Source organism: Oncorhynchus gorbuscha, linkage group LG17 (assembly GCF_021184085.1).
Source record: "Oncorhynchus gorbuscha isolate QuinsamMale2020 ecotype Even-year linkage group LG17, OgorEven_v1.0, whole genome shotgun sequence".
Taxonomy (NCBI): domain Eukaryota; kingdom Metazoa; phylum Chordata; class Actinopteri; order Salmoniformes; family Salmonidae; genus Oncorhynchus; species Oncorhynchus gorbuscha.
In genome coordinates, this window is record NC_060189.1 from 17,858,248 (window position 1) to 18,002,426 (window position 144,179).

The window sequence follows — 144,179 nt, forward strand, 5'->3', positions numbered from 1 at the left end:
GCAGAGACCGCAGTCTCTCCCACAGAAGGCACAGGAGCCCATGTCCTGCATCACATCGGAGTTGTAGGACCTCACTGCTTTACGCCCTTTAAGATATGGCAGAGGGAAATATTGTATTGATAAATATTGCATTGATAACAAGAGAGACAGTCTACGCACGAATGATTGTCTGCTGTGATAGTAAAAGGTACTTACTTGGTTCATAGTAGTCGTACACCTGAACCACAGCATCATGCACACGTGACACTTTGAAGTTTCTTATCATTGGGATTCTGATGCACACCTGTGTTGTGGTCAACTGCAAATAAAAGTCATGAATTAGCTACACAATCAATAGATGATTGGATACACACAATCTACACAATCAATAGATGACACAAATGAAACTTCCAACGTACAGCCAATACAATGTGTATTTTCCTAATTCGACCTCTGAAACAGCAATGCTATTGTATCTAAACATGGGACGTACAATATGTAAAGTTAACTTACTGAATCTAAATAGAGGCTAACTTTCCCAGGAGAAGCCTCAACTTTTCTGACCAGGTCACCCGTGGCAACAGCCTGTGGCGCAAGGGTGAAGCCACTCAGCACACCTACATCTACCAGCACCATACCTGTCTGAGCTATCTTCTGGCTCTCCAGCAGCCTAACACAGAACAAATACATGATTAAATGACCAAATACATGATTATATAACGAGCATATTTCTGTCTGCTCACAGACATTTATCAAGACATAAAACTGTCTAGATAAATGTATAATAGTGGCTCAAAACACAAACATGTCTTGATGCCTGCAACAGACAAAGAATGGTTGAAAACATCTCCATAGAGATGGACACTTACCTGGTGCATATGGATAACATGATATGGTCCAGGTCATCCTCATCATCTAACACTTCAACTTCCAGAGAGAAACCTTCATGGTCTGTGTCATCATGGCTCCTCTCAGACAGCACTCTGTCCTCTATGTTGTAGAACACATTCATCTGAATGACAGGAGAGGTGATACAAGTCAGTGGGTATCTGAGTTACATTGTAATTACTATAGTTATATCGTCTAAGGATAGTACTGTATAACTTGTTGTGAGCAACTACAATAGTAAAATAAACAAGAGCTTTGAGGGGCGGGGCTCTGTAACAAGATGTTTTGGGGGGTATGTAACAAGATGTTGAGGGGGGTCTGCAACAAGATGTTGAGGGGGTCTGCAACAAGATGTTGAGGGGGGTCTGTAACAAGATGTTTTGAGGGGGTCTGTAACAAGATGTTTAGGGGGGGTCTGTAACAAGATTATGAGGGGGTCTGTAAAAATATGTTTAGAGGGGGTCTGTAACAAGATGTTTAGGGGGGTCTGTAACAAGATTATGAGGGGATCTGTAAAAATATGTTTAGAGGGGGTCTGTAACAAGATGTTTTGGGGGTGTCTGTAACAAGATGTTTAGAGGGGTCTGTAGCAAGATGTTTAGGGGGTCTATAACAAGATGTTTTGGGGAGGGTCTATAACAAGATGTTTGGAGGGGGTCTGTAACAAGATGTTTAGGGGGTCTATAACAAGATGTTTAGGGGGGTCTGTAACAAGATGTTTGGAGGGGGTCTATAACAAGATGTTTAGGGGGTCTGTAACAAGATGTTTAGGGGGTCTATAAGATGTTTAGGGGTCTATAACAAGATGTTTAGGGGGTCTATAAAAAGATGTTTATGGGGGTCTATAACAATATGTTTAGGGGGTCTATAAGATGTTTAGGGGGTCTATAACAAGATGTTTAGGGGGGTCTGTAAGATGTTGAGGGGGTCTATAAGATGTTTATGGGGGTCTATAACAAGATATTTATGGGGGTCTATAAGATGTTTATGGGGGGTCTATAACAATATGTTTAGGGAGGGGGGTCTATAAGATGTTTAGGGGGTCTATAACAAGATGTTTAGGGGGTCTATAACAAGATGTTTAGGGGGTCTGTAACAAGATGTTTAGGGGGTCTATAACAAGATGTTTAGGGGTTCTATAAAATGTTGAGGGGGTCTATAAGATGTTTATGGGGGTCTATAACAAGATGTTTATGGGGGTCTATAAGATGTTTATGGGGGTCTATAACAAGATGTTTAGGGGGTCTATAAGATGTTGAGGGGGGTCTATAAGATGTTTAGGGGGTCTATAAGATGCTTAGGGGGGTCTATAAGATGTTTAGGGGGTCTATAAGATGTTTAGGGGAGTCTATAACAAGATGTTTAGGGGCGTCTATAACAAGATGTTTAGGGGGTTTGTAACAAGATGTTTAGGGGGTCTATAACAAGATGTTTAGGGGGTCTATAAGATGCTTAGGGGTCTATAAGATGTTTAGGGGGTCTATAAGATGTTTAGGGGGTCTATAGTCTATAAGATGTTTAGGGGGTCTATAACAAGATGTTTAGGGGGTTTGTAACAAGATGTTTAGGGGGTTTGTAACAAGATGTTTAGGGGGTCTATAACAAGATGTTTAGGGGGGTTTGTAACAAGATGTTTAGGGGGGTCTATAACAAGATGTTTAGGGGGGGGGGGTCTGTAACAGAGGACTAAATTAAAGGCAGTTGGGAGCAGGACCTTCCATCATATCCTCTCTGTGATACAATCGGAGCCGATTTAACATGGACCAGACGGTATGTGTTCCAGATTGTAATTGCCGTATTAATGTGGTCAATTACCACGTTTTTGTGTTGATTCGTCTCAACACAGGGTTCATGCTGCATTGTGGCGGGCAGATCTATGAGTCACAGCTGTTGCCTTCATTCACACTGGACATGGTTCCAAGATTGCATGGAAAGCTAGTGAGGAGACAACCATTGTAATGTATGGCCATTAAATCTGAATTGTAGGAGTCATTGGAGGCCCCCTCCATTGCCTGTAAGAGCATACCAATACATCCCAAACAGGGGTACTAGGACCCCTGGGGTTACTTGGTCTATCCACAGGGGGTACTTGAGAACTCATGAAACCATAGGCCTACTGGGAAAATTCAAAACACACTTCAAATCAAATCAAATTTGATTGGTCACATAGGGGGGGGTCTATAACAAGATGTTTGGGGGGGTCTATAACATACACATGGTTAGCAGATGTTAATGCGAGTGTAGCGAAATGCTTGCAGTAACCGAAAAAGGTTGGGAACCACTGTTCTGACTTAGTTATGTCATCACATATCATATCAACGGCAAGCCCAAATAGAAAGGAAGGAATGACTTTAGGCATCCGTTTTTTGTATTTTACCTTTATTTAACTAGTCAGTTAATAACAAATTCTTATTTTCAATGATGGCCTAGGAACAGCAGGTTAACTGCCTTGTTCAGGGGCAGAATGACAGATTTGTACCTTGTCAGCCCGGGGATTTGATCTTGCAACCTTTCGGTTACTCGTCCAACGCTCTAACCACTAGGCTACGCTGCCGCCCCAGTGATAATTAAGTAGCAATACCTGAAATAAGGCGAATCCTCTTCCCTCCATAAATACATTGATGAGTAAATCTTGTTCAGCATCTACCTGGAAAAATACAAGATCTCTATTAATACTGTACTGCCTTTAAACTATACATTATGGTGGCTGTTTGCTTGTGTATGCTGTTAGATGATCGTTGAAATATCATATATCTTGAAACAGACAAAGACCACTATGCCCAATTTACCTCTTTGCTCTGATGTACCAGGTAGTTGGTGGAGTTGATTTTGAAATGGGACACTGTAGGTGAGACTGAGGTGGACACTTCGACCCCCAGCTCAATGGCATCTGCCCCACTAAAGGCAGCATAGACAGACAGGGCTTGTAGGGCTACCACTGTGTCCTAAGAGAGGAAAGGGTCAAAGGCGGTATCATCTTGGAAATCCGCCCATCAGGGATAAATCTCTCTTATTGAAAAGCTCCCTTTAAGACAGAGGGTCATACAGATTCAGTGGCATGAAGATAGAGAGACTAGAGAGGGTCTTCTACAGTATGTGAAGTTAGGGTCTACCTGTGTGCTCCCGTATGCCCCCAGGTGGTTCCTCTGCAGACTCAGCCACTTCATGAGGGAGATGGCCTCCACCACACTAGCCCGCTTGTACAGCGCCAGCAACACGTAGGCAGCCATCTCTATCTCTGCTGATCGCGGCTGCCATGAGTCAGACACCTCGGCACTGGACGACCGCCAGGTCTGGACCCCATCTGGAGGGGACAGCAACAGACACCAGGTCAAACAGGATCTCGTAGGTAGATGGGCTGATGTCATCGATATTTACACATTATGTACATTATCATAAGACCAATGTCGATGGTTGAGACCATACTGTTCCTCAACTGATCACTCAAAAACAATATTGATTGTCAACATTTTGTCATGGGCTGTCACGGGCATCTTCTCTGTGTCACAACCTGTAAATAACCATAGCTAATTCAATCGCAAATTACCTCTAATATCAGCTCTCCTCTTGAGCTCATCCAGGGCTGTGCCTGCGGTGAGACTGTTAGCCAGAGACAGGGCGTATGCCGCCAGACACAGGCTGTAGTTACTGGACACCCCGCTAGCCACTTCGCCCTCCAGATAGCTCCTGGTCAGGGACTCGTTGACAGGGAACATGCTCTACACACAGACAAGAATAAAGGATGGCATGAGACAGGGACACATCAAGAGAGACAAGATGGTGGCCCAAGGCCATCATTAAGTTTGCAGACAACACAACAGTGGTAGGCCTGATCACCGACAATGATGAGAGAGCCTATAGGGAGGAGGTCAGAGACCTGGCAGTGTGGTGCCAAGAAAACAACCTCTCCATCAACGTGAGCATGACAAAGGAGCTGATTGTGGACTATAGGAAAAGGCGGGCCGAACAGGCCCCCATTAACATTGAGAGAACTGAAGTGGAGCGGGTCGAGAGTTTCAAGTTCCTTGGTGTCCACATCACCAACAAACTATCATGGTCCAAAAACACAATGACTGTTGTGAAGAGGGAACGATAACAACTTTTCCCCCTAAGGAGACTGAAAAGATTTAGCATGGGTCCCCAGTTCCTCAAAAGGTTCTACAGCTGCACCATCGAGAGCATCCTGACCGGTTGCATTACCGCCTAGTATGGCAACTGCTCGGCATCTGACCGAAAGGCGCTACAGAGCGTAGTGCGTACGGCCCAGTACGTCCCTGGGGCCAAGCTTCCTGACATCCAAAGAATCCAGTCACCCAAGTTATAGACTGTTCTCTCTGATCCTGCATGGCAAGCAGAACCGGAGCGCCAAGTCCAGGACTAAAAGGCTACTTAACAGCTTCTACCCCTAAGCCAAAAGACTGCTGAACAACTCACCTAATCAAATGGCCACCCAGACTATTTACATTGATTACTCCCCCCTTTGTTTTTACAATGCTGCTACTCGCTGTTTATTATCTATGAATAGTCACTTGATAAATTACCCTGTATATTACCTCGTCAGTGTTATGTAAATATATTGTGTTACTTATTGACTTGAGTATTTTTTACTTTAGTTTATTTAGTAAACATTTTCTTAACTCTATTTCTTGAACTGCATTGTTGGTTAAGGGCTTGTAAGTAATTATTTCACGGTAAGGTAAAATTTGTCACATGCACTGAATACATGTTATATTCAGTGCATGTGACACATTTTTATTTGAAGGCTGAGACTCCTCAAATGTTTAGATTGTCAACCTTCTTCTGCTTACACTTGGTTCTAAATACTTTGGAGTGTATCAAACTCACTCAACTTGCCACCACACACACTGTGCTTTCATCATTTTTTTTGTAAATCTCAAACTCTTGGTTCTCCTTACCACATAGGCCTGGTCCTCTAGCAGTGTCACCAGTACATAGGAGGTGAGAGAGACGGGTCCATCCAGGCCTCCCTGCAGCTCAGTATGAATGACTCTGCCCATCTCGATGAACTCTCCCTGGGATCCCTGTTGCTGGACCAGCCAGCCCATGGCCTTGGAGAGAACACTCTGGTCAATATGCATGAAGGACCGGGCCTGCAGGAAACACCTCAGGACAAACGCTGTCAGCCTGGACCAGGGAGAGTTGTGTTTGAGAACAGATACACTTTGAAATGAATGCCTTAAGTCTGAACCACAGCTATGATATTCACATGATTATATAATGACTTACCAGGTACTACCAGAAGTGTCGCTGGCTCCAAAGGCACTGAAGGATCCATCATCTCTCTGGAAAGATAGCTGTCTCTGATATCCTGAACAGGAATGTCAGAACATACTACATATGAACATAACTCTTCAGATGAGACAACATTATACTCAAATCATACAGAGTTATAGAGCATGGATTAAATAATACTGAGGATCCTACTGAAATATAGGGAATGGAATAAATCATACTGAAATATAGGGCATGGATTAAATCATACTGAGTATCATACTGAACTATAGGGCATGGATTAAATCATACTGATTATCATACTGAACTATAGGGCATGGATTAAATCATACTGAACTATAGGGCATGGATTAAATCATACCGAACTATAGGGCATGGATTAAATCATACTGAGTATCATATTGAACTATAGGGCATGGATTAAATCATACTGAACTATAGGGCATGGATTAAATCATACTGAGTATCATACTGAACTATAGGGCATGGATTAAATCATACTGAGTATCATACTGAACTATAGGGCATGGATTAAATCATACTGAACTATAGGGCATGGATTAAATCATACTGAACTATAGGGCATGGATTAAATCATACTGAACTAAAGGGCATGGATTAAATCATACTGAACTAAAGGGCATGGATTAAATCATACTGAACTATAGGGCGTGGATTAAATCATATTGAGTTTCATACTGAACTATAGGGCATGGATTAAATCATACTGAACTATAGGGCATGGATTAAAACATACTGAACTATAGGGCATGGATTAAATCATACTGAACTATAGGGCATGGATTAAATCATACTGGGTATCATACTGAACTAAAGGGCATGGATTAAATCATACTGAGTATCATACTGAAATATAGGGCATGGATTAAATCATACTGAATTTTAGGGCATGGATTAAATCATACTGAGTGTCATACTGAACTTTAGGGCATGGATTAAAATCATACTGAACTATAGGGCATGGATTAAATCATACTGAGTATCATACTGAACTATAGGGCATGGATTAAATCATACTGAGTATCATACTGAACTATAGGGCATGGATTAAATCATACTGAACTATAGGGCATGGATTAAATCATACTGAACTATAGGGCATGGATTAAATCATACTGAACTAAAGGGCATGGATTAAATCATACTGAACTATAGGGCATGGATTAAATCATACTGAACTAAAGGGCATGGATTAAATCATACTGAACTATAGGACATGGATTAAATCATATTGAGTATCATACTGAACTATAGGGCATGGATTAAATCATACTGAACTATAGGGCATGGATTAAATCATACTGAACTAAAGGGCATGGATTAAATCATACTGAACTATAGGGCATGGATTAAATCATACTGAACTAAAGGGCATGGATTAAATCATACTGAACTATAGGACATGGATTAAATCATATTGAGTATCATACTGAACTATAGGGCATGGATTAAATCATACTGAACTATAGGGCATGGATTAAATCATACTGAACTAAAGGGCATGGATTAAATCATACTGAACTATAGGGCATGGATTAAATCATACTGAACTAAAGGGCATGGATTAAATCATACTGAACTATAGGACATGGATTAAATCATATTGAGTATCATACTGAACTATAGGGCATGGATTAAATCATACTGAACTAAAGGGCATGGATTCAGCATGTGTGAAAGCTCATCACCTTCCAGCATGTATGACAAAGCCTTGCTGCGTATCTCCTCGTATGGCTGGATGGATTTTGCCAAGCGCTGCAGGACATAGACGTTGGGAGCGAAGTTGATCATGTTCTGCTCTCCACAGCCGAGAGGCATCTTAACCAGCAAGCCCAGCCCTGTGATGGACAGGCCCAAGATATCACCTGTCACACCACACCCCACAAACAAGAAGGGAAGGGAGGAACCATTTAGACGTTATACAATCTGAACATTGTGGTGGTAATACAGACGGATTGGGTTTGATTTCACCAGAGGACATTTCAGACCAAGCTCCCTGAACCGATGTGCGAGCAGAAAGAGAGAGAGAGAGATGGACAGATTAAAGAGAGGGAGGAGAAGAATATGGCATAGATGAAGAGACAGAAAAGCACTTGGTGTTTAGAAAAGAGGAATATGCCCTGTACAGTAAACACAAAGCGCAAGACGATTCTAGGTTAGCATTCTACCATGACAAATATCCAACATCTCTGGACCTGACTGGTGATCATCATAAACAACCCAGCAGCTGCTCCGAGTTGGCTTGCCACAAATATTGTTTTGATAGCCCTCATTTCCTTTTCCATCATCTAACACCCAACATGGTAAATGACAGCTCTTTACTGGACTACCACCTGCCTGTTTCATGCCCTGTGTCTAAACACAAAATTAAACATGGGCGTATGCTGCGGTTGAGTTCACGACATGTAAAAAGTAAACAGAGCTATGTTGGTGATAACAAAAGATGGATTGTATAGAGTAGGGCAGGGTACATACCAACCACTGCCACGTGAACCCTCTCGCTGCCTGGCACTACATCTGGAGGGAAGGAGAAGCGGAGCTGTCTGGACAGGTTATGGTTGGTCGGAACCACCTCCAGGAACACGGTCTCTGAGTAGGACTGTTCTTTACCCTCAGGCTAAGAGAACACACAGACAGCGATTACGGGAGGAGTACCAATTGGAAATATACACAGAGTATACCAAACATTAGGAACACCTTCCTAACATTGAGTTGCACCCCCTTTTTGCCCTCAGAACAGCCTCAATTCGTTGGAGCATGGACTCTTCAAGGTGTCTAAAGTGTTCCACAGGGATGCTGGTCCATGTTTTCTACAGTTGTGTCAAGTTGGCTGGATGTCCTTTGGGTGATGGACCATTCTAAATACACATGGGAACCTGTTGAGCGTGAAAAACCAAGCAGCATTGCACTTCTTGCCACAAACTGGTGCGCATGGCACCTACTACCATACCCCGTTCAAAGGCACTTAAATATTTTGTCTTTTCCATTTACCATCTGAATGGCACACATAAATAATCCATGTCTCAATTGTCTCAAGGCTTAAAGTTCCTTTTTTAACCTGTCTTCTCCCCTTCATCTACACGGATTAAAGTGGATTTAACAAATGACATCAATAAGAGATCATAGACTGACCAGGTGAATCCGGGTGAAAGCTTTGTCATGGAAAGAGCAGGAGTTAATATTTTGTATACTCACTATAGTGTTAATTAGTGATTTACTGGGGTGTTCTGAGAGGGGTTCTGAAAGGTGTGCATCAAAAGACAGAGATACAGTTCATCATTTTACAGTCACCAAGGATCCATTTTGTAACTCAGTTATTCAGCCCCGTTGTACCTTCACAAGCACTTTACGAACAATCTTTTCTGTGGCCTGTCCAGTCATTGCTTTCACAGACATCAATATCTCTCCAAAAACCAGAGGCCTGATGGGAAAGAGAGCGGTGGCGCCGCCCTGGCTCCCCACCGTCACTCTACGTGCGTTCACCATAGAAACAAGGTCTCGGTCTGCCAGAACAAACTCAAAGCGAGAGCTCTCAGCAACCACCACTATGACCTGTGGAGAACAACAGGAATGGGAAAACAATTGAGGAATGGGAAAACAATTGAGGATGGATCACTTACATCCAGGAAGCTGTTTGATGTGGGAGATACAAAGAGAATGGGAAGAAGGTAATGATTTCTAAGACGTTTTCACAAGTGTTTAACCACTTGGTTTTTTTGTTCACTGTTCGAGAGTCACACAAACTGTTCTTTGAAGAAATCACCCTACATGGTGAGATTGTTAAGACCATAAACATGTGAGGAGAGGTAAAAAACCTCCTGGCCATTTCAACCAGGACCACTGACCTCCGTGTCCTCTTCTAGATGGTTGAAGAGGTTGACCTCGAGGACAAGTTGCTCCCCTCTGGTGATGCATTCTGGGACATCCAGAGACAGGGAGACATCTGTGGACACTATCAGCTGTGGGAGACAACCAATACTCAAGATTATCCTCAAAAACCGAATTCTAGAATATCTGAATATTGCACTGACATTAAATGAAACATACCATCTTTATCAACCATGTATTTATGTCACACAGCCATACATGTAACCTATTGATTAGAGAGGCCAGCCAGCAACTAGAGGGGTTAAAAGTGGAAGTCAAATGTTGGTTGGACCTTGGGTGCAATTGGCCAATAAAGTAATATTAATCTTAATAAACTACTAGTTAGCTGCCCAAACTAGGTAACGGTGGAGGTAGTGGATAGGTCTTAACATACCTTCTGTGGTTTAAAGGTGAGGCCCAAGCCCAGGTTATCTGACATAACAAACGCCATTGCTCTCCAGGAGGTGATGCTGTCTGGGACAGCCACATGGAAACTAGTTGTTGTTGACTCACTGACACAGACAGGAAGGAATAGAGTATTTCAACATTCCCTGCAAATAACCCTGACCGTTTTCAATAGTGGTGAATGTAGACGGTATCCTCAAGAGTATTCACACCTAAGCCGTGTTAATGTGCTTCTCCTAAAGCTCACCTGATGTTCATGTCCAGCCACAGCCAGGTCTTCGAGAAGTCCCGTCCCATGGAAGGCCTCCACTCCGGCCGATCCTCTCTCATGAGAGCCTCCGCCTCATGATCTGATGGATACACAACATAGGTCATCAGAACTATCTAAGCCTCCGTCACAGAGCCTGTACCACTGTGAATGTAGATGTAGTATTTTATTTATGTAGTTTGCCACAGCTCCACAAGAGGGAACCCTTGATTTCATATTCAATTCAGAAACACAAATATCTCCCAATGTCTGTTTGTTTATGCATTTTGTTGAAAATGTTCGTTTATCCAAACACTATAGAGTGTGTAATTGTTTTCATACCCATTTCAGTCTCCTGATAATCTCCAGTTGTATGTAAACTGGCATCTGTTAATACCACAAGGTTGCAAGCCTAAGATTTGAAAAGCAAAAAGCAAATGTTCATGACAACATTGTACACAAAACACTGCAGGCCAATTAGACCTGTGTGTATAAACAGAAAAGGTTTTGGATACTTTATATGGAATTTCATCTGCATGGTGTTCAACGTGTGAAATGAACACACTCAACTACGTGTGTACGGCCCAGAAGTGGGTCGGGTTGCTCATGATGTTACATGACATTAGATAACTGGGTTGATCTACAGTGAGGTGAGGCTTGGGGTAACTCCAGGCTCAGTGTGATCTATTCAGCGAGACACAATGTGTGGTGTCAATACCGTGAAAACGGAGAGCGGGCTGTCGTTCCCTCCAGTTATTCCACTATGGTGAAGGGTTATCTCCTCCTTGAGGTATTCAGTCATTTCCGCCAGCACCTGAGAACAGCACAACACTAGAGTTACCACAACCTCTTAGAAAAAACATCATTCCACAACAATACAACTAGCTACATTACAGCCAGTTGGGTCAGTTCTGGGGGAGACTGAAGTTCACCATGTCTCCATTGATACAGAGCCTGACTGCTGAGCTGATTCGCAAAACTGTTTCAGTCACAAGATGAACCACTTGAGGGTTATTCCAGGCTCAGTAAAATCTTTTGAGATGAACCACTTGAGGAGATCATTATGAATGCAACTATTGTAATCGAAGGGAAAGCCCAAAGAGAAATACCTTTATCACTGACATTATCTGAAACCTCCTTTATGTCTGATTGAAATGTTCACTGCTTCACAGAAGTATCCATTTCAAATCAAATTTGATTGTATTCACAGATGAAATCTCAGATACGGGTGCTTTACGGACAATAGAGGCAATAAAGCACGGTAAATCCTAAACGTTGTTTACAGTAGGCTGTATTTCACGTGGCAGGGATTATATACATGTACAGTTGGGTATTGTTGTGTTCCTTACCTTCTCCTCTGTGATGTCACCAGAGTCAGAGTCCTTGTCCCCCATGTCCACCACCATGATTCCGACCAGAGAGCCAGGTTCAATCACAAGGACAGTGAGGGACACCTCTTCACCTGGCATCACCTTCTCATGGCTCCAGCTCAGATATACCTGAAGAAACATGTACACACAGTATAAGCAAGTAAAATATGCCAGACCTAGTCTATACACTTAACAATGTTAGCATTCCATTTGTCTTTCATGGCTTCTAACAGAGTTGCTAAAATCACCATTGAGGCTCTGTAGCATCATCAGTAAGGTTCAGACTGATTTATCTAGTGAATAAGTTAGTTACTTCATTTTGTAGGACTCCATGGGGCTTGATGAAGACGTACATTGAGTCATTAATGATCTCTCCATCTGGTAGGACACAGAACACAGTGATGCAGGCCTCTGGTGACCAGGATACTGCAGGGGACAGAGAGAAGGAGGGAGAGGTTGCTGTCCCAGCAGCCACCACCTGACCCCTGGACGTCACCTGGAAGTTAATGACACGAGGTCAAAGCAGAGGTCAACCTAAAGAGCACTGCGGAATCACTATACTTCTCTACAATCTCACCAACCAAGAGAAATACCTACCATATAGTGAAGCTCAGTGAGTTGGAAAGTGCTCCCTACAGATATAGGAAGAGGTTTTCCAATCTGGAACATAAAATGCAAAAAAGTATTACTTTCATCAACTGTATACCATAGGTCAGGGGGACTCTACTCTTACCCTACAAGGCCTGGAGCCTGGAGCCTGCTGGTTTTCTGTTCTACCTGAATTCATTGCACACACCTAGTGTTCCAGGTCTAAATCAGTCCAAATCAGTTGGACTAGTTATCGGAAGGTTGCAAGTTCAAACCCCCGAGCTGACAAGGTACAAATCTGTCGTTCTGCCCCTGAACAGGCAGTTAACCCACTGTTCCTAGGCCGTCATTGAAAATAAGAATTTGTTCTTAACTGACTTGCCTAGTAAAATAAAGGTATTTTTACATTTTTTAAAGAACATGTTTCAAGTTAAACTGTAGCCTGGAAGATGTATAGCTAAACAAAGAGAGGAGCATGGACTCGCTGAGGTCATACAATGTATAGCTGGGGAGGTGATGCCAACAAGGGAAGAGTATAAGATGTGTTGTGAGCTTTCTAAATGGATGCACTCAGCTGATGGCATCCTTGGTATAAAACACTTGAAACCTCTCTTGAGCTTTTGGTCTCAATTCCTTATTGCAAAGAGGTTGCAATAACATTTTTCTTTTAACAAGATACAGAGCTGAGTTTGAGGGCCTTAAGTTAAGGCCAGACTCATTTAGAGTTGCAGTCAAGTTTTGGTGATCTGGATGCTGGTATGTCACCTGTGGTGGAGAGCGGAGGCGTTGGATCTGGATGTATGATCCACTGGGAGAGGAGTGGTTACTATTGTAGAGCGCCAGGCTCTCCTCACTGCCCATGAACATGGCCTGCAGAGAACAAACTCATGTCTTGTAGTGTCACGTCACAGATAAAAGGTGCACACACACACAATTTACTCCGTTCTGGGTCCCGAGATTATAGCTCGTGGTGCACATGTTCATACAATCATAGAATGGTGACTTGGGATTGTGTTGGACTAGATTCATCTTGACCTACTGCAGGGCTCTCCAACCCTGTTCCTGGAGATCTACCCTCCTGTAGGTGTTCAATCCAACCCCAGTTGTAACTAACCTGGTTTAGTTTATCCACAAACTAATTATAACAAATCAGGTGCGCTAGATTAGGGTTGGAGTGAAAACCTACAGGACCGTAGCTCTCCAGGAACAGGGTTGGAGAGCCCTGACCTATACTACTGAGAGGAAAATCTGTGGTTCCATACTAGGTCAAGTATACCTTCCGATGTGTATTTCTTATATAGTTTTACAGCTTACCCTCACTTGACAACTGAGTCTTGATTAATATCCGTTCAGCTGAATTGCTGAAAGTGAGTTTCGTTGCGTATTGGGATTCCTGTGGTATAGAGAATAGCTCCTTGAAACGTGTCTATTCACCTGAATGAAAAGCATCTCTACTTGTTTGCGTAACTGGAACTCAATGTGTACGATCCCATCCTTAGGCACTGGTAGAGTCAAGCGTCTATAGCTTTTTATGTCCTCCATCTTGTCTTGTGGTGAATCAGAGTTGGTTTCTCCCTGGTTCTGTCCGATGGGCTTAGATGTTCTGTGACCGATGTCAATGAACACAGAGTTAATCCGATCCTCTGGAGTCAGAGGGTCGTTGTCGTACCTGGATATTTTCAGCTGAGGGATACAGGAAGGTGTAGTCTGTGATTCATACATTATTATTAGAACAGTGAACTAGTGGTACCAAAGGTAGAGGTATGTAGAGGTATGTATTACTCCAAGCCAATAGATATTTACCACTCACATGTGTTGAAAAGTTTAAAGATGGCTTCAGAACATGTGGGAAATTGTAGAATTCAAGGTGGTATGTATTCTCCATAACGTGCACGACCACAGTCTTATTGGTTTTGAGTCCTTTAGGACAAAAGACAATGAAACGGGTAACTACCAAAATAAAGGAAACGCCAACATAAAGTTTATTTTAAAACGGCAGGGCGTTGAAGCCACCAAGAGCCAGAACAGCTTCAATGCGCCTTGGCATAGATTCTACAAATGCCTGGAACTCTATTGGAGGGATATGACACCATTCTTCCATGAGAAAATCAATCATTTGGTGTTTTGTTGCTGCTGTCGTGGAATACGCTGCTTCAGAATCTCCCTAGAAGTGCTCAATTGGGTTGAGATCTGGTAACATACGACTCTGGCATATGGTTTACACTGTTTTCATGCTCATCAAATCATTCAGCGACCACTCGTGCCCTGTGGATGGGGGCATTGCCATGGTAGTCAAAATAATGGGCAACTGGGCCTTTTATACATAAGCCTGATGGGATGTTAATTGCTTAGGAATTGCTCAGGAAAACACCTGTGTGGAAGCACCTGCTTTCAATATACTTTGTATCCCTCATTTACTAAAATGTTTACTTTATTTTGGCAGTTACCTGTATCTGTGAACAATCCAGCTATATTAAATTAATTTAAATATGCATCAAATTGTTACTTCAATTTTAGCAATATTCTCAAAACACGTGATATACAGATGTAGGATCTTAATTTAAGCCAGTTTGCTACAGCAGAAAAATAATCCTGCAGCAATAAGAAATGTGAATTATTATGTGGATTATAATCAATTGACATTTTTGTAGGGGTTGATACATTTTACATAAGGGAAAATCAAGTCAAATGTGAAAGTGGAAATTAAACTTCAGAAGCCTTTTTAAACCTCAAATACATTCAAAAGTTTTGAATTTCCTGCATTGTAGGAAGGTTCTCCTGCAACAGGGTGATCAAATTAAGATCATACATCGGTACCTCACCTGTGGACATCTCTGTAACACAAGCTGTAATATAAAGGATTCCATCGGTGTGGTGCTGAGAATTATTCAGATCTGTTGCCCTGTGCTGGCGTACAGGAGGATAATCTTGGCTGATGAGAAACTGGGTCGACCCATGAATCTGAAAGAGATTGTCAGATAGATGATGTGTATGACATTCTGGCACCATTGTCAGGCAGGTACACCTGTAACATATATCCATTTTGGATCAAACAGTTACTGAATCCTGGCTCAAACTGGATTTAGCTAGCATGGTTTGCTGTTACTGGTTTCACTTCATAAACTTAACATGACAGTCTTACATCTTTAGTTGCATTATGGACAATGGTTGGACGGCCAGAGTTGAACAAAGCAGACACCAGAGTAACGGTGACAGACAGTGTCCCCTGGACTGGCTGTCCATTGGTGTGTCTAGAAAGAAATATAATGTATGTGAACCAATAGAATTTACATATTGAAAGTACATTTTTCTAGCACCTTTAATATCGATTTGCTTGTTTTATTAAAGCCTGACTCACTGAGCGGTCACAGTCCCTGAGAGGTCGTCTACCATGACAATCTCTGGGGCCGTCTTTACCTGCACGTTAAAGTGGGGCGGCTCTAGAACAACAGCCAAAAAGAGAGGTTGAATAGATAGTTGCATATCAGACTATCGGAAACATTTCAATGACCCGACCCCCCTCCACCCTTCCATTCCTTTAGCCAACCCTTAACTAGGCTGTTTCCAATCATTAGCTATGGCAACATAGCTAGGATTATCTTACCATAGTAATCCACTACGAACTGCTCCTCTGTGGTCAACTCCTACAGAGAAACAAAAACCAATGTCAATGGGGTGAAACTAGATCAGATCTTCATCACCGATATGAAAAACAGAATGTATTCATGGTGGAATACAGTAGGATGACAATGCAGAATGATAGTATGGTGAATCATACATCCACCATGGTCTCGATGGTCCATATGCCGAGGGGAGTGGTCTGAGACAAGTGGAATTCTTTGGACACAACGCCCAGGTAACTGTTCAGGGACGGCCACCCTTGGATGAGGTTCCCCTTGGGATCCTGGATTACAGGGCAGGTAGCACAAAGGGATAGTCAAACTGTTTAGAACACAACACAGGCTGGAAATCTATTCATCACCCTGGGTTTTGTTTCGATGTTCTCACACAGAAAATTCAGACCCACCCTTATTGAGACATACACACGGCCCTTGTGTGGCTTGCCGTCTGGTTGGACGGACAGGACTCTCATTTTGACCGTGTCTCCTGGTCTATAGTTGTGTTTATCAGTCTGGATGAAGGTGGAGAAAGTCCTGGGGTTGAAGCGTAGAGTGGTTGTGTTGATGAATACCAATCGTTCTCTTTGGTATCCCCGCACATGCAGTTTAAAGGAATACCTCTGATCAACAGAGCTCTCAGGAAACTAAAAAAGAAAAAGTATATTACTTAATTGAGTTGATCTTATATATATAGTCAAAATGAATGCCATGCTTGGTCTAACTGGTCAAATGTGTATACTTTTTGTATCATCAATGGTTCTTCACACACCCCTGACCAGCCCAGATATTACCTCAATAGACAATAAATACAGATTTTAAAAATACTCACTGGAGGAAGATCTAGAACTCCAGTCACACCTTCGGAAAAAAATCAGCAACAATGTTTAAGTTGCTTAATAACAAATAGTAAGTTTAACATCTTGCCAAGTTATCTTGCAGTAAGCATCAAATAAGTCAATGTCACCTCCTGTAAAGGTGCTCTCTGCCTGGACCAGGCTGGTGTTGCCATTGGTCAGCTCTGCTGTGACCCTGACTGGATCGTTAGTGAGGATGGTGACAGCCAGGGAGGTAGGGGTCCCAGATGCAACACACTGGGAGCTGAGATCAAGTATTTTGCACTCATACTGAGAAAGAGGAGATAGAATTCTGATCTTTTTTCCACTAATCGGTCTTTTAACTAATCACATCAGTTCTTTTTAAGAGGTAATCTGATTGGTCAAAATACCAATTAATTTAAAAAAATATTAGAATTGGTCAGCCTGTGTAAAGCCTACGATTGTTCAAGCAATCAATAAAACATGCTTCTTGGCTCCTATGAGTTCAATCAGACATGAGTACTTCTAATAATAAACAGATTACCTGACAGAGAAGACACAGTCATCTTTAGAAGTTCAATTTAAAGATATGGCAAAATATATCAAATAAATCAAAGAAATATCTAATTATCATCAGCTCAAATTGAAGGTGAATTACCTGGAGGAGACCTGAGTAGAAGTAGAAACGACAGCCAGTGCCACACAAACTCTCAGGAGCCAAATCCTCTCCATGTTTTCTTTACTGTACCCAGGGCCAGACTGAAAGCAACACCAATCCGTATTGCTCGAACCAACTCCACTGACCCGTTCCATACCTGTACAAACCACACCCAGTGTGGAGTCCAAGCGGCTACCGCCCTGCGCTTACTCAGCCCCACACACAGACAGCCATATCAGGTTCATCCTGTGTCATGCTATGGGGGGCTGAAGAGGATCATGTGGGGATTGACACTACATTTTGACCCAGAGGGACTATATTCAGTAGCTGAGATGATACCGCGCATGAACTAAATCCAGCTTTTTCAATATCACCAACTTGGAACAAAAGTTAGCTTGTAGCAAAACAACTTCCAAGCCAAGAGCTATATGAGTAATATTATTCAGTGTTCTAAGGTTTTCATCATTCATTCAAGTACAGTTGAAGTCAGAAGTTTACATACACCTTAGCCAAATACATTTAAACTCAGTTTTTCACAATTCCTGACATTTAATCCTAGTAAATTTCCCTGTCTTAGGTCAGTTAGGATCACCACTTTATTTTAAGAATGTGAAATTTTAGAATAATACTAGAGAATGATTTATTTCAGCTTTTATTTCTTTCATCACATTCCCAGTGGGTCAGAAGTTTACATACACTCAATTAGTATTTGGTAGCATTGCCTTTAAATTGTTTAACTTGGGTCAAATGTTTTGGGTAGCCTTCCACAAGCTTCCCACAACAAGTTGGGTGAATTTTGGCCTATTCCTCCTGACAGAGCTGGTGTAACTGAGTCAGGTTTGTAGGTCAGGTTTGCCTCCTTGCTCGCACATGCTTTTTCAGTTCAACTCACACATTTTCTATAGGATTAAGGTCAGGGCTTGGTGATGGCCTCTCCAATACCTTGACTTTGTTGTCCTTAAGCCATTTTGCCACAACTTTAGAAGTATGCTGGGTGTCATTGTCCACTTAGAAGACCCATTTGCGACCAAGCTTTAACTTACTGACTAATATCTTGAGATGTTGCTTCAATATATCCACATCATTTTCTTTCCTGATGATGCCATCTATTTTGTGAAGTGCACCAGTCCCTCCTGCAGCAAAGCACCCCTACAACATGATGATGCCACCCCCGTACTTTACGTTTGGGATGGTATTCTTCGGCTTGCAAGCCTCCCCCTTTTTCCTCCAAACATAACAATGGTCATTATGTCGAAACAGTTCTATTTTTGTTTCATCAGAGCAGAGGACATTTCTCCAAAAAGTACGATCTGTGTCTTTTGTACCCGTTTCCTCCAGCATCTTCACAAGGTTCTTTTGCTGGTGTTCTGGGATTGATTTGCACTTTTCACACTGTCGTGTCTTTAGATATGCCGGATTAAGTGATATGACATGCTATTCTATAAAACCCTTTCTCCGTAATTAATATTACCTAATTGAGCTAATCATGTAAATGTAATTAACTAGAAAGTCAGGGCACCACAAAATAATATTTATAGAGCTGTATTCTTCTGAATAAACTCTTAAAGACAGAGTAATATTTTACATCAAAAGCAGTCAATATTTATCGTCACCTTATTTCAGTCTCATATGAAAGTTGTAAATTCTCAGTTATCTTCACAAACCCTGGCTAACAAGTTGAATCAGCAATAGAGAATTGGGATTAATTATTTATTTACTAATTACCTAACTAAATCACACAGAATTACATATACACAGAATGAATCATACCTTGATTACAAATTACGTCATAAAGGAAAACGTCCCTAGTGGGCAGAACAGATATGACAGCTGGTTAACACAAAAAAGGGGCTGGGTTTGAGTGAAAGAGCGGGAAGACTGAGGAACAAAGAGAGAAGCGATGTCTCTATCGTAAATACAGTATCTTATGCATTCTAAATTACCGCCCATTTGGAAAAGGAAAATGCAATAAATATTTACTCTGAGCTGTGGTAGGTTGGTGGTAGATGAAAGGCTGTGTCCTTTGAAGAATGTCTCTGCTGGTAAATTGGATACGTTGTAGTAACGTCGTTGTGTGGTAGACAGCATACTCTGTCTGTTATGTCCTAGCCCACGTTTGCAGCTGCTGTTGCTAACTCAACGGCTAGGAGGTATCACTTCTGTAGTGAAAAAGAGTTCAAAGGTCATACAATTTGCAACCAAAGCTCACACTGAGGTTGGCTTAGTTCTGTAGTTGACATCTGACATCCTCGGAACAGATAGTTATTTGCTCTTTTAACGCAGAGGCTGCAGACATCACGTACTTGGAACAGGAGGTTACATTTTTGTCAAGGCTTTATATAGTGGAGCGAGAAGGGTGTGTTTGAAAAGTTTTATAACCCATGTCTCTTCACAGGGGCGGGCCACTGATTAAGCAGAGCCCTAACCTTATGAAAACCTGAATCTCTCATTTGGAAGCTAAAATTACATTTAATCTCTTCACCAATAATTTTATATTCAAACATGTAAATTGAACAACAATTCCATGTGAATCCGATAACTACAATGTGCAGACTTTCCACTGTAGAATTTATGTCATCCTATCAAATGATGAGAATGTCTCAGATGACAACCGAACTGACATATTAATTATTATTAAGTACCACTGCATATGTTCAATTGGTCAGATTACCAGAATATAGTTAATTTCCCCCCCACCTTCTAATGTTCCCAGAATCTCTGTTAACCAATGGGATTTTCAAATGTCACATCAGTAGGGTAGAGAGGAAAAAGGTGGGGAAGAGGTATTTATGGCTGTCATAAACCTACCCCCAGGCCAATGTCATGACAACACCAAAGTATGTTCATCTCTAGGAGACAGAACATGTCTCCTTCCTGAGCAGTATGACGACTGCGTGGTCGCATGGTGTTTATACTTGCGTATTATTGTTTGTACAGATAAACGTGGTACCTTCAGGCGTTTGGAACCATACTTCTGGAGGTCTACAATTTCTTTTGATTTTCCAATGATGTCAAACAAAGAGGGTTGAAGGTTGGCCTTGAAATACATCCACAGCTACACCTCCAATTGACTCAAACTATGACAATTAGCCTATCAGAAGCTTCTGAAGCCATGACATCATTTTCGGGAATTTTCCAATCTGTTTAATGGCACAGTCAACTTAGTGTATATACATTTCTGACCCACTAGAATTGATAGCGAATTAAATTTGAAATAATCTGTCAGTAAACAATTACTGTCATGCACAAAGTAGATTTCCTAACCGACTTGCCAAAACGATAGTTTGTTAACAAGAAATTTGTGGAGTGGTTGAAAAACTAGTTTTAAAGACTCCAACCTAACATGCTGACCAGACCCGACACGTCACCTGCGTTGCAAAATAAATGTTTTTTTACATGTTATTCAATTATTGCACCCACACTGCTCACGCACGCCAACAAGCGTCTGCGTTGCCACGGGCTAAAATAGAACTCATTGCTATTTCTGACGCAGATCGCACTGCAAGTCCTGCCTCTCCCATCTCCTCATTGGTTTATAGAAGCAGGTATCCACGTGCCATCTCCTCAGTGGTTATACCCATGTGGGTGATTGAAAGACAAACTGTTTTGCCAGTAGTTGTTGTAATACAAGGAAAGTTTAGATGCGATCACCATATAAGTTAAACGATGAAAAAGCCTGGAAGGAGGAGAGATGACTAGAAACGATTCGGTTGGCCGTTTTATGTGTGGATTAACTGTCGGAGTAGAGGTCCTAGTGCATTTCAAGTAAAATAACAAAATGTTTATATCCCAGGACAAATTAGCAAGCAACAGCAAGTTAGCTAAATAGGACAAATTAACGTTAGCTAGCAAGAGCAAGCTAACTAGTTAAATTGCCACACATGTTTAATGATTTTCGACCTGTCCCCAAATGAATGTCATTGGTTCAGAGTTTGTTTTGATATTTTAACCTGCGTGTCATGATCGCGTTTGTTGTGGGGGGGCAAAATACATTTATGCATGATAGCGCACGATGGCGCATGCGCGCAGCCGGTTTGGGTTCCGTGTAAGTGTATGTAAACTTCCGACTTCAACTGTATGTAATAAATGGATGAGATCCTTCCATTACCACTTGCGAACAGATTAATACAGGTGACAAGAGGGCAGCAACTGGGTGGGATATTTTCTTAGCCGGTCATTGCGTGTGTGTGTGTCTGCCTCTGTGTGATTATGGTTCTTCTGTAATAATCTTTGAAAAAACCTTTCAATTATTACATTTGTTTTGATCACAGTACTAATCACTACAATGGCTATAACGTGTCAACTTCGAAGACCCCAGTAGATGGAGACAAAGACCATACTAACCAAGGCCTCCCATATGATTTCCCAAGTCATGTCACTGTAATAAAGCACTTCGGTCTCCCTGCTGGACAGCACTGTACAGAACAAACACACATATCTTTATATTGCCCATTTTATTTATTCTGCATCTTTGGCAACATAGTCAGCGTTCACATTTTAGTTACATATAAGAATCAATGGATTGCTAGACAGGGAGACTGCATCCAATACACTCCCTTTCCCCCTTCCTCCCTTAAATTACAATCAAAGTGCTTATTAAAAGTGCATATTTACAGAGTGCTAAAACGGACAGAAAACATGAACATGTTTTAAATGGAAGATTGTGGTACTAAAGGCACTGGACACAGATCAGCAGCTTTAGATGGCACTGCTGAGAAAAAGTTTAGGACTCAAGCAAAGGTTTGGTATGATAAGATCAGTTACTTTGTGTAACCTTCTGATGGGGTCTCAGTGTAGACATTTACAGCAACCTGCACCTGCACTCTTGACCAGAAGGGGGCTCTGTTGTGCCAACAAAGCCCAACTTTCTCTATATGGCTGTCAATGACCATATCAGCTAGTAGAGGAGTGACTCCCACTCCCCATCCTTCCACCAATAGCAGTGAACTGTACCTCCCGCCGAGGTTTCCCTCAAAAACACAGTCCTGGGCGTTACATCTCAAAGTGACGATACATGCACTCCACGTATCCCAGAACTCTTTGCCAGTCTGGTCCTCCGGCCCTCAGCATCTCCTCCATGGTCTGTAAAACACAGATGACTTCAATACTGCAGCGTTCACTGTTGAGTTTTTTCATACAAGCATACAACAAACTTGACAGTCTTTAAATAACACAAGTTCTGATTAACAGACTCACCAGCGATGTTGTGATTCCAACATTTTCTCCCGTCTTAAATGCCAGGCTGAGGTTCTCGCTCTATGGATAAAAGAAGCAGCACCATGTCTGAGAGGCAAATCACTGAGTGAGTGTGCAATGCATGCGTGTGTTACCTAGGACTGTTCCGGTGACCATACTACTGCCACACCGGCATTCACGAGTCATGACTAATCAAATTCCATGTGATCGTTTAGTCACAGTAACTAGGCTTCTCCATGAGAGCCCATGAGCTCATATTGCGCCACATTTCTATAAACTATACAATTGCGTGAGGAAACAGAGTTGATGGCCTCTATTAAAAATTGTATCCCATCAGCTTTCTATAGGCTAAGCCTACTATATTTATTTCTCAACTTTATTTTAATTCACATTGCTTTGCATTACAACAGGAGTAGTCTACCTGGCTGGCATGAAAATTAACCACGGGAAAAGCATCCTCCATTCACTATTTACAGTGGGGAAAAAAAATATTTAGTCAGCCACCAATTGTGCAAGTTCTCCCACTTAAAAAGATGAGGCCTATAATTTTCATCATAGGTACACAAACTATGACAGACAAAATTAGAAAAAAAATCCAGAAAAATCACATTGTAGGATTTTTTATGAATTTATTTGCAAATTATGGTGGAAAATAAGTATTTGGTCATCTACAAACAAGCAAGATTTCTGGCTCTCACAGACCTGTAACTTCTTTAAGAGGCTCCTCTGTCCTCCACTCGTTACCTGTATTAATGGCACCTGTTTGAACTTGTTATCAGTATAAAAGACACCTGTCCACAACCTCAAACAGTCACACTCCAAACTCCACTATGGCCTAGACCAAAGAGCTGTCAAATGACACCAGAAACAAAATTGTAGACCTGCACCAGGATGGGAAGCCTGAATCTGCAATAGGTAAGCAGCTTGGTTTGAAGAAATCAACTGTGGGAGCAATTATTAGGAAATGGAAGACCACTGATAATCTCCCTCGATCTGGGGCTCCACGCAAGATTTCACCCCATGGGGTCAAAATGATCAAAAGAACGGTGAGCAAAAATCCCAGAACCACATGGGGGGGACCTAGTGAATGACCTGCAGAGAGCTGGGACCAAAGTAACAAAGCCTACCATCAGTAACGCACTACGCCGCCAGGGACTCAAATCCTGCAGTGCCAGACGTGTCCCCCTGCTTAAGCCAGTACATGTCCAGGCCCGTCTGAAGTTTGCTAGAATGTCATATGGTCAGATGAAACCAAAATATAACTTTCTGGTAAAAACTCAAATCGTCATGTTTGGAGGACAAAGAATTCTGATTTGCATCCAAAGAACACCATACCTACTGTGAAGCATAGGGGTGGAAACATCATGCTTTGGGGCTGTTTTTCTGCAAAGGGTCCAGGACGACTGATCCGTGTAAAGGAAAGAATGAATGGGGCCATGTATAGTGAGATTCTGAGTGAAAACCTCCTTCCATCAGCAAGGGTGTTGAAGATTAAACGTGGCTGGGTCTTTCAGCATGACAATGATCCCAAACACACCACCCGGGCAACGAAGGAATGGCTTCGTAAGAAGCATTTCAAGGTCCTGGAGTGGCCTAGCCAGTTTCCAGATCTCAACCCCATAGAAAATCTTTGGAGGGAGTTGAAAGTCCATGTTGCCCAGCAACAGCCCTAAACCATCAATGCTCTAGAGGAGATCTGCATGGAGGAATGGGCCAAAATACCAGCAACAGTGTGTGAAAATCTTGTGAAGACTTACAGAAAACTTTTGACCTCTGTCATTGCCAACAAAGGGTATATAACAAAGTATTGGGATAAACTTGTTTTATTGACCAAATACTTATTTGCCACCATAATTTTCAAATAAATTAATTACAAATCCTACAATGTAATTTTCTGGATTTTTTTCCCTCTTTGTCTGTCATAGTTGAAGTGTACCTATGAGGAAAATTACAGGCCTCTCATCTTTTTAAGTGGGAGAACTTGCACAATTGGTGGCTGACTAAATACTTTTTGGCCCCCCTGTAAGTGCATAAGGATGCCATGTATTTTTCCCCCTGCTCCTGTTCGACAGGTGCATGATAATGGTCCAGTCTATATGAAAACTAATTTCAAAACTAAAGAAAATATGAAATTGAGAATAGCGTGATGGTGACAATATTATCACTTCTGAATGATGCCCAGCGTGTGCAGACAAGAAATAGCTATGACCTTTTTGACTTTATCAAATCATAGTTGCACGCATCATGTAGCCTAGCTCATAGGCCTATATATTTAGATAAGGTTTGTATCACAACTAAAGTGGCCAAATAACTCCAAACGTGGTCTATAGGCCTAGGACCCCTGGAACGCGATCAGAGCACATAGCCTATGGAGCGCACAGCCTACGGAGCCTAGTGAAATGTGTTCTTATAAGCCCAGTCATTGAGCAATCGCGTGTGAAAGAGTTTTGACTGAACACTATTTAAAAGAGGATCCCAGCTTTCTCATACTGCTATATTTATTGAAATTAAGCACATTAATCCCCTTTACAACAGGGGTAGCCTACCTGGGATACATAGAATGCAAAAGGGGGGAGTGCACTCAATATTTGGAAGATGCTCCTAATGTTTGGTATACTCAGTGTACACTAATATAAAAGTTGCACCCCCCCCATTTTGCCCTCAGATCAGCCTTTGGGGAATGGACTCAACAAGGTGTCGACAGCGTTCCACAGGGATGCTGGCCCATTTTGACTCCAATGCTTCCCACAGTTGTCAAGTTGGCTGGATGTCCTTTGGGTGGTGGATCATTCATGATAGACATGGAAAACAGTTGAGTGTGACAAACCCAGAAGCGTTGCAGTTCTTGACACAAATCGGTGCGTCTGGAACCTACTACCATACCCCATTCAAAGGCACTTAAATGTATTGTCTTGCACATTCACCCTCTGAATGGCACAAATACACAATCCATGCTTTAAATTGTCTCAAGGTTTAAAATGAGAATGAGAGACTGATGAAGTGTGTGCAGCCTGCGCAAGAAATAGAGTTGAGCTCATGCCTTGCAAGCAACTTTTTTCAAATTAGAGTCGCATCATGCAGTCTCAGAATGTACTAATCATCTAAACATATAGCCTAACATTTGTATCACAACTAAAGTTACATAATTAATTCTAAATTAAGCATATAGAGGACCTGTTACCTTGTAAACGACTCAACACAAAATAGCCGCATGTGCACACATCTGGAAATCGTTTGGGGAAAATATACTTTTAAAAATGTTTATTCCCAGCTATGTTCAATTATATTCTTCATACTATAAAATAATGCCACGGAATTCTAAGCAAGTCTGCTATATGAACTAGTGTTGCCCACAGCCATATGACATAGCAAGATCAGAGACTAACATAAGGACAACTCAGAATATGCTATTGTGTTCTTTTGAAATAGACTCCATTTTCTTCATATCATGTTTCTTTAGACCTGTCTAAAATTAATAATGGATTTATTGTGATGGTCTAGGCGACATTAAATGGATGTACATGTTCCAAAAGTCTGTATCAATAGCTTGTAGGCTATGCGTGGAAGCCTGGAGATGCTAATTACCGGTAAATTACCGTGAGACTGGCAGATTTGGATGAAAATCAACATTTGACAAAATGTCATAACCGCCACAGCCCTAGTATTACCCACCTTGTTGTCAGGGCTAAGGGTGCAGTAGGGGATGTGTGAAGGGAGGTAGGTGTGGTACACAGCACAGAAGGCCAGACCATCCGCCCAGCTACTGCTGAAGTTAGTGATGTCAATATTCTGTCAATAGAGAAAGTGAGCGGGGGCAGAGAAAGGGTAAAGACACCACCATAATGAGTGCTGAGTGATTACATCAGGACAACATTCTCTTTACATCAGAGTCCCAAAGCATTCTTTCTCCTGACCCTGTTCAACACACACACACACACACACACACTAGGGATGGGTGATGTAAACCTTCGCCCCTACTAAAATAAATAAATAATACAAATCTGCTAAAATGACTATTGGGCTGTAGCACGAAATCGAATCAAACTGGACATGTCGAAAGATAATGTTGTTGAAAGCCTGGGCAGAGGCCAAGTGCAGACAATGGCAAATATTTTCTACAATTCCTTTCTGGTGGAGGAGCAGAAAAGGTTTGTGTGTGTGTATGCGCGTGTATGCGTGCAGTGACTGATGAGGAACAGCCGTCTTACAGTAGTGAGCTCTAGGTTACAGGACTATATCAAGTGCTGGATAGAAGCAGTCCACAGTACTGGATAATTCTTGCTTTATTTGCATCATAATATAGACTTAGGCTATAGACTTTTCTTGTTCTTTTTGAACAACACCTTAAGACTAGAATATTTAGGAAATAAGCTACTGTTCTTAAGTAAAATTTTCTTAACTTTTATGATCAGCCTAGGAGGATAGGTTATTGGTCATTTGGTTTACCGTCTCACGGAGGGATTCTCCCAGGCTGCATGAATCATTTCTGTCTTAATAAGCCTAAACTTGTCATTAGATTTTTGTATAGGCTATTGATATTGTTTGTTCTCTCTCTCTCATTATTAGTCCTCTGGTTACTAGTGCTGAGTGATTAACCAAAATGTTTTTTAAACAACTAATTGACTGATGTTGTTTCAATTACTTGAATTCCATTTCATACTTTTTTCTTTCTGTGAGCTCAATGGCATATTTTGCTGCAATTTCTCTATAGATAAATCATATCATCTGCCCAAACTGTTGCGATGGAGTAGGGAGTTGTAGTTTCCAACAGGGTAATGTTCTACACAGTTTAGCGTAGAAAACTTGATAATCAACTACAATGTCAGATCAAGAGGGGACACAGAGAGCAGTTTCTTTGTGAGGTATCTGAACTAAGGGATTGATAGTTGGTATTCGGCAGTCATAAAAGCATGCCTTATTTACTTTGAAGAAGTACAAAATAGTGATTTTGTCAGAAAGCATAGCCGGCAGCTCTATAGATATGAGAATTATTTTTAAAAATATATTTAACCTTTATTTAACTAGGCAAGTCTGTAAATAAGAATGTGTTCTTAACTATGACGGCCTACACCGGCCAAACCCGGACGATGCTGGGCCAATTGGGCCGGATAATGTCATCAAATAAAACAAATGTAAAATCCACAACAACTAAAATGTTTGATTAAAGTACTGTGAATAAATGATGGTTCATAAGTAATTAATGGGCAGTCACAATATACATTGCTTCAACCCACAAAATGCATAGTGCATTTAATGTAAAAAATATATATATTTAACACTCAGCAAAAAAAGAAACGACCCTCTTACAGGCCCGTCTTTCAAAGATAATTCATAAAAATCCAAATATCTTCACAGATCTTCATTGTAAAGGGTTTAAACACCGTTTCCCATGCTTTAATGAACCATAAACCATTCATGAACATGCACCTGTGGAACGGTCGTTAAAACACTAACAGCTTACAGACGGTAGGCAATTAAGGTCATAGTTATGAAAACTTAGGACACTAATGAGTCCTTTCTACTGACTCTGAAAAACACCAAAAGAAAGATGCCCAGGGTCCCTGCTCATCTGTGTCTTTGGCATGCTGCAAGAAGGCATGAGGACTGCAGATGTGGCCAGGGAAATAAATTGCAATGACCATACTGTGAGACGCCCAAGACACCTACAGGGAGACAGGACGGACAGCTGATCGTCCTCACAGTGGCAGACCACGTGTAACAACACCTGCACAGGATCGGTACATCCATACATCACACCTGCAGGACAGGTACAGGATGGCAACAACAACTGCCTGAGTTACACCAGGAACTTACAATCCTTCCATCAGTGCTCAGACTTCAACAATAGGCTGAGAGAGGCTGGACTGAGGGCTTGTAGGGCTGTTGTAAGGCATGTCCTCACCAGACGTCACTGGCAACAACGTCGCCTATGGCCACAAACCCACCGTCGCTGGACCAGACAGGACTGGCAAAAAGTGCTCTTCACTGACGAGTTGGTGATGGTCGGATTCACGTTTATCGTCGAAGGAATGAGCATTACACCGAGACCTGTACTCTGGAGCGGGATCGATTTGGAGGTGGAAGGTCCGTCATGGTCTGGGGCGTAGTGTCACAGTATCATCGGACTGAGCTTGTTGTCATTGCAGGCAATCTCAATGCTGTGCGTTACAGGGAAGACATCCTCCTCCCTCATGTGGAACCCTTTCTGCAGGCTCATCCTGACATGACCCTGCAGCATGACAATGCCACCAACCATACTGCTTGTTCTGTGCAAATTTCCTGCAAGACAGGAATGTCAGTGTTCTGCCATGACCAGCGAAGAGCCCGAATCTCAATCCCATTGAGCACGTCTGGGACCTGTTGGATCGGAGGGTGAGGGCTCGAGCCATTACCCCCTAGAAATGTCAGAGAACTTGCAGGTGCCTTGGTTGAAGAGTGGGGTAACATCTCACAGCAAGAACTGGTAAGTCTGGTGCAGTCCATGAGAAGGAGATGCACTGCAGTACTTAATGCAGCTGGTGGCCACACCAGATACTGACTGTTATTTTGGATTATTTTGACCCCCCATTTGTTCATGGACACATTATTCCATTTCTGTTAGTCACATGTCTGTGGAACTTGTTCAGTTTTAGTCTCAGTTGTTGAATCTTGTTATGTTCATACAAATATTTACACATGTTAAGTTTGCTGAAAATAAATGCAGTTGACAGTGAGAGGACGTTTCTTTTTTTTGCGGAGTTTATAAACCAAAAAATAATAATACTGATACAATTTCAAGAAAAATAAAATCGCTGAAACTGAAACCAAACTGACCTCAAAAGGCACTAATCGCTAAGCACTACTGGCTACCTTAAGTTTTTAAGCTGTTCAAATAACTGAGATGGAACGCCGTTTCATTCTTTGTTTGATCGGGGGAAAGCCATGCATGAAAAGATGAAGCGTAGCCTTCTGTCATATTCATTGCCTATATTCCTTTCTCTCTCTCCATTCGACAGGCTAAGTTATTTTTTTAAACAGCTTGACATAAGATATTCCTTAACTGTCTGTTATTTTTTTTAAATGTAAAGGTTTAGGCTACTATAGCCTGATGTCCATGCATCTGACAGAGAGAGAAACTATATTTTCAGACTGGACATTTTGTGCTGCTTTTGTGGAATTCTCCGCTCTGTCTGGCCTTCAGTCCTCTCGTGTTCTGTAGCTCCTATAGAACATATGTATAGAAATGAACTATAGCAAATAGGAAACAACAAATTACTCAGAATGTCAGGTGTGAATCCCTGCGAGACTACGTTTTGGGTCCCATCACGATGTCATCCCCAATCATCGTCGAAAGACGACGCTATCATAATAAATCGCCCAACCGTAACACACACATACGTTACAGTACCTTGTAGCCCTGAGTGCGGCTCTGACACCAGCGCAGAAGAGAGTTCCTCTTGGAGCCTCCATGGCGGCGTAGCAGTAGATTAAAGCCATCCTGAGACCTGGTCTTAGAGGTCGTGTTTGGGGGCAGCTCTGCCAGGGCAGAGTTGTACTGGTTCAATGCCTCCTCCCGTTTCCCTGGAACACACATATGTCAATAGAAAGGGATTTAGCTCATTTCCGTTACTAGACATAAGAGCAACATGGAATGGTGAGCGTACTGACACATGGGTGATTGTGGAACACACATAGAAACACACCTGTGTGAGTGCTGGACCAGCTGTCTTGCCATTCTAGCCCTTTTCTTCCTCTGGTTTGACTTTGGTTCTGAAAGGACACACCATACAGTATATATATTTGTTAGGAAAATTATGATTAAATGACAGAACAAATAATTTTAAATGGAACTGTAACTAAGTAAACGTATACTCTGTTTTATTAGATATCTGATTAACAATATGAGTTCATAAGATATCTGATTAACAATATGAGTTCATAAGAAGGAATTGTGTGACACTGACAAGGAGTAATTAAAGTTAATGAATACCATTCCAACTAGAAAGAAAGGAATGGTTTGTGGATTAAGTAAACAGATAAGGTAGTTAACCTGTGGTTGAACCGACGAAACTGAGCTCTGGGGTGTTTTGGATAAGGAAGTGAGTGCATTCCTAGGTTCTCTGTTAATTAGAACTGTCAGCTAAGTGGTGATCGATAATGTTGAGGGGGTCAAAAGTTAATTCAATTATGTTGTGTGACCTGGGAGTGTGTTAGTAAGTTAGAATGAATTTTTAACCTCACTTTGTCCCAGTCGAGAGGAGGGGATTCTGTTAAGCAATGAAATGACGTCATGTTATTGTATATAAACTGTTGCTCGTGGTAACGTGGCAGCGCGCTCAAAGAATAAATTATGTTACCTATTATTGAAATGGCTGGTCTCAGTCTATTTTATGCAAACAAGAATCTTACAAATTATCATAAAATAGATTAAGGGTTTTCAATTAATGAAAACACATTGGCATAATTAAATTACAGTAACAATATTCCTACGCAATAACATTCAAATTCTAGTAGATCAGAAAACACACTGACTAACACAATGATGCCAATGGTTGGAATAGTAATATCGTTAAATATTTCCAGAGGTATGACACACAGACAAGCAGTTAGACCCCAACTTTTAAGTGGTCTCACCTTGTTTATAGATCCAGCTATTGTGGCAATATTGGACTGGGATGTTCCATTCATTACAGCAGGGGAGTCTGAAGATGCGGGTAGTCTGGAAAGGCTTCTGAAATCAAGAAATGTGCTTTGCTATTATTGGATGAACTGAACTCACACAGCCACACAACATTTGTTGTTCAACTTATCAGGGGTCAGACATGAGAGCAAAGCCAACTGTTATTGATACACATTATTCTCAGTTCATGTTTAAAAAATATATCAAAACAGAAAATTATTATTTTTGAATAATCTAACTGAAAGCGTAGTAGTGGATCAGTTTTAACATGGTTTTTACAAATCCATGTCCTCAAGTGCCCTGCCTGTTAATCTCTGTTCCATTACAGCAGTCCAAAAATCGGTCTGGATTGCTTTTTGTTAGAATAGCCAGCTATATAAATCATGGACGTTAACCTTCATTACAAGCAGGAGGCTGAGCATAAGTTCATGTATAGTTGAACTCATACAAACAGGAAGTCATCATGGTACTCACCTTGCCCTCTGTGTGACTATCCTCTGTGTCTCCCTCATGCTACACCCTTCCTCTCCACTCCTCTCCTCATTGGTCACGTTCCTCAAGTACCTGTTGGCCACGCCCTTAGTGTCCGTTCGAGCCTCTTTCACACTTATATTCTTATTCCCTTCTTCCTGGCTCCTCTTCTCCATCTTGTCATCTCCTCTTCCTCGGCCAAACCTGCTGATCCCCCTCTCCCTTCCCCGGTGAGTCCCCTCCTGGGTCTCCAGTGTGCTGGTCTCCCCAGTAGCCCTCTCCATGCCCTGGGTCTTGGCTTGAGCCTGGGCCTGTCCTGGTCCCTGGTTCTGGGTGAGGTGGACCAGTTTCTGCCTGCTCTCCCTCAGCTCTGCTCTCAGGCTGACCAGCTGCCCATCAGTCTCTTTCTGTCTCTGCTGGGCAGCCTCCAGCTCCCGCTCTGTATCCATCTGAGCCGCTCTGAGCGTGTTCAGCTCCTCCTCGGCCTCGGCCCTCAGTCGGTCGGCCACTGCTACCGCCACCTGCAGGTCAGACTGGAACTGGTTCCACTCCACTCGCTCCGTCTGCAGGAAGGAAGACACTAACAGTTAGCTACTATGAAGAACAGTCCAACGGTTGAATCATGTGTGTTAGTGTTGGGCTGGAACAAACATATGTATAGTCTGCAGCTGAGGGCCTGGAGTTAACTAATTTGGTCTTAAAGTTTATTTCTATATTCACACCGAGAGTGCAAGTCTTTAATCTTTGATTTCATATGACATAATTTCCATATTAATTTGTCTGCCAGCATCACATTATACACAGCACTGGGCCTCTAGAGACTATGAGCTATTTACTGATCAAATATCCAGTTGGCATTCATAATCTGACTCAAATATTGGACAGAATGAGAGGCAAGCTTTTGCAAGTTTAGAGGAGTGGCACTAGAGAATCAAATGAGCCACATCGGGACCCTGTGCCAAGGGGTTTTGACATGGTGGCGTCGACAGACATGGAAGCTCTGCTTCTAGCTCCTAAGCAACTTTGCTACACCGCAATAACATCTGCTATATGTGTATGTACCAATAAAATTGTATTTTCATTTAAATAGCCCTGGCCCCATTCAGGTGCTCAAATCAGATCCACTAACCTGGAATGTAGTGTTAACAGCTCTTACTCCCAAGGGTTTTTGATGCACTGAGATTATTGTATATGTTTCCTTAGAAATGTATCAAGTTCAAACAGGGAAAGGAAATCAGAGCATTATTGGTAAATTTCAAAGGAAACAGCAGGTTAGCGGATTTCATTATGAATCTTGTTCTGGAGGCAGTTCTGCAGAGAGGTCACTAGCTGGCACAACCACAAAGTCATACCATCTGATTTTAAACGTAACCCGAACTTTAACCACAATGCTAACCCTAACTTTACCCACAATGCTAACCCTAACTTTACCCACAATGCTAACCCTAATTTAAGATCAAAAAGCCCATTTAAGTTCTCATGAAAATGTACAATATAGACCATGTTGACTTTCCAGCTGGCCAATCTAGCGAGGATCACTTCATTCTGCCTCCAGGACAAGACTCATTCCAATAAACGTCAAATAACATTTTATTGGTCGCATACACATATTTAGCATATGTTATCGCGGGTGTATTGAAATGCTTGTAGTTGGCTAGAAGCTAGGAACAGTGTGACCATGTCTATCAGTGCCATCTTGAATTACCCCCGCATCAAGCTATTAACTCATGAGACAGGTGATACCAAGATACCAACACCAAGTCCTCAAATCAAAACCAGACGGTGAATCTCAATATTGTAAAGTGGGCTCCTCCCCTAACCTCATCTGCAATGATAGAACTGCACCAAGGTAAAGTACCAACAAACATCAACCATGTTTTCTTCACATCTCCTGTGTCCAAATTGAGTTATTGACATACTGTAGCCTTGTTCTCTACCTATATACCCCCAATTAATTTTGTTAAATAATACAATGTAAAAATGGCTGAAACCATTCCAATGAGGACTTGGACATTCAAAGCCAATTATCTCAGAATCATCTTTTTGCAGATAGAATCTTCTAGTCCCAAGCTCTCATATTGAGAAAAGCTTTTGAGAGCAGACATCCCTATAATGATGGAAATAGAGGACAAACAAGCTCCAAAGCAGTCAGGTAACATACAGATGGACTCTGTTCGTGAACATTGCAATGTGACCCGCAGAGTAACGTGGGAGTGTGGAGGAGTTGGGTCGTTTGGTAATTAAATGAAGAATGGATAGAGACGTGGAGGAGGAGAAGAGACAGAGAAACTGGAGCCAACTCATTTCCTCATCTGACCAGCGACTCAAGACCACAGCTGGGGCCAATTATGCAGTCACTGGAGACCCACACACAGAACATATTCTCTTCCACCCACTCTCGATAACACACACCTTCCTTCTTTGTCTTTTCCCTTCGAACACAGCCATAAAGTGAAGTTCACCCCTCTCTCGAACACAAACTTTACAGCATGTAAAACCACACAAACCCTGAACAACCCGTTCCCACATTCTTTGATTCAAATCCACAAACACACAGCCTCACACAGAGTTTAAACTGCCTTGTTATGGCAGCAGAGACAAACTAATTTTTATTAGTACACATGATGCAACTCATAACGCCAGATGGGAGAAAAAGGACAACGTGGGAAACCATTAGTCTTAGTCTAAACCCCCACATTCTTTAGTAGCCTATGTTCTGAATCCTGTCTGTACAGCAAACTAACTGTCACTGTCCAAAGAGGGTATGTCTTAAGAGGGAAACAGGATGGGACACTCCTTAACTCAAAGATAACACTGTTGATTTTCCCTCAGACACACACACACTCTCTCTATATATATATATACACATCCCTGAGGTACTGACATAGTGACCCACCACAGGCACAGATGTGGACTCTCATACACTGATTCATGAACAGTCTCTCTGGGAGTGTTGAGCTAATTCCAGATGTGTTTCTCGGTTGGTGCGTGTGAGAGATAGAGAGAGAAAGAACCATCCATCTGTCCCCACGCCTCAGTTTACATCCACACCCAGACTCCCTAATGCGTACTTGGGGAAACATCCTCACTCTACCGTGGCTCTGCAGCTTTCCACATTCACTGGGGTGTGTTGAACAACCAGTTCCCATACACTCTGATACTCATTAAGAGACTGGCTCAGTCCCTCTACATACAAGGCCTGTGGATACACTCACCCACTCACCTAGAGAAAAGACATACTGCTTATACCTCTCCCATATACACACACACACGGTATCTACCTTCTCCCCAGCCATTTTTTACGCATTGCAAATTTGACACACAACCTTCATTTGGCATGTAAACACGTTCAACCCCAGCCTCTTGAGTTTCTGGAGCCAAAACCAAATGGCTCATTCCAGGAAATCTGCAGCACTGTCCACCTGGAAATGATCCCAGAGCAGACCTGAGAGCTATTAAAACCTTGGGATCAGCCCACCCACCAACCAACCACACGGACAGGCACAATGAATGGGGGGAGACATGGAGGCTAGCATGGGGGGGATAAGAGACAAAAGCAACAGTTGTGAAGTAATTGTTGTAGTTTCTGTGCTGAAGGAGGGAGGGTTGGTGAGAGAGGAGCGGTGAACCCTCAGATGTCCAGAGAGAGAGGCACAGGAGAGAGAGAGTGAGGTACATTTACAGTTTAGTCATTTAGTAGACGCTCTTATCCAGAGTGACTTAAAAGGAGAAATTGAGGTTAAGTGCCTTTGCTCGGTTACTGGACCAATGCTCCGAACCGCTAAGCTACCTGCTGCACACAGAGAGAGAGAGAGAGAGAGAGAGAGAGAGAGAGAGAGAGAGAGAGAGAGAGAGAGAGAGAGAGAGAGAGAGAGAGAGAGAGAGAGAGAGAGAGAGAGAGAGAGAGAGAGAGAGAGAGAGAGACAGAGAGAGGCACAGAGAGAGATGTATGACCAGATTAGAGAGACATATTTCCCTCAGATTACACAGATCCACAATTAGACAACAAACCCGATTTTGATAAACTCTGTATCTACTGGGTGGAATATCAGTGTGCCATCACAGCAGCAAGATTTGTGACCTGTTGCCACAAGAAAAGGTCAACCCATATTTATGCTTATGTAACTTCTGAGAGTAATTTTTATTGCTCATTTTTATTGTTTATTTCACCTTTGTATATTATTTACTTCACTTGCTTTGGCAATGTTAACATATGTTTCCCATGCCAATAAAGCCCTTAAATTAAATTTGAATTGAGAGCGAGGCCCAGGGAAAGAGAGAGGGGTGGAAAGAGAGAGAGAGAGGGGTAGAGAGATGCACAGGAAGAGAGAGCGAGGCCCAGGGAAAGAGAGAGGTAGAGAGTAGAGGTCGACCGATTAATCGGCATGGCCGATTCATTAGGGCTAATTTCAAGTTTTCATAACAATCAGTAATCGTCATTTTTGGACACCGATTATGGCCGATTACATTGCACTCCATGAGGAGACTGCGTGGCAGGCTGACCACCTGTTACTCGAGCGCAGCAAGGAGCAAAGGTAAGTTGCTCGCTAGCATTAAACTTATCTTATAAAAACAATCAATCTTCACATAATCACTAGTTAACTACACATAGTTGATGATATTACTAGGTTAACTGTTAATTTATCATCGAATCACAGCCTAGTTTGCCAAACGGGTGATGATTTAACAAGGGCACATTTGCATAAAAAGCACAATTGTTGCACGAATGTACCTAACCATAAACAAAATCAATACAGAGAAGTATAATTTTTTAAACCTGCATATTTAGTGTTAGCAGGCAATATTAACTAGGGAAATTGTGTCAATTCTCTTGAGTTCATTGCATGCAGAGTCAGGATATATGCAACAGTTTGGGCCGCCTGGCTCGTTGCGAACTAATTTGTCAGAATTTTACATAATTATGACATAACATTGAAGTTTGTGCAATGTAACAGCAATATTTAGATTTAGGGTTGCCACCCATTTGATAAAATATGGAACATTTTGTTTTGAAATTACTGTTTCCGGATTTGACCATATTAATGACTTAAGGCTCGTACTTCTGTGTTTATTATATTAGAATTAAGCCTATGATTTGATATAGCAGTCTGAGCGGTGGTAGGTAGCAGCATGCTCGTAAGCATTCATTCAAACTTTACTGCGTTTGCCAGCAGCTCTTAGCAATGCTTGATCACAGTGCTGTTTATGACTTCAACCTTCTCAACTGCTGAGATTAGGCTGGCAAAACTAAAGTGCATTTCTTTCCTGGGAATATTGAACCTCCAGCTTTCATATGTTCTGAGCAAGGAACTGAAACGTTAGCTTTTTTACATGGCACATATTGCACTTTTACTTTCTTCTCCAACACTGTTTTTGCATTATTTAAACCAAATTGAGCATGTTTCATTATACATTTGAGACTAAATCGATTTTATTTCTGTATTATATTAAGTTAAAATAAAAGTGTTCATTGGTCCTTCAGTATTGTTGTAATTGTCATTATATATATATATATATATATATATATATACACGCACACACAGTGCCTTGCGAAAGTATTCGGCCCCCTTGAACTTTGCGACCTTTTGCCACATTTCAGGCTTCAAACATAAAGATATAAAACTGTATTTTTTTTGTGAAGAATCAACAACAAGTGGGACACAATCATGAAGTGGAACGACATTTATTGGATATTTCAAACTTTTTTAACAAATCAAAAACTGAAAAATTGGGCGTGCAAAATTATTCAGCCCCCTTAAGTTAATACTTTGTAGCGCCACCCTTTGCTGCGATTACAGCTGTAAGTCACTTGGGGTATGTCTCTATCAGTTTTGCACATCGAGAGACTGAAATGTTTTCCCATTCCTCCTTGCAAAACAGCTCGAGCTCAGTGAGGTTGGATGGAGAGCATTTGTGAACAGCAGTTTTCAGTTCTTTCCACAGATTCTCGATTGGATTCAGGTCTGGACTTTGACTTGGCCATTCTAACACCTGGATATGTTTATTTTTGAACCATTCCATTGTAGATTTTGCTTTATGTTTTGGATCATTGTCTTGTTGGAAGACAAATCTCCGTCCCAGTCTCAGGTCTTTTGCAGACTCCATCAGGTTTTCTTCCAGAATGGTCCTGTATTTGGCTCCATCCATCTTCCCATCAATTTTAACCATCTTCCCTGTCCCTGCTGAAGAAAAGCAGGCCTAAACCATGATGCTGCCACCACCATGTTTGACAGTGGGGATGGTGTGTTCAGGGTGATGAGCTGTGTTGCTTTTACGCCAAACATAACGTTTTGCATTGTTGCCAAAAAGTTCAATTTTGGTTTCATCTGACCAGAGCACCTTCTTCCACATGTTTGGTGTGTCTCCCAGATGGCTTGTGGCAAAATTTAAACAACACTTTTTATGGATATCTTTAAGAAATTGCTTTCCCCTTGCCACTCTTCCATAAAGGCCAGATTTGTGCAATATACGACTGATTGTTGTCCTATGGACAGAGTCTCCCACCTCAGCTGTAGATCTCTGCAGTTCATCCAGAGTGATCAAGGGCCTCTTGGCTGCATCTCTGATCAGTCTTCTCCTTGTATGAGCTGAAAGTTTAGAGGGACGGCCAGGTCTTGGTAGATTTGCAGTGGTCTGATACTCCTTCCATTTCAATATTATCGCTTGCACAGTGCTCCTTGGGATGTTTCAAGCTTGGGAAATCTTTTTGTATCCACATCCGGCTTTAAACTTCTTCACAACAGTATCTCGGACCTGCCTGGTGTGTTCCTTGTTCTTCATGATGCTCTCTGCGCTTTTAACGGAACTCTGAGACTATCACAGTGCAGGTGCATTTATACGGAGACTTGATTACACACAGGTGGATTGTATTTATCATCATTAGTCATTTAGGTCAACATTGGATCATTCAGAGATCCTTACTGAACTTCTGGAGAGAGTTTGCTGCACTGAAAGTAAAGGGGCTGAATAATTTTGCAAGCCCAATTTTTCAGTTTTTGATTTGTTCCAAAAGTTTGAAATATCCAATAAATGTCGTTCCACTTCATGATTGTGTCCCACTTGTTGTTGATTCTTCACAAAAAATACAGTTTTATATCTTTATGTTTGAAGCCTGAAATGTGGCAAAAGGTCGCAAAGTGGGGCCGAATACTTTCGCAAGGCACTGTGTATATATATATATATATATATATATATATATAAATAAAAATCGTCTAATTAATCGGTATCGGCTTTATTTGGTCCTCCAATAATCGGTTGAAAAATCATAATCAGTTGACCGCTAGTGGAGAGGTAGAGAAAGCGAGGTATAGAGAGGTAGAGAAGAACAGGGAGAGAGAGCGAGGCCCAGGGAAAGAGAGGAAGAGAGGTGGAGAGAGAGAGAGAACGATGCCCAGGGAAAGAGAAGAAGAGAGAGGTGGAGAGACAGGGAGGTAGAGAGAAGCACAGAGAGAGAGAGAGAGAGCGAGGCCCAGGGAAAGAGAGGAAGAGAGGTGGAGACAGGGAGGTAGAGAGAAGCACAGAGAGAGAGAGAGAACGATGCCCAGGGAAAGAGAGGAAGAGAGAGGTAGAGAGAAGCACAGAGAGAGAGAGAGAGCGATGCCCAGGGAAAGAGAGGAAGAGAGGTGGAGAGACAGGGAGGTAGAGAGAAGCACAGAGAGAGAGAGGAAGAGAGAGGTGGAGAGACAGGGAGGTAGAGAGAAGCATAGAGAGAGAGAGCGAGGCCCAGGGAAAGAGAGGAAGAGAGAGGTGGAGAGACAGGGAGGTAGAGAGAAGCATAGAGAGAGAGAGCGAGGCCCAGGGAAAGAGAGGAAGAGAGAGGTGGAGAGAAGCACAGAGAGAGAAGAGCGAGGCCCAGGGAAAGAGAGGAAGAGAGAGGTAGAGAGAAGCACAGAGAGAGAGAGTGAGGCCCAGGGAAAGAGAGGAAGAGAGAGGTAGAGAGAAGCACAGAGAGACTGAGGCCCAGGGAAAGAGAGGAAGAGAGAGGTGGAGAGACAGAGAGAAGCACAGAGAGAGAGAGCGAGGCCCAGGGAAAGAGAGGAAGAGAGAGGTGGAGAGAAGCACAGAGAGAGAGCGAGGCCCAGGGAAAGAGAGGAAGAGAGAGGTAGAGAGAAGCACAGAGAGAGAGAGTGAGGCCCAGGGAAAGAGAGGAAGAGAGAGGTAGAGAGAAGCACAGAGAGAGTGAGGCCCAGGGAAAGAGAGGAAGAGAGAGGTGGAGAGACAGAGAGAAGCACAGAGAGAGAGAGCGAGGCCCAGGGAAAGAGAGGTGGAGAGAAGCACACAGAGAGAGAGAGCGAGGCCCAGGGAAAGAGAGGAAGAGAGAGGTATAGAGAGAAGCACAGAGAGGGAGAGAGAGCGAGGCCCAGGGAAAGAGAGGAAGAGAGAGGTAGAGAGAAGCACAGAGAGAGAGAGCGAGGCCCAGGGAAAGAGAGGAAGAGAGAGGTAGAGAGAGGAAGAGAGAGGTAGAGAGAGGTAGAGAGAAGCACAGAGAGAGAGTGAGGCCCAGGGAAAGAGAGGTGGAGAGACAGGAAGGTAGAGAGAAGCACAGAGAGAGAGAGCGAGGCCCAGGGAAAGAGAGGAAGAGAGAGGTAGAGAGAAGCACAGAGAGTGAGAGTGAGGCCCAGGGAAAGAGAGGAAGAGAGAGGTAGAGAGAAGCACAGAGAGAGAGAGGGAGGCCCAGGGAAAGGGTAAACACTGCAGCCCGACACCCACATCTCAGCCAAGACTCAATGTGTCTGATCTCTCTCCCCATTCTCTCTCTAGCGCACACACACACACCAACAATAGTCAGTCTCTCCATTCTCTCCCTCTAACACAGTCTGACTTTTTCCCTAACGCCACCAAACAAAACAAGTTTTGTCTCCGACAGCTGAATGCAGCCCCCCTCCTCCACACATCTCTGTCACTCTCTGAAAGTACATTAAAGCTTTTATCACTTATATTACACAACTGAGTCAACAGTGTTAGAAACACTGAATTTAATATTTAGGGGTAGAGGTTCTCTCTCACTAGAGCCCGTCTCTCTTGGCTTTCCCCAGCTCAGTCTATCTGCCTTGGGTCCCTACAGATATGTTGAAGAGTTCAGGGAAGGAGAGGAAATTATATAAAGGGATGGAAGGAAGTAGAAAAAGAGAGGATGGTAGGAAAAGAGAGAGGGATGGAGGGAGTAGGGCTTGTATTCCATCTTCCCAATCTGGAGCAGATCAGGGGAAGCTGTGAGCCCCTGGAAAGAAAAATAATTATGGTGGGTCAAGGTTTGGAATGGGCTTTTGACAGGAAATTAACAGAAAAAAATGGAATCTGAATTGGAATCTCTTGGGAGCCTCAGGACTGTCTGAGCAACGCTCAAAGAATTTAAACTTCCATCTTCCTTACCATGTCTTTCTACACATCATCTAGCCCTTTCAATACACGAACCTGTGACAGTGCATTGAGCAAGTGTGGGGGGGGGGACGATATCAGAGCATTTCCTCCTGGGCCTCTCAGGATGGGTCTAGGACAGGATGAGGCCTATTAGCAGGACCACGTCTCCCAGAGGCCCTTGCTCTGATCCATTTATGGGTGGAGATGACAGGGTCTTTTGTTGTTATCTGCTAAACTCAGATGTTACAAGCGGTGAAACCCAGCCCTGACCTCTGCCTCAGGGTGGTGTCATTTCCTGTTTACATTTCTAAACTTATCCACACCCCCAATCTCGTCGACAGGGCTGCAGCGGAGCAGGTTGAGAGGTCCTTGGTGTCCACATCACCAACAAACTAACATGGTCCAAGCACACCAAGACAGTTGTGAAGAGGGCACGACAAAACCTATTCCCCCTCAGGAGACTGAAAATATTTAACATGGCTCCTCAGATCCTCAAAAGGTTCTACAGCTGCACCATCGAGAGCATCCTGACTTGTTGCATTACTGCCTGGTATGGCAACTTATCAGCCACAAGGCACTACAGAGGGTACAACGAATGGCCCAGTACATCTCTGGGGCCAAGCTTCCTGCCATCCAGGACCTCTATACCAGGTGGTGTCAGAGGAAGGCCCTAAAAATGGTCAAAGACTCCAGCCCCCCTTTTACACCGCTGCTACTCTCTGTTGTTATCATCTATGCATAGTCACTTTAATAACTCGACCTACATGTACATGTTACCTCAACTAACCGGTGCCCCCACACATCGACTCTGTACCGGTACCCTCCTGTATATAGTCGCGCTATTGCTCTTTAATTACTTGTTACTTTTATTCCTATCCATATTATTTTTAAACTGCATTGTTGGTTAAGGGCTCATAAGTAAGCATGTGACTAATACAATTTGATTTGATTAAAACTGAAGGAAATACACACCTGGGCTTCAGTACTTCCATTAATAGGAATATAATCTGTCTAAATGTGTAGCCATGATGAGCCTCACTCCAGATCTGTTTGTGCTTTAGCCAACTGTCCTCTACAGTGTTCCTTTGTTATTATGCCAAATGTGCTGCATGGCAACAATAGTCAGAAGACTAAAGCCTAATCAGATCTGGAACTAGACTGAAGCTGAAGGGTTACATTATGTAAAATCAGTTTCCTGATTTGGAAACAGGACATCTTCTGTCCTAAGGTAAGTTTAGTGTTTATTGGGATGTCTTGTTGGTATTTCTCACCTGCGTGGTCTCCCGCAGACTCTGGACCTCAGCGGTCAACTCCTGGCGCTCCACTAGCAGATGCTTCAACACATCTGACAGAGGCAGGGGAGGGAGAAAAAGGAGAAAGAGAGGAAGCGTGAGAGAGGGAGGAGGACAGAAAAATGCATTTGGTAGTAGTTATTCATATAATTCAGAGGTATGACATCATGAATTTCATAATGGGGGATTATTTTAGGCATTGCTATAAAGGGGGAGTGGTAATGTTTATGTACATGATGTGCTGCTCTTACCTGCGATGTTTAGTGTTGCATATTGACTGGGGCTGAGACCCAGTGCTGTCCTACACTCCTCCACCAGCCTCTCAATCTCACCCTGGTTGTCTGCAGACCCATGGTGCTCCAGCGTGGTCAGGCTCAGCCCACTGTCCTTCTCGCCCTGCCCCGAGGGGCTGACCGGGCTAATCGGGCTGGCCGAGGACAGGGAGCTACCCAGGGATGAAGGAGTCTTGGTGGGGCTCATCGATGAGCTCTTCCCCTGGGGTACAGGGATCCTGGGACTAGACCTGGTGGGGCCTCCATTACACCCCATCACAACCCACCCTTCAGGCACTGCTGCATTACTTCCTGTCCTTCCTTGCAGGGAGATAAACCCAAGACCAATCACAGAGTAGCCTGGGCTGACGGGCAGGAGTCTCTTCCCACTTAGGGCTGTGACTGGTGCTGGGCCTTGGGCTGTGACTGGTGCTGGGCCTTGGGCTGTGACTGGTGCTGGGGATTGGGCTGGGACTGGTGCTGGGGATAGGGCTGGGACTGGTGCTGGGGATAGGGCTGGGACTGGTGCTGGGGATAGGGCTGTGACTGGTGCTGGGGATAGGGCTGTGACTGGTGCTGGGGATAGGGCTGTGACTGGTGCTGGGGATAGGGCTGTGACTGATGCTGGGGATAGGGCTGTGACTGATGCTGGGGATAGGGCTGTGACTGATGCTGGGGATAGGGATGTGACTGATGCTGGGGATAGGGATGTGACTGATGCTGGGGACAGGGATGTGACTGATGCTGGGGCTAGGGCTGTGACTGGTACTGGGGCTAGAGATGTGACTGGTACTGGGGCTGCTGGCTGGCCTGGTGTAGAGGGTGTGATCGGAGTGAGAGTAGGCAGTGTGGAGGTTACTGGAGAAGTAGGAGGGGTTTGGAACACATCCAAGCTGGGCCCTGGATAGAATAAGAGCAACGACGCACAAGTGTGAGGGTGAGTGAGGGACACGTACAGATGGTCAGAGAGACAGGCAGGCTGACAAAGAGAGTGTGAGAGATTGAGTACAGTGGTCACTGGTTGGGCATGCAGAGCTGCTAGGATGACTAAACCAGACCATTAACCCCGTACAATACCCAGGCTGTCATTCAGGATGAATGGGCAATTGCTCATCAGGAGACACATTCCTCTGCTCTGTGCTGCTGATCTACACCACCACTGACCCCGTCCTCCTCTGTCCTTCGCTTGAACTGACCTTCTCTAGGTTTAATTGATATTACCACTGATAGTTCAACTAAACAAGTTATTGAAAGTGATGCATCATGATCAGTTAAATATCAATCCACATCAAATACAGAGTGACGGGCCATAACTCCCCACTTCCACCGCTGTCTTTTATGCACCTATTCCAAGCCATAGTGTGCTAGTGTGAGTGTGTCTGCCAGCATTAGGCTTGCCATGATTAAGCCGTTGCCCTTGTGCATAGCTGGGGAATTCTGCCGATTCATCACAGCTGGGGCAGCAGAGCCTGACGAATCACAAGAGGACGCGAGGAGAATGAGCCCAGCCAAGCCAAGATTCCTACCCTCTGGCTTACACACACACACTTTATGTTCCCCAATCTCCTGTCTCTTCCCCTCTTCTTGTCTCATTCCTTCTCTCTATTCATGTCAGTCTCTGTCCATCCCCCCTCCAGTCTCCTTTCGGTCTTTCCACCGTTGACTAAAAGCTTAAATATAAATGCGAGTCTCGTGGTATGTTGTCTTTGTTCTCTGTAAGAAAAGTCAATAGACTTGTTCAGCACAGCAAGGGGGGGGTTGGCGGGTTAATTAAGTGAGGTGTGTGTGTATTGTAGGGGGGCAGAGGGTACCTGTGGGTCCATGGCCGTCCTTGCTGGAGAAGGTACCCATGATGCAGTGAGAAAGTGGGCAACACACCAGTGGCTCTCAGTCAGGACAGAGCAGAGGCTGCAGAGGAGACCTGCACACAACAATCAATAGGATTCATCTCCAATATGACACTGCACAAATTATGTCATGTTCCACAAGGGAAATTATGCACCAATGAAATCGGTCATCACTCCTCTAATCATACACATAGCACTCAGTGGCGCAACACATTTGAGGGGCCCCGCAAGGTCTGGGGGGAAAATGACAAACTTCCAGCAGTTCTACACATTTGGCCATGGGGCAGAAAGGAACATGTGCAGTTACATAGCTAATAATATGCCATTCTACACATTTTGGCATGAGAGAAAACGTAGCAGTTTATTTTTGGGCGGGGGCTGCAGGGTGTGTGGTAAGCCAGTGATAGTGCTTCTCTAATCACGTGATATGATTAGAGAAGTGCTTTGGAAAAGGTCTACTTTTTTTTCACATGTAAACCAATCACTTGAACCGGACCCTCTAGTCTAGCATATTGAATGCCCAGTAAGACAGAGAGATCGTGCATCCAGACTAAACATTACACACCCTAGAATCCACGCCATGTTTTTGAATGTTCATTTGAATTTAGTGTCGTACCTGTGGTGTAAATCAAATCCAACAACAATATAAACTACATTTTAGTGAGCGGGATATACCAGGAGACAGAATAGAACCCCACAACATCTTATCATTAGCACAGAAAACAAACGATTAAATATCCAAGGTAAATTTGCATACATTTGAATTACAGAAGACACTAGACATAAGTCTATTTACATTAGTAGTAGTAATAACAATACAAATCTGTGCTGGTATCCTATGTTAGGTTGTCTAATCGTGTGAGTGCATAACATCAGTCCAAAAGAGAGTGCCAATACACGAGGCGCTGGCAGTACTCAAACCAAATCTGTAGTCGACTAATGATGGAGATCACTCAAACCTCAAATGGCTTTGGGCGTTTGCATTGTACTCACATTTTAAATGAACACGAAGGCCTTTAATCAAGATTTTAAATTGGATTGATAAACCGAAGGAAGTTTCATGCATGTAGTCCTAGACTTACAGAACCGCACCTTAACCTAAATAATGTAGCCTAGGAGGGAAATCCAAGTCGTCCCATAAAAATATTTATTCAGAAACATACCTATTTATCCAAGAAATTACAAAAGCAAACACTGTTGTTCTACAAACACAAAACCAGTTTCAAAAGAAGTTGGCTGTTATGTTCTTTCTTTCCAAACAGTGACGCATGCATCAAACTTTTTACTCTGCGAAAAAAGTAACTATACACTACCTTTAAAGTAGAATAATTTATTTTTTTAATCGATTTATTTTCCTCCTCGTGGAAATATAGTCCGTGTGTTGTCCTTTCTTCCCTCTGTAGCCTACCGCGCATTAGATCCGTCTTCGTCAATGCGGTGGGGTTGAGCACAACGAAATAGTCGGGACGAAGTAGCCAAGTGCACCAACTCCACTTGTTCTCGGTAGAGTAGACATATAAACTCCTGTTTCTCTCATGAAAACACCCAATATGTCATGTGATTATTTTCTAACAGAAATGAATGCATCTTTAGCAACTTTATACAGGCCTAACTTTCTCTAACTTTGATCCATTCTTCTCTGATGTCCTTGAAATTCGGGCCTTGACCACTAGGGAGCATAGTTGGGCTGTCCTACGGCATGCAACCTACCAGATGGAATTATAGCCAAAGACAGTACAGTATGAAGATAGCTAGCAAATCTCATGTGCAGACACACGTCATCGGTCGTCACGCTCCGAACTGCGCATGTACAAGATGTCAAATCAAAGGCACTCCTTCAATATAAAGTCCGTTTTTCACTTTCACGAGGCTGGAGTAATTGACATGTTCAACTACTTAAGACGTTGGCTTGAATCGAGGTTGTGCCTTTAGATTTCGAGAAAATTAAGAACGAAGGAAGAATTTTTCACTTCTCAAACCCAAAACCCCGTCCTGGTCTGCTTCTCAAGCGTTCCCGGAAAACTTGCGATGTTGCGCCTCTGGTTATTGGAACTCTGTGTTATAGCCTTTTGAGTTGTCACCTCTTTTTGATCTAGTGGTATCTTATACATTTTTTCAGGTGTATAATCATATAAAATTAAACATATTGGTGAATCCTGTTGTAGGGGTAGGCCTGCGCCTGTAAGGTTGGCCCAGCAGTAGGCTTGGAGGCTTGAAAGCATTGGAATGGCGGTAGCCTGGGCCTACATCATTGGTTTATTTCACAAAAACTATGGAAAGTTCCAGGTCTCTATGGGAATTAGGCTATTTACAGTGCCTGACAAAATTATACAAACTTGAAAAAAGCAAACTTGGTTTAGACTACGCCAACTTGGCTTAGGCCCTAAAAAGAGTTAGCCTCATGAATCATCCTGGTCTCACGAAACAGACCCTAAGCTCGTGAGATCAGGATGGTTTGTACAAAGCTAAAAAGGAGTGCCATGTTATCTATCATAAAGCGTTTCTCATGGGGGTCTGGGCAAAGATCGTGGATAAATGAAGATTGTTCACTCAGGTCGTTTACCATTTAACAAAAATGGTCAAGGTTCCTGTCTGTGTAAGTGGCTGTTCCCTCTCTCGCGTGAACAGATGGTTCTGGTCTACTTATTGTCCCATCCCCACTCTCCCCATCCTCCCCAGCACAACCAGATAAAAACAACCCTTCGCAGGGCTGGGGCAATAATCAGACCATATTGGCAGAACAAATAAGGGAGTGGGATGTCTCGCTTTCTATACCATCTCTGGTCTGCCTACCCATGCTGTGAGCAGCTTGAGGAGCTTTTATGTGGTTCGAACCAGTGGAGGCTGCCGAGGGGAGAATGGAACAGAGCAAATGGAATTCTGCTCCGCCCATTACCACGAGCCCATCCTCCCCAATTATGGTGCCACCAACCAGAAGCTACAGTTTCCATTAACTTGTCCAGTGATTTCTTTAGTCAACATTTAGAACGTTTGCACAGAACAATTGCCTGCTAGGATGCGTTTCATGTATCCATTTAACTATCGTGCATTGGTAATATTGGGAGTTTTCCCACCAAGGTTTACATGCTAAAATTGGCACTGGATTTCACAAACTCATTTGATAGAGTATCTATCAACAGCCATACTTAACGATAACAACACCCACCCGTAGCACGCACTTCAGCAGGTGTATCTCATTGGTCATCCCCAAAGCCAACACCTCCTTTGGCCGCCTTTCCTTCCAGTTCTCTGCTGCCAAAGACTGGAACAAATTGCAAAAATCGCTGAAGTTGGAGACATATCTCCCTCACAAACTTTAAACATCAGCTATCTGAGCAGCTTACCGATCGCTGCAGCTTTACATATCCCATCTGTAAATAACACATCCAATCTACCTACCTCATCCCCATATTGTTTTTATTTACTTTTTTGCACACCAGTATTTCTACTTGCACATCATCATCTGCACATCTATCACTCCAGTGTTCATTTGCTAAATTGTAATCACTTCGCTACTATGGCCTATTTATTGCCTTACCTCCTCACGCCATTTGCACACACTGTATATAGACTTTTTTTTCAATTGTGTTATTGAGTGTACGTTTGTTTATTCCATGTGTAACTCTGTGTTGTTTGTGTCACACTGCTTTGCTTTATCTTGGCCAGGTCGCAGTTGTAAATGAGAACTTGTTCTCAACTGGCCTACCTGGTTAAATAAAGGTGAAATAAAAAATTTAAAAATACTTTGTCACGCAATATAATGAACAACCAAATATACATAATAGGAAGAACATGAATGAATAAAACCAACCCAACTCTATGAATAAACTCCTTGGTTGTAGAACTCACACACTTGGCTTTATATTGTCACACAGTGAATTTGTCCTCCCTAAATATAATGAATGACTCAATTTCTCCCTGGTAAAACTGAGTTGAATCAATTTGGAATTTAGTACAGCATAAAAGCGCATTATCCCAACCTTTGGGTTCATTAAGAGAGTGTATGGTATCTAGTTGGATGATGATAGTGTGGTGGTGGGGATACACCCCAACGGGCTCAGGAGGCAAATTTGGAGTCATGCGTCCTTCGAAACATGACCCGCCAAACCACGCCTGTTTAACCCGGAAGCCAGCTGCACCAATGTGTTGGAGGAAACACTGTTCACCTGGCTACCGTATGGTGGCAAAATTACAAACTTTATGTACCTGCTCTGTATGAGTCGTAAACCTGTACAGTTCCACTGTCTGTTTCTCTCATGTAAGAAGAAGCCCGTGTTTTTCCTCTATTTTCTGAGCAACTTGGTCGCTCGGCCAAAGACAAAGAGCCTCTGAGAGTGACCACAGGTTTTGGTTCATCCAGTTCTTTTCGTATCTTTCAAGGGCACAGCTGTGTGGAGATAAGAGAACAGAGACTAGCTTGAGCATCAGCGACAATTCTATCAGCAGAAAGGAGTAACACAACTGGTGATTTCACTTGTTTGTGCGCAATGTTCCCACCATGATCTCACACACCTGCTAAACTGCCACATAAACAGAGGTTGTAATGTCATATAAAGGCTGAGACTCAACTCGTTTGTTGGGCTCTTAACTCTGATCTGTTGTTGAGTGGATTGTTAACCAGCTCCAGATTTGCAAATCTTATAATAAAAAGTTATTTTGAATGATCTGCAGTCTTTCTTCCTTTTGATTAGAATTTCCACAACCAATGTCAGCCTGTAGGTGTCCCGCCCGCCACAAGGAGTCACTAGAGTGCAATGGGTCAAGTAAATTCCCCTGGCGAAACCCTCCCCTAACTCAGAGATGCTGGGCCAATTGTGCGCCGCCCTGAGACTCCCGATCACAGCCTGTTTTGATACAGCCCGGGATCGAACCCGGGTCTATAGTGACTCCTCTAGCATTGCGGTGCGTTGCCTTAGACCACTGCCCCACTTGGGAGGCCAAAGGCAATATTTCTTAAACTTACAGAAGGTAAACAATATCTCCAAAACTAAATACCGTGGGGGAAAAAAGTATTTAGTCAGCCACCAATTGTGCAAGTTCTCCCACTTAAAAAGATGAGGCCTGTCATTTTCATCATAGGTACACTTCAACTATGACAGACAAAATGAGAAAAAAATCCAGAAAATCACATTGTAGGATTTTTAATGAATTTATTTGCAAATTGTGGTGGAAAATAAGTATTTGGTCACCTACAAACAAGCAAGATTTCTGGCTCTCACAGACCTGTAACTTCTTCTTTAAGAGGCTCCTCTGTCCTCCACTCGTTACCTGTATTAATGGCACCTGTTTGAACTTGTTATTAGTATAAAAGACACCTGTCCACAACCTCAAACAGTCACACCACAAACTCCACTATGGCCAAGACCAAAGAGCTGTCAAATGACACCAGAAACAAAATTGTAGACCTGCACCAGGATGGGAAGACTGAATCTGCAATAGGTAAGCAGCTTGGTTTGACGAAATCAACTGTGGGAGCAATTATTAGGAAATGGAAGACATACCACGCAAGATCTCAACCCGTGTGGTCAAAATTATCACAACAACGGTGAGCAAAAATCCCAGAACCACACGGGGGGACCTAGTGAATGACCTGCAGAGAGCTGGGACCAAAGTAACAAAGCCTACCATCAGTAACACACTACGCCGCCAGGGACTCAAATCCTGCAGTGCCAGACGTGTCCCCCTGCTTAAGCCAGTACATGTCCAGGCCCGTCTGAAGTTTGCTAGAGAGCATTTGGATGATCCAGAAGAAGATTGGGAGAATGTCATATGGTCAGATGCAACCAAAATATAACTTTTTGGTGAAAACTCAACTCGTGTTTGGAGGACAAAGAATCCTGAGTTGCATCCAAAGAACACCATACCTACTGTGAATCATGGGGGTGGAAACATCATGCATTTGGGCTGTTTTTCTGAAAAGGGACCAGGATGACTGATCCGTGTAAAGGAAAGAATGAATGGGACCATGTATCGTGAGATTTTGAGTGAAAACCTCCCATCACAAAGGGCATTGAAGATGAAAAGTGGCTGGGTCTTTCAGCATGACAATGATCCCAAACACACCGCCCGGGCAATGAAGGAATGGCTTCGTAAAAGCATTTCAAGGTCCTGGAGTGGCCTAGCCAGTCTCCAGAACTCAACTCCATAGAAAATCTTTGGAGGGAGTTGAAAGTCCGTGTTGCCCAGCAACAGCCCCAAAACATCACTGCTCTAGAGGAGATCTGCATGGAGGAATGGGCCAAAATACCAGTAGCAGTGAGTGAAAACCTTGTGAAGACTTACAGAAAACGTTTGACCTCTGTCATTGCCAACAAAGGGTATATAACAAAGTATTGAGATAAACTTTTGTTATTGACCAAATACTTTTTTCCACCATTTGCAAATAAATTCATTAAAAATCCTACAATGTGATTTTCTGGATTTTCTTTCTCATTGTGTCTGTCATAGTTGAAGTGTACCTATGATGAAAATTACCGGCCTCATATTTTTAAGTGGGAGAACTTGCACAATTGGTGGCTGACTAAATACTTTTTTGCCCCTCTGTATATATGTTGTTATTAGTTGGCAGGGGTCATTACATCATTGTGTTTTGATGTATTTCTGATACAAAACATCTACCCCAAAAAATAAAGGGTAAGAACCATTTTCCATCCATTGATTCAGAACTCAAAGCCTTTACTTATGCCTTAATTTCCCCAAAATATATACTCAACTTTCATTTGACACCCAATTGTATATTTTCCTATGAATATCACTTCGATGGTCATGGGTCATTTAATGGAAATGCCCACATGCGGTTTCAGTGATCATTATTAATTATTCTATAAGACTAAACAATAGATAATACATTGTTCAATCCATCTGGAAAAAATGATTGACTTTCTAATGTACAGGTAGAGAACAGACTGAGGAATAGTAAAAGTCAACAATAGTAGCAACTTAAAAGAATCATACATTTGTAAAACAAATATAGATAAAATAAAAACATGCCAAAAGTTGAACAAATGTATTTGTCCCAGAAATCCCTTACAAATTTCATACAACATGTATGCAGTAGGTACAGATGACATAATATTCTAGTTTGAAGGAATTAGGGGTTGACCTAACAGGATGCATTAGTTTTGTGTTCCCAAAAAAGTGGTTTCCAAATTGATAAGAGCTCAAATGACTTAAATGTAAATGTAAAGTGTTCAAAAAGTGGTTTCTGAGCTAAAACACAGTGTCAGGTAGTCCATTAACAAGTGTTTGAGTGTCAGTCTCTGTCACAAGTTGAGGGAACTGCAGGTAGCTCTTTGGTGCCAGCTCAGCCAATTAGCACATCTGCTGAGTGGATTAGGGCCATTTGTAGCGACCTAAAATGCAGTGGCAGGGCTAGCACAGCTAATCTGGTCCTGCTAAAAACGTCTATTTTGGCAGACACATGAAACTGGCTCAGCTGCTGTGGAAAAGGATTATGGGATCAGCTTTTGCAGACATCCACTGTACCTGTGATTCCAGTGGTTGTACAATGGATGTTTGATTTTGCGTCTCACTATCTTCTTTGGGGGGGGGTAATATAGGTGTGGTTCACACTAGCTCTGAGAAATTCATGTCCTTTGGTAGCAGTAACAGAAAAATTCTCATTCTGAAAGATGCTGTGCACATTTCCCAATCTAGTTAAAGATATCTGATATCATATGAACTCTTTGGAACACAGCATTTGCTCATGGCACTGCAGGAACCAGTCTCCTGTTTTCACCCCTAATACCAGATTGGGGCGATGTATGCCAGTTCACGGATGTTACACCTGGTTTAATCCCACAGGAGGAAATTGGTTTAGTGATGAGCTTTGTTCTCTCTCGCTCTCCCTCATCATTTTAACCATGGTTCAAATAAGAGCTATAATCTAAGGAGCAGTATTGATACAGTTACATTATTCACATGGCATAGCAGTGAGACATCATAAAGAGAGTCTAGATCATTCTATACAACCAGAGGCATCACTAGCATGCTTCAGTAACTGTAGCTGAACAATCGTCCAGCCTTTCCTTGCAATGTACCTCATTACAATATCAATATGTAAGAGAATTGACACTGTCAGAGAGGACGACTACTGTAGCACTATCATTTGAAGATACCGTGAAATAAAACCTGTGTCTTTCACTCCAGTCCAGACTGGGCCTGACAGTGGATGTCAAGCTCTAGTGATGGATAGGTCCGCCTAGTTCTTATCAGTTGAAATCAATGGAAGTTGTTGGCTGTGGATGAGCTGCCAACAGTTATGGATGGCAACCAGCCCGAGGGGTTGCCAACCATCTGTGTACCAGGGGGCTGAGCCAAACACGTGACTTCACAAAAGACACACGGGATGTAGCTAAATCAGACTCCCATAGCTAAATATTCCTACCCACTGTGGCAACAAGTTGAATTACTCATCCAATCAGCAATTTTAAATCCATAACCTGCAGCTCCTATACTGCATGTCAATGCAGAATCTCACACAGGTGGGGCTAGTAATTATTGATTATCAGATTATGGATCTCTGGGTTAGGGTTCAACATATGTTAACACTGAAGTGCTAGCACAGTGGAATAAAGCTCCACCATACCTGGCTAGGTACTGCATACTGAGGGATTAAAACATGCACTCTAGATCTGGTGGTTGTTTTAAAGCACTTTCTGCCCAGCAAATGCTGGAGGTGGGATGTCCTGACAGATGCTGTGGCTTTGAGACAGGTCCATGAAGGAAGGGGCTCTCTCCTTCACCGGGGTGCTCCCAACGTCCATCCAGGTCAGCACGCGGGCAGAGGGCCGGTGGTGCAGTGCCAGCTGCCTGGAGCTGTAGCCACACACCCCGATCCCCAAGGCCCCCAGGAGCATGGCCAGACGGGGCAGGTCCCCAGCTCTCTGGGTCTCACTCGCCATAGCCTGGGTCTGATGGGGAGACAAAGCAACATGACATGGTTAAAGGGGAAAGCAATCTTACTCATGAATAATGGTCAGGGAGATGGCATGGCATTGGCATCCATAGGATAATCATAATAGGCTTTCTAAACGGGCTCAACGCTAACCACAGACTACGGCACTGACCAATGTACTGTGCATTGTGCTATATACTGATAGATACAGGGATGTAGTGGGCTGCAGTCGCATAAACAGAACATAACTCAAAAAAACAAAACCTCCCAGTCTCTTGGGACAAAATTCCCAGTTTCCCAAAGTACCAAGTCAGCCACATTATGCCCCCTTCACCCCCACACCCCAATTGAAGAGATTAAAAACCCATCTTGCCACATTTGCCAAATTACCGTCTGTGACAAACAAAGGCTGTTATTTTGCGAGATGGACAATTTACTCGCAGGCCCCTAGACAATAATAAAGAGCAGAGAAGAGGAAATAATAGATCCCCAGCTATAATGGGGCTGGGACTCAGGCTGTTAAGCAGCCCTTCCTGATGCTCCCTCAGTTATTTTAATCATAATTCAACAAACCATGTCATGGATTTCTCCCTCACTAGCTAGCAGTAAACACTACTAAATAAGTCCGATAAAGTTGAGCTAAAACAAAAGACTTCCTCAAACTTGCAGCTGAGGAGTAAGACCGAGAATATATATTTATTTTTATGCAAGTAGAAGCGTAAACTGCACTGTGGTCTATCACACATTACAACGCCACTGTGTTCTCGGTCATTCATAGCCTGCAGACACTCAAGTTTGAATAGAAAGGGGAACGGCAATCTTAACAAGCTGGCCACTGGTGTTAGTGAGAAACAGACACACAAACTGCCCAATGTTCTATCAAATTGCAAGGCCGCTGCACTTTCTTACAAGGACCTAAACATAAAACCATTTGAGACAAACTGCCCTTCTACAAGGTGAAATAGGTTAGTAATAAATGATAACATTAGGCTCAGTAAAGCAATCTCTGGCCATCGGGCATTAACCTGGAAGCCATGCAGTACCTGTCCATCCATTCACAACTACAGGCAATACAGCATACATCAATACACCATCTCAAGTCCCAGGAACTCCCTAGAGACTCCTAAAGCCACAGAATGCCAAGGACCAAGTCATCTATACCAGAACATCAGCAGATATTGCAGGGCATTTATGTTTGAAAGGTCCTCAATCAAGGCAAGATCAGGCCAAACAAAGCAGAATCCACTGCCTCATGCTAACCAGTGTTGAGGACATACAATTTCCAGTGATTCAGCCAGAAGATAACTAATTTGGACTGGAGCTACTTGAGGTAGCAGACAGTTTAAACACCACTAATCCCCTTAGAGTAAGGAATGACACAGAAAAACATGCAGTACTTTGTGTACTCATAAGATTTGTCTAAAAGGACAAGCAAAAAAGGACAAGACTAAACAGTACAATTTTGTCCACATCACTGGCCACTCACCTGTAGATACCGTAGGTATCCAGGAGTTAGTATTGGGAGTCTGAAAAACATCTTGCTGCGGGTCTCCAGGGTTTCAAACTTTTCCTTGGAGACTGATAGTGAAAATACAGCTCAGTTCCTCTCAAACTGTTTCCTCGCAGTCTTCCTAGACTCTCTTTCTCTCCAGTGAGAACCCCACTGTAAGAGGGCTCGTCAGAGGACCTGGATGTGGGGACCTGCTGTTGTCAACCTGGTGCGTGTCAGCCTCTGAAGCTCTTATATAACCTCTCCTCTTTACACAACTACAGTACAATATAGAACACAGGTGGTGTGTGAGTGGATTATGGGAGTTGCTGGCCCGGAGTAAGACAGGGAAGAGGGGGGATTATACACAAGGTCATCAACAGGGAGACAAGTCAATCACTAGAGAGCCAGAAGAGAAGTCACATTGCTGAGATCAAGTATGTAAACACAGCATACATAGTAGCTGTACAGTAGTAATACATGGTTAGAAGTAACGCTATATGGTCAAGAATACTAACTGGTAGGTTACCTCCAATAAGATGAACACCAGTTGGTTAACTGCTCTCCCCTTCCCAAGAGTAGAGCGAGTATTGTTAGTTGTGAGTTGAACCCGCAACAATAGACTCCTTCAAATCGGCCGAGTTGGGAGATCTGGATGTTTTTCTGATTATGTTGGCAGCAGTGTCTCCTCTCTTTTTGCTAAGTCAGCACCTTCCTTGAGGTTCAATATCCTTTTGTGTCGTTGGGTCCATACTTGCCAGGGGGTGGTCTCCAGCTCAGAAGAATATTAATAATAAGGTTGTTCGGTTGATAACATCATCAGTGGATAGGGAGAGAAGGAAGTGTCACAGAGGAACCAGTAATGACCCTCCACTCAACAGAACCTCTGAACAGTGGCCTGAACATTTCATACTCACTCAACTGAGCTTTAAGCTCATCCTTTCCCCAAAATTAGTCCAAGTAGATTGTTACTCACACAAAAAAAAGGTATTTAATAAGATACGATGCATGTCCACATCACCCCAAAATATGACTGTCATAGTATGCAGGACAGTGTTAAGGCATGTCGTACAGCAGTATGTAAGGCAGTGCGTGAGTTGAGGCATTCTTGTGAGACGCGCATTTAAAAACAACTTACCTAGAAAGATACTCCTGACTGGACAGTCACATTATATTATATGGTGTCAGAAGTGCGTGACAGGCTAACATCCTACTAAGAAAGTAGACTATGGCGAAGTTTGAAGCGCCGCATAACTTTAACTTTGATAAACCGACAGAATGGAAACATTTTATGGGGTTCAGAACAACGACCAAGATGGATCAGGAAGATAGCGATGTGCAAGTCCCTCATACATGACATGTGCAGCAAGGCAGGGGACGTTTTCAAATCGTTCACCTTTGCATCAGAGAATGAGAAAGCAGACTTTGATATTGTCATGTGGAAATATACTGAGCAAAAATAACACATGTAAAGGGTTGGTCCCATGTTTCATGAGCAGAAATTCATTATCCCAGAAATGTTCCTATGCACAAAAAGCTTATTTCTCTAAAATTCTGCTCAAAAATGTGATTACATCTGTTAATGAGCATTTCTCCCTTGCCAAGATAATATACCCACATAGCAGGTGTGGCAAATCAAGAAGCTGAATAAACAGCATGATCATTACACAGGTGCACCTTGTACTGGGGACAAAATGTGCAGTTTTGTCAAACAACATCATTCCACAATTGTCTCAAGTGTTGAGGGAGTGTGCAATTGGTATGCTGACTGCAGGCATGTCTACCAGAGCTGTTGCCAGAGAATTTATGTTAATTTCTCCGCCATAAATGCTCTAATATGACGTTGCAGGCGGTTTGGCAGTACTTCCAACTGGCCTCACAACCGCAGACCACGTTTAACCACGCCAGCTCAGGACCTCTACATCCGACTTCTTCACCTACGGGATCGTCTGAGACCAGCCACCTGGACAGCAGATGAAACTGAAGAGTATTTCGGTCTGTTAAAAGCCCTTTTGTGGGGAAAGAAATGTATTCTGTTTGAAGAATACAGCTACCTGGGGAAAAGGAAGAGCATCAGAGCACTTTATTCACAGCAGTCACAATGCTCTGAAAGCTCGTAGAGATTAGCATATCTCTCGCAAAATGCAGTTGATGTCAGATCTCACATTACAACTACTATATAAACAGCCCTTCAGTCAGAGGTTAGCATGTGAGTAAGAGATTGCAAAATGGTGCACAAAACACAATGAGAACAGAGATTCAAGGGACACGGAGTGTGCAGAAGGAAAACGCAGCCGGTGTGGGAAAATGCAACATAAAAAGCAGGAAAGATTAACAGAAAACAGGACATTGGGAAAGAATGTGTCACAAAATCGGTTAGTGAAGCTACAGAAAATGATCAGGCGTCATATTTCTTGGGATCCGTTAGCAATGCCGATAAGAGTAATGGACCAATGGACAGTGCAAATCCTCATTGGGGCAACACCTGGAAATAATGTATTGACACTGGAGCAGAAGCTAGTGTAATGTGTGAAAAGAGATTTGATATACACATTCAAGAGGGAACATTGCAGCCGTCTACCATTACTCTGTGAAGTACCGGGGGCCACGAATTGTTTAGGGCAATTTCAAGCAAGCACCACATACAACGAAAAACACTACTCCTTCCCACTATATGTCTTTCAGGGACAGCGTGAACAACCTAGTCAGCCGGTCAACAGCAGCTAAGATGGGCCTGGTGAAACACATCGAAGAGTTCATGAGCGCAATAGGAGAACATGGCTTGCTCAAAACAGAACCAGTGAGAACACAGCCATATGCAGTGCACACAGTGTCCAGAATCCCAATACCACTTATGCAGAAGGTGAAAGAGGAGCTGTGCAGGATGGACGAAAATTACATTGTGGAGAAGGTGACGCAGTCAACAGATTGGTGTGCACCCATGGTGCCCTGAAGAAAAATGCTTGCGTATATATATATGTGGGTTTGAAAAAGCTTAAATAAGCGGTGAAAAGAGAATGTTTCATCCTACCCACCTCCGAAGAGATACTCACAAAGCTGAGCGGAACCAAAGTATTCTCACAATTTGATGTGTAAAGTGGGTTCTAGCAAATACTCCGCCTGCCGTTTGGGATCTCGAGCACTCCCAGGCGAAAATTACGGAGACTTCGCATTTTTTATGGATGACATTTTGGTATATCAAATCCCATTTTGATGTCACATACACGTTATTGCTGGTGTAGCAAAATGCACGTTTTTCTAGGTCAAACAGTGCAGCAATATCTAACAATTCACAACAATAAGGTAAGGAATATATAAATATTAGGATGAGCAATGTTGGCGCGGCATAGACTAAAGTACAGTAGAATAGAATACAGTATATACAGTGGCTTGCGAAAGTATTCACCCCCCCTTGGCATTTTTCATATTTTGTTGCCTTGCAACCTGGAATTAAAACAGATTTTTGGGGGGGTTTGTATCATTTGATTTACACAACATGCCTACCACTTTGAAGATGCAAAATAATTTATCTTGTGAAACAAACAAGAAATAAGACAAAAAAACAGAACTTGACCGTGCAGAACTATTCACACTCCAAAGTCAATACTTTGTAGAGCCACCTTTTGCAGCAATTACAGCTGCAAGTCTCCTGGGGATGTCTATAAGCTTGGCACATCTAGCCACTGTTATCTTTCACCATTCAAGGCGAAACTGCTCCAGCCCCTTCAAGTTGGACGGGTTCTGCTGGTGTACAGCAATCTAAGTCATACCACAGAATCTCAATTGGATTGAGGTCTGGGCTTTGACCATTCCAAGACATTTAAAGGTTTCCCCTTAAACCCCTCGAGTGTTGCTTTAGTTGTTATGCAGGTGAATGAGGACCCAAAAGCGACTTGGCGAAAACAGAGTCTTTATTCCAGTAAAGGAAATAGGCAATACTCCTAGACAAATCGGAGCAGAAAACAAAACATAAAAAACTAATTCCACTCGTAGTGACGAGGACAGACTGGAGACTCGACCATAAACTGTAGGTTGCCTCGGGAAGGCACCGACCGTAGCAGACTCAGACACCTGCTCACACGCAGCATCTGAGGGAAACAAGACACGACAGGGCGAGACAAAGACACAGCACGGCGAACAATATACAAGGATCCGACAGGACAGAAACGGAAAACAAGGGGAGAAATAGGGACTCTAATCAGAGGACAAGATAGGGAACAGGTGTGGAAAGACTAAATGAGTGAGTAGGAGAATGAGGAACAGCTGGGAGCAGGAACGGAACGATAGAGAGAGGAGAGAGAGGGAGGGAGAGAGAGGGATAGAAAAAGGGAACGAACCTAATAAGACCAGCAGGGGGAAACGAACAGAAGGGAAAGCATAATGACAAGACAATATAAGACAAAACATGACATTAGTAGTATGCTTAGGGTCATTGTCCTGCTGGAAGGTGAACCTCCATCCCAGTCTCAAATCTCTGGAAGACTGAAAACAGGTTTCCCCTCAATAATGTCCATGTATTTAGCGCCATCCATCATTTCTTAAATTCTGACCAGTTTCCAGTCCCTGCCGATGAAAAACATCCACCACCATGCTTCACTGTGGGGGATGGTGTCCTCAGGGTGATGAGAGGTGTTTTGGGTTTGCGCCAGACATAGCGTTTTCCTTGATGGCCAAAAAGCTCCATTTTAGTCACATCTGACCAGAATACCTTCTTCCATATGTTTGGGGAGTCTCACACATGCCTTTTGGCGAACACCAAACATGTTTGCAAATTTTTTTCTTTAAGCAATTGCTTTTTTCTGGACACTATTCCGTAATTCCCAGCTCTGTGGAGTGTACGGCTTAAAGTAGTCCTATGGACAGATACTCCAATCTCTGCTGTGGAGCTTTGCAGCTCCTTCAGAGATATCTTTGGTCTCTTTGTTGCCTCTCTGATTAATGCCCTCCTTGCATGGTCCGTGAATTTTGCTGGGCGGCCCTCTCTTGGCAGGTTTGTTGTGGTGCCATATTATTTCCATTTTTTAATAATGTATTTAATGGTGCTCAGTGGGATGTTCAAAGTCTGACATTTTTTTATTACTCAATCCTGATCTGTACTTCTCCACAACTTTGTCCCTGACCTGTTTTGAGAGCTCCTTGGTCTTCATGGTGCCGCTTGCTTGTCAGTTCCCATTTCCTAGTGGTGTTCCAGACTCTGGGGCCTTTCAGAACAGGTGTATATATACACTGAGATCATGTGACAGATCATGTGACAGTTAGATTGCACACAGTTTGACTTAATTATGTGACTTCTGAAGGTAATTGGTTGCACCAGATCTCATTTAGGGGCTTCATAGCAAAGGGGGTGAATACATGTGCACGCACCACTTTTTGATTTGTTTTTTTGAAACAAGTAATTTTTTTCATTTAATTTCACCAATTTTGACTATTTTGTGTATGTTCCATTATTAAAGTGGCCAGTGATTTCAAGTCTGTGTGTTTAGGTCAGCAGCCTCTAAGGTGCAGGGTTGCGTAACCAGGTGGAAGCCGCCTAATGATGGCTATTTAACAGTCTGATGGCCTTGAGACTGAAACAGCTTCTGTCTCTCGGTCCCAGCTTTGATGCATCCGTACAGACCTCGCCTTCTGGATGATAGCGGGGTGAACATGCAGTGGCTCGGGTGGTTGTTGTCCTTGATTTTAGGGCTCCTGAATGCCGCAGCAGACTAAAGCACTGCATGTCAGTGCAAGAGACGTCACTGCAGTCCCTGGTTCGAATCCAGGCTGCATCACATCCGGCCATGATTGGGAGTCCCATAGAGCGGCGCACAATTGGCCCTGCGTCGTCCGGGTTTGGCAGGGGTAGGCCGTCATTGTAAATAAGAACTTGTTCTTAAACTGACTTGCCTCTTTAAATAAAAGGTTAAATAAATAAAATAATGATATTTTTGGCTTCCTGTGACATTAGGTGCTGTAGGTGTCCTGGAGGAGCACGACAAGCAACTAAAGAGTCCTGCAGATGATCAGGATCAACCGGACTAAAGTTGAAAAGAGGAAAGTGTCCCCTCAGGCAAACACAGCTACAATTAGTGGGATACCTCATCTACCCCTCAGGAGTCAGGCCTGATCCAGAGAAAGTAGACGCCATCAGGCAGGTGTAACACTACAGCTCCATGGAGAGGACTGGAAGCCAGTGGCGGTCTGCTCCAGACAGCTCACCAAGGCAGAAACCAGATACGCACAGATCGAAAAGGAGTGTCTGGCGAGTGTTAGAAGATCAAGAAATACCTGTACGGCCTGGAGGACTTCAAGTTACTGACAGACCACAAGCCCTTGGTCCCACTAAGAAACAGAAAAAAACTTGGATAATAATGTGGCTTTACGGTGTCAGAGACTACAGATGTGGCTTATGAGGTTCAAAGCCACAGTTGGAGTACGCACAAGACAAAACCTTGGTTGTGGCAGACAGTGTGTCAAGGAGTCAGTTGACACGCACACAGACGTGGAGTGTTGCATCACAGCCGTAATCAACGACATACCTGATACGGACAAAAAAGAAGAGCATCAGAGTTGCCACTGCAGCAGATAAACTATAGACAGTGATCAAGTACTTCACGTAAGGCTGGCTTGAACATGTGAGTAAAACCCCAGTCACAGTCAGTTTCTTCCAGTGAAAAGTGAACTGTCAGAGTACAACGGTATAGTCACATGGAGAAAAGGCAATCTAGTACCAGACAGAGGGCAGACATGTCCGTCATACACGATGGACATCAAGGTCTGACTAAATGCAGAGAGAAGGCCAACGCCTCAGTATGGTGGCCGGGATCTCAGAGATAAATAAAAAGGCTGTCATGTCAGTCTTGTGAGCTTAGAAAGGCACAGCAAAAGGAGACTAATCTCAACACCGCTCCATCAGGCCATGGAAAATAATTGCTTTGGACCTATGTAAGCATTAAAAAAAAAAGAAAATCATAGACTATTACTCAAGGTTCATCGAAATACTACACATGCATACATATCTCATATGCATACATATCTCAATTATATAGTTCTGAGTTCCAAGAACTGGTGTTGAAGACCTGCTGGTTGCTCTCAAGTGCTACAGGTCAACCCCATGCACAACAGAAGCGAACCCAGCAGAGCTCCTTATGGGTAGAAAAATCAGAACTACACTCCCAACCTCGGAGAGAAACCTGCAACCTAAGTGACCTAACAAAAAACCCACATCAGGTTAAAGGATGAAGCAGAAAAGAGGAAACAAGCCTTTTACTACAACTAACATCATGGCGGGAGACTATTACAGTTGCTACTGCTGGGAGAAACCATGCTCACCAAGCCCGATCGCCAAAAGGAGTGGATGACACCTGCAGCGGTACCAGGGGAAAGCACCACATCCAGTTCTTACGTCATCGAGATGCAGAAAGGAGGAACACTATGATGAAACCATCACCACCTCCAGCAGTGCCTAACCCAACTAAAGGGTAGGAAAAGGTGGATACCTAGTCAGTTGTACAACTGAATGCATTCAACTGAAATGTGTCTTCCGCATTTAACCCAGCCCCTTTGAATCAGAGGTGCGGGGGGCTGCCATAATCAACATTCACGTCTTCGGCACCCAGGGAACAGTGGGTTAACTGCCTTGCTCAGGGGCAGAACGACAGGTTTTTTTACATTGTCAGTTTGGGGATTCAATCCACCAACCTTTCAGTTACTGGCCCGACGCTCTGGCCCAATGCTCCTGAAAGAAGAGAAAACAGTGACTGTTCCACCTACCTTGAGTGACAGCACACAGGACTTTTACTGTACCAGGTCTGGTAGGGTTAGCAAACCAGTTGTCAGACAAGACCTGTAAAGAACAACTATAGAAACAAAGAGGTATTGAAATGAGACACTACAGGTCAAGAGACTTCAGGGGAAAGTAGTGATAAAAAAGAAATGTTGCGTTGCTTGGTGCTTTCAAAACCTTTACAGTAACATTGTTACTGCTATTCTTAAGTACTGTTGTTTTCATTATGTTTACCATAATTTGTAGGCATTAAAAATAAAATGTGTAAAAGTTAAAGGGGGAGCTGTCATGGTATGCACGACTGTTACGGAATGTCATAAAGCTGTGCGTGAGTTCGAGGCGTTCTTGTGAGACGGGCATTAAAAACAACTTACCTAAAAAGATACTCCTCTGAATGGACATTTACGTTATATTACAATGACATGTATGAATCTAAGTTGCTTGTAACTCATAAAAGTCTTACAAGACCTAAGATAGTTTTTGTGATAGCCTATCCATGTCACATCCTCAAAAAGATGACAAGGCTGAATAAAAGTGTGAATTTTAGCAGCACCACCAGGCAAAGTGCTAATGGTATGCCTCTAAAATTCACTGTTACAGCATGATGAGAATGTAGTGTTTGACCTCATCATCCCCTCTGGCTAATGACTCCAGAATGGGCCTCTTATGAATAGGGGCCCTTGTGTTAATGGTTCACAACTGCTATGGTAGCTAGTTACTGATCCAGCCAGGACTATGCCTGATCTCATAAAGCCACTCATTTCTAAAATCAGCATCTAGAATCAAATTAATTCTAGATTAGAACGCTCAGAGCTAAAGTAAGATGCTGTGATGTCAGTGGATAATCTGTTGGCTCAGGGACAGTAGGCGATTATCAACTGAACTTCACTCACAAACAGAATGTCAGCAACATTGTGGGCGCATTCCTCTGCCCAGGCATTGCCGACAAATGCCAGATCTTACACAACGCCTGGATAGGTATTTTACGTCAGCAAACCAAATTATGTAATTGAAATCTGGTGCCCTACGGCACAGAACCATTGGTTGATGCATGTAGGAGAACGTAACCTGTGCATGAATGGAGACTATACACATGTAGATTTAGGGTGACTACCAATGTCTAAACTGGTCTTTGTCCCAAGGGCCAGGAATTTTTCCTATGTTCTGAACATTTACATTTAAGTCATTTAGCAGACGCTCTTATCCAGAGCGACTTACAAATTGGTGCATTCATCTTATGACATCCAGTGGAACAGTCACTTTACAATAGTGCATCTACATCTTAAAGGGGGGGGGGGGGTGAGAGGGATTACTTATCCTATCCTAGCAACAATAGCCTGTTGCTAGGGCTCAGTTCTCCTGGTCAGGTCTGATGAGCAAGAAAAAACACCTAGCCCTAAACCTATTACATGCTGAAGAATATCTCCCCTTCCAAAACATCGTTCAGACGTCGTACGTGTACCTTGACTTAATTAGTGAAGTAAATTGTCGCCAAGTTAGTTTAGTCAAACGGTGCATGTTCTGACCTCATTGAAAATGGATTGTGAAGGCTACATCGTACACTAATTGGTGAGCTTTCAAGTTAGTCCAAATGTCATGTCAACAAGCCAACAATTGGGTCAGATTTGGCATACGTCTCACGTCATTTGGAAGGAGGACGCCAAGTGTGATGCTACTCCTAATTAATCATGCCATCATATGAAACAACAACAGTAACTCAGTGGCATTATCACACTTATTCATGGAAGGTGGATCATTCTAACAGCCTCTTCATTTAAATTAAGTAATTAGGGAGTAATGTCTTACTGTATATCAATCAGGTGGACAATAAAAATAAAAGCTAAATATATCAAAAACATTTTAATACGCAGACACTAATTGATTTCCATTCATATCCACTCCTAATTAACAGCTTCACGTGTGCATGACATTTTTTTTTAAATAAATGAAAAAGAGAAAATATATATATTTTTATTATTATTTTTATTTTTAAAGTTCTACGCACTAGGCTGCATTCAAAACAAACCCTGCACCGCATCCATTTACCCATAACATGGCAGACTCAGGCTTGAGCCTTTTACTTCGTTTTGGTCCACTAGCTTCAAACGGCTGTAAAACATTTCTTGTTATTGAAAATGCATTTCACTGCAATTTAGATGGTACAATGATTCCCTACACTATTTAGTGCTTGTTTTTATCTCAAACTGATATTGAGAGTATAACTTTAGCGACCAAAAAAATGAGATATTTGTACATTGGCCGCATGATCCAATTTCCACTAGATAACACAGCCAGTCAGAACAGCTTTCCTGTTTTGACAGATGCCAGCCCAGCAGGATAAATCAATAGACCGAATATCACACCCAGTCAAGGTGGGACAGTAATATCATTTCACTATTACTGCAGATATTAGGGACATATTCCAGAAATTACAACGCAAAAAAACAACAAAAATCCTACAGGTATGTCATGTCTTTACTATCATTAAATTGAAGACTTCGTTTTTATCCAAGATTCTCTGTAATTAGTATTATGCGATCAAACTGATTAATCATGTAACTGTAATTAACTAGGAAGTCAGGGCACCAAGGAAAATAATCAGATTACAAAACTATCATTTCCTAAAATAACTTTTCAGATATTTTATATCTGATCAAATAGTCTTCTGATTCATGAATTATTTACCTCACGTTAGTCTCATTCCAAACGTCGTAAATTGTTGGTTATCTGCACGAACCCAGTCTTCACTATGAGTCATCCATACATCAATTGTCTTAAATCATTTATTTATTACTAAGTAATTCACAGAAATGCATAAACAAAGTCAATATGGTTACAAGAAATGATAAGGGAATGTGCCCTAGTGGGCTAAACCAGCATCGCGGCTTGGTGGACAAAACGGGGAGTCAGCTGAGAAGTCACCACAGAGTTGATCATTATAACAATTGAAATGCTAATGCTTTGCACATGAACGCTCACTCATTCGGGAACAATTGCAATCAATATATATATTTATGCTCAGTGTGTCGTCTTGATCGCTGGTGAAAAGTTTGTTTCTTTTGTAGAATTGTCCGTCTCTCTCCCTCTCTCGTGGTTAGTGTGGATTGTTCAGTGACATTCATTCGTTATAGAACGGATGTTTCAGCGGTTGTCGTTCTTGGCATTAAATGATACCGAATTCCTAGCTGCAGACTAGTAATTAATATCAAAGACTTGTTCTTATTCTGTTGGTATCGACAGTGAGAGTTTAACCACGTGGTATGGTTAAAAGATTCAGCAATGGTCTACAACCTTTGTCCTCTCCGAATGGAGGAAAAAACATGGTCTGGTGATAATTTCTCAAAGTTGGGTTTTATTTGGAATTGCAGAAAAGGGCTGTCCCAGGATGCCTGACCATAACTGGGCTCAGGGGAAGTCCTCAGATTTAGCAACTCAAAAGGGAATTGGAGTTTCCTTCATTAAACAGTCCAAAATCACATCACACAATTTTACAAACAGTATCATACTCACTCATTCATCTTATACAACAATTAGATGTAAAAACCTAATATCTGAGGCTATTATATAAACAGCGTTATGGCAATGTGGCCACATCGTCTCCCATGAGCTTCCCCAAAATGTAACAAACGGACCAGTTCATAGCTGGATTCTTCACCGATCTTTTATACCTTGTCCGGAACATGAAATTTGTTCGGACCTCAAGTTCTGTGAAGTGGAAGAAAGTCCTTCGTTCTCTATGAAAATTCACTCCGTCTCTTATACTGTGGCCATGAGGCATGGTCTTCTCAGGAATTTACGACCTCTTTCTGACCACAGCAGCCTTGTTGAAGGAGGCAGGGAGAGGGGGATGAGCTTGCTGTACCCAAAGAGGGCAACGTCATAACAGGTAGCACCTTTAAGAACATTTGTATGCAGTGGTCTTATCAAACAGTTGTGGTTGTGGGCACACAATGTATGATTCAGATACATTTTCCATCAGTAGTATTGTTTAAAACCTTGAACATCTAGGAAAGGAAAGTCTAAGCTGTGTTGTTGGTTGGTTCAACTAGGAAGGTTGTGTTGTTGGTTGGCCTGTCTTCCGGTCTCTGCAGGGGCAGGATGTCTGTGATCCAGTACTGAAATAAGGACACAACTGCAGTGGCCTCACCTGGAAAGACGAGACACACGTTACATTAGTTTGTTTGCAATTAGGAACAGTGAGTGGATTAACAGTTATTTAATGAGATCATTACTGCCATTCCATTGTGATGAGGACAACTAATCCTGGTCTAGGTCTAGTACTGTACCTGTCTGACATTTTTTACCTCGCCTTGACCCAGTCTGTAATCCCAACATGTTTCAAGCTGACCACCATTGTCCCTGTTTCCAAGAGCTCCAAGTTAGTCATTTAGGCAGGTTATCACCCTGTAGCACTCACATCTGTAATTTTGAAGTGCTGGTCATGACAAGATCCCAGACCCACTCAATTTGCATACCACCCCAACGGGTCCACACACAAATGACACAATCTCATTGTATTTCACACTGCCATCTCCCGTCCGGACAAGACGAGAAATAATGTGAGAATGCTGTTCATTGACTACAGCTCAGCGTTCAACACCATAGTCCCCCATAAGCTCATCACCAAGCGCGAGACTGAACAGCTCCCTCTGCAACTGGATCCTGGACTTCCTAACAGGCCAGCCCGTGGCGGCGAGGGTAGGCAACAACACTTCTGCCACACTGACCTTCAACACGGGAGCCCCTCAGCGGTGTTTGCTTAGTCCCCTCCTGTAATCCCCGTTCACCCAAGACTGCGTGGCCATGCATGACTCCAACACCATCAAGTTAGCTGACGGTGGTAGGCCTGATCACCTACGTTGAGGAGACAGCCTACAGGGTGGAGGTCAGACAGTTGGCAGTGTGGTGACAGGAGAACAACCTCTCCCTCAATGTCAGTAAGACAAAGGAGCTGATCGTAGACTACAGGTGAGAGCACTTCCCCATTCACATCAGCAGGGGTGTAGTGGAGCAGGTCAAGAGCTTCAAGTTCCTTGGCGTCCACATCCCTAAGGACTTAACATGGTCCACACACACGCAGGGTCGTGTAGAGGGCACGACAGCGCCTCTTCCCCCTTAAGGAGGCTGAAAAGATTTGGCACGGGCCCTCAGATCCTCAAATTCTACAGCTGCACCATCAAGAGCATCTTGTCTGACGGCATCACTATTTGGTATGGCAATTGCACCGCCCTCGACCACAAAGTGCGGCCGAGGGTGGTGCGGATGGCCCTGTACATCACTGGGGCGGAGCTCCCTGCCACCGAGGACATCTATGAGGCAGTGTTAGAGGAAGGCCTGAAAAAAATTGCAGAAGACTTCAGCCAACCAAGACTGTTCATTTTGCTACTGTCCATCAAACAGTACCGGAGCACCGGCTCTCAAACCAACAGGCTCGGAGATGGCTCCTATGCCCAAGCCATAAGACTGCTAAATAGTTATATAAAAATGGTTACACGGACTATGCACACTCAAGACAATATCCATTGAGTATACGCCATTAGAAGAGCCTCAATTTGTTGAGACATGAAATCTACAAGGTGTCAAAAGCATTCCACAGGGATGCTGGCCAATTTTGACTCCACTGTTGTGCCATGCTGGCTGGGTGGTGGACCATTATTGATACACACAGGAAACTGCTGAGTGTGAAAAACCCAGCAGCGTCGCAATTCTTGACACAAACCGGTGCGCCTGGCACCTACTGCCATACCCGTTTAAAGGAAATGAGATATTTTGTCCTCGCCCTTTCAGGCTTTGAATGACACAAACAATCCATGTCTTAAGGCTTAAAAATCCTTCCTTAAACCGGTTTCCTCCCTTTCACCTACACTGATTGAAGTGGATTTAACAAGAGACATCAATACGGGATCATAGCTTTCACCTGGACAGTCTGTCATGGACAGAGCAGGTGTTTTAATGTTTTGTATACTCAGTGTATACACACACAAAACCAACACAGAAAAGATTAGGCATGGGTCCTCAGATCCTCAAAAAGTTCAACAGCTGCACCATCGAGAGCATCCTGACTGGTTGCATCACTTCCTGGGGCCAAGCATCCTGCCATCCAGGACCTCTATACCAGACGTTGTCAGAGGAAAGCCCCCAAAAAATGACCAAAGACTCCAGTCACCCTAGTCACAGACTAGCGGTACCGGAGCGCCGAAGTCTTGGTAAAAAGGCTTCTTACCAGCTTCTACCCCCAAGCAATAAGACTTCTGCTAATCAAATGGCTAACCGGACTATTTGCATTGCCCCGCCCTTCTACATTGCTGCTACTCTGTTATCTATGTGTAGGTTACTTTCTCTCCCTACATGTACATATTACCTGGACTAACCTGTGTCCCCGCACATTGGCTCCGTACCAGTACCCCCTGTATGCAGCCCTGCTACAGTTATTTTATTGTTGCTCCATAAATTGTTTTCTATTTTTCTTTTACTTCAGTTAATTTTTGTAAATACTTGAACACTTGTTTTTTTATTAACTGCATTGTTGGTTAAGGGCTTGTAAGTGGGCATTTCACGGTAAGGTACCTGTTGTAGTCGGCGCATGTGACAGACATTTTTTGATTTGACACACACTTTCACACTAAGAATATCCTGCCGCTGCTGTTCTTTATTCTGATGCCTAGTCACTTTATCCTGCCTTCATGTACATATATACATACCCCTGCACATTGATCTGGTACACCCTGTATACATCTCCACAGTGATCTGGTACTGGTACTCCCTGTATACATCACCTCCACAGTGTTCTGGTACTGGTACTTCCTGTATATAGCTCCACATTGATCTAGTACTGGTACTCACTGTATATAGCTCCACATTGATCTGGTACCGGTACTCCCTCTATATAACTCCACATTGATCTGGTACCGGTACTCCCTCTATATAGCTCCACATTGATCTGGTACTGGTACGTCCTGGAAATGGCCTGCCTACCCATGTGAGAGATGCACTCTCAACCTTTGTCTTTATTGAAGACTCATCTCTTCAGTAGGTCCTATGAGTGAGTGTAGTCTGCCCCAGGAGTGTGAAGGTGAACGGAAAGGCACTGGAGCAACAAACAGCCCTTGCTGTGTCTGCCTGGCAGGTTCCCCTCTCTCCACTGGGATTCTCTGCCTCTAACCCTATCACAGGGGATGAGTCACTGGCTTTTTAATTACCGTTCATATATTTATTTTTTCCTCGACTTTTTCACTCCGGACGCTTTATCTGGACACGATTCGTCAGGACCTCCAACAGCCGAAGCTAAGTAGTAACATTAACATGATGCCTTCTAATTGCAGCCGCTGTTATTACGGCGAGGATAGCTGTACTGCAAGCCCAGCTTCAGACGCAATCGTTAGGCAAGGGTAATTTCAGTGTGGGAAAGGATGAAACAGCGTCTGTGCCACCAGTAAGTACAGATAGTAGTATAAATCCCCTGGCACAGTCCCCGCAGCCGGACAACTTTCTCACGGTTTCTGGAAGGAAATGCTGTAGGAACGCTCAACCGGTGTCGCTCATTCAGCAGACAGAAACTTTCAACCGGTTCTCCCCATTAAGCAGCAGGTCGGTGTCAGAGGCCGAGTCTTCTCTGGTCTCTACTCCTCCCGTTACGGGGTCTGAGACGCCGAAGCTTCCCACCATTAGCTCTGACAAATTGAAAACTCTAGTCATTGGCGACTCCATTACCCGCAGTATTAGACTTAAAGCGAATCATCCAGCGATCATACACTGTTTACCCGGGGGCAGGGCTACCGACGTTAAGGCTAATCTGAAGATGGTGCTGGCTAAAGCTAAAACTGGCGAGTGTAGAGAGTATAGAGATATTGTTATCCACGTCGGCACCAACGATGTTAGGATGAAACAGTCAGAGATCACCAAGCTTAGATCACCACATAGCTTCTGCGTGCATATCAGCTAGAAAGATGTGTCGGCATCGAGTAATTGTCTCTGGCCCCCTCCCAGTTAGGGGGAGTGATGAGCTCTACAGCAGAGTCTCACAACTCAATCGCTGGTTGAAAACTGTTTTCTGCCCCTCCCAAAAGATAGAATTTGTAGATAATTGGCCCTCTTTCTGGGACTCGCCCACAAACAGGACCAAGCCTGACCTGCTGAGGAGTGACGGACTCCATCCTAGCTGGAGGGGTGCTCTCATCTTATCTGCCAACATAGACAGGGCTCTAACTCCTCTAGCTCCACAATGAAATAGGGTGCAGGCCAGGCAGCAGGCTATTAGCCAGCCTGCCAGCATAGTGGAGTCTGCCACTAGCATAGTTAGTGTAGTCAGCTCAGCTATCACCATTGAGACAGTGTCTGTGCCTCGACCTGGGTTGGGCAAAACTAAACATGGCGGTGTTCGCCTTAGCAATCTCACTAGGATAAAGACCACCTCCATTCCTGTCATTACTGAAAGAGATCATGATACCTCACATCTCAAAATAGGGCTACTTAATGTTAGATCCCTTACTTCAAAGGCAATTATAGTCAATGAACTAATCACTGATCATAATCTTGATGTGATTGGCCTGACTGAAACATGGCTTAAGCCTGATGAATTTACTGTGTTAAATGAGGCCTCACCTCCTGGCTACACTAGTGACCATATCCCCGTGCATCCCGCAAAGGCGGAGGTGTTGCTAACATTTAATAGCAAATTTCAATTTACAAAAAAAAAATATGACGTTTTCGTCTTTTGAGCTTCTAGTCATGAAATCTATGCAGCCTAATCAATCACTTTTTATAGCTACTGTTTACAGGCCTCCTGGGCCATATACAGCGTTTCTCACTGAGTTCCCTGAATTCCTATCAGACCTTGTAATTGCAGATAATATTCTAATCTTTGGTGACTTTAATATTCACATGGAAAAGTCCACAGACCCACTCCAAAAGGCTTTTGGAGCCATCATCGACTCAGTGGGTTTTGTCCAACATGTCTCTGGACCCACTCACTCTCACAGTCATACGCTGGACCTAGTTTTGTCCCATGGAATAAATGTTGTGGATCTTAATGTTTTTCCTCATAATCCTGGACTATCAGACCACCATTTTATTACGTTTGCAATTGCAACAAATAATCTGCTCAGACCCCAACCAAGGAACATCAAAAGTCGTGTTATAAATTCACAGACAACACAAAGATTCCTTGATGCCCTTCCAGACTCACTCTGCCTACCCAAGGACGCCAGAGGACAAAAATCCGTTAACCACCTAACTGAGGATCTCAATTTAACCTTGTCCAATACCCTAGATGCAGTTGCACCCCTAAAAACTAAAAAAATGTCTCATAAGAAACTAGCTCCCTGGTACACAGAAAATACCCGAGGCTCTGAAGCAAGCTTCCAGAAAATTGGAACGGAAATGGCGCCACACCAAACTGGAAGTCTTCCGACTAGCTTGGAAGGATGGTACCGTGCAGTACCGAAGAGCCCTTACTGCTGCTCGATCATCCTATTTTTCTAACTTAATTGAGGAAAATAAGAACAATCCGAAATTCCTTTTTGATACTGTGGCAAAGCTAACTAAAAAGCAGCATTCCCCAAGAGAGATGACTTGCACTTTAGCAGTGATAAATTCATGAACTTCTTTGAGGAAAAGATTATGATTATTAGAAAGCAAATTACGGACTCCTCTTTAAACCTGCGTATTCCTCCAAACCTCAGTTGTCCTGAGTCTGCACAACTCTGCCAGGACCTAGGATCAAGAGAGACGCTCAAGTGTTTTAGTACTATATCTCTTGACACAATGATGAAAATAATCATGGCCTCTAAACCTTCAAGCTGTATACTGGACCCTATTCCAACTAAACTACTGAAAGAGCTGCTTCCTGTGCTTGGCCCTCCTATGTTGAACATAATAAACGGCTCTCTATCCACTGGATGTGTACCAAACTCACTAAAAGTGGCAGTAATAAAGCCTCTCTTGAAAAAGCCAAACCTTGACCCAGAAAATATAAAAAACTATCGGCCTATATCGAATCTTCCATTCCTCTCAAAGATTTTAGAGAAGGCTGTTGCGCAGCAACTCACTGCCTTCCTGAAGACAAACAATGTATACGAAATGCTTCAGTCTGGTTTTAGACCCCATCATAGCACTGAGACGGCACTTGTGAAGGTGGTAAATGACATTTTGATGGCATCGGACCGAGGCTCTGCATCTGTCCTCGTGCTCCTAGACCTTAGTGCTGCTTTTGATACCATCGATCACCACATTCTTTTGGAGAGATTGGAAACCCAAATTGGTCTACACGGACATGTTCTGGCCTGGTTTAAGTCTTATCTGTCGGAAAGATATCAGTTTGTCTCTGTGAATGGTTTGTCCTCTGACAAATCAACTGTACATTTCGGTGTTCCTCAAGGTTCTGTTTTAGGACCACTATTGTTTTCACTATATATTTTACCTCTTGGGGATGTTATTCGAAAACATAATGTAAACTTTCACTGCTATGCGGATGACACACAGCTGTACATTTCAATGAAACATGGTGAAGCACCAAAATTGCCCTCGCTAGAAGCATGTGTTTCAGACATAAGGAAGTGGATGGCTGCAAACTTTCTACTATTAAACTGGGACAAAACAGAGATGCTTGTTCTAGGTCCCAAGAAACAAAGAGATCTTCTGTTGAATCTGACAATTAATCTTAATGGTTGTACAGTCGTCTCAAATAAAACTGTGAAGGACCTCGGCGTTACTCTGGACCCTGATCTCTCTTTTGAAGAACATATCAAGACCATTTCGAGGACAGCTTTTTTCCATCTACGTAACATTGCAAAAATCAGAAACTTTCTGTCCAAAAATGATGCAGAAAAATTCATCCATGCTTTTGTCACTTCTAGGTTAGACTACTGCAATGCTCTATTTTCCGGCTACCCGGATAAAGCACTAAATAAACTTCAGTTAGTGCTAAATACGGCTGCTAGAATCCTGACTAGAACCAAAAAATTTGATCATATTACTCCAGTGCTAGCCTCTCTACACTGGCTTCCTGTCAAAGCAAGGGCTGATTTCAGGTTTTACTGCTAACCTACAAAGCATTACATGGGCTTGCTCCTACCTACCTCTCTGATTTGGTCCTGCCGTACATACCTATGTACGCTACGGTCACAAGACGCAGGCCTCCTAATTGTCCCTAGAATTTCTAAGCAAACAGCTGGAGGCAGGGCTTTCTCTATAGAGCTCCATTTTTATTGTCTGCTCCCATGTCAGAATTCAACCTTTAAGTCTTTACTGAAGACTCATCTCTTCAGTGGGTCATATGATTGAGTGTAGTCTGGCCCAGGAGTGGGAAGGTGAAAAAGGCTCTGGAGCAACACTTGCTGTCTCTGCCTGGCTGGTTCCCCTTTTTCCACTGGGATTCTCTGCCTCTAACCCTGTTACGGGGGCTGAGTCACTGGCTTGCTGGGGCTCTCTCGTGCCGTCCCTGGGGGGTACCTGTGCGTCACTGGGTGGGTTGATTCACTGTTGTGGTCGGCCTGTCTGGGTTTCCTCCCCCCCCCCCCTTGGGTTGTACCGTGTCGGAGATCTTTGTGGGCTATACTCGGCCTTGTCTCAGGATGGTAAGTTGGTGGTTGAAGATTTCCCTCTAGTGGTATGGGGGCTGTGCTTTGGCAAAGTGGGTGGGGTTATATCCTTCCTGTTTGGCCCTGTCCGGGGGTGTCCTCGGATTGGGGCCACAGTGTCTCCTGACCCCTCCTGTCTCAGCCTCCAGTATTTATGCTGCAGTAGTTTATGTGTCGGGGGGCTAGGGTCAGTTTGTTTATCTGGATACTTCTCCTGTCCTATTCGGTGTCCTGTGTAAATCTAAGTGTGCGTTCTCTAATTCTCTCCTTCCTCTCTCTCGGAGGACCTGAGCCCTAGAACCATGCCCCAGGACTACCTGACATGATGACTCCTTGCTGTCCCCAGTCCACCTGGCCATGCTGCTGCTCCAGTTTCAACTGGCCTGGGCCCTAGGACCATGTCCCAGGACTACCTGACATGAGGACTCCTTGCTGTCCCCAGTCCACCTGGCCATGCTCCTGCTCCAGTTTCAACTGTTCTGCCTTACTATTATTCAACCATGCTGGTCATTTATGAACATTTGAACATCTTGGCCACGTTCTGTTATAATCTCCACCGGCACAGCCAGAAGAGGACTGGCCACCCCACATATGCTCTCTCTAATTCTCTTTCTTTCTCTCTCTCGGAGGACCTGAGCCCTAGGACCGTGCCCCAGGACTACCTGACATGATGGCTCCTTGCTGTCCCCAGTCCACCTGACTGTGCTGCTGCTCCAGTTTCAACTGTTCTGCCTTATTATTATTTGACCATGCTGGTCATTTATGAACATTTGAACATCTTGGTCATGTTCTGTTATAATCTCTACCCGGCACAGCCAGAAGAGGACTGGCCACCCCACATAGCCCGGTTCCTCTCTAGGTTTCTTCCTAGGTTTTGGCCTTTCTAGGGAGTTTTTCCTAGCCAACGTGCTTTTACACCTGCATTGTTTGCTGTTTGGGGTTTTAGGCTGGGTTTCTGTACAGCACTTTGAGATATCAGCTGATGTACGGAGGGCTATATAAATAAATTTGATTTGATTTGCTTACTGGTGCCCTTCCATGCCATCACTTGGAGGGGTGCGTCACTTGAGTGGGTTGAGTCACTGACGTGATCTACCTGTCCGGATTGGCGCGCCCCCCTTGGGTTGTGCCGTGGCGGAGATCTTCGTGGGCTACACTCTGCCTCGTCTCAGGATGGTAAGTTGGTGGTTGAAGATATCCCTCTAGTGGTGTGGGGGCTGTGCTTTGGCTAAGTGGGTGTGGTTATATCCTGCCTGTTCGGCCCTGTCCGTGGTTATCATCGGATCGGGCCACAGTGTCTCCTGACCCCTTCTGTCTCAGCCTCCAGTATTTATGCTGCAGTAGTTTGTGTGTCAGGGGGCTAGGGTCAGTCTGTCCTATCTGGATTATTTCTCCTGTCTTATCCAGTGTCCTGTGTGAATTTAAATATACTCTCTCCAATTCTCTCTCCGAGGACCTGAGCCCTAGGACCATGCCTCAGGACTACCTGGCCTGATGACTACTTGCTGTCCCCAGGCCACCTGGCCGTGCTGCTGCTCCAGTTTCAACTGTACTGCCTGCAGCTATGGAACCCTAACCTGTTCACCAGGTGTGCTACCTGTCCCAGACCTGCTTTTTTCAATTCTCTAGAGACAGCAGGAGCGGTAGAGATACTCTGAATGATCGGCTATGAAAAGCCAACTGACATTTACTCTGAGGTGCTGACGTGTTGCACCCTCGACAACCACTGATTATTATTTGACAATGCTGGTCATCTATGAACATTTGAACATCTTGGCCATGTTGTCATAATCTCCACCCGGCACAGCCAGAAGAGGACTGGCCACCCCACATAGCCTGGTTCCTCTTGAGATTTCTTCCTAGGTTCTGGCCTTTCTGGGGAGTTTTTCCTAGCCACCATGCTTCTACACCTGCATTGCTTGCTGTATGGGGTTTTAGGCTGGGTTTCTATACAACACTTTATGACATCAGCTGATGTAAGGGCTTTATAAATAAATGTGATATATAGCTCCACATTGATCTGGTACTATACCTTAATTCTAGTGTATTTTTTCCCTTGTGTTACAATTTGTATAATTATTTTTTAACTCATCGTTGGGAAGGGCTCGTTCGTAAGGACAATGGCGCATGTTACAAAAAGTTTGATTTGATTCCCGTCACCTACAGTACCTCACTGCTAACAGCTGCCCTTTCCCCCTGGGCTGGGTCTTTTATATAACTGTGCTGTTAAGAGTCCAAATTAAAAAGGGGAAGTGCATGAAAGTCATCAAATAAAACTGGAAACAGCAGACGTCATCACCGACAGAGGTATTGGGTAGAACAGTGAAATGTAAGCTGTGGGATATGCTTTAGCACTGCCCTCGTGGTCAATTGATTCCTCCTCTCTCTGAGCTGAAGAGAAGCTCCAGGGAATTGTGGAAAAGACTTTACCTTTCCACAGAACAGGCTAAACCAACAGCACAGCAGGCTTACTGGGTTCAAGCATGGCTGGACAGAAACAGCTGGCTTTATTCCACTGGTGGCCAATTCCATTTGTTTAGCTATATAAATATCCTTAAAAACAGTAAAAGTTCATTTACCCCATTGTTTTACATTCCGTTTAATGGACATTTACCTTTAGCAAAAGAGAACAGGTGTGAATAGATTAGTTAACAGACTGGATGGCTATTAGACTACTTTATTTGCTCTCTAAAAAGGCCCAGTGCGGTCAAAAATGTGATTTATATACATTTCCACAATACGAGGTTGGAATAATACAGGGAAAATTATAAATGTCCTTTTACTGAATGCGCTGTTTGAGAACACCTAAAATTTCAGCCTTTTTTTGTTGGATGGAGTTTTGGCCAGCGTGGGGACATCACCAGGCAGTAAATTAGTTAATAGATCAATAACAAAAGAGTTCCAAACCTCTCTGCCAATAACAGCTCGTTTTCAGATTTCCCCTCCCACTCAGACCACTCCCAGACAGTCCGAGAAAAAATATTGCATGAACAAAGTTATTTCTGACACTTAATTCATAACCATCACAGTAAGGTACATAATTGTTACCCAGAAATGATTTGATATTGAGATAAAAACGGCAGCATTGGACCTTTCATGACTAATTACGTTTTGGGGGAATCCACAAAGCTTGTCCACATCTGAGGAGCAGGTGGAGGGACCAGCAGGAATAAGCTGTGTGGTTTTAGTTTATAGTCTATACTAGGGTTCCCAAACTGGTGGCGTTATTTGACCACCCAAGTGTTACATTTTCATTGTTGGACAGAAGTCTAAAAACACCAGGAAATCAGCTCCAAGTGACTTTCATTTTGGAAATCTGTTCCCAAGTATTCACACACAAACACGTGATCATATACAAAAGCAAGCAAGTTGAAATGATTACGTTCTAGACAAATATATCTTCTTGCAGTCAATTTGCAGTCTACAAATTATGTTTTGATCCCCCCGACCATCAACCCAAGAAAAAAAAAGAAATCAGCCTGCATCTGAATTTAGTTGATGATCCCTGGTCTATATAGAGTCCACTGTGGGAACTGATCACAGGTCTGGACTGGAGTTTGTTTTCCTCTTCAGCGTTGCCTTGGCAGAGAGTTGAGCATCACTATGACCACCTGCTCAGCCGTGCCCTGAATCCCCTGGACAGGACAGTCGTATAATATACTGCAGTAGTATACCCTGCACGAGGGCCAACCAGGTCACCACTGATCTTATCAGTTAGATTTGAACTGGCCCAAAACACAGACACCTGAGACCATGTCATTCACAATTTCCAGACCTGTACAAAGTATGCTCTCCTGACAGCTCTTGAGTAAAACACGGTGGCAGGAGATACTGGGGACTGTCAAACTGGTTTGTGTTTGGATAGGGGAGAGCATGCATGTATAGGTAAGGCATGCTAGTATGGCCAGACAAGGGCAGGTATGATTAGGCGACTGGTAGTATGGACTAGAGGTCGACCAATTGATTTTTCAACGCCGATACCGATTATTGGAGGATAATAAATTTTAAAAACTCGATGCCGATTAAATTGGCTGATTTTTATTTATTTATATAATGACAATACAACAATACTGAACAAACAATGAAAACTTATTTTTAACTTAATAGAATACGTAAATAAAATCCATTTAGTCTCAAATAAATAATGAAACACGCTCAATTTGGTTTTAATAATGCAAAAACACAGTGATGCAATACATGCCATGTAAAAAAGCTAACGTTTAAGTTCTTTGCTCAGAACATGAGAACATATGGAAGCTGGTGGTCCTCAATATTCCCAAATTTTAGGTTGTAGTTATTATAGGAATTATGACACGCCGACTATTTCTCTCTATAACATTGGTATTTCATATACCCTTGACCATTGGATGTTCTTAAAGGCACTATAGTATTTCCAGCCTAATCTCGGGAGTTGAAAGGCTTGAAGTCATAAACAGAGCTGTGCATCAAGCATTGCTAAGAGCTGCGGCAAACGCAGTAAAGTGCTGTTTGAATGAACGCTTACGAGCCAGCTGCTGCCTACCACCGCTCAGTCAGACTGCTCTATCAAATCATAGACTTAAATATAATAAACACACAAATACGAGCCTTTGGTCATTAATATGGTCAAATCTGGAAAATATAATTTAGAAAAGAAAACGCTTATTCTTTCAGTGAAATACGGAAGCGTTCGCAACGAGCCAGACAGCCCAAACTGCTGCACAGAACGCAAGAGAAGTGACAGTTTCCCTAGTTAATATTGCCCGCAAACATGAATTTGCTGTGTATTGATTTTAAGAAAGGCATTGATGTTTATGGTTAGGTATATTTGCGCAACAATTGTGTTTTTTCCACCGCAAATGCGCTTTTGTTAAATCGTCACCCGGCTGAAGTTGGCGGTGATTCGATGATAAATGAACAGGCACTGCATTGATTATATGCAATGCAGGACAAGCTAGCTAACCTAGTAATATCAACCATGTGTAGTTAACTAGTGATTATGTGAAGATTGATGGTTGTTTTACAAGATAAGTTTAATGCTAGTTAGGAACTTATCTTGGCTCCTTGCAGCCAAAGTCATTTTATTGCTGCACTGGTCAGCCTGCTACGCAGTCTCCTCGTGGATTGCAATGTAATCAGCATCCAAAAAGGACAATTACCGATTGTTATAAAAACTTTAAATCAACCCTAATTAAAATCAGCCATGTGGTCAACCTCCAGTATGGACAGGTGAGCTCAGACAAGAATAGTTAAGGCAAAACCAGATAAGACTACTCACTAGGAGACATGGTAGAGCTGTTCTGGAGCTCTTGCAGAGCCTTGGCAAGCCTCTCCGTGTCCTGTTGCTGCACCAGGGACTTGAGGCTGTAGAGTTGGGCCAAAACAGGAGGGGGGAATGTTCCATTGGACAGGCTGGTCAGAAGGCCCTCCACTACCCCTGAGGACACATGGAGCCTGCCTGCAGGCAATGAGCCTGGAGAGTGTGAGGAAAGAAGAGATGCTCTTACTCCACCAACCTTTCAAATATCCATTACTGAATGGGAATGTGCTAAGCAGGATGTGGGCAATTCAGTCATATGACAACAGCAAAATGTCTAATACCTTAACAATCGTCAGGTCTATGTTGAGACTGAGGTGCATAATAAAGGACAGGAGAATTTCTTCCGAAGGCAAGTCAGGGGGGGGGGGATTATGCCAGACCAGACAACAGAGCCTGTACATGAAGTAACCTAAACACCTCATGATGAAGTAACCTAAACACCTCATGATGAAGTAACCTAAACACCTCATGATGAAGTAACCTAAACACCTCAGACCTTAAAATCCCCCATGGTCCTCAAGTTGGGACCATTTTTTTGGGTTGTGCTCTACACTCTTGCTCCTCAAATTATTTATTTTTCTGCCAATATGAAGGCTATAAAATAAACTATGCTTCAGCACTTGAAAAAAAAAAAAAAAAAAAATAGTGCACTACATTTGGCCAGCTCTTAGGAAGACTGAGCCAGACTAACCCCGTTCCTGGAGACTACTGACCTGTAGGTTTCCAGTCCCCAACCCAATCTTTCACACCAGATTGTAATAATTAGCTGGTTGATCATCTGAACCATGTTAGTTACAACTGGGGTTGGAGACAAAAACCTACAGGAGGATAAATCTCCAGGAACAGGGTTGGAGAGCTCTGGCCTAGGCTGTGTGTGACCGTATCTGGGTTGATTAGCAGCCCTGGTATGATACTCACGATAAGACACGTAGATCTCCTGTGTGGTCCTTAGGAAGTCCATCACTTCAGCTGCTCTTCTCTGCCTCATCTCTTCATCCTCCCCATTCCCCTTTCTCTGGTAGGTGAACTCCAGAGCTGCAGCGCGAGGCATCAGACCCAGAGACAGGAGCTTTTCTTTGTGGCGTTTCTTCTTTAGCTTCCTCCTCTTGTTCTTGCTGAGCCACTCTCCTTTCTCCTCCGTGGGGGTCGGAGCCATGGTTGGATCCTCAGGGTTGGAGTCTGTAGCCTGTCCCGTGACTGTCCCTCCTCCTGGAGCTGTTTTTCCCTTCCTCTTTCTTCTTCTTCTCACTCGTTGTCTTTCTCCTTCTCCTTCAGACTCATGAGCGTTCTCATCTGAAGGGAACAAGAAAAAGTGAGAGCTTGTTAACTTCACAAGCTTGTCTAATCTAGCTGTGGTGCTGTGCTATGGTAAGTCAGTCCCTGTGATCCATATTCATAACTAATATCCATTTCATAGCACTTGGAATCAGCCACCTTCATACACCATGCCTATCCCATCTTTGACATAGGACTGTTTATTTGGTAGCAGATAGTTTATTCATCCAGCATATTCAGCCAAACAGCACAGCTTGGATTGATGCACAAGGATGGATGGCTCTCAGGGCTCAGAGAGCACTGAAGTCAAAAGCTGACTGCATCACCTTCCCCTGTGGGAAAGCTGGCCCCCTGTCCACACACAGAGCGTGGTGGCTGTTCCCCAGGGTAACTGGTGGGTGGAGAGGCTGTCTGGGATTTAGCAACCCAACCAGTCTATACACTCCAGTACCCCCTACTGCAGAGCATGCACACACACACACACACACACACTTTCTCTAGACTTTAAGCAATTTCAAGAGATTTTTGGTCTTAAAGAGAAACTGCCACCATATGGCCAGCTGTGCAGAGAGAGCGAGTGAGAGTGTGTATCTTAAAAAAAAAAAAAAAAGGTTGTTATGTATCAATTTTCAGCTGTGAAAGATAGAAATTGGAAACATCACAAATAAACAACCGGTGATGATTATTCACAGCATTTCCATAAAAAGAATCCTAATAAGCATGTAGGAAGCGATTTAATGTTGGTGGCAATAAGTGAATGCTGCAACAGATGTGGGGCAAAGCGGACATGGCTTGATAAAAGGTGCAAATGCAGCAAATGATTCAGCAAGGTCCAGCTCAATAAATAGTCTCTCAAAGACACAGGATGTCCTGAAGGAGGATGGACATGCACACACAGTCCATTTTATCATGACTTTGACTGTTCAACAGGTAAACTGCAGTCAAAGGAATGCGAGTCAGTGTTCCCTCTAGTGGTCAGGTAGTCTGATGGTTAGGGATCAAACCAGAGCCATTTTCTGTTTACCATAATATATGCCATTTAGCAGACGCTTTTATCCAAAGCGACTTACAGTCATGTGTGCATACATTCTACGTATGGGTGGTCCCGGGGATTGAACCCACTACCCTGGCGTTACAAGCGCCATGCTCTACCAACTGAGCTACAGAAGGACCACAGCTACAGAAGGACCACAAATGTCGTTAGAGGGATGCACTCGTATCCCGACATCAAAAAGCTCTGTAGCAGGATAGCTAATGCTGGTATCAGGACCTTGACAAATTGAAGAGTGAGTGATAAACCATGAAAACATGCATGGCTTTAGCCATGTTCAACAACTATTCTTATTCTGGATTGATCTAGCTCCATTTACCTTGCCTCGCTAACTTACTAGGTAATAAATCCTGAGACCACTGCACCACTCGGGAGGCTAAGGCACTGCATCGCAGTGCCACTAGGAGACTCTGGGTTCGAGTCCAGATTCTTTCGTAGCAATTGGCCCAGCGTCGTGCAGGTTAGGGGAGGATTTGGCCTGCAGGGATGTGGTCATCCTGTCTGGGTTGGCACCCCCCCTTGGGTTATGCCATGGCGGAGATCTTTGTGGGCTATACACAGGATGGTAAGTTGGTGGTTGAAGATATCCCTCTAGTGGTGTGGGGGCTGTGCTTTGGCAAAGTGGGTGGGGTTATATCCTTCCTGTTTGGCCCTGTCCGTTGGTGTCCTCAGATGGGGCCACAGTGTCTCCTGACCCCTCCTGTCTCAGCCTCCAGTATTTATGCTGCAGTAGTTTGTGTGTCGGGGGGCTAGGGTCAGTTTGTTATATCTGGAGTAATTCTCCTGTCCTATTCGGTGTCCTGTGTGAATCTAAGTGTGCGTTCTCGAATTCTCTCCTCTTTTTCTTTCTCTCTCTCGGAAGACCTGAGCCCTTGGACCATGCCCCAGGACTACCTGACATGATGACTCCTTGCTGTCCCCAGTCCACCTGGCCGCGCTGCTGCTCCAGTTTCAACTGTTCTGCCTTATTATTATTCAACCATGCTGGTCATTAATGAACATTTGAACATCTTGGCCATGTTCTATTATAATCTCCACCTGGCACAGCCAGAAGAGGACTGGCCACCCCACATAGCCTGGTTCCTCTCTAGGTTTTGGCCTTTCTAGGGAGTTTTTCCTAGCCACCGTGCTTCTACACATGCATTGCTTGCCGTTTGGGGTTTTAGGCTGGGTTTCTGTACAGCACTTTGAGATATCAGCTGATGTACGAAGGGCTATATAAATACATTTGATTTGGATGTCTTGTCCGCGCACTAGTGACTCCTGTGGCAGGCTGAGCACAGTGTACGCTGACACGGTCGCCAGGTTTAGGGTGTTTCCTCCGACACATTGGTGCGGCTGGCTTCAGGGTTAAGTGGGCATTGTGTCAAGAACAGTGCGGCTTGGTTGTGTTGTGTTTCGGAGGACGCACGGCTCTCAACCATCACCTCTCGAGTCCGTACGGGAGTTGCAGCGATGAGACAAGACTGTCATTACCAATTGGATACCACAAAATTGGGGAGAAAAACGGGGTAAAAAAAATATATCCTCTGATGACATCTGTGATAACCATCTGATTACTTGTTTGTTAACTTGCACGTAAACAAAGAGGTTTCTGATGACGGACTACGCACATAACTTTAATGCCATGGTCGGGAAATGGGTCTAGAGCTGTCTCCAACAACAAAATATCTGGGTGGACTGAGTCTTTTTTTAAACGTGTATATTTACATATAGGACACACCCTATGTGTTTGAATTAAATCCACTATATGCACTGAGCTTGACTGACGCTTCACAAGCACTGTTTGACTAAATAATGAAGACACAAATGACTCAAGGAGCCCGATGGCCATGCTGTGTTAAAAACAAAACGACTGTTACTGGTGAATGTGGTCTTACTCTTCTCCCTGCTGCAGCGAAAAAGGCACCAGAGCACTGCAAGTGTTTTTTCGCACTGTCCGTGCTGAAGCTGCAACATATCAGCTATTTAGTTTCTTACTTGATTCACTGACAATAGACATCCCTGATTTGTTTAGGAAAAACATTACCTATTACCAATCCTTGCTCTCTTTACGTGAAACATGTAAGCATCTCATGCACGTGACCAATAGGGCCTGATCTATAGCCTATCAATCACATCAATAAATTGATTATATCAAACACCGAACTTGACAGCAAAATGTATGCAGAGGTGGTGAAAAATAAACTCTAACCTGGAGAATGTTTACAAGTTGCTCAGAACAGAAAGTCAGATGTGTGGAAGACATTTGACTTAGTTGTGGTAACTATTGGAGATCAAGAAAAAGGAGGCTATAGGAAAAAACGTTGTGAATAGTGTTACAATTACAATATTTTTTCTGACCATTTGGAACCAAATGTAAACACTAAATAAATTATGTACCAGTGTCTCTGTTCTAATGAAATATATACACCCCCCCCCACACAATTATTCTCTGCAGATCCTCAAGCCCTGTCAGGTTGGATGGGGAGCATTGCTGCACATCTATTGTCCGGTCTCTCCATAGATGTTTGATAGAGTTCAAGTCCGGGCTCTGACTGGGCCAATCAAGGACATTGAGACTTGTCCCGAGGCCACTGCTGTCCTGTTGGAACTGTAGAGCAGGTTTTCAGAAGCCATCACACTTCACTGTAGTGATGGTGCCAGGTTTCATCCAGACATAATACTTGGCATTCAGCTCAGTCTTCAATCTTGGTTTCATCATGGTCTGAGAGTCTTTAGGTGCCTTTTGGCAAACTCCAAGTGGGCTGTTATGTGTCTCTTACTAAAATTTTATCGGTCACATACATGTGTTTGGCAGATGTTATTGCGGGTGTAGTGAAATGCTTGTCTCTAGCTCCAACAGCGCAGTAATATCGAACAAGATGGTTGTCCTTCTGGAAGGTTCTCCCACCTCCACAGAGGAACTCTGTCAGAGTGACCATCGGGTTCTTGGTCACTCCCATGACCTAGGCCATTCTCCAATTGCCCAGTTTGGCCAGGCAGCCAGCTCTAGGAAGAGTCCTGGTGGTTTCAAACTTCTTCCATTTAAGAATGATGGAGGACACTGTTCTTGGGGATCTTCAATGTTGCATAATTTGTGGTACCCTTCCCCAGATCTGTGCCTTGACACAATCCTGTCTCAGAGCTCTACGGACAATTCCTTCGAGCTCATGGCTTGGTTTCTGCTTTGACATGTACTGTCAACTGTGGGACCATAGACAGGTGTCGTCTGCCTTTCCAAATCATGTCCAATCAATTGAACTTACCACAGGTGGACTCCAAGTTGTAGAAATATCAAGGATGATCAATGGAAACAGGATTTACCTAAGCTCACTTGAGTCTCATAGCAATCGGACTGTTACATTTGTAAATAAATACCTTATGTTTAGTTGTAATAAGTTAGCAAACATTTCTAAAATTACTTTTTGATGTGTGTGTGTAGATTGATGATTTGAAATTTTATTTAATACATTTTAGAAATTGGCTGTAATGTAACAAAATGTGGATAAAGTCTAGAGGTCCACACACAACCAGCCAAAAGTTTGGACACCTACTCTTTTTTTCTTCTTTAAAAAAAAACAACTATTCTCTATATTGTAGAATAACGAAGACATCAAAACTATGAAACACATATGGAATCATGTAGTAAGCACAAAAAAAGTGTGAATCAAATCAAAATAGATTCTTCAAAGTAGCCACTCTGCCTTGACAGCTTTGCACACTCTTGGCATTCTCTCAACCAGCTTCATGATGTAGTCACCTGGAAAGCAATTCAATTAACAGTTGTGCCTTAAATTACATAATTTCCCCCCCTTTTAATGCATTTGAGACAATCAGTTGTGGTATATAGAAGATAGCCCTATTTAGCAAAAGACCAAGTCCATATTATGGCGGCAAGAACAGCTCAAATAAGCAAAGAGAAACGACAGTCCATCATTACTTTAAGACATGAAGGTCAGTCAATCCAGAAAATGTTAAGAACTTTGAACGTTTCTTCAAGTGCAGATGCAAAAACCATCAAGCACTAAGATGAAAATTCCTCTCATGTGGACCCCCACAGGAAAGGAAGCCCCAGAGTTACCTCTGCAGCAGCAGATAGTTTCATTACAGTTAACTGCCCCTAAGATTGCAGCTCAAATAAATGCTTCAGAGTTCAGGTAACAAAAACATCAACAGTTACGAGGAGACTGTGAATCAGGCCTTCATGCTCAAATTGCTGCAAATAAACCAATAAGCAGAGACTTGCGTCGGCCAAGAAACACAAGCAATCGACATTAGACTGGTCGAAATCTGTCCTTGGTGGTCTGATTAGACCAAATTAGATTTTTGGTTCCAACCTCCATGTCTTTGTGAGACCCAGAGTAGGTAAATGGATGACCTCTGCATGTGTGGTTCCCACCATGAAGCAGGTGTGAAGGGTGCTTTGCTGGTGACACAGTAATTTAATTTGGATTCAAGGTACACTTAACTAGCATGGCTACCAGAACATTCTGCAGTGATACGCCATCACATCTGGTTTGCGCTTAGTGGGACTATAATTTGTTTTTCCAATAGGACAATGACCCAACACACCTCCAGGCTATGTAAGGGCTATTGACCAAGGAGAGTGATTGAGTGCTGCATCAGATGACCTGGCCTCCACAACCACCCGATCATCAACCCAATTGTGGGAACTCCTTCAAGACAGTTGGAAAAGCATTCATCGTGAAGCTGGTTGAGAGAATGACAAGAGTACGCAAAGCTGTCAAGGCAAAGGGTGGCTACATTGAAGCAACCAAAATAGGTTGACGTGTTTACTTTTTTTGGTTACTGCATGATTCCATATGTGTTATTTCATAGATTTGATGTCGTCACTCTTATTCTACAATGTAGTAAAAATAAACAAAAACCCTTGAATGAGTAGGTGTCCAAACTGTTGACTGCATGCAAACTACCGTTCAAAAGTATGGGGTCACTTCGAAATTCCCTTGATTTTGAAAGAAAAGCACATTTTGTCCATTAAAAATAACATCAAATTGATCAGAAATACAGTGCAGACATTGTTAATGTTGTAAATTACTATTGTAGCCGGACTTAATGGAATATCTACACAGGCGTACAGAGGCCCATTATCAGCAACCATCACTCCTGTGTTCCAATTGCACGTTGTGTTAGCTAATCCAAGTATAATTTTAAAAAGGCTAATTGATCATTAGAAAAAGCCTTTGCAATTATGGGAGCACAGCTGAAATTAAAGAAGCAATAAAACTGGCCTTCTTTAGACTAGTTCAGTATCAGCATGTGGGTTCGATTACAGGCTCAAAATGGCTAGAAACAAAGACCTTTCTTCTGAAACTCGTCAGTCTAGTCTTATTCAGAGAAATTAAGGTTATTCCATGCGAGAAAATGCCAAGAAACTGAAGATCTCGTACAACGCTATGTACTATTCCCTTCTCAGAACAGAGCAAACTGGCCCTAACCAGATTAGAAAGAGTGGTAGGCCCCGGTGCACAACTAAGCAAGACGACAAGGACATTAGTGTGTCTAGTTTGAGAACCAGACGGCTCACAAGTCCTAAACTGGAAGCTTCATTAAATAGTACCTGCAAAACACCAGTCTCAACATCAACATGGATGAGGTGATTCCGGGATGCTGGCCTTCTAAGCAGAGTTCCTCTGTCCAGTGTCTGTGTTCTTTTGCCCAGCTTAATCTTTTCTTTTTATTGGCCAGTCTGATATGGCTTTTTCTTTGCAACTCTGCCTAGAAGGCCAGCATCCCGAAGTCACCTATACAACTCAGCAAAAAAAGGAAAAATGTCCTCACTGTCAACTACATTTATTTTCAGCAAACTTAACATGTGTAAATACTTGTATGAACATAAGATTCAACAACTGAGACAAACAGGTCCCAGACGTGCTCAATGGGATTGAGATCCGGGCTCTTCGCTGGCCATGGCAGAACACGTAAATTCCTGTCTTGCAGGAAATCACACGCAGAATGAGCAGTATGGCTGGTGGCATTGTCATGCTGGGGGGTCATGTCAGGATGAGCCTGCAGGAAGGGTACCACATGAGGGAGAAGGATGTCTTCCCTGTAACGCACAGGGTTGAGATTGCCTGCAATGACGATAAATGTGAATCCGACCATCACCCCTGGTGAGACAAAACCTCGACGTCGGTGAAGAGCACTTTTTGCCAGTCCTGTCTGGTCCAGCGATGGTGGGTTTGTGCCCATAGGCGACATTGTTGCAGGTGATGTCCGGTGAAGACCTGCCTTTGCAACAGGCCTACAAGCCCTCAGTCCAGCCTCTCTCAGCCTATTGCGGACAGTCTGAACACTGATGGAGGGATTGTGCGTTCCTGGGGCAACTCGGGCAGTTGTTGTTGCTATCCTGTACCTGTCCCGCAAGTGACAGGTACACGATGTTCGGATGTACCAATCCTGTGTAGGCGTTACACGTGGTCTGCCACTCAGAGGACGATCAACTGTCCGTTCTGTCTTAGGCGCCTCACAGTACGGACATTGCAATTTATTGCCCTGGCCACATCCGCAGTTCTCATGCCTCCTTGCAGCATGCCTTAGGCACATTCACACAGATGAGCAGGGACCCTGGGCATCTTTCTTATGGTGTTTTTCAGAGTCAGTAGAAAGGCCTCTTTGGTGTCCTCTAAGTTGTCATAAATGTGACCTTAATTGCCTACCGTCTGTAAGCTGTTAGTGTTTTAATGTCCATTCCACAGGTGCATGTTCATTAATTGTTTATGGTTCACTGAACAAGCATGGGACACAGTGTTTAAACCATTTACAATGAAGATCTGTGAAGTTTTGGTTTTTTCGAATTATCTTTGAAAGACAGGGTCCTGAAAAAGGGACCTCTTTCTTTTGCTGAGTGTATACACACCCCCGACACCCAAGTATACAAAACAATAACAACACCTGCACTTTCCTTGAGTCACACTGACCAGGTGAAAGCTATGATCCCTATTTGATGTCACTTCAATCAGTGTAGATGACAGGGAGGAGACAGGTTAAAATAGGCAATTTAGACATGGATTGCGTATGTGTGCCATTCAGAGGGTAAATGGGCAAGACAAAATATTTTATTTCCTTTGAACGGGGTATCATAGTAGGTGCCAGGGTTTCCCGTGTGCATCTAGAATAGTCCACCACCCAAAGGACATCCAGCAAACTTGGCACAACTGTGGGACGCATTAGAGTCTAAATGGGCCAGCATCCCAGTTGGAACATTTTCAACACTTTGTAGAGTCCATGCCCTGACAAATTGAGGCTGTTCTGAGGGCAAAAGGGGAGGGGGGGTGTAACTCAATATTAGGAAGGTGTTCCTAATGTTTGGTATCCTGCGTGTATATAGCCTTTACATATAAAGACTTTTTAAAAGTTACATGCATTCGTGGACTGCGTTTTATTTACCGTTTAAGCTAATTACTCAAAGCTCACTTTGTTATTCAATTCTAAAACAAAAATGTTTGATTGCATTTCAAAGCATGAATGACTCATATGCTGTGTGATGACATGAACAATGACAGAACAGCCTCACTGATTGATACAGTGCTTCCAGAAAGGGTTCACACCCGTCGATGCTCAAATTTAAAACGGATTACATTTAGATTGTCTCTGGCCACACACACAGAATGTCAAATTGGAATTATGTTCTTCAAATTCATTCAAAATTAAAAGCTGAAATGTCAAATATTCAAACCTTTTGTTATGGCAAGCCTAAATACACTGATTATAAAATGTTTGCTTAACAAGTCACATAACTTACATGAACTCTGTATGCAATAGTGTTATGACTACCTCATCTCTGTGCCCCACACAACTATATTTGAGGTCCCTCAATTTAGCATTGAATTTCAAACACACAATTCAACCACAAAGACCAGGGAGGTTTCCAATAGTAAACATTTAAAAAGCAGAAATTAAATATCCCTTTGAGCATGGTGAAGTTACACTATCCAAGTGAAATTAGTATCAATACATCCAGTCACTACAAAGACACAGGCGTCCTTCCTAACTCAATTGTCGGAGGGGAAGGAAATGCTCAGGGATTTCACTATGAAACCAATGGTGACTTTTAAAACAGTTACATAGTTTAAAATGGCTGTGATAGGAGACAACTGAAGATGGATCAACAACATTATACTTACTACACAATACTAACCTAATTGACAGAACGAAAAGGAGGAAATCTGTACATTAAAAAAATATTCTAAAACATGCATCCTGTTTGCAACAAGACAAAGTAATACTGCAAAAATATGTGGCTAAGCAATTCACTTTTTGTCCTGAAAATAAGTTATATGAGGAGTAAATCCAACACAACACATTAGTACCACACTCCATATTTTCAAGCATAGTGGTAGCGTCATCATGTTATGGGTATGCTTGTAATCGTTAAGGATTAAGAACTGGGGAGTTCAGGATAAAAAATAAACATAATGGAGCTACGCATCTCCCAGGGTCTGCTTTCCACCAGACACTTAAAGATGAACTCACCTTACAAAAGGACAATAACCTAAAATACAAGGCTAAATCTACACTGGACTTAATATAATTCATAAATAAAATCAATTTAGTCTCAAGTAAATAATGAAACATGTTCAATTTGGTTTAAATAATGCAAAAACAAAGTGTTGGAGAAGAAAGTAAAAGTGCAATATGTGCTATGCAAGAAAGCTAACGTTTCAGTTCTTTGCTCAGAACATATGAAAGCTGGTGGTTCCTTTTACATGAGTCTTCAATATTCCCAGGCAAGACGTTTGAGGTTGTAGTTATTATAGGACTATTTCCCTCTATACCATTTGTATTTCATTAATCTTTGACTCTTAGATGTTCTTATAGGCACTTTAGTATTGCCAGTGTAACAGTATAGCTTCCGCCCCTCTCCTCGCTCCTCCCTGGGCTCGAACCAGCAACACAACGACAACAGCCACCATCGAAGCAGCAAGGGAAACAGCCACCCCAAGGCTCAGAGCGAGTGACGTTTGAAAAGCTACTAGCGCGCGCTAACTAGCTAGCCATTTCACTTCGGTTACACCAGCCTCATCTCGGGAGTTGATAGGCTTGAAGTAATAAACAGTACAATGCTTGACGCACAATCAAGAGCTGCTGGCAAAACACACAAAAGTGCCGTTTGAGTGAATGTTTACGCGCCTGCTTCTGCCTACCACTGCTCAGTCAGATACTTGCATGCTCAGTCAGATTATATGCAACGCAGGACACGCTAGATAATATCATCAACCATGTGTAGTTAACTAGTGATTATGATTGATTGTTTTTTACAAGATAAATGTAATGCTAGCAAGCAACTTACCTTTGCTTACTGCATTCGCGTAACAGGCAGCCTCCTTGTGGAGTGCAACGAGAGAGGCAGGTCATTATTGCGATGGACTAGTTAACTGTACGGTTGCAAGATTGGATCCCCCGAGCTGACACGGTGAAATCTGTCGTTCTGCCCCTGAACGATGCAGGTAACCCATCGTTCCTAGGCTGTCATTGGAAATAAGAACGTGTTCTTAACTGACTTGCCTAGTTAAATAAATCTGATTGTTATGAGAACCTGAAATCGGCCCTAATTATTCAGCCATTCCGATTAAAAAAAATATATATATATATATTTTTTTTAAATCGGTCGACCTCTAATTGTTAGTTTTGACCTAACGCTACTTGAATTTTTTTCTCGTCTTCTCACGCCGCTGCTGTCCCCGCATTGTTTTCAACACCAATATGCTGGTTAACTTGGCTATTATGCACATAGCAACATGATCTAGGAAAAGGTGACAATTCAACAACAAAATGCTGGTTAACTTTGCTATTATGTCCATAGAAACATAGGGAAAGGAGCCATTTCAACAACACACAGATGTTTCAGTACCACGGACAGTGACTGCTATCCAACACGAGAAAGCATACACACACACTAGTGTTGCCCCATTATTTTTTAGATAATATAACCATATACAATTTCAGTATACCACGTCTAGTGATGGACTGTGCCTTCAATGGATTAGTCTACTGAGACAGACGTGAATAAGACAGGTGTCTTTTGCACCATGGAAAAAAATATCAATTTGCGACTCTGTGACTAAAGAAATCTTGGTCGACTAACAGCCTATTGACCAAACAATCGACTAAATGGGGTCAGCCCTACGTGAGTCTATAGTAATGTTGGCAGGAGGGATCAATAGTAAGGTCATCCACTGTCTCTCTGAGTACATCAAAGCCACTGCTAAGATAACAGTCTTAGCTAGTTTGGTCACTTACTTACTTCACACTTTCTAATAAACGCAAGGCCTTGGGAGGGGGTTGAAGGAATTTCAAACAAATTCCTTGTGACATGAACACAGGCCCAAAACTACTCACACAGTAGCTGGAAAAGACAGCATAGTTAACTCTATTACACTCTTCTTAATAGAGGCCATCAATTGGTTCTCTAACGCAATTCGATAGACAACAGAAATGTTGTGCAACATGAGCTTTCATGAAGTGTTTGATTCGATTTGTGATTACATTTGCATTGGTGTCAGAGTGATTAGTGGGACAATAGAGTGCTGAGTACCGGGCAGTTAGCAGGTTTGGTAGGCCTACTAATGACCATCAGCAGCATCAGAGCTTGGAGAAGCCTAATCACCGCGACTAAGTGGTCATGTCAGATTTTCCCATCAGTTGGCCTTTTAAAATAAGCAATATTTATGATGACTTCATTTGTTTCTTAGGCCTAGATGGTAATTAGGGCAGAACTGCTTCATGTGTACAGACCTAGCAGGTGATCTACATGAAAGCATTTTAAGACATTATTCAAGGTAGACATCTTGCCCAGCTAAATGTTAAAGGACTTGTAACCAAAAAAGAAAAACATTCATGACTATGAGGTTGTCATGGTGTACTTTGCTTTCTCCATGGTAACAGATACCTCCTGCAAGCGTAGCACAGAGCCGCAAACATTTGCTCACACAGACCATTTCAGGACTGCAGAAAGAAGCTAAAAACCACTCCTATTCCACCTGTACTGCTACAAGACTAGGTCTAATGGCTAACTTGTACTACTTCTAAAATAATCTAAATGTGTTTAGAAAGTATTTTTTACATCAGCAGATGTCACAAAGTGCATATACATTAACCCAGCTATCTGATGACCAAGAATGTAAGAGAAAGCACTAATAGGCCCAAATTGTTGACTAGTCCATTATAACAGGCAAATATAGCTGCATTGAGTATACTTCGAAGTCATAAATTCTTGAGTTTCTAGATAAACATACATGGTCTTCCAATTAATGAGACATTTTCTGCAGGTAAAGTGGAAATACCGGTACAACCTACTCAGTGTACACGAATGAAGGTGTTGCCCAAGGCTAATTTCTCTACTGTCAACTATTAATATATAATCAGTTTCTGTCAGGTAGCCTAAACCCATTTACCTCTCTGGCAGGCAGATGCTGACTGAATGAAATGGACAGGGTTAGTAGTGTGGCTATCCGGTCAGGACGGCTTAGAGCAGGTTGTTCAGCCAGCTGTTTGATGCCAGGGAAACATTCACTAAAACAAATGGAATGTGCTGCATTACATCTTAATGTTGCAATATGTAACTTTTGGATGATACTAACAAATTCTTATGGAAATGTGAGTTATAAGATCTTTCATTCTCATTGAAAGCAAGTCAGAGGTAGATATGTTCTATATATGCACTATTTTTATGCTTCCTGTTCATACGTTTAGTTTTTGCATCTTTTACTTTTGTAAAACAGCTGAAAATACAATATTTTTGGTTATTTCAGAGGTTTAGATGGTACAATGATTTGCTACACATTGCTTGTCACATAACCTTCTGCATATCGCACCTTTAAGTTTACTGATCATATAACACAAAATGATCAGTTCTGTTGTGAATCAATGTCAACTGTTGAGCCTAAAATGGTTTCAATGAGTGCTCACATAAGCCATATACCTTTAGATAATCACCACATATCTGTAATAGTAACATTTGACCTTGAAAAAACAGAGCATCAAATGTGAATGACAGTGGGTGGTCTGATCCATTTGGAACAGATTGCATTCAGATGGGATTTGATCACCGGTACACTCAACACAACCATCTCACATTTATCAACTAAGTTCTTGGATAAAAATATTTGTTCCCTCTTTAATCTCCCCACAACTGGACTGGAAAAGACAATAAAGGAGAGTGATAGTATCACTGAGCTGGACAGAGGAACTGAGGAGAGCCCCTTCTAGTAAATCCCCTGCTTTATGGCACATCTCTGTCACCACAGTCCATAAATGTAAGATTATAGCCCTCTTACCAGCTGGGTCTTGCACAGTATTTATGTATGCTGGCTGAGAGAGCGTGACAGATCCCTCTGCACCTGTCTTGTATTCTGCAGGGGGAGCTATGACTGTGTACATTCGTCTGCCTGGCTGGGTCGAGGATGGTATTATCCCTCCATCTCCTGAGAGACAGAGCAAATAAGAAAGAAAGAACATTAGCTATACTGTAAGTGCTTGGCGATTGGTTTGGAGGTGATTGTATTGTAGGCTATATAATTTCCGGACTGTGACACGAACTTATTTGGAAGTAATAAAAAGTGTGTGATGTCTCACTTCGCTTAGCTCCGGGGACAATATTTCTAATTCAATTGAGCATAACTCAGTTAATGAAATATGTACTCTACTTACCAGTGATAGTGCACTCCTCTAGGCCTATTTTCTGTTTCACAGAGGACTTGTCGAGAACAAACTCGGGGGGTGAAGAGCTGGGTTCTTTCTCAAGCTTGGGAGGTAAGGGGTACAGCCTCTGAAGAACTTTAGACTGGAATACTGAAACGTAGTTGACATTCTTAACTTTAATTCCACATTGCTGCCAATGTCAAGTACAAGCCATCTAGGGTATAAATACATGTTTTGCTAATTACGCAATTTCAATTGAAATTTAATCACAACTAGTAGTTGGTAGATCAAAGTAAAATTCACAGAAAGCATAAATACTTTATTAATATCAGAAGCCTACAAAAACTAAACGGAAAACGAGTTGACCGATCAATCCCGCATGTTTTTGTGATACTTTCGCTGATGTAACGTTATACATCAGCGAAAGTATCACAAAAACACGCGGGATTGATCTGTCAACTTGGCGTTTGTTAACTCTCAATGAGTTGCGCGACAGTAGCTTGCCTGGCGAGCGAGACAGGTAAACTAGCTATAAATACAGACTAGTAAAAACTAGCTACATCTGGCGTTTAATGTTTCAGCAACGACAAGACGTAAAAAGGTACTTACCTTCTTTCCTATGTGCCATATCACTATATTTAACTCGAATGTAACATTAGATAAAACACGCTTGTGAAAAATGCTAACGGTAATGTTACCAGCTAGCTAGTTAGCATTGTTAGCTACTGGCACCCTACTAGTTGATGTTTTGCAGCTTTGTTATGAACTTTTGTAACGAAACCCCATCATTTGCAACATTGCGTTGACAAATCATGCTCCGTTACGACTGAAATTATTTCGCTAAATATCATTATGTGCACAACCGCGACAGAAAACATCCAAACGAGCTGCAGCCCAGACCTCAATCATCCACACATGAGGAAGGAACCAAAGATTATCCATATTGACCAGATACTCAAGTCGCCGCTCTAACAATGTGAAATGTCTTCAACAATGGAAGGCAGCCGAGAGGAGCCAAGGTCAGGTGGGACCATTCTAGCCAATGAGAGGGCAGATAAGCGTGCGAACCACAGGCAAAACTCCGATATAAAATGTTTTTTTCTCAGAGTTTCCGGAATGTCAAGTGTCCTACTTATATCAGTACACTCTTAACAACCTAACCATTACGAAAATTGTATTCGATCAAATAAGCCTCACGTAGCAAATAAGCCATTACATTTTTTGATTACCACATTTGAAACACTCGTTGATCTCCATACAAAATCTGCTTGGTGGGCGAAAAAAAACGAAAAAACGCCACCTGCTGGAGAATACAGATTTGGGGCCCAGTCATACCTCTTGCTTCGCTTCTTCCTCTCTGAAGGAACTGCCTGCATGACACCGTGGCTGTCTGTAGCCTGACCAACAGCTCCCCCTCTGGGCGCATCCAGTAACATCAACTCCATCGACATGCGCAAACTAAGCCAGCTGTGAAGAAGGGTTTGACAGCAGCGCATGGACACCGCGATGTGAATATCAAATAGCTCAGCATCAGGACCAGAGTGAGCCTAGTTTGGAATGCGCGCACCCTCTAAACTTCGCCTGGAACGTCAGTATGTGAACAGGATTTGAGGAGGAGGAATTAACTAGAATGTCAGTTCTGAAGAAGGTAATTGTTTTTTTTTATCATAATGTACCTCTCATGTCATAGTTATAGTCTATTAGAAAAGTCTAAGTGTGTTGGGTTAGCAATGTTGGCAGCTCATGGATTTGCGTGTTAAGCATACCCATAGATTAAGTCAGTTGGGAAATGGGTGGGACTCAGCATCTTACCTCGAATTTGCTGTATGACTGATCAGTCTAATTTCACATCCATTGTTGAGGAATTTAGATAGATGATTTTGTTTGGAAAGATAATGTACTACTTTTTGAATTATTAGCAATTACTAATTTTCCCCTGAATCATTCCTAGAAATAAACTAATTTGAATGATGTTGCATTGTAGTGCAGGTGTCAATTTGTTCACCAACACCAGTGATCTCTCTGGTTGCTGCTGCATGTGCACAACTTTGTCCTGGATTAGGATAGTGAGAGATGGGAACTTTCCAGGCAGAAAAAAAGCCCTTTTTGTGAGGCATCAAACTCTGAAATGCATGCCAGGCCGATCTCTTACACTTACAGTGCATCACGATCACACACACACTCCTGTGAGCAGCCACCAGCCATGCAATGTGCTACTGCTATCTGTCTGTGTAGACTATACTCAGTGGTAGCGGTGGTGGTGGGCAGTGGTTTTACCCGCTTGCCTTGCAAGCTGTCAAAGGAGAGCTTGGCTCAGCTAGGGAAGGGAGGCAGGTAGGCAGCAGTCTTTGAATAGTCCGTTTCAGTCTCTCAGTGAGAAGCTGAGAAGAAAACCTGGGTAAACATGTTATGTAATGCTTGGGTGTTGAGGACACATTGAGAAAAGCCAAGTATTCACCAACACAATCTGGGACAATAATGATCTACAAGTGCACACTGTGAGGTTTGTTTGCCACTGATCGCTAGCAGCAAGACTAGATGTTTTCCCATGAGGGGTGTAGACACCCCTGATATCATATCATTTGTGAATTAGGTTACATCACTTGGGCTGCGGCTGGCTTATTGAAAATGTATACAGTATGATATTTGCTATTGTCAGGTATGATGATGAGTCACTAAGGTGACAGTAGTTAGGATTCACAGTTTGCAGGTGCAAGTATACCATTGGTGTACCATTGGTACCATAAAGAGAGTTGTAAGTACCCCACATACCAATGAGCCTGTCTTCATTTTTAGCTCATAGTATCTCACCTGTCTTTCTTCAATGACAGCCAGCTGCGCACCAGTGAGGCAGAAACTAAGTGGCAGCATCCTGTGTTTCTCTCTAGATGAACAGGGAGGTCTGCTATAGTCGCAACATGGAAACGTTTCTAACATGTGGAAATATAGCTGAGAGAGAGAGAGGGAGAGAGAGAGAGAGAGAGAGAGAGGGAGGGAGAGAGAGAGAGAACGAGAGTGAGAGAGAGAGGGAGAGAGAAAGAGAGAGAGAGAGAGAGAAAGAGAGAGAGAGAGAGAGAGAGAGAGAGAGAGAGAGAGAGAGAGAGAGAGAGAGAGAGAGAGAGAGAGAGAGAGAGAGAGAGAGAGAGAGAGAGACAGGGAGAGAGAGAGAGAGAGAGAGAGAGAGAGAGAGAGAGAGAGAGAGAGAGAGAGAGAGAGAGAGAGAGAGAGAGAGACAGAGAGAGACAGAGAGAGACAGAGAGGGAGAGAGAAAGAGAGAAAGAGAGGTTTGACAGAGCCCTGTAGTGACAGCCAGGGGGCAAGCTCTGTGTAATGAGATAAAGTGAATGGAAGAGGTGTGTGGTCCTGGAGTCAAACAATCTGGGAGTTATCAAGAGGTTGAGTGTGTGTGGTTGGGTGTGGCTGTGTGTCAAGTCACGAATTGCTTGTGCAAAACGCTGGCAATCCGCCTGGACACTATTTATCACTCTTCCAATCACCTGCTCTTTGACTCCAAATTAGCAGCTTTTCAATTAAACTGTAATTATTCAGATGAGATGGAGAATTTCAGGTACTTCATTTTTTATTTATCTGTCCTAGCAGGCAATTGCCTCATTTCAAAGGAAGAGGGCCTAATTAAAAGCTACTGTATGAAAAACGGTAACTCCTGGGACTTGTTGTTTGAGGGAGTATCGTTTAAGATTCTTAAGAAGATAGACTCGGTTACCAGACACTAGTGGGACTCCTGTGTGGGTCTTATAGGCAATGGTGTGATTAATAAATGAGAGTTGATGCAGTAACAATGTGTGTGCAACGATTTCTGGTTAAACCCAAATGTTGTAATCCCTCATTATCTCTCTTTCCCCAATTACTCTCTCTCTCTCTTTCTCTCTTTCTCTCTCCCTCTCTCTTTCTCTCTCTTTCTCCCTCTCTCTCTCTTTCTCTCTCTCTCTCTCTCTCTCTCTCTCTCTCTCTCTCTCTCTCTCTCTCTCTCTCTCTCTCTCTCTCTCTCTCTCTCTCTCTCTCTCTCTCTCTCTCTCTCTCTCTCTCTCTCTCTCTCTCTCTCTCTCTCTCTCTCTCTCTCTCTCTCTCTCGCTCTCTCTCTTTCTCGCTCTCGATCTGTCTTTCTCATAATACTACCAGCATCTCTATTAGTCTGGCTTCAGTAGAGTGTTGCAGACAAATTTGAGAGCCTGGGACTGAGCTGTATCAATTTGGCCATGCATGATAGCTTAATTGTGTGGAAGTGTGTGTGCCGGCACCATTACTGCAGCTAGGTTTAAGTGAGTGACCCTCATTGCAGGCTCCTGGTGTAAGTTTAAGTAACTGTGAGTGTAAGGGCATGGCATGTCGCCCTAGGTCACAGCTGACTCATTACCACGTCCCATTAACAGGCTGTCTTATCTGTAACATGTTCTTAATACTAATTGCACAGCCATTTATAAAGGCCATTTGATCAGACATCTTCATAATGATGAGGGCGTTATTACCCTTCTTGTCACTTAGCCCGTCATCATAAAGCCCCATGACACTGACAATTATATAAGGACAATCTTCTCTTATTCACATTTGTGTTAGTCATCTCGATAGTTGACTTAAACCTGCAATATGTAACGTTTTGGGCGACCCGACCAAATTCACATAGAAATGTGAGTTATAGATCTGTCATTCTCCTTGAAAGCAAGTCTAAGAAGCGTTAGATATATTCATTGTGCGCTATTTCTTTGCTTCAGTTCTTAAGTTTGTCTGTGCATCTTTTACTTTCGGTTTTGTACATCAGCTTCAAACAGCTGAAAATGCAATATTTGTTGTTATTGAAAATATATTTCACAAAGGTTTAGATGGTATGATGATTCTCTACATCAGTGGTTCCCAAATGTTTTATAGTCCCATACCACTTCAAACATTCAACCTCCAGCAACGTACCCCCTCTAGCAACAGAGTCAGCGCACTCTCAAATGTTGTTTTTTTGCCATCATTGTAAGCCTGCCATACACACTATACGATGCATTTATTAAACAGTTTTTGTCACAACCTAGCTCGTGGAAAGTGACAAATAGCTCATATAGGACCAGGGCACAAATAATAATATATTAATAATGAATAATTTTGCTCCTTATTTAGCCATCTTACATATAAAACTTTATTTGTTCATCAAAAAATGTGAATAACTCACCACAGGTTAATGAGAAGGGCGTGCTTGAAGGATGCACTTAACTCTGCAATGTTGGGTTGTATTGGAGAGTCTCAGTCTTAAATCATTTTCCACACGCAGTCTGTGCCTGTGTTTAGTTTTCATGCTAGTGAGGGCCGAGAATCCACTCTCACATAGGTATGTGGTTGCAAAGGTCATCAGTGTCTTAACAGCACGATTTGCCAAGGCAGGATACTCTGAGTGCAGCCCAATCCAGAAATCTGTCTTTCCCTTCTGATTAAATTACATTTTCACAGAACCGCTTGTTGCAATTTCGATGAGGCTCTCTTGTTCAGATATCGGTAAGTGGACTGGAGGCAGGACATGAAAGGGATAATGAATCCAGTTGTTGTGTCATCCGTTTCGGGAAAGTACCTGCGTAATTGCGCACCCAGCTCACTCAGGTGCTTCGCTATATTACATTTGACATTGTCATTTGCACACAAAAAATCATACAATGACTTAAAGACCTGTGTGTTGTCCTTGTCAATGCAGTCAGAGAAGAGCTCCAACTTCTTAATCATAGACTCAATTTTGTCCCATTGAATGTTGTTGTGGAGAGTCCCTGTAATCCTAGATTCAGATCATTCAGGCGAGAAAAAACATCACCCAGATAGGCCAGTCGTGTGAGAAACTCATCAACATGTAAGCTGCCAGACAAGGTAAAATGATGGTCAGTGAAGAAAACTTTAAGCTCGTGTAAATACTTTGCCCCTTGATAACCAGCACAGTTCTGAATGTTGTGAAAGCGTTACATGGTCGCTGCCCATATCATTACATAGTGCAGAAAATACACGAGAGTTCGGGGGCCTTGCTTTAACAAAGTTAACTATTTTAACTGTAGTGTCCAAAACATCTTTCAAGCTGTCAGACATTCTATCGGGAGCAACTGCTTGCACGCGCGTTACCACTCCTCTATGTCTCTCTGTAATGGTTTTTGAGCCAACAGTACAAATAGCAACACATCTTGACCACCAAAGTCCATTTCATGTCACAAAGCTGTCCAGTACTTTAAAAATATCCTCTCCTGTTGTCCTGGTATCCAGTGGTTTGCTGAAGAGGATGTCTCCCTTAATTGACGCCCCATAAATGTAATGGACATATACCAGGAACTGTATTTGTATTTTGTATTTATTATGGATCCCCATTAGCTGATGCAAAATCAGCAGCGATTCTGCCTGGGGTGCAGCAAAATTAAGGCAGTTTATACAATTTCAAAACATTACAATACATTCACAGATTTCACAACACACTGTGTGCCCTCAGGCCCCTACTCCACCACTACCACATATCTACATTACTAAATCCATGTGTATGTATAGTGCATATCGTGTGTGTGTGTGTGTGTGTGTGTGTGTGTGTGTGTGTGTGTGTGTGTGTGTGTGTGTGTGTGTGTGTGTGTGTGTGTGTGTGTGTGCGTGTGCGTGTGCGTGTGCGTGTGCGTGTGCGTGTGCGTGTGCGTGTGTGTGTGTGCGTGCGTGTGTGTGTGTATGCATGTGTCTGTGAAACTAACTGCAGCTCTTTGTTGAGTGTTGCAGTCAATACAGTCGCTGTAGTAGCTGACATCTATAGTGTTGAGTCATTCACATACATATAAACTCTGGCTTTACTTAAAGTCAGTGGCATGTTGTTAGTAAAAATTGAAAAAAGCAAGGGGCCTAAACAACTACCCAGGAGAATTCCTGATTCTAACTGGATTTTTATTTCATAGGCTTCTGTGTTCTGTTAGACAAGTAACTCTTTATCCACATTATAGCAGGGGGTGTAAAGCCAAAACACATACGTTTTCCAGCAGTAGACTATGATCAATAATGTCAAAAGCTGCACTGAAATCTAACAAGACAGCCCCCACAATCCTTTTATTATCAATTTATCTCAGCCAATCATCAGTCATTTGTGTAAGTGCTGTGCTTGTTGAGTGTCCTTACCTATAAGCATGCTGAAATTATGTTGTCAATTTGTTTACTGTTTAATAGCATTGTATCTGGTCAAACACAATTTTCTCCCAGAAGTTTACTAAGGGTTGGTAACCGGCTGATTGGTCGGCTATTTGAGCCAGTAAAGGGGGCTTTACTATTCTTGGGTAGCGGAATGACTTTATCTTCCCTCCAGGCCTGAGGGCACACACTCTCTATTAGGCTTAAATTGAAGATGTGGCAAACAGGAGTGGCAATATCGTCTGCTATTATCCTCCATAATTTTCCATCTATATTGTCAGACCCTGGTGGCTTGTCATTGTTGATAGACAACAATATTTTTTTTCACCTCTTCCACACTGACTTTACGGATTCAAAGTACAATTCTTGTCTTTCATAATTTGGTCCGTTATACTTGGATGTGTAGTGTCAGCGTTTGTTGCTGGCATGTCATCCCTAAGTTTGCTTATCTTGCCAATGAAAAAGGCATTAAGGCCCGCCACATCTATTGACTCATCCAGATGTAATGCGTATGGCTTGTATGCGAAGCAGTAATTGTTTCAAAACATCTCCTGCCATGTCACCGATGCGTTTTGAAACAGTTGTTTGATGAAGACATTGTCTGTATAGTTCTTTTGGCCTTTTCCCCCAGCATTGTCCCAGCCATATCCGTGGAAGCAGGATGAATGACGTCCTCCACAATACTATGGGGTTTGCCTGTCCGAGTCACTCGGTAGCTCACCATATAAGATGCTTCTAATCCCCTTCTTATTAACGGTATCTATTGCTTTTATACATGACTTACTACTCGAAAATCATCTTAATTCTCACTCAAAAAACTCCGGTGACTTATAGTTCAAATTGGCATGTTTTGTTTGTGTGCAAGAGTGAAGGTTTCATCGAGTTGATAGATAGTACTTTTACACAAATAACACACTGTGGCTGAGGAAAGGCATTACTCCCATTATAAGTGAACCCCAAATCAATGTATTTCTCATCATATTTGCGCCTCTTCGATGGTCCAACGTTCCTGTCTATTGTTCGGTGCTTTCCCGGGTAAGGGGGCAGTAGCTCTTCAGCTGCATCAGATTCACAATTGTCATGTCCATGCTAGCTGGGCAAACAACAAATGTAGAATTACTGATGCTAGCATTGGATGTGCTCGTGGAAGCAGAACAACTTGTCATCGACAGGTGCAGGTGTAGTAGAGCTGGTATGTGTCTTTATGGACGCGGGCCTTACTTTTTTTTAACCATTTATCAATTTTCGAGCAAACAGAATGTGCTGCGGCTACATACGGACCTTTAGTGGAATTCCCGTAAGAGAGTAACGGTTAATGTAATTGGATGTTAATTATTTGACTAGGCTACCTGCATTTGTGTAGTTATTTCGCTGAACACTAGATGGTTTAATTTTATTTTTGGCAGTACAACGAGGCTACTCAGGCAAGAAAAAAACCTTACCAAAATGTATAGCCCCGTTGGAAAATTGAAATGGACTGTTTGAAAATGTGAATCACATTTATATTTGGCGTACCCCAGCATTGCGCGTACCCCAGTTTGGGAATTCCTGCTTTACACTGTTCAGTATATTGCTTGTTTTGTCACGTAAACTGAAATTAGGCGAACTCTTCCAATTTTAGTAAGCATGACATTGTGGAGCCATTTCTTTAGGTAGAGATAGAGGTCAGCGAAGGTCATTGTTTCTGTAACTCATTTGATTTGTGTCTTATTGGTAACAATGCAATGTTAACACTTGGTCTATAGATTTGATGCCACTGCAACACTCAAACAAAAGCATGCTTGACTGCACTTCAGAATGATTGTTCTCTCGTTTACGAGGCTGATTATAGATGTAATAACATTATCATTGGCTCCAAGCCCAGTTCCTTTACAGCCAAGTCAATATATTTTAGTGTAAAAACACAGCCAGTACTGAAATTATTTAACTCTGTGTAAACTTTTTACAAAATTGTTTTTTTTAAATCAGGCACAGACTTAATGGGTCCAGTATGAGTTAAATTGGATTAAGATACTGTAAAAACACAGAGCTCTGCCTCTGGCTGCTTTAGTCAACAAGCAGCTATTGTTTACATCTGATCATGCTGTTCAGTTGGACTTAATTGGCAATAGTTCTCCCTGTGGTATCACTTCTGCTGCTCATGTTCCCTCTAATTTCCACAGTTGAAGAACTAAACTGTACAGTGCAGTAAAGTTCTTCAGCTACAGACCTAGTAGTCTCTCTTGCCTTTGTTTGTTGATGCAGAAGGTTAATGTGACAGTGCAGTTTACTTCAACAAACTGTGTTTCTCTGCATGGCTCTGCTCTGCTTCAAAAGGGAGAGATTAACAATCAGACAGATGTGAGTAAAACACTTCAACTCTACTGTGGGAACTTTATGGAGGTGTAATGATACTAGAGGCTGAGATGTACCAATATCAGGTTACTAGGAACTAAACCGAACTTGAAAGATTAGAACATCTATATAGTGGCCTTTGACCGCTTTGAAGTCTAATGCATGCCATAGGTATGGGATTTAAAACCAGAATGTATTTTTCAGAAAATGTACTGCTGTACCTTGTCATATTGTGTACGATAATGACTCAGAGGAGATGGACCAGTCTCATTTATCACCACTAGAACTAAGGACTAATAACACATTTACAAACTCAGTATTTCTACAGTTTTGTGAGAAGAGAGGCTACCATAGGGAATCCTGCCTAGGCCATTATTTAATCCTCTTCACTACCAAGCCTAAAGCCCTAGCCCAGACTTCATCTCATAAAGACTCTCTCTCTCTCTCTCTCTCTCTCTCTCTCTCTCTCTCTCTCTCTCTCTCTCTCTCTCTCTCTCTCTCTCTCTCTCTCTCTCGGTTTTTCGTAGGTATTTCGGTTTGAACCTTTAGGGACGATACAAACATGGCATAGGTGTTTTAAAATGTACTATCTTAATTTATGAGTATACACGTCCTATCCTCAAACTGTAAGCATCTACACATGAAGTGGAGATATTCTACAGGTGTAGGATCTTAATTTGATCACCCTGTTGCAGGATAACTTTCCTCTAATGCTTGCAGGAGAAATGTCCTCTAATGCAGGAAATGTAATACTAGTAGTGTATTTAAGGTGTAGCCCTATCCTGCAGTCAAATGACTTAGTGGCCTCATGGGTGGAATCTTATTATTATTTTTTTATAATTTCGTAATTAATAAACAAACAAAAATAAACACAGCAAATCTGTTACAATTGAACTTTTAAGAAGGCCACCTGTTAATTGTAATGCATTCCAGGTGACTACCTCATGAAGCTGGTTGAGAGAATGCAGAGAGTGTGCAAAGCTGTCATCCATGCAAAGGGTGTGTTGGGGTTCATTTCCTTGTTCCTTGTCAATCATTGACTCATTGGTGAAATTATCATTATAACAATATCTTTAATTAAATAGTTCTAAAACCTTTATTAATGCAATTGCAGACAGAAGTTGACAACAGGAACATGTTGACAACACGCATGTTTCCGAGTAAGTTCTGCAAAATATAAAAGGTTCCATGTTATTTTATTAAACCCCGAAGTCCAGCCCTTGTGATGTTACTGCATACGTCATTACCTTCTACTCATCAGACCAAGCCCATGCATACACAGCTATATAAACTGACAAGAGAGATACAATAGTTCCAGTGTTTTCTAAGGCCTAGGCAATAAATGTCCACTCCCCAAGTTGATTTATTGTGGAATGTCTGACTCGTCTCTTATCTCCTACACTCCCCTGCAGAGTTCTGTCTCAGTCACACATTTCTCAGACCGTTTCTTTTTAAGAAGCAGAGAGACTATAAAACAACTGTGGAACAATACTAAACCTCTATAATGAATATATATTGTTAATCTGTAGTCTAGGACCCTATAAAGGAGGGCAAGGTCTTATAACCGCTCCCCTTCTATTAATACAACATAAGCATAATCAATTATTATAAAACATCAAACATTTGGTACAGGCTCTATCATGACCCCTAGGTGAACCCCTGACAGGTGTCTACTTTGAAGAATCTCAAATATAACATATATAACACTTTTTTGGTTACTACATGATTCCATATGTGTTATTTAATAGTTTCATGTCTTCACTTTAATTATACAATGCAGAAAATAGTAAAAATAAAGAAAAACCCTTGAATGAGTATGTGTGTCCAAACTTTTGACTGGTACTGTAAATGTCACTCTGGCTGAGAACATGATGTTTGTTTTCAACAAAAGAAGAAGATGTTAAATCTGCTTCGTGTTCTGTTTCCTTGCCACCATGCTACGATCGAGAATCAGGATACTGGTATTGTCCCAGACCTAATAGGATGTACTCACTCTTCTCGGAAACCTGCAAAGTACACAATACATTATCTTTTCTCTCATCGTTCTTTTCTCTCTCTTCTGAGAAAAGGCTCCTGCTGTGATGCTTTGGCTTTGCCAGAAAACACAGGACACAGGTTTGTTGTGTGTTCTCCTTGGTTGCAGTGACCTCACAGTTAATTTAATGTGTGACTTCACAGTTCATATAATGTGTCTCTCCACACATGTTAGATGAGGGTAGAGAAACAGACAGGCAGCATCCAGAAGGAGAATAATTGTCACGCCTTGGTCATTGTATTTTGTGTTTTATTATATGTTTGGGTAGGCCAGGGTGTGACATGGGTTTATATGTTGTATTCGTATTGGGGTTTGTATTATTTGGGATTGCGGCTGATTAGGGGTCAGACCTGAGCCTACTCTCCCTGTTAATTGTGAGGAGCAGCAATATGAGGACTTCTGGTCTTGGGAGATGATATTTGTTATGCAGGTGAATGAGGACCCAAAAGCGACTTGGCGAAAACAGAGTCTTTATTCCAGTAAAGGAAATAGGCAATACTCCTAGACAAATCAGAGCAGAAAACAAAACATAAAAAACTAATTCCACTCGTAGTGACGAGGACAGACTGGAGACTCGACCATAAACTGTAGGTTGCCTCGGGAAGGCACCGACCGTAGCAGACTCAGACACCTGCTCACACGCAGCATCTGAGGGAAACAAGACACGACAGGGCGAGACAAAGACACAGCACGGCGAACAATATACAAGGATCCGACAGGACAGAAACGGAAAACAAGGGGAGAAATAGGGACTCTAATCAGAGGGCAAGATACGGAACAGGTGTGAAAAGATTAGATGATTGAGTAGGGGAATAGGAACAGCTGGGAGCAGGGACGGAACGATAGAGAGAAGAGAGAGAGGGAGGGAGAGAGAAAAAAGGGAACGAACCTAATAAGACCAGCAGGGGGAAAACAAACAGAAGGGAAAGCAAAATGACAAGACAATATAAGACAAAACATGACAATATTAGACGGTAAAGGACCCTGGGCGCAGCCGGGAGAATATCGCCGTCCCAAGGAAGAAATAGACACGGGTAAAGTGGAGAGGCGCAGGTATGAGGAGGCAGCACGGCGACGCGGTTGGAAACCGGAAAAACAGCCCCAAAAAAATATTGGGGGGGGGGGGGGGGGCTAGAAGGGAGAATAGTTATGCCAGGTAGGAGACCTGCGCAAACTCCCTGTGCTCACCGTTGGGCTAGAGAGACCGGGCAGGCACCGTGTTATGCTATGGAGCGCACAGTGTTTCCAGTGCGGGTGCAGAGCCAGCTGCGGCACATACCAGCCCTTCCTATTGGCCGGGCTAGAGTGGGCATCGAGCCAGGTAAGCTTGGGCAGGCTCGGTGCTCAAGAGCTCCAGTGCGCCTGCACGGTCCGGTCTATCCAGAGCCACCTCTACACACCAGTCCTCCGGTAGCAGCTCCCCGCACCAGGCTTCCTGTGCGTGTCCTCGATCCAGTACCACCAGTTCCAGCACCACGCACCAGGCCTCCAGTGCGCCTCGCCTGTTTAGCGCAGCCAGAGCTTTTCTCCTCTCCTGCGCTGCCGGAGTCTCCCGCCTGTTTAGCGCAGCCAGAGCCTTTCTCCTCTCCTGCCCTGCCGGAGTCTCCTGTCTGTTCAGCGCGGCCAGTGCTCCCAGTCTGCCCAGCTCCGCCAGTGCTCCCAGTCTGCCCAGCGCGGCCAGTGCTCCCAGTCTGCCCAGCGCGGCCAGTGCTCCCAGTCTGCCCAGCGCCGCCAGTGCTCCCAGTCTGCCCAGCGCCGCCAGTGCTCCCAGTCTGCCCAGTGCTCCCAGTCTGCCCAGCGCCGCCAGTGCTCCCAGTCTACCCAGTGCTCCCAGTCTGCCCAACGGCGCCAGTCTGCCCAGCGCCGCCAGCGCCGCCAGTCTGCCCAGTGCCACCAGTCTGCCCAGTGCCGCCAGTCTGCCCAGCGCCGCCAGTCGGTCCAGCGTCGCCAGTCTGGACGCCAGCCAGGATTTACCGGAGCCTACTACCGGCCTGAGCTTCCTCTCAGTACTGAGCTTCCTCTCAGTACTGGGCTTCCTCTCAGTACTGGGCTTCCTCTCAGTACCGGGCTTCCCCTCAGTACAGGCTGTTTCTGTCCCGAGCTTCCCCTCAGTCCCGGGCTGCCCCTCTGTCCCGGGCTGCCCCTCTGTCCTGAGATGCCCCTCTGTCCTGAGATGCCCCTCTGTCCCGAGCTGCCCCTCTGTCCCGAGCTGCCCCGCTGTCCCAGGCTGCCCCTCTGTCCTGAGATGCCCCTCTGTCCTGAGATGCCCCTCTGTCCTGAGCTGCCCCTCTGTCCCAAGCTGCCCCTCTGTCCCGAGCTGCCCCTCAGTTATGTGGGGATCTGGGTGAGGACTATTAGGCCATGGTCGGCGGAGAAGGTGGATGATCCCAGGACGCTAAGGGGAGGAACTAGGACATTAATGGAGTGGGGTCCACGTCCCGAGCCAGAACCGCCACCATGGACAGACGCCCACCCGGACCCTCCCTATGCTCTTGAGGTGCGTCCGGGAGTCCGCACCTTAGGGGGGGGGGGGGTTCTGTCACGCCTTGGTCATTGTATTTTGTGTTTTGTTATATGTTTGGGTAGGCCAGGGTGTGACATGGGGTTATATGTTGTATTCGTATTGGGGTTTGTATTATTTGGGATTGCGGCTGATTAGGGGTGTGTCTAGTTAGGCTTGGCTGCCTGAGGCGATTCTCAATTGGAGTCAGGTGATTCTCGTTGTCTCGGATTGGGAACCGTATTTAGGTAGCCTGAGTTCGCGTTGTATTTTGGTGGGTGTTTGTTCCTCTCTCTGTGTTGTAGTCACCAGATAGGCTGTAATTAGTTTCACGTTTCGTTTGTTGTTTTCTATTATCAGTTATTTCATGCACCGTTTTCATTCATTAAAGTCATGAGTAACCTACACGCTGCATTTCGGTCTGACTCTCTTCTTACAACATACGAACGTTGTTACAATAATGAAACCTACTCTGATTCCTTTCTATTTAATCTGCACCCCTGAAGATGAGTAGCCCTTTACACTTGTACCCATATACAGGTTGAAAATGGAAGATTTGGGCAATAATAAGCTCCTAAATTGGAACGTAGTGGCTGTACAGTTGCATGCTATAAATGCTGTCAGAGTTCTGGCTCTGCGCTCCACAGCGCTTTATGAGTTTTGATTGACAGCCGCCCCCTTCCCTCCCGCTATTTGGGCAACTTTTGTCATTTGTAGTTGTCTGAGTGAGGAAAATCCTGTAACTTAAGAGGACACTATGTATTTTGAAAGATGATACATTGAGGATGATAATAAATACCACTTTGATGTCATACAAGTAAGCCAAATACCCATAGTCCAAATGTGCACATCTAATTTACAAATCATAAAACCCATGTCATATACAGTGTCAACATTTGTGATCACTATGTTTGATGTATAGTTACGATGACATATGATGATGATGACATCAATACCTTAGGCTCATTCTGTTCAGAACAACCCATGTTGAGCCTATGGAAATTAGCTGCCGACACACACCTGAATGCACTCAATGTGTTTCTCTGAATTGTGAAAGCATTATGAAAGTCTAACACTGTAAGATTATATTTTATAATTTAGCTAGTCATGTTGGCAATAAAACAAGCTTTCAAATCTTGCCCACCTGACCCAAATTGTTGCACCTACCCCATACTTCCATGAATAGTCTTATCATGTTACTGAATGTATCTAGACTATTTTCAGATTTTGTTATCAACTAATGTGGCGAAAAGTACTGTAAATGCACATGAAATCAACCGTGTGATGTCTTGTGTCCGGTGAACTGTTGTGTACTCACCTTTGGTCTAATCATTTTCCCATTATCTCCAAACTGTTCCTTTGCTATCATGGATATGCATATGCTTTTCATATTTCTTCTAAAATAAACATTTCAATTTAGCCCTATCCATATAGGCCATTTCCCACGAGTGTAAAGGGTTAAGCAAAAACTATAACATAGAATAATATTGCCAGTTGCGCCAAGGATTTGTAAACACAGATATAGCTTTGCTTCATGGCACCTTTTAATAGCACACTGGCACAGTGGATTTAGACAGTTCCTTCTCAAGATCTGTCCTTAGTCCTGAGGGTAATATACTAAACTCTCTTTTGCAATATTGCCGAACATGTTGATATGAAATGAAGCTTAAAGACAGACAGATGCCGAACATGTTGATATGAAATGAAGCTTAAAGACAGACAGATGCTGAACATGTTGATATGAATGAAGCTTAAAGACAGACAGATGCCTAACATGTTGATATGAATGAAGCTTAAAGACAGACAGATGCCTAACATGTTGATATGAAATGAAGCTTAAAGACAGACAGATGCTGAACATGTTTATATGAAATGAAGCTTAAAGACAGACAGATGCTGTACATGTTGATATGAAATGAAGCTTAAAGACAGACAGATGCTGAACATGTTGATATGAAATGAAGCTTAAAGACAGACAGATGCTGAACATGTTGATATGAAATGAAGCTTAAAGACAGACAGATGCTGAACATGTTGATATGAAATGAAGCTTAAAGACAGACAGATGCTGAACATGTTGATATGAAATGAAGCTTAAAGACAGACAGATGCTGAACATGTTGATATGAAATGAAGCTTAGACAAACAGATGCTGAACATGTTTATATGAAATGAAGCTTAAAGACAGACAGATGCTGTACATGTTAATATGAAATGAAGCTTAAAGACAGACAGATGCTGAACATGTTGATATGAATGAAGCTTAAAGACAGACAGATGCCTAACATGTTTATATGAAATGAAGCTTAAAGACAGACAGATGCTGAACATGTTTATATGAAATGAAGCTTAAAGACAGACAGATGCTGTACATGTTAATATGAAATGAAGCTTAAAGACAGACAGATGCTGAACATGTTGATATGAATGAAGCTTAAAGACAGACAGATGCTGAACATGTTTATATGAAATGAAGCTTAAAGACAGACAGATGCCTAACATGTTTATATGAAATGAAGCTTAAAGACAGACAGATGCTGAACATGTTGATATGAAATGAAGCTTAAAGACAGACAGATGCTGAACATGTTTATATGAAATGAAGCTTAAAGACAGACAGATGCTGAACATGTTGATATGAAATGAAGCTTAAAGACAGACAGATGCTGAACATGTTTATATGAAATGAAGCTTAAAGACAGACAGATGCTGAACATGTTGATATGAAATGAAGCTTAAAGACAGACAGATGCTGAACATGTTTATATGAAATGAAGCTTAAAGACAGACAGATGCTGAACATGTTGATATGAAATGAAGCTTAAAGACAGACAGATGCTGAACATGTTGATATGAAATGAAGCTTAAAGACAGACAGATGCTGAACATGTTGATATGAAATTAAGCTTAAAGACAGACAGATGCTGAACATGTTTCTATGAAATGAAGCTGAAAGACAGACAGATGCTGAACATGTTTATATGAAATTAAGCATAAAGACAGACAGATGCTGAACATGTTTCTATGAAATGAAGCTAAAAGACAGAAATGAGACGATGTGCCTTCAAGCCCTATGATCCCTTTAAAGTGGAAATGAGAGGGTGAGAGTACTCCTCTTTCTGGGTGTGAAACATTGATGAGCAGTTTGTCTCTCCCCCTCCTAAAGCAACTTCTGCCAGCCCAGTCAGCCAGCACTATGCAGCCATCCCAATCACCATGCAACCATCTCTATCACCATGCAACCATTCCCATCACCATGCAACCATTCCCATGCAGCCATCCTCATCACCATGCAGCCATCCCAATCACCATGCAACCATCCCAATCACCATGCAACCATCCCTATCACCATGCAACCATTCCCATGCAGCCATCCCAATCACCATGCAACCATTCCCATGCAGCCATCCCAATCACCATGCAACCATCCCAATCACCATGCAACCATCTTTATCACCATGCAACCATTCCCATCACCATGCAACCATTCCCATCACCATGCAACCATTCCCATGCAGCCATCCTCATCACCATGCAACCATCCCTATCACCATGCAACCATTCCCATGCAGCCATCCCAATCACCATGCAACCATTCCCATGCAGCCATCCCAATCACCATGCAACCATCCCAATCACCATGCAACCATCTCTACCACCATGTAACCATTCCCATCACCATGCAACCATTCCCATCACCGTGCAACCATTTCCATGCAGCCATCCTCATCACCATGCAGCCATCCCAATCACCATGCAAACCATCCCTATCACCATGCAACCATTCCCATGCAGCCATCCCAATCACCATGCAACCATCCCTATCACCATGCAACCATTCCCATGCAGCCATCCCAATCACCATGCAACCATCCCTATCACCATGCAACCATTCCCATCACCATACAACCATTCCCATCACCATGCAACCATACACATGCAGCCATTCTCATCACCATGCAGCCATCCCCACCCCCATGCAGCCATCCTCATCACTATGCAGCCATCCCCAACCCCATGCAGCCATCCCCAACCCCATGCAGCCATCCTCATTGCCATGCAGCCATCCCCTTCACCATGCAGCCATCCTCATCACTATGCAGCCATCACCACCCCCATGCAGCCATCCTCATCACTATGCAGCCATCCCCATCACCATGCAGCCATCCCCACCCCATACAGCCATCTCTACCCCATGCAGCCCTCCTCACCATCATGCATTCATCCCATCACCATCCCATCACCATGCAGCTATCACCATCCCTATCACCATGCAGCCACCCCCATCATCATCTCCATCCCTATAACCATGCAGCCATCCCCATCACCATGCAGCTGTCCCCATTCCCATCACCATGCAGCCATCACCATCCCCATCACCATGCAGCCATCCCCATCATCATCTCCATCCCTATAACCATGCAGCCATCCCCATTCCCATCACCATGCAGCCATCCCCATCACCATCCCTATAACCATGCAGCCATCCCAATCACCATCCCCATCACCATGCAGCCATCCCCATCACCATCCCTATAACCATGCAGCCATCCCAATCACCATCCCCATCACCATGCAGCCATCCCCATCACCATCCCTATAACCATGCAGCCATCCCAATCACCATCCCCATCACCATGCAGCTATCCCCATCTCCATCCCTATAACCATGCAGCCATCCCCATCACCATCCCCATCACCATGCAGCCATCACCATCCCCATCACCATGCAGCCATCCCCATCATCATCCCCATCCATATAACCATGTAGCCATCCCCATTCCCATTACCATGCAGCCATCACCATCCCTATCACCATTTAGCTGTCCCCACTCCCATCACCATGCAGCCATCACCATCCTTATCACCATTCAGCTGTCCCCATTCCCATCACCATGCAGCCGGTCCCATCAGCATCACTATGCAGCCATCCCCATTCCCATCACCATGCAGCCATCACCATTCCCATCACCATGCAGCCATCCCCCAGCACCATCTAGTCATCCCAATTGCTTAGCTCACTATGCTGAGTTTGATCCACACAGACCAAACTGTTTATCGTTCACTTTTGTGGAGTCTCTTATTTGGCTTCAATGCTACTCTCTTGCTTCTTAACCACTTAACCACGGCACGGCTTAGGTCATCTTTTAAAGGCCTGGCTGAGTCTGGTGGAGCAGCAGCCAATGACAACTGCTAATTAAGAGGACAATTTGGGTGCTTATAAAGCAGAGATTAAACATAAACTGACATTAGGGGAATTATTAGATTTTTAACAGCCAGGAAATGGCGGAGCGATTTCTGCATTTTGCACCTTTAATACAGTGGTGAGACAAAGGAAAGTACATGTTATAGCACTTCTGATAGGCTCACGTACAGTGGCTCATTAGTAACCCCCAACAGAGAGGCCCCATGATTTAACTCATATTTCTATTGCTTCTAAGGCATTTCAAAAGGCTGATTGAGGACCTTTTTTCTGAGGAATGTGTTTGTTTTCTGTGATTGCATTTTTTTTGTGTATATTGATGTGAATATATATATATATATATTTAACCTTTATTTAACTAGGCAAGTCAGTTAAGAACAAATTCTTATTTTCAATGACGTCTATTGATGTCTATGACATCTATTGATGTGTATATTGATTTGAATGTTGTATGTTGTATATTAATGTATATTAGTGTGTCTTGATGTGTATACAGGGCTCATCTGTAGAAGAGACCTTTGCTTGGTCTCAGCACAACTCCCTGTCAAAATAAAGGTTAAATAAAATAAATATTCCTCCGAGACTCCTATCATGGTCAGATAGGACCTTGATATATTTCAGTTTTAATTAATACCCAGTATTAGGACCTGAAATAACTCTGGAAGATTGATGTGTTGGAAGTTACGGAAGAGCAAATAAAGGGAATATTAATGCTTCCTATCCCACTGGTCTTCCCATGGATAAATGAGAGAATGCAGAGCGCTCGTTATTGTAATATATTATGAAAGTCGTTTGGATGACATTGAACCTGTAAATCAGTAGTCATGAAAAGGTTTGCTGTGACACCTGCTCTACCCTAGTCTCTCGTGGACAGGCGGCATAAGAACAGCCCTTATCCGTGGTATATTGGCCATATACCACACCCCCTTTTGCTTAATTATATCATAGAAGTAATGTACGTGCATGTTCTATTTTTTTGTGCCATAACTTCCTGGCAAACTGTTGATGCAGAAAATGCTTCTAAATCAGGCTTCTTCAATCTTGCAGGGAACGCGTCAGATTAAATGATCTGATAGGCTTCCATTCCTTCATTGAACAGTATTTCTGTGCTACTACTGGTTCCCAGGGGCTAGATACTTGTTATCCTATCACATTCTCCTCTCCACACCACTAAATACACCTCTGCCAATGTTTAGATAAAACTCTCTTGAGTTTTGAAAGAGATGAAATAGTCCACCCACACACACATCTGTATCTGGACCACAATTTCATGGTTTACTGCTTGAATCAAATGCTGCATAACAAATCTATTTAGATAAACATGAGGATGATTCTCAGCCCATACAAATGCGGTGAGAAATTGTTGCCTATTGCTGTAGTTGTAGGTCTTTAAGTGTGGCTGAATGCTCTCCCAGGACTCATTGCCATCCATTCTGTTGTGTGACACACCTGTTTAATTTTTGTCCCTCTCTGTCTCCCTCTACAGGTGCTGCCGAGCATCCTGCAGAAGCATTGCTGTATCTTACCTGACACAAACACAGGTAAGAGCAGATGCCCCACAACACATCATTCAGAGCAGAGGCAGATAGGGGAGTAGGACAGGGGGAGATCTATTGCCAGCCAGCCAGCATGGGATGAGGTGGGGATGAGGGGGTTCATATCTGTCCGCCTGGTCCCTGGAATGTCCCAGGGAAAGACCTGCTGTTTCTGTCTCCTCTCGGCCGGGAGTGTAAATACACTGAGTGTACAAAACATTAAGAACAATGTTCATAGACTGACCAGGTAAATGCAGGTGAAAGCTCTGATCCCTTATTGATGTCACTTGTTAAATCCACATCAGTCCGTGTAGATGAAGGGGAGGAGACAGGTTAAAGAAGGATTTTTAAGCCTTGAGACAATTGAGACATGGATTGTGTGTTCCAATCGGTGAATGGGCAAGACAACATATTTAAGTGCCTTTGAACAAGGTATGGTAGTAGGTGCCAGGTGCACCGGTTTGAGTGTGTCAAGAACTGCAACGCTGCTGGGTTTTTCACGAGCAACAGTTTCCCGTGTGTATCAAGAATGGTCCAGCACCCAAAGGGCATTCAGCCAACTTGACACAAGTGTGGAAAGCATTGGATTCAACATGGTCCAGCATCCCTAGGGAACACTTTAGACACCCTGTAGAGTCTATGCTCCTAAACATTGAGTCTGTTCTGAGGGCAAAAGGGGGTGCAACTCAATATTAGGAAGGTGTTCTTAATGTTTTGTTCACTCAGTGTAAATGCTGATGGGTGTCGTCAGTGCTACTGCAGAAGCCGTCTGCTTATTTGAAACTGCAACAAGTATTTGCTTATGTTGTTCAGTTTGTGGTTAGGATGGGTGGTGATTCAATGTTACGGCTACACTGAATGTTAACTGCTACATTACTGCCATCCTCCTGCATGAAGGTCCTTGCCTTGACCAGTTTCAGGGCTGCTGTAACGTTGCTCTGCACATGACGGGCTTCTTCACATCATTGTTGCAGGTGTGAAGAGGTGGCTGATGAAATTGAAGAGCAGGGAGATATACTCAGGTACCTGGCCGGGGCTTTTCTCCAGTTTACTTTTACAGACCTGCCCACTTTTTCTCTATATGCTCTTGCTGTAGGGTAGGGCCCCATTATTACCTTGCATGAGGGTTCCACATACCATTCATTTCACAAAGCAATGCCGCAGTAGTGTTGTTTGCCCACACCTATGTGTCGTGCTTACTCACCTGTTGCATCCTATTGGGGGGCACATGGACACGACTGGATCAGTGAGAAAACAGGATTAAGATGGATTAGTATGATCACTAGATACAGAATCATTCTGTCCCAAGATATTTTATTTTGCTCATAAATAAAAAATGATGAGTTATTGAATGCTTTTGTGCCATAGGTCTACTAGCAGCATAGGCATATCCTTAAACAGTACCTGAAGGTTATTGCATTTAGTGATTTCTGATAGTCAATGTTTTCTGAAAGTTGACATTAGTATCTTGATATTGATAAGGGCGTATTATAATGTTTTTGTTGTTCTGGCTGTTAGTAATGACAAGCACCCTGTCATTACCCAGTGCCAGTCCTTGAGGTCCTGCCAACCCTCTACCAGTCCAGCCCAGCCACCTCCCCTCACTGCTGAGAACCACCATATCTCCAGAGCTGTGGTTCGCTACTATGACATTATTCCTGTCATCTATAGCGAAGCCACTTGTATGGACAACTCTCTGCTCACTCCTCCATAGCAGAGAGCCTGTAGTGTCATAGAGAAGAACAGAGTCTTCAGTAAACACAGCCACCCTGGGCCACTTCAGTTAGGGTTAGCCGCAGGTTCTCTGTCATCCACTCTATGGTCAGGATGGTCTGGACACCTTCCTCACAGTGGTCAGTCACAAATATCTGGCCCTCCAAAAGGCCTTCTGGCTGGAGGGTGAATAGTCTTTCCCCATCTCAGGTGTGGATGAAGATGCACCTGCATTCAGGATGCGCCAGGACCACCATGCACCTCAGACTGGATGCAGCCACAACCACAGGTGACGTTAGACACCCCCCAGAGGTCTGACCCCTTGTCTAGGAACGTAAAGGTGCCAGTCTGCTTCCCCAGAGAGTCCAGCCATCTTTACTGACTGATACCTGAGAAGGAGCCAGTCTGCTTCCCCAGAGAGTTCAGCCAGCTTTACTGACTGATACCTGAGAAGGAGCCAGTCTGCTTCCCCAGAGAATTCAGCCAGCTTTACTGACTGATACCTGAGAAGGAGCCAGTCTGCTTCCCCAGAGAGTTCAGCCAGCTTTACTGACTGATACCTGAGAAGGAGCCAGTCTGCTTCCCCAGAGAGTTCAGCCAGCTTTACTGACTGATACCTGAGAAGGAGCCAGTCTGCTTCCCCAGAGAGTTCAGCCAGCTTTACTGAATGATACCTGAGAAGGAGCCAGTCTGCTTCCCCAGAGAGTTCAGCCAGCTTTACTGAATGATACCTGAGAAGAGGAGTTCATAGAAGTTTTGCTCTTTCCTACACTCAGTTCTATACTGTCACCTCCAACTTCCAGAACCGCAGAGTCAGTGTTAGGGTTCTGTGGAGGAGCTGAGATTCTACAGCAACAATCTCTGTTGTTGCTGTTGTCTTCGTGGGACCAGCATGTTCAGTTCCAGATCATTGGTAATGAGAGGAGACTGAGTGTGCCTCTGTGGGAGAGTGAAGTTGGCTAGTGGGTTGGCAGTGTCCCCACAGGCGGTGAGGCTCCTGTAGTGCCGTCAGTGTTCCTCTCTGGGACAGCAGCTTTGTGTCACATGTGTTGTTCAGCAGGTGCTTCAGAGACTGGGATAGGGCCTGCAGTTGGTGCCTCTCATCCAGTGAGTCTCATATGATCTGGTCCAGGAGCGTTTGCTTCTGCTGGCATTGATCTAAAGCAGAGTGTATCCTGCCTCTGTAGTGGGCTGCGGCTGACTCTGCATCCTCCACAGTGTGGGGGTGTGTGTAAGAGGGGGTATGTAGGGGTGTGGGGGTGTGTGTAAGAGGGGGTATGTAGAGGGTGTGGGGGTGTGAGGGGGGTGGGGTGAGGGGTGTAAGAGGGGGTGAGAGGGTATGTAGGGGTGTGAGGGAGGGTGTGATGGGGTGTAAGAGAGTGTGAGGGGATGTGTGGGGGATGAGAGTGATGTGGGGGGTGAGAGGGGTGTGGGGGTGGGGGAGGTGTGAGAGCACCAAGGGAACAGCAACCCTGAGGAGAGATAAAAATAGTGTAGAGCTAAAGTGGTTAAAAGTTAAAGTCTGATTGAATATCTGTATCTGTCCTTAGTGAAACAAATTAGTATCTCTATTCTATTGTATTCTATTGACAGCTGCGAGTGCATATTTTAATCTTCATGCAGCAATCTCTAGGGAAATAGATGCCATCTCATACTGGTGTTTGTTGAAGCAGGTGACAATGTGGAACAATGAATGTGGAGGAATGTGTCTTGGGTGTCCTGGTGCTGTTCAGAGAGGAGTAGTTATGCCTTATGAATGTGTATGTCTTCCCTCTCCCTGGGACTAAAGCACACAGTGGCTGACGAGGAGAGAAGACTTAGCTTGAAGTCCACCTGGCTCAGCTCTTACGATTCACAGTGTGTGTGTGATTGTGTGTGTGTGTGTGATTGTGTGTGTGTGTGTGTGTGTGTGTGTGTGTGTGTGTGTGTGTGTGTGTGTGTGTGTGTGTGTGTGTGTGTGTGTGTGTGTGTGTGTGTGTGTGTGTGTGTGTGTGTGTGGGGGCGCGCACATGTTGATTATTCCTTTTCCAAGCACAAACCTGTGGCACGATGTGCAGATGATCTTCAGTTTCTAATCTGCATGTTTCTCACATTAAACGCCCACTTCTGACTCTTCTTGTCCTCTTGTCATCAAAGCGATGATGGAGAAATGGTCTGCTAGTTTAGCCACACCAGAATGCAGTACCTTGGTCTCCTGTCTGCATGAGGGGCATGGCAGCGCCCCCTCCTGGTGTGACTGTCTATATCGCCCAGGCAGCTAAGACAGAAGGTGTTACCTCAGTGCAGCAGCTTGGGCCGACGCCAAGCCTCATCGTAGCACGAAGTAGAATTTCAATGTAGTGTATTCACTCTCACCCACAGAGATAGGGGTTGTGAATACCCACAGTACTGACTACTGACCAAATCACTGATGCCTCACATCAGACACAGCCGTATGTGAGGTCACAGCCAGAGATCAAACTCTCTCTCTCTCTCTCTGGGTGCCAGCTGCCAGTCTTTATATAGAGCACAAGACAGAGCTAGCATGGCAACCTGTCTATTTGTTTGGCCGGTGTGATTGTAGAGGGACTGGAAGTTCTTATCAGAGTAGCTAAGACGATTACGCTCCCACAAATCCTGGGAAGATATGACCGCAGTAGATGATACACAGTTTGCTGAAACTAATAACTGCTGTGTTTGTTAGTGCTGTTACTAATGCCACAAATACACACCCAGGCCTGTCTCAAGTGGGTATTGTTATCAGAAACCTTGTCACTTATGGGGTGACAGAGGCAGTCTGAAGCTCAAGGATGACTTACTTTGATGTCAAACTCATGGTAAAATGACATTTCACACCCTCAGCAACTATTTTTTTTTTTTAAATTTCACCTTTATTTATATAAGGAGTGATGCCGGACAGGAGAAGCAGGTACAGGGAGTCAAACATTTAATAGGGAACAGACATAGAACAAGACAGGAACAGCGTCAGAACACGGGTAACACGGACATATGACAATCAATCCAGAAGCAGGGAACAGAGCTGAGGAACAGACAGACATAGGGAAAGTAATGACACAAGTAAGTCCACGTGAGTCCAATGATCGCTGATGTGTGTGACGGGGGGTAGGCAGGTGTGCGTACTTATGGTGGCTTGAGAGCGTAATGCTGGGGAGTCTGGCGTGCTCGGAGGAAGAGCGGGAGCAGGCGTGACAATTTAACCAGGTAGGCCAGTTGAGAACAAGTTCTCATTTACAACTGCAACCTGGTCCAAGATAATGCAAAGCAGTGCGACATAAACAGCAACACAGAGTTACACATGAACAATCGTACAGTCAATAACACAATAGATAAATCTATGTACAGTATGTGCAAATGTAGAAAATTAGGGAGGTAAGGCAATACATAGGCCCTAGAGGCGAAATAATTACAATTTAGCATCTAGCTTCTGATGGGTATAAAAATAGCAGATCCGTACCACATTGGGTGAGGCGTGTTGCAGGAAAGTATATTCAGTCCGTAGATGGAAAGTGAGATTAAAATATATACGAAATATATAAGAAAAAAAACAAGCAAAGTGACGATGTATACAGGACAAAACGGGACAAGACAAACACACGTCCGACGGCTACGCCATCTTGGAATGCGATGATTTGTTTTTAAATCAATATGTGACTGTGTTCTGTCTCGCTTGACTATTTAAAGAAGAGTTGAACGTCACCAGTACCTCTTGTGAATATTCCACGGGTCATTATTTCTCCAATTGAAATCTATGACAGTTCTTTTGTGTCTTACGTTACTGAAGTAGGTACTGGAGTTATTTCAGTTTAACAAACTCGATTAACCTCAACAATTTGAGAATATAATCACTATGGCCACATTCTGTTTCTATGGTGACAGAGCCATGGATGTCAGTGGAGGTTATAAAATATGGTATTGTGCATCCTGTCAATTACATTCACTTGTCTGTTGATTCAAAGATATAACCATGAGGAATAGTTTTCCTAAATTAACATGCACATTTGGATAGGGACACATTTGTAGATTTCTTTTCCTTTTTCAGAGAGTTAATGGCTTCTTTGATACATTAGCTGAGAAATTGTGTTAATTTGATTTCATAACATAATGTAGATGAGAAGATGGAGCATAATTGGGACCCTGGCAGTTTTGTACTGTAAATTAAATTCCACTTTAGATCCCCAGCAAATAAATAAACGATGGCATTTCTGCCATACCAATATCTAGTTCCTTGCTCACGCCGAGCTCGATAAAGACAAACCCCCTTAGTGTGTGTGTGTGTGTGCGTGCAGGCATGAGAGATTGTGTGTGTGTGTGTGACAAGGAGTGCCACAACATTTGGGCTGCCTCCACTCCTTGTATTGAGTTAATGGCGCCCTCTGCTGGCACTATGCTGTAGTGTGTGCATCTCTGTACACCAGCCATGCATTAACTAAAACATTAATTCACTCTTCCTCTCCCTCACCCACTCTCTCCCTCTTTCTTTACTTGTCTTACTTTCTATCTCACTCCCCTTTACTGTCAATGCACCCCCATCCCCCCACACTTACACATTTCCCATTACTTTAAGTTGTACCTTATCAAAGAGGCTGTAGTAGTACTGTATATTCATTGGATCTACATATTAACCATGGAGATGAGTTTTCCTTACATTACTGTGTGTCTGATACCAGTGTGTCTCTCCTCTCCCACCGTACTCAGAGAGAGGCCTGGGGAACCAGCATGTGTAAATTCCATGCCTAGTTTATGCTGCCCCATCATCATCTCCTATCCCAGCTCCTAGCCTCTCTGCTGGTTTGGAAGGAGGGAGGGAAGGAAAGGGGAGGAGAGAGAGAGAGAGATGGTGAAAGGAGCTGGGAGAGAGACCGAGAGGGAGAGGGATTAGGAGAATGGAAGAGCGAGTGGACCAAGTAAGAATAGAGCAAGAAACAAGAGAGACAGAATGAGAGAAAGACAGAGACAGAGAGAGCTTTTTGCAGGGTAATGCTTAAATGCTGACAATGTTAATCTAGACACGCCGACTGTAATCTAGACACGCCGACTGTAATCTAGACACACCTACTGTAATCTAGACACATATACTGTCATTTAGACAACTACTGTAATCTACACACAACTACTGTAATCTAGACACATCTACTGTATGAAGCTGCAGTCGTTTTGTGCTTAGAGCATTTCTACAATGCATTACTTTGAGAGTATCAAGTCTGATATAAGCTAAATGTGGAGGTAGATGCCCTTGAAACCAATTGTCAAATGGTAGTTATGTTATTTTTCAAGGAGTGAGTCTGTCAGGTATTGTCTCATTTTACAGTTTAGTAATTTAGCAGATGCTCTTATCCAAAGCAAGTGATTTACAGTAGTGAGTTCATACATTTTCGTACTGGTTCCCCATGGGAATAGAAACCACAACCTGGATGTTGCAAGCACCATGCTCTACCAACTGAGCCACACAGGGTCTCCTCTGACAGAGCGATGTAAATAACTATTACCCTGTCGAGTCTAATGGCTCTGTCCTTACCTCACCTCATAATAACTGTACTCTGTATGGGAGGAGCATGTGAGGGGGAGAGGTGGCGCCGGAGAAGAAGATGACATTTTATGTGTTCCTATCAAGTTGTGTTTTTTTGTTTGTTTCTTTGCGTTGTTTGTCACTTAACTTATTTTGTACATAATGTTGCTGCTACTGTCTCTTATGGCTGAAAATAACTGTGAATTGTGATTACTCACCATGAACTGGCAGAATCCTTTTTTTCCTTTAACGAATCCAACGAGCCCGATGTGAATGACATACTGTTTTCTCGGGAACAGGCCCAGATCCCCGTCATTTGCGTGAAGAAAAGGCGGAGAAAAAGGCGGGCTGCCTTCTGAGAATTAGTAGGCGATCTAATAAACCCCCACTGCCTTCCATTCTGCTAGAAAACGTGCAGTATTTGGAAAATAAAATTGATGACTGACGTGGAAGATTAAACTACCAACGGGACATTAAAAACTGTAATATCCTATGCTTCATGGCGTCGTGGCTGAATGACGACATTATCAACATACAGCTGGCTGGTTATACGTTGTACCAGCAGGATAGAACAGCGCCGTCTAGTAAGACAAGGAGCAGTGGACTATATATTTTTGTAAATAACAGCTGGTGCACGATATCTAATGAAGTCTCAAAGTTTTGCTCGACTGAGTATTTCATGATAAACTGTAGACCACACTATCTACAGTTGAAGCAGAGCTGGTGTAACTGAATCAGGTTTGTAGGCCTTCTTGCTCGCACACGCTTTTTCAGTTCTGCCCACAAATATTCTGTAGGATTGAGGTCAGGGTTTTGTGATTGCCACTCCAATACCTTGCCTTTGGAACTTTGGAAGTATGCTTGGGGTCATTGTCCAATTGGAAGACTCATTTGCGACCAAGCTTTAACTTCCTGACTGATGTCTTGAGATGTTGCTTCAATATTTCCACATAATTTTTCTATCTCATGATGCAATCTATTTTGTGAAGTGCACCAGTCCCTCCTACAGCAAAGCACCCCCACAACATGATGTTGCCACCCCTGTGCTTCACGGTTGAGATGGTGTAAACATCTGACCCACTTGACTTGTGATACAGTGAATTATAAGTGAAATGTGGCTGCATTCAATTGTGGGGAAAATTACTTGTGTCATGCACAAAGTAGATGTCTGTCACGGCCGTCGTTGCAGGAAGACCAAAGTGCAGCGTCGTGTGCTTACATTTTCTTATTATTTAAAAATGTCGCCAACAAAACAACAAACATTTACATACATTTACATTTAAGTCATTTAGCAGACGCTCTTATCCAGAGCGACTTACAAATTGGTGCATTCACCTTATGACATCCAGTGGAACAGTCACTTTACAATAGTGCATCTAAATCTTAAAGGGGGGAGGGTGAGAAGGATTACTTATCCTATCCTAGGTATTCCTTAAAGAGGTGGGGTTTCAGGTGTCTCCGGAAGGTGGTGATTGACTCCGCTGTCCTGGCGTCGTGAGGGAGTTTGTTCCACCATTGGGGGGCCAGAGCAGCGAAAAGTTTTGACTGGGCTGAGCGGGAACTGTACTTCCTCAGTGGTAGGGAGGCGAGCAGGCCAGAGGTGGATAAACGCAGTGCCCTTGTTTGGGTGTAGGGCCTGATCAGAGCCTGGAGGTACCGACGTGCCGTTCCCCTCACAGCTCCGTAGGCAAGCACCATGGTCTTATAGCGGATGCGAGCTTCAACTGGAAGCCAGTGGAGAGAGCGGAGGAGCGGGGTGACGTGAGAGAACTTGTGAAGTTTGAACACCAGACGGGCTGCGGCGTTCTGGATGAGTTGTAGGGGTTTAACGGCACAGGCAGGGAGCCCAGCCAACAGCGAGTTGCAGTAATCCAGACGGGAGATGACAAGTGCCTGGATTAGGACCTGCGCCGCTTCCTGTGTGAGGCAGGGTCGTACTCTGCGGATGTTGTAGAGCATGAACCTACAGGAATGGGCCACCGCCTTGATGTTAGTTGAGAACGACAAGGTGTTGTCCAGGATCACGCCAAGGTTCTTAGCGCTCTGGGAGGAGGACACAATGGAGTTGTCAACCGTGATGGCGAGATCATGGAACGGGCAGTCCTTCCCCGGGAGGAAGAGCAGCTCCGTCTTGCCGAGGTTCAGCTTGAGGTGGTGATCCGTCATCCACACTGATATGTCTGCCAGACATGCAGAGATGCGATTCGCCACCTGGTCATCAGAAGGGGGAAAGGAGAAGATTAATTGTGTGTCGTCTGCATAGCAATGATAGGAGAGACCATGTGAGGTTATGACAGAGCCAAGTGACTTGGTGTATAGCGAGAATAGGAGAGGGCCTAGAACAGAGTCCTGGGGGACACCAGTGGTGAGAGCGCGTGGTGAGGAGACAGATTCTCGCCACGCCACCTGGTAGGAGCGACCTGTCAGGTAGGACGCAATCCAAGCGTGGGCCGCGCCGGAGATGCCCAACTCGGAGAGGGTGGAGAGGAGGATCTGATGGTTCACAGTATCGAAGGCAGCCGATAGGTCTAGAAGGATGAGAGCAGAGGAGAGAGAATTAGCTTTAGCAGTGCGGAGCGCCTCCGTGATACAGAGAAGAGCAGTCTCAGTTGAATGACTAGTCTTGAAACCTGACTGATTTGGATCAAGAAGGTCATTCAGAGAGAGATAGCGGGAGAGCTGGCCAAGGGCGGCACGTTCAAGAGTTTTGGAGAGAAAGGAAAGAAGGGATACTGGTCTGTAGTTGTTGACATCGGAGGGATCGAGTGTAGGTTTTTTCAGAAGGGGTGCAACTCTCGCTCTCTTGAAGACGGAAGGGACGTAGCCAGCGGTCAGGGATGAGTTGATGAGCGAGGTGAGGTAAGGGAGAAGGTCTCCGGAAATGGTCTGGAGAAGAGAAGAGAGGAGGGGATAGGGTCAAGCGTGAAGCTTACAGCGCTTTAGTGCCACAAACAAAGTTAACTACCCACACTGAAAGGAGTGGAAAAGGGCTACCTAAGTATGATTCCCAATCAGAGACAACGAAAGACAGCTGTCCCTGATTGAGAACCATACCCTGCCAAAACATAGAAATAAAGAAACATAGAAAACAAAAAATAGAATGCCCACCCCACATCACACCCTGACCTAACCAAATAGAGAAATAAAACATCTCTCTAAGGTCAGGGCGTGACAATGTCCTAATCGACTTGCCAAAACTATAGTTTGTTTTAATAAGAAATTTGTGGAGTGGTTGAAAAGTGAGTTTTAATGACTCCAACCTAAGTGTATGTAAACTTCTGACTTCAACTGTACCTAGAGAGTTTTCATCTGTATTTTTTGTAGCTGTCTACATACTACCACAGACTGAGGCTGGCACTAGGACCAGCTGTATTCTGCCATAAACAAACAGGAAAACTCTCACCCAGAATCGGCACTCCTGGTGGCCGGGGACTTTAAACCAGGGAAATTTCTATCAGCATGTTACAACCAGACAGAAATAAACTCTGGACCACCTTTACTCCACACACAGAGACACATACAAAGCTCTCCCTCGCCCTCCATTTGGCAAATCTGACCATAATTCTATCCTCCTGATTCCTGCTTACAAGCTAAACTTAAAGTAGGAAGTACCATTGACTAGATCAATAAAAAAGTGGTCAGATGAAGCAGATGCTAAGCTACAGGACTGTTTAATAGCACAGACTGGAATATGTTCCAGGATTCCTCCAATGGCATTGAGGAGTACACCACGTCTGTCTTTGGCTTTATCAATAAGTGCATCGATGACATCATCCCCACAGTGACTGTACGTATATACCCCAACCAGAAGCCGAGAGCTGCCCAGTGACACAAGCCTACCAGACGAGCTAAACTACTTCTATGCTCACTTCAAAGCAAATAACACAGAAACATGCACCAGCTTTTCCAGAAGACTGTGTGATCACACTCTCTGCAGCCGATGTGAGTAAGACCTTTAAACATGTCAACATTCGCAAGGCCGCAGGGCGGGACAGATTACCAGGACATGTACTGCGAGCATGCGCTGACCAACTGCAAAGTGTCTTCTCTGACATTTTCAACCTCTCCCTGCCCGAGTCTGTAATACCAACATGTTTTAAGCAGACCGCCCAAACAGATCCACAGATGATGCAATCTCTATTGTACCTATGTGAGAATGCTATTCATTGACTACAGTTCAGCGTTCAACACTATAGTGCCCTCAAAGCTCATCAATAAGATAAGGACCCTGGGACTAAACACCTCCCTCTGCAACTGGATCCTGGACTTCCTGACTGGCCACCCCCAGGTGGTTAGACACATCCGCCACGCTGATCCTCAACACGGGTTGCCCCTCAGGGGTGTGTGCTCAGTCCCTTCCTGCTCTCCCTGTTCACTCATGACTGCACGGGCAGGCTCCAACACCATCATTAAGTTTGCCGATGACAAAACAGTGGTAGGCCTGATCACCGACAACAACGAGGCAGCCTATAGGGAAGAGGTCAGAGACCTGGCCATGTGGTGCCCGAACAACAACCTCTCCCTCAAGGCGATCAAGACAAAGGAGATGATTGTGGACGACAGGAAAAAGTGGACCGAGCACGCCCCTATTCTCATCGATGGGGCTATAGTGGAGCAGGTTGAGAACTTCAAGTTCCTTGGTGTCCATATCACCAACAAACTATCATGGTCAAAGCACACCATGACAGTCGTGAAGAGGGCACTACAAAATCTATCCTCCCTCAGGAGACTGAAAATATTTGGTAATGGTCCTCAGATCCTCAAACATTTCTATAGCTATACCATCAAGAGCATGAGCACTGGTTGCATCACTGCCTGGTATGGCAACTGCTCGGCCTCCGACCACAAGGCACTACAGAGGGTAGTGCAAGAAGCTATAGGATCTCTATACCAGGCAGTGTCAGAGCAAGGCCCTAAAAATTGTCAAAGAATCCAGCCACCCTAGTCATAGACTGTTCTCTCTGCTACCACACAGCAAGCAGTACCGGAGCACCAAATCTAGGTCCAAGAGGCTTCTCAACAGCTTCTACCCCAAGCCATAAGACTCCCCAAGCCACCTGGTCAATGACCTCAAGAGAACTGAGATCACAGTCTGAAAGAAAACCATTAGTAACACACTACGCAGTCATGGATTAAAATCATGCAGCGCACGCAAGGTCCCCCTGCTCAAGCCAGCGCATGTCCAGGCCTGTCTGAAGTTTGCCAATGACCATCTGGATGATCCAGAGGAGGAATGGGAGAAGGTCATGTGGTGTGGTGAGACAAAAATAGAGCCTTTTGGTCTAAACTCCATTCGCCTGTTTGGAGGAAGAGGAAGGATGAGTGCGACCCCAAGAACACCATCCCAACCGTGAAGCATGGAGGTGAAAACATAATTATTTGGGGATGCTTTTCTGCAAAGGGGACAGGACGACTGCATCGTATTGTGGGGAGAATGGACGGGGCCAAGTATCGCGAGATCTTGGCCAACAACCTTCTTCCCTCAGTAAGAGCATTGAAGATGGGTCGTGGCTAGGTCTTCCAGCATGACAACGACCCGAAACACATAGCCAGGACAACTAAGGAGTGGCTCCGTAAGAAGCATCTCAAGGTCCTGGAGTGGCCTAGCCAGTCTCCAGACTTGAACCCAATAGAAAATCTTTGGAGGGAGCTAAAAGTCCGTATTGCCCAGCGACTGCCCCGAAACCTGAAGGATCTGTAGAAGGTCTGTATGGAGGAGTGGGCCAAAATCCCTGCTGCAGTGTGTGCAAACCTGGTCAAGAACTACAGGAAACGTGTGATCTCTGTAATTGCATACAAAGGTTTCTGTACCAAATATTAAGTTCTGCTTTTCTGATGTATCAAATACTTATGTCATGCAATAAAATGCAAATTAATTACTTAAAAATCATACAATGTGATTTTATGGATATTTGTTTTAGATTCCGTCTCTCACAGTTGAAGTGTACCTATGATAAAAATGACAGACCTCTACATGCTTTGTAAGTAGGAAAACCTGCAAAATCGGCAGTGTATCAAATACTTGTTCTCCCCACCGTACATGTACACGTTACCTGAATTACCTTGATTAACCGGTGCCCCCGCACATGGACTCTGTACAAGGAAACCCCCTGTATATAGTCTCGCTATTGTTATTTTACTGCTGCTCTTTAATTACTTGTTACTTTTATTTCTTATTCTTATTCGCAATTGTATTTTTAAAAAGTATTATTATTTTTTAAACTAAATTGTTGGTTAGGGGCTCGTAAGTAAGCATTTCACTGTCAGGTCTATACCTGTTGTATTCAGCACATGTGACTAATACAATTTGATTTGTATACAGAATCTCCTCCAGGTGTCCCTGTGGGTTCATTCTTTGGAGAAAGAAGAGAGAGAGAAAGAGAGAGAGAGAGAAAGAGAGAGAGAGAGAGAGAAAGAGAGAGAGAGAGAGAGAGAGAGAGAGAGAGAGAGAGAGAGAGAGAGAGAGAGAGAGAGAGAGAGAGAGAGAGAGAGAGAGAATAACAGAAACTCTGATTTTCTCTGCTAAACTCTGTCTGCTGGTTCATAACGAGAGCTTCTGTATCTCTTTGCCTCAGCATTTAGGTCTAGTTAGAATTCCCTTCTTCCTCCCGCTCCGCCTGCTCAGGGGTGCAGACGAGATGTGGCCACTGAACTTTTATAGCACAATTGAGGACTGAACATTGTGTTTCCTCTCTCACCCTTTACCTCTTTACACTGACAGGATGCTGAATTGATTGTATTTGTATGAATATAACAGGATTCAATAACTGAGACATAAGTTCCACAGACATGTGACAAACAGAAATTGTATAATGTGTCCCTAAACAAAAGGGAGGGGTGTTCATAATCAAAAGTAACAGTCAGTATTTGGTGTGGCCACCAGCTGCATTAAGTACTGCAGTGTATCCCCTCCTCATGGACTACACCAGATTTGCCAGTTCTTGCTGTGAGATGTTACCCCACTCTTCCACCAAGGCACCTGGAAGTTCCCAGACATTTTGGGAGGAATGGCCCTAAGCCCTCACCCTCACCCTCACCCTCACCCTCACCCTCCGATCCAACAGATCCCAGACGTGCTCAATGGGATTGAGATCCGGGCTCTTCGCTGACCATGGCAGAACACTGACATCCCTGTCTTGCAGGAAATCACATACAGAACGAGCAGTATCACTGGTGGCATTGTCATGCTGGAGGGTCATGTCAGGATGAGCCTGTAGGAAGGGTACCATATGAGGGAGGAGAATGTCTTCCCTGCAACGCACAGCATTGAGATTGCCTGCAATGACAACAAGCTCAGTCCGATGATGCTGTGACACATCGCCCCAGACCATGACGGACCCTCCACCTCCAAATTGATCCCGCTCCAGAGTACAGGCCTTGGTGTAACACTCATTCCTTCGACGATAACCGCGAATCCGACCATCACCCCTGGTGAGACAAAACCGAGACTCGTCAGTGAAGAGCACTTTTTGCCAGTCCTGTCTGGTCCAGCGACGGTGGGTTTGTGCCCATAGGCGACGTTGTTGCAGGTGATGTCTGGTGAGGACCTGCCTTACAACAGGCCTACAAGCCCTCAGTCCAGCCTCTCTCAGCCTATTGCTGAAGTCTGAGCACTGATGGAGGGATTGTAAGTTCCTGCTGTAACTCGGGCAGTTGTTGTTGCCATCCTGTACCTGTTCTGCAGGTGTGATGTTTGGATGTACCGATCATGTGCAGGTGTTGTTACACGTGATCTGTCACTACGAGGACAATCAGCTGTCCATCCTGTCTCCCTGTTGCGCTGTCTTAGGCGTCTAACAGTACGGACATTGCATTTTATTGCCCTGGCCACATCTGCAAGTCCTCATGGCTCCTTGCAGCATGCCTAAGGCACATTCATGCAGATGAGCAGGGACCCTGGGCATATTTATTTTGGTGTTTTTCAGAGTCAGTAGAAAGGCCTCTTTACTGTCCTAAGTTTTCATAACTGTGACCTTAATTGCCTACAGTCTGTATGCTGTTAGTGTCTTAACGACCATGCCACAGGTGCATGTTCATTAATTGTTTATGGTTCATTGAACAAGCACGGGAAACAGTGTTTAAACCCTTTACAATGAAGATCTGTATATAGACTCCCCTTTTTTCTCTGTGTTATTGACTTGTTAATTGTTTAATCCATGTGTAACTCTGTGTTGTCTGTTCACACTGCTATGCTTTATCTTGGCCAGGTCGCAGTTGCAAATGAGAACCTGTTCTCAACTAGCCTACCTGGTTAAATAAAGGTGAAATAAAAAATAATAAAAAATATTTAAAAAATCTGTGAAGTTATTTGGATTTTTACAAATTATCCAGAGGTGCCCATCAGCATCAGTGTTTGATGGCTGTGCTGATGTGTATGGAAAGCTTCTCTGTGCCCCCTCATTGATCCACATTGGGCCTGGCCAGAGGGGAGGGTGGCTGTGTGTCCTGGCCTCCATCCCTATCTTTCTTACTGAGCTAATGAGAGAATGAGCCTTGGTGTTAATGCTGATTCATAATGTTTGTTGACTCTCATTATAGTAAGTAAAACAGTGCATAATACAGCACTAGACATTTAATAGATGTTGTTCCTCTCCGTTTAAAGGATACAAACACAGTATATGATTCATAGGCCTAGGCAGAGAGTGTTCACAAGGCCGGTTAGACATATTTCCCCTGTAAATTCCAAGACCTGCTTCAATGAATCACTGTTTAAGTGCCTCTTTCTCCTCTTTCTCCTCAAATAGTCACCATTACTTTTAACAGCAGTAAGACAGCCTTCTCTGAGCTTTACTTATATCTCAGAAGTGTTACAACAGCACACATCAGGGTTAAAGGTTACATTCCAAGCCACTATAACAGAAAGATACACAGTATATCACCTATGAGAACTGAATGTTAGTGTTGTTACAATGTCAAAATGTAAAAAAATCACTCAATGATGGGAACTCAGAAACAGATGTTGACAAAGACTGTTTAATAGTCAAACCTTACAGTCATACTTAGAACTGCAATCATCAACACTACCAGCTAATGGTTTCTTTAATGTGACAGATCGTTTTCACTGGGGCCCTTTGCCACTGCTCTCAGGCTGAAGAGCTATGGACTCTGTTCCAGAGGCTCAGACCAGACCAGGGCTATCTGCAATTTCTTATTATAACACATCACTTAGGAGATGAGAGGGGGAATGAAGTCCCTTAACACTTATTAAATAAGATTTAGAGAGAGAGAGAGAGGGGGTGGGGGGGTGGAGATACACAACAACAATATATATCCTAGAGGACAGAAGTGAGAGAAGAGCTGCAGCATCAGTAGTGCCATATTAAAACAGCAGGTCACAGTGTAATTTTCAAGCAAAATTGGGGTTGGGAGGTTGATGGTAAAATACTGGGATGTATGGAAGTGTGGAAGGTCAGAAGGGAGGTTGATGGTAAAATACTGGGATGTATGGGGAGTGTGGAAGGTGAGAAGGGAGGTTGATGGTAAAAGACTGGGATGTATGGGGAGTGTGGAAGGTGAGAAGGGAGGTTGGTGGTAAAAGACTGGGATGTATGGGAGTGTGGAAGGTGAGAAGGGAGGTTGATGGTAAAAGACTGGGATGTATGGGGAGGTGGAAGGTGAGAAGGGAGGTTGATGGTAAAAGACTGGGATGTATGGGAGTGTGGAAGGTGAGAAGGGAGGTTGGTGGTAAAAGACTGGGATGTATGGGAGTGTGGAAGGTGAGAAGGGAGGTTGATGGTAAAAGACTGGGATGTATGGGGAGGTGGAAGGTGAGAAGGGAGGTTGATGGTAAAAGACTGGGATGTATGGGGAGTGTGGAAGGTGATAAGGGAGGTTGATGGTAAAAGACTGGGATGTATGGGGAGATGGAAGGTGAGAAGGGAGGTTGATGGTAAAAGACTGGGATGTATGGGAGTGTGGAAGATGAGAAGGGAGTTTGATGGTAAAAGACTGGGATGTATGGGAGTGTGGAAGGTGATAAGGGAGTCTGATGGTAAAAGACTGGGATGTATGGGGAGGTGGAAGATGAGAAGGGAGGTTGATGGTAAAAGACTGGGATGTATGGGGAGATGGAAGGTGAGAAGGGAGGTTGATGGTAAAAGACTGGGATGTATGGGAGTGTGGAAGGTGAGAAGGGAGGTTGGTGGTAAAATACTGGGATGTATGGGAGTGTGGAAGGTGAGAAGGGAGGTTGATGGTAAAAGACTGGGATGTATGGGGAGGTGGAAGGTGAGAAGGGAGGTTGATGGTAAAAGACTGGGATGTATGGGGAGGTGGAAGGTGAGAAGGGAGGTTGATGGTAAAAGACTGGGATGTATGGGGAGGTGGAAGGTGAGAAGGGAGGTTGATGGTAAAAGACTGGGATGTATGGGAGTGTGGAAGGTGAGAAGGGAGGTTGATGGTAAAAGACTGGGATGTATGGGGAGGTGGAAGGTGAGAAGGGAGGTTGATGGTAAAAGACTGGGATGTATGGGAGTGTGGAAGGTCAGAAGGGAGGTTGATGGTAAAAGACTGGGATGTATGGGAGTGTGGAAGGTCAGAAGGGAGGTTGATGGTAAAAGACTGGGATGTATGGGAGTGTGGAAGGTGAGAAGGGAGAATGGTGGTAAAAGACTGGGATGTATGGGGGAGGTGGAAGGTGAGAAGGGAGGTTGATGGTAAAAGACTGGGATGTATGGGGAGAAGGAAGGTGATAAGAGAGGTTGATGGTAAAAGACTGGGATGTATGGGGAGGTGGAAAGTGAGAAGGGAGGTTGATGATAAAATACTGGGATGTATGGGAGTGTGGAAGGTGGAAGGGAGGTTGTTGTTAAAAGACTGGGATGTATGGGGAGTGTGGAAGGTGAGAAGGGAGGTTGATGGTAAAAGACTGGGATGTATGGGGAGGTGGAAGGTGAGAAGGGAGGTTGATGGTAAAAGACTGGGATGTATGGGGAGTGTGGAAGTTGGAGAAGGGAGGTTGATGGTAAAAGACTGGGATGTATGGGAAGTGTGGAAGGTCAGAAGGGAGGTTGATGGTAAAAGACTGGGATGTATGGGGAGGTGGAAAGTGAGAAGGGAGGTTGATGGTAAAAGACTGGGATGTATGGGAGTGTGGAAGGTCAGAAGGGAGGTTGATGGTAAAAGACTGGGATGTATGGGGAGGTGGAAAGTGAGAAGGGAGGTTGATGGTAAAAGACTGGGATGTATGGGAGTGTGGAAGGTCAGAAGGGAGGTTGATGGTAAAAGACTGGGATGTATGGGGAGGTGGAAAGTGAGAAGGGAGGTTGATGGTAAAAGACTGGGATGTATGGGAGTGTGGAAGGTCAGAAGGGAGGTTGATGGTAAAAGACTGGGATGTATGGGGAGGTGGAAAGTGAGAAGGAAGGTTGATGGTAAAAGACTGGGATGTATGGAAGTGTGGAAGTTCAGAAGGGAGGTTGATGGTAAAAGACTGGGATGTATGGGAGAGGGAAGGTGAGAAGGGAGGTTGATGGTAAAAGACTGGGATGTATGGGGAGGTGGAAAGTGAGAAGGAAGGTTGATGGTAAAAGACTGGGATGTATGGAAGTGTGGAAGATCAGAAGGGAGGTTGATGGTAAAAGACTGGGGTGTATGGGGAGGTGGAAGGTGAGAAGGGAGGTTGATGGTAAAAGACTGGGATGTATGGGGAGTGTGGAAGTTGGAGAAGGGAGGTTGATGGTAAAAGACTGGGATGTATGGGAAGTGTGGAAGGTCAGAAGGGAGGTTGATGGTAAAAGACTGGGATGTATGGGGAGGTGGAAAGTGAGAAGGGAGGTTGATGGTAAAAGACTGGGATGTATGGGAGTGTGGAAGGTCAGAAGGGAGGTTGATGGTAAAAGACTGGGATGTATGGGGAGGTGGAAAGTGAGAAGGGAGGTTGATGGTAAAAGACTGGGATGTATGGGAGTGTGGAAGGTCAGAAGGGAGGTTGATGGTAAAAGACTGGGATGTATGGGGAGGTGGAAAGTGAGAAGGGAGGTTGATGGTAAAAGACTGGGATGTATGGGAGTGTGGAAGGTCAGAAGGGAGGTTGATGGTAAAAGACTGGGATGTATGGGGAGGTGGAAAGTGAGAAGGAAGGTTGATGGTAAAAGACTGGGATGTATGGAAGTGTGGAAGTTCAGAAGGGAGGTTGATGGTAAAAGACTGGGATGTATGGGAGAGGGAAGGTGAGAAGGGAGGTTGATGGTAAAAGACTGGGATGTATGGGGAGGTGGAAAGTGAGAAGGAAGGTTGATGGTAAAAGACTGGGATGTATGGAAGTGTGGAAGATCAGAAGGGAGGTTGATGGTAAAAGACTGGGGTGTATGGGGAGGTGGAAGGTGAGAAGGGAGGTTGATGGTAAAAGACTGGGATATATGGAAGTGTGGAAGGTGAGAAGGGAGGTTGATGGTAAAAGACTGGGATGTATGGGAGTGTGGAAGGTGATAAGGGAGGTTGACTGTAAAAGACTGGGATGTATGGGAGTGTGGAAGGTGAGAAGGGAGGTTGTTGGTAAAAGACTGGGATGTATGGGGAGTGTGGAAGGTGAAGAGGGAGGTTGATGGTAAAATACTGGGATGTATGGGAGTGTGGAAGGTGATAAGGGAGGTTGACTGTAAAAGACTGGGATGTATGGGAGTGTGGAAGGTGAGAAGGGAGGTTGTTGGTAAAAGACTGGGATGTATGGGGAGTGTGGAAGGTGGACGGGAGGTTGATGGTAAAAGACTGGGATGTATGGGGAGGTGGAAAGTGAGAAGGGAGGTTGATGATAAAATACTGGGATGTATGGGAGTGTGGAAGGTGGAAGGGAGGTTGTTGTTAAAAGACTGGGATGTATGGGGAGTGTGGAAGGTGGGAAGGGAGGTTGATGGTAAAAGACTGGGATGTATGGGGAGGTGGAAGGTGAGAAGGGAGGTTGATGGTAAAAGACTGGGATGTATGGGGAGTGTGGAAGGTGGAGAAGGGAGGTTGATGGTAAAAGACTGGGATGTATGGGGAGTGTGGAAGGTCAGAAGGGAGGTTGATGGTAAAAGACTGGGATGTATGGGGAGTTGGAAAGTGAGAAGGGAGGTTGATGGTAAAAGACTGGGATGTATGGGAGTGTGGAAGGTCAGAAGGGAGGTTGATGGTAAAAGACTGGGATGTATGGGGAGGTGGAAAGTGAGAAGGGAGGTTGATGGTAAAAGACTGGGATGTATGGGGAGGTGGAAGGTGAGAAGGGAGGTTGATGGTAAAAGACTGGGATGTATGGGGAGATGGAAGGTGAGAAGGGAGGTTGATGGTAAAAGACTGGGATGTATGGGAGTGTGGAAGGTGAGAAGGGAGTTTGATGGTAAAAGACTGGGATGTATGGGAGTGTGGAAGGTGAGAAGGGAGTCTGATGGTAAAAGACTGGGATGTATGGGGAGGTGGAAGGTGAGAAGGGAGGTTGATGGTAAAAGACTGGGATGTATGGGGAGATGGAAGGTGAGAAGGGAGGTTGATGGTAAAAGACTGGGATGTATGGGAGTGTGGAAGGTGAGAAGGGAGGTTGGTGGTAAAATACTGGGATGTATGGGAGTGTGGAAGGTGAGAAGGGAGGTTGATGGTAAAAGACTGGGATGTATGGGGAGGTGGAAGGTGAGAAGGGAGGTTGATGGTAAAAGACTGGGATGTATGGGGAGGTGGAAGGTGAGAAGGGAGGTTGATGGTAAAAGACTGGGATGTATGGGAAAGTGGAAGGTGAGAAGGGAGGTTGATGGTAAAAGACTGGGATGTATGGGAGTGTGGAAGGTGAGAAGGGAGTTTGATGGTAAAAGACTGGGATGTATGGGAGTGTGGAAGGTGAGAAGGGAGTCTGATGGTAAAAGACTGGGATGTATGGGGAGGTGGAAGGTGAGAAGGGAGGTTGATGGTAAAAGACTGGGATGTATGGGGAGATGGAAGGTGAGAAGGGAGGTTGATGGTAAAAGACTGGGATGTATGGGAGTGTGGAAGGTGAGAAGGGAGGTTGGTGGTAAAATACTGGGATGTATGGGAGTGTGGAAGGTGAGAAGGGAGGTTGATGGTAAAAGACTGGGATGTATGGGGAGGTGGAAGGTGAGAAGGGAGGTTGATGGTAAAAGACTGGGATGTATGGGGAGGTGGAAGGTGAGAAGGGAGGTTGATGGTAAAAGACTGGGATGTATGGGAAAGTGGAAGGTGAGAAGGGAGGTTGATGGTAAAAGACTGGGATGTATGGGGAGTGTGGAAAGATATTACAATTTTTTATGTCCCGTTGGTAGAATATATATATGTGCTTGTAGTTCGTCTATTTTATTATCCAATGATTATACGTTGGCTAATAGGATCGATGGTAAAGGCAAATTACCCACTTGCCACCGGATCCTCACAAGACATCCTACCCTTCGTCCTTGATATCTCCGTCTCTTTCTCCTGCGAATGACGGGAATGACGGCCTTGTCAGGTGTCTGGAGTTAATCCCTCGCCACCGGATCCTCACAAGACATCCCACCCTTCGTCCTTGATATCTCAGTCTCTTTCTCCTGCGAATGACGGGAATGACGGCCTTGTCAGGTGTCTGGAGTAAATCCCTCGCGGCCGAATCGTTAAAGAAAAAATAGTCTTTCAATACGAGGTGAGTCATCGCTCTCCTGATTTCTAGAAGCTCTTTTCGTTCATAAGAGCCAGTGGCAGAAACATTATGTACCAAATAAGTTACAAATAACTAAAAAAACACACACAATAGCACAATTGGTTAGGACACTGTAAAAGGGCAGCCTTTCTCTCCGGTGCCACTTGTAGGGGCCACACACATCCCTCCATCCTTCTCTCCATCGATCACTCCATACCTCCAGGTACTCGCTGTGCCACTCAAACCAATCCATGGTCTGCCACATCCAAAGAGCTGAGATCTGTTAGTAGTCAAGTGTTTTCCATTGGAAATGTTCTCTCTCTCTTTCTTCATCTCTTAGACTCTTTTTCCATTATTATTGCGTTCACCTTATTTACTTGTTGAACTCAGCCATGCATATTTATTTTCCTGATGTGGTCATCTTGGCATAATCTGGAGTGGTACAGTGGTTCCTGCCAAGTCTGGGCACTCTGACTCACAGCTGGTTGAGAAGAAAAGGAATGACTGTACTTTGTTCTTCAAAGAGCCACACCTCCTTTTCCTTTTAAATATTTCTGCGATTATAGGAACAATGAATGAGATATACAAGTGCCCTCCACATCTCTGTTTTTTCCCCCTCTCTCCATTTCTCTCTCCCTCCCTCTCTTTCTGTTCCAGCTCCCCCATAGCCAGTCCATTTGTTTGTGTGAAGTGTGGAGAGTGTTCCGTGTGGTTCCGTGCAGTTATTGTAAAGTGTCACCATTAATTTCACTTGTGATTATCAGCATGGCGGTCATGTTGAATAGACGGTACTCATTTGGCAGCTTCTATCCCTGCTGTCTACTCTAATTGATATCCACCCTTCTCACCAGCTACCATTTATCCCTCCTTACTCTCCTCTTTCCTTCTGTCTTACTCCTTCTCCCTCGCTCTCTCCTCCCTCTTTCCCCTCTCTCTCTCTCTCTCTCTCTCTCTCTCTCTCTCTCTCTCTCTCTCTCTCTCTCTCTCTCTCTCTCTCTCTCTCTCGCATTCTCTTTCTCTTCTCTTGCCTTCTCTCTCTCCACCTCACTCACTCACGCATGCATGCACGCACGCACGCACACACACACACACACATGCATACATGCACACACGCATGCACGCACACACATAGGACATGTATTTCAGTCTGAATTGAATTTTCTCACTGGATTTGTCACTGTGATCAATCACAGAGAGCATGTCTTGTAAGAAAATGCCATCTTTGTTGTTCCCGTTGGGAAAGTGACATTATCTGTGCGTGTGTGGATGGGCAGTAGACTGAGGCTGGAGACTGTCTGTCTGGGGATGACGTTCCAACAGATTAGATTAGAGCAGAATACCACCATAAAGTCCTAAATAAAGCCGTCAATCATGTTTGATATTGAACGGTTTCTGGTTCCTCATAAATTGGAAAAACGTAGATATTCAAGATGGTTTGTTTGCTCAATACATTTCAGTCTAATTTTATAGAGACAATCTATTCCGCAGATGTTGTCTAAACGCCACTTTAATTCCTTTCAAAATAAATCACAAACTTGATGTGTCAAACTTAAACGTATGTTGAAACAAAATGGCAATCATAAAGCTGACAAGATTTTAAATAATATAATAATAATAAAAAAATAATTCTTACCCACCTTCTCAGAAAATCCATCCACTCATCCTTGCCCACCCTTGCCTCCCCTCTCATGCCCCCCTGATCTCTCTTCCCTCTCCTTCCTTCTCCCATTTTTCCTCTCCCATTTCTCCACTCCTCTGTCCCAGTGAGTAGCACTGTCAGTGTGCTTGACACAGACTAGAGAGCCGGCATTTTACTCACCCACTACCACAGGTCTACAACAGCTTATCTGATCTTAGTACAGAGTTTTATGCTACAGGCAGACAGAACTACTGCCTTAATGCTATGTCTATACCCACAGAAGTACAACTGAAATCCAGCTTTTGGGGACTGAAAACATTTGTTTGGCCATACAGAATGACAGAGAGGCACTCCTTGTAGCTGTATGTATTGAATAACCACAAAAACAGCAGTAACCTTTTCTCCAGATAAAAAGGGCAACCTATGCCAATATTTAAAAGTTAGAGTGATAGTTCTCCTTTCAGAAGCATCTAAATCTACCTAACATGACTCCTGCTGCTCAAGTTTGAAGACAGTCATGTGCAGTACAGCGTGACAATGAGGTTGTCCCATACAGGTGTACAGGCAGGTAGAGTAGACTTACTGAGAGAGGCTGTTATTCAGCTGTTTGTCCTGCTGCTAGCTGGCTTAGCCTGTATTTGATGGCTGCCTATCGCTTCCCCAAATAATACAGTTGATTGTTTGGGGAAACGTCCATTGTTGATGGGGATTTTGTATTTTGGTGCCAATTTTGGTATTGTTATCTGGCTCCCTCTGTGAAAAATAATGTTATTTTGAGATGGAGAATATATCGACTGCAGTGTAATATGTATAGGCTGATTACAAATGGCTGCTGTGTGTTTGCAGATGCAGCTTTCAGAGTGCTGGTAATTGAAACAGAAATGTTGTTTTCTAAATATTCAACATGATTGTCACTAGGCGTTCCACTCCCAGGGACCTTGTATTCCCTGTGACCTTTCAGTCTGTAACTAAAGATCGGAGAAGGCTATAGCACTAAATTCACAAAATTTGTAATCAGGTTGTAACAAAGCCATTTAGTTTGATGTCTTGCTTCTGTGGCTAGGCCAATCCCAATGCTAAGCCAGTTTACTGTGTCATGATTTACCATCTATGTACTATGCTTTATTCCCTATAGATGTGTGTGTGTGTGTCGCTCTCTCTGTCTCTCTCTGTCTCTCTCTCTCTCTCTCTGTCTCTCTCTCTCTCTCTCTGTCTCTCTCTCTCTCTCTCTGTCTCTCTCTCTCTCTCTCTCTGTCTCTGTCTCTCCCACTCTCTCTCTCTCTCTCTCTCTCTCTCTCTCTCTCTCTCTCTCTCTCTCTCTCTCTCTCTCTCTCTCTCTCTCTCTCTCTCTCTCTCTCCTCCTCTCTCTCTCCGCTCTGTCTCTCTCTCTCTCTCTCTCTCTCTCTCTCTCTCTCTCTCTCTCTCTCTCTCTCTCTCTCTCTCTCTCTCTCTCTCTCTCTCTCTCTCTCTCTCTCAGGGTGATCAGTATCAGTATGTTTCTCTAGATGTGTCCTAGGTTAGATGATTATTACAGCTTATTTATATTTCAGGTTACCTAATCAGTTAGATCTATTTGCTTGGGGGAATTATGGTTCCTTCAGTGACCTATCTTCCCATTAACAAACATTTACTGAGCAGCACTCATTACATAATCAGATAATTTTCTCCCTTTAATCCATTTATCAATGTTTTGGTTTGGGCTGTGTGGAGATGATTCTATCTTTATTTCCGGAGTTGATAAACAGATGACTAGAGGACAGGAAGAGACAAACATACAATATGACATGTGTAAGGAGAGATGATCTGGCATGTGCTGTACTTTATGTACTAGCTTATACATGATTTAGATCGAAATGTGCAAACCATGTGTGTGTGTGAGTGTGTTGAGTTTTTGCTTTTGAAGAAGCTGATTAATTATTGATGTTTCATTGGAGAGGAGAGGCTTACACACACAGAGTGAGAGAAACATCAAGGCGGTGGCCCGTTCCTGTAGGTTCATGCTCTACAACATCCGCAGAGTACGACCCTGCCTCACACAGGAAGCGGCGCAGGTCCTAATCCAGGCACTTGTCATCTCCCGTCTGGATTACTGCAACTCGCTGTTGGCTGGGCTCCCTGCCTGTGCCATTAAACCCCTTCAACTCATCCAGAACGCCGCAGCCCGTCTGGTGTTCAACCTTCCCAAGTTCTCTCACGTCACCCCGCTCCTCCGTTCTCTCCACTGGCTTCCAGTTGAAGCTCGCATCCGCTACAAGACCATGGTGCTTGCCTACGGAGCTGTGAGGGGAACGGCACCTCAGTACCTCCAGGCTCTGATCAGGCCCTACACCCAAACAAGGGCACTGCGTTCATCCACCTCTGGCCTGCTCGCCTCCCTACCACTGAGGAAGTACAGCTCCCGCTCAGCCCAGTCAAAACTGTTCGCTGCCCTGGCCCCCCAATGGTGGAACAAACTCCCTCACGACGCCAGGACAGCGGAGTCAATCACCACCTTCCGGAGACACCTGAAACCCCACCTCTTTAAGGAATACCTAGGATAGGTTAAGTAATCCCTCTCACCCCACCCCCCCTAAGTTTTAGATGCACTATTGTTAAGTGACTGTCCCACTGGATGTCATAAGGTGAATGCACCAATTTGTAAGTCGCTCTGGATAAGAGCGTCTGCTAAATGACTTAAATGTAATGTAAATGTAGATGTAAACACAGGAATGTTATCAGTGTAACAAATATGTACCTTTATTTAACTAGTCAGTTAAGAACAAATTCTTATTTTCAATGACGGCCTAGTGGGTTAACTGCCTGTTCAGGGGCAGAACGACAGATTTGTACCTTGTCAGCTCAGGGATTTGAACTTGCAACCTTTCTGCTGCTAGTCCAACGCTCTAACCACTAGGCTACCCTGACGTCGTGTGTGTGTGTGTGTGTGTGTGTGTGTGTGTGTGTGTGTGTGTGTGTGTGTGTGTGTGTGTGTGTGTGTGTGTGTGTGTGTGTGTGTGTGTGTGTGTGTGTGTGTGTGTGTGTGTGTGTGTGTGTGTGTGTGTGTGTGTGTGTGTGTGTGTGTGTGTGTGTGTGTGTGTGTGTGTGTGTGTCTTGTTATAAAGTAAAGACGTGGTCAGATATAGTAGGGCAGGCTGGGATGGGGGCTTCAGGAACCAAGCTGAATCAGTCTTCTCAAGGTTAATAAGGTGAATCACGATTTCAACAGCATTCTGATGGACAGATCTGTTTCATCATCTGTCATGAGGTACAGTATAGAATTGGACACTTGTGTTTGACCATATTATGATACTGAATGTAGAAAATACTGCTGAGATTGTTTGTGTTATTGTTTTTCCAAACGTGCTCCCTCTAACTATATAGGCTATCGCCCTCATCATTCTGAGAATCTTGTGTTGACCTAACTGGCCCAGGAAAAGCCACCTACAGGCACTGTGTAACAATCAATCATTTGCCCTGGCAACGACTAAAGTAAATATTGTCTTTCTCTGCTGAGGAGGGCTGTAGTCCTGCACTCTACTAAGGCAATAATGCAGACAGTCATGAAGACGGATGGAGGTTATCTCCCTGGTCTGCCCGATGCAGGGCCAGATGCCAGGCCAGATGCAGGGCCACCAGTGGGATTCACTTGCCCTCTCATTATGGGGTGTAATGGTGTTTTGAAAGCACACCTGCTTCAGCACGCTATAATCCCCACAGAGAAAAAGTGAAGGGGAGAGGGAGAGAGAGAGAGAGGGGAGAAAGAGAGAGAGACTAATTTTACCCCAATAACTACTGGGGGATATGCATCAACAGCAACCTTGGAAAAATCCTCTGCATTATCATTAACAGCAGACTTGTACATTTTCTCAGCAAAAACAATGTGTTGAGCAAATATCAAATTTTACCAAGTTATCGTACGGCAGACCACGTATTCACCCTGCACACCCTAATAGACAAACAAACAAACCAAAACAAAGGCAAAGTCTTTTCTTGCTTTGTTGATTTCAAAAAAGCTTTTGACTAAATTTAGCATGAGGGTCTGCTATACAAATGGATGGAAAGTGGTGTTGGGGGAAAAACATACAACATTATAAATCCATGTTCACAAACAACAAGTATGTGGTTAAAATTGGCAAAAAAACAAACACATTTCTTTCCACAGGGCTGGGGGGTGAGACAGGGATGCAGCTTAAGCCCCACTCTCTTCAACATATATATATTAAAGAACCTTACCTTGAATCTAAAGTCCATTGTCTACTGTTTGCTGATGATCTGGTGCTTCTGCCCCCAACCAAGGAGGGCCTACAGCAGCACCTAGATCTTCTGCGCATATTCTGTAAGACCTGGACAGTAAATCTCAGTAAGACAAACATAATGGTGTTCCAAAAAACGATACATACCTCAGCCTAAACATCAGCACCACAGGTAACTTCCACAAAACTGTGAATGATCCGAAAGACAAGGCAAGAAGGGCCTTCCATGCCATCAAAAGGAACATGAAATTTGACGTACTAATTAGGATCTAAAAATACTTGAATCAGTTATAGAACCCATTGCCCTTTATGGTTGTGAGGTCTGGGGCCCGCTCACCAATCAAGAATTCACAAAATGGGACAAACACCAAATTGAGACTCTGCATGCAGAATTCTGCAGAAATATCCTCTGTACCACATAAAACACCAAATAATGCATGCAGAGCAGAATTAGGCCGATACCCACTAATGATCAAAATCCAGAAAATATATGTTAAATTCTACAACCACCTATAAGGAACCAATTCCCAAACCTTCCTTAACAAAGCCATCACCTACAGAGAGATGAACCTAGAGAAGAGCCCCTAAGCAAGCTGGTCCTGGGGCTCTGTTCACAAACACAAACACACCCCACAGAGCCCCAGGACAGCAACACAATTAGACCCAACCAAATCATGAGAAATCAAAAAGATAATTACTTGACACATTGGAAAGAATTTACAAAAAAACTGAAAAATTTGAATGCTATTTGGCCCTAAACAGAGAGTGCACAGTGCCAGAATACCTGACCACTGTGACTGATCCAAAATTAAGGAAAGTTTGACTATGTACAGACTCAGTGAGCATAGCCTTACTATTGAGAAAGGCCGCCGAAGGCAGACCTGGCTCTCAAGAGAAGACAGGCTATTTGCACACTGCCCACGAAATGAGGTGAAACGGAGCTGCACTTCCTAA

The 144,179-nt window shown here is 43.7% G+C and overlaps 3 protein-coding genes across 4 annotated transcripts in view; all 3 read right to left on the reverse strand.

The window, feature by feature from the left end:
- The window catches only part of LOC124002307 (CD109 antigen-like), a 14,815-nt gene extending 649 nt beyond the window's left edge, over positions 1-14,166 (reverse strand). The window contains exons 1-23 of the mRNA XM_046309688.1: positions 14,053-14,166; positions 13,384-13,488; positions 12,628-12,690; positions 12,344-12,526; positions 12,010-12,159; positions 11,379-11,474; positions 11,003-11,072; positions 10,661-10,763; positions 10,403-10,520; positions 9,987-10,100; positions 9,475-9,693; positions 8,617-8,758; positions 7,830-8,006; positions 6,115-6,196; positions 5,784-6,012; positions 4,415-4,586; positions 3,981-4,171; positions 3,657-3,812; positions 3,449-3,514; positions 849-991; positions 493-649; positions 196-298; positions 1-86 (exon numbers count right to left, since the gene is read on the reverse strand). The exon at positions 1-86 is cut by the window's left edge and continues 649 nt beyond it. Coding sequence (XP_046165644.1) covers positions 1-86; positions 196-298; positions 493-649; positions 849-991; positions 3,449-3,514; positions 3,657-3,812; positions 3,981-4,171; positions 4,415-4,586; positions 5,784-6,012; positions 6,115-6,196; positions 7,830-8,006; positions 8,617-8,758; positions 9,475-9,693; positions 9,987-10,100; positions 10,403-10,520; positions 10,661-10,763; positions 11,003-11,072; positions 11,379-11,474; positions 12,010-12,159; positions 12,344-12,526; positions 12,628-12,690; positions 13,384-13,488; positions 14,053-14,160 — 3,033 coding nt within the window. The 5' untranslated portion in view covers positions 14,161-14,166. The remainder of the gene's footprint in view (positions 87-195; positions 299-492; positions 650-848; positions 992-3,448; positions 3,515-3,656; positions 3,813-3,980; positions 4,172-4,414; positions 4,587-5,783; positions 6,013-6,114; positions 6,197-7,829; positions 8,007-8,616; positions 8,759-9,474; positions 9,694-9,986; positions 10,101-10,402; positions 10,521-10,660; positions 10,764-11,002; positions 11,073-11,378; positions 11,475-12,009; positions 12,160-12,343; positions 12,527-12,627; positions 12,691-13,383; positions 13,489-14,052) is intronic.
- Positions 14,167-22,149: 7,983 nt separating this feature from the next.
- On the reverse strand, positions 22,150-46,789 carry si:ch211-195o20.7 (cytospin-A). 2 transcript variants are annotated; one of them, XM_046309270.1, is made up of 11 exons: positions 46,122-46,789; positions 44,773-44,882; positions 42,941-43,861; positions 42,669-42,742; positions 32,041-32,600; positions 31,521-31,614; positions 30,590-30,656; positions 30,295-30,467; positions 26,580-26,696; positions 22,908-22,967; positions 22,150-22,793 (listed from the first exon to the last, which is right to left on the reverse strand). In XM_046309270.1, exons 2-11 carry the CDS (start codon positions 44,810-44,812, stop codon positions 22,704-22,706), a joined length of 2,196 nt encoding a protein of 731 aa, XP_046165226.1. In that variant the 5' UTR covers positions 44,813-44,882; positions 46,122-46,789; the 3' UTR covers positions 22,150-22,703. The 2 variants fall into 2 exon arrangements, with proteins under 2 accessions (XP_046165226.1, XP_046165225.1); XM_046309269.1 differs by having other exon boundaries at positions 31,521-31,617; positions 46,122-46,779.
- Positions 46,790-66,541: 19,752 nt separating this feature from the next.
- On the reverse strand, positions 66,542-95,758 carry LOC124002184 (glutamate-rich protein 1). Its single transcript, XM_046309522.1, has 6 exons — positions 95,414-95,758; positions 94,814-94,954; positions 94,441-94,587; positions 80,752-81,126; positions 79,792-79,986; positions 66,542-67,105 (listed from the first exon to the last, which is right to left on the reverse strand). The coding sequence occupies exons 1-6, from the start codon at positions 95,430-95,432 to the stop codon at positions 66,978-66,980; spliced, it is 1,005 nt and encodes a 334-aa protein (XP_046165478.1). The 5' UTR covers positions 95,433-95,758; the 3' UTR covers positions 66,542-66,977.
- Between the last annotated feature and the right edge of the window lie 48,421 nt (positions 95,759-144,179).

Excerpts from the sequence above, each read along its gene's own strand:
- si:ch211-195o20.7 (XM_046309269.1), bottom strand. The coding sequence starts at position 44,812 with ATGGGTACCTTCTCCAGCAAGGACGGCCATGGACCCACAG. Across the intron at positions 22,968-26,579 it reads CCCTTAGCCCTGACAACAAG|AGCGAGAACCTCAGCCTGGC; the intron begins GTGGGTAATACT and ends TTTTATCCATAG. Across the intron at positions 22,794-22,907 it reads TTGGAATCACAACATCGCTG|ACCATGGAGGAGATGCTGAG; the intron begins GTGAGTCTGTTA and ends TGTGTTTTACAG.
- LOC124002184 (XM_046309522.1), bottom strand. Across the intron at positions 94,588-94,813 it reads AGAGGAGTGCACTATCACTG|GAGATGGAGGGATAATACCA; the intron begins GTAAGTAGAGTA and ends TCTGTCTCTCAG. Across the intron at positions 67,106-79,791 it reads CAGCTCTACCATGTCTCCTA|GTGAGGCCACTGCAGTTGTG; the intron begins GTGAGTAGTCTT and ends TCGTCTTTCCAG.